This window comes from Rattus rattus, chromosome 4, assembly GCF_011064425.1.
Source record: "Rattus rattus isolate New Zealand chromosome 4, Rrattus_CSIRO_v1, whole genome shotgun sequence".
In the NCBI taxonomy this organism is placed as follows: Eukaryota; Metazoa; Chordata; class Mammalia; order Rodentia; family Muridae; genus Rattus; species Rattus rattus.
The window spans coordinates 14,435,172-14,579,350 of NC_046157.1; the positions used below are offsets into that span (position 1 = coordinate 14,435,172).

The 144,179-nt window shown below is 43.2% G+C and overlaps 1 protein-coding gene across 4 annotated transcripts; it reads left to right on the top strand.

Moving 5' to 3' along the window:
* Positions 1 to 43,140: 43,140 nt before the first annotated feature.
* On the top strand, positions 43,141 to 121,039 carry Opa1 (OPA1 mitochondrial dynamin like GTPase). 4 transcript variants are annotated; one of them, XM_032900055.1, is made up of 31 exons: positions 43,141 to 43,406; positions 48,512 to 48,830; positions 49,229 to 49,325; positions 51,826 to 51,933; positions 52,355 to 52,408; positions 53,202 to 53,269; positions 61,046 to 61,156; positions 65,956 to 66,009; positions 68,685 to 68,789; positions 72,399 to 72,485; positions 73,096 to 73,209; positions 76,893 to 76,973; positions 77,080 to 77,154; positions 77,629 to 77,700; positions 77,780 to 77,879; positions 78,135 to 78,265; positions 80,095 to 80,167; positions 80,253 to 80,325; positions 81,103 to 81,218; positions 81,905 to 81,969; positions 82,490 to 82,566; positions 86,984 to 87,149; positions 88,818 to 88,970; positions 89,190 to 89,298; positions 89,628 to 89,707; positions 92,950 to 93,090; positions 95,177 to 95,293; positions 96,003 to 96,096; positions 96,486 to 96,596; positions 115,784 to 115,858; positions 118,266 to 121,039. In XM_032900055.1, the coding sequence occupies exons 1-30, from the start codon at positions 43,375 to 43,377 to the stop codon at positions 115,846 to 115,848; spliced, it is 3,048 nt and encodes a 1,015-aa protein (XP_032755946.1). In that variant the 5' UTR covers positions 43,141 to 43,374; the 3' UTR covers positions 115,849 to 115,858; positions 118,266 to 121,039. The 4 variants fall into 4 exon arrangements, with proteins under 4 accessions (XP_032755946.1, XP_032755948.1, XP_032755947.1 ...); XM_032900057.1 differs by lacking the exon at positions 61,046 to 61,156; XM_032900056.1 differs by lacking the exon at positions 52,355 to 52,408.
* Positions 121,040 to 144,179: the final 23,140 nt, after the last annotated feature.

Consider the following 144,179-nt stretch of genomic DNA (forward strand, 5'->3'; position numbering starts at 1 on the left):
TATCTGGCTTTGACCTAAGTGGCTTTGTTCTAACAACATTGGGTAAATGACCAAAGTTCAAACATCCTGGTGTGTACCCCCTTTAGACTTGCCCTGAGTGCAATCCTTCATAGTCATTACAGGTGTCATGTTATCAAAGAGATCTGTTCCTTTTGTCTCTGCAAATTTTATATAAAGAATAATGAAAACAACACACACACACAAAAAAAGTATAATCAACTTATTCCAGGCGGTCCTTTTTAGCTCAGATGTCTGTGAGCAGACACTTACAGATACCCAGAAACAAAATAAGTGAGCAAACAACAAAAGTTGGGGGAGGGGGTGTCCCTTTGATATTTCTAAACTTTATTTTATGTATATAGATGTTCTGCCTGTGTTTATGGCTATGCACCATGTGCACCCCGTGCCCTCAGCAGCCAGAAAAGGGCCACAGATCCTGTAGATCTGCAGTTCCAGTTACCGCCCTGAGCCGCCATCTGTGTGGTAGGAATCAAACCCAGGTTTCTGGAAAAGCAGCAAGTGCTCCTAACCACCGAGCCATCTCTCCAGCCCCTCAAATTCAGGTTTTTGGGTTTTTTTTAATGTACACACAAGTTATGCAAAAATTAGTTTTAGCATAGAAAGATAAAATAACAAAGTCACATTTGTTATCCTGGGGCTGATGTAAGGACTCGAATACATAAGTAAGTCTGCTAGGAGGTGCGTTTGTTATTCCACAAGTTGGAGTATAAGTCTGAGATAACTGTAGGGAGTCTCTGTGTGGTGTAGAGAAGCATAGAACAAGGACTCTCCGCCATTCATCTCTGAACCAGTCTTGTTGTAAGGTCTTTGATCTACAAGAGCTGACTTTGGCTTGCCTGGAAATACCTGGAAGGAATGTGGAGGGGAGGAGTGCCAAGCTGTGAATGTGTGCTGATGCCGTCACCATGTTTAGAGTAAACGTTGGTTTAAGCATCAGTTGGTAGCACACTGGTGAAGGAAATGTGCTCCTAAGTTGGAGGACTTGGCTTGGAGTTTGGGTTTTCCCAAGTATCATCTTTGCCCCTTGGGATACAGCAGGCTACATAAAGTCCAAGACCTCTATTCGCTTGCATGTAAAGTAAGAAGGAGGACACTAAAATCTCCCTCCTGGAACTGTGTTTTGAGGACAGGTGCCTTGGAAGATGTTCCATAAAGGGTAGTTACTGTGTCCACACACTGTCCCTTCCAGCTAAGTGAAGAGATGGCACTGATCTGGCCAGCTTAACACAAGAAACCCTTAGAGACTGAGATAAAGGTGTGTGAGAGAGAAAGAACACACACACACACACATACATACACACACACACACACACACACACACACACACACACACACACACACACACACACACACACACACACACACACACACACACACACACACACACACACACACACACACACACACACACACACACACACACACACACACACACACACACACACACACACACACACACACACACACACACACACACACACACACACACACACACACACACACACACACACACACACACACACACACACACACACACACACACACACACATACACACACACACACACACACACACACACACACACACACACACACACATACACACACACACACACACACACACACACACACACACACACACACACACACACACACACACACACACACACACACACACACACACACACACACACACACACACACACACACACACACACACACACACACACACACACACATACACACACACACACACACACACACACACACACACATACATACATACACACACACACACACACACACACACACACACACACACACACACACACACACATACACACACACACACACACACACACACACACACATACATACACACACACACACACACACACACACACACACACACACATACACACACACACACACACACACACACACACACACACATACACACACACACACACACACACACACACACACACACATACATACATACACACACACACACACACACACACACACACACACACACACACACACACACACACACACACACACACCAGAGAGGGGAGAGGGAGGCGAGAGAGAGAGAGAGAGAGAGAGAGAGAGAGAGAGAGAGAGAGAGGTGTCTTAAGCAAATGATAAAAAATAAGATAAATATTTTTAAAAGCAAACTAAGAAAACTCATTATAACAGTAATCATGTATATGAATATTTGTGTGTATGAAGGTATAGTGTGGAGTTCTTGGACATTCCGAAAACCATAAGTATTATTTAACCAAATAATAAAAGTAGAATTAATATCTTGTCACGAGGCAAACATATGAAAACATGAAGTTTCTTTTTAAAAATATCGAAAGCGGCCAGAATCATCATTGTGAATAGATCACAATTCACTGGTTTGCATTTTAACAAGCAACCATTTAGTATATATACAAAGGAAATAATAAAACAAATGAGGTTTCCATTTCATCTCAACTTTGGCAAATTGGTAGGGAAAGTGGCAGAGCTCGTGGGCAGGTGTGAGTAGTATTTAATTCCTCGCCCACCCCAAAAAAACACTGGCATTGCTGGGGTCATTTCCTTCTAACCAGAGCCCTGTATCCTTGGCCACCTACAAGTTGTGGCATTAACCGAGTAAGCAATTAGGGTTCCAGGAAAAGCTGCTACCACCTTACGCCAGCATCAAATGCTGCTAATGTTTAAGACCAATGTGGGAAGAAAGTTAAGTCCCTAAAAAATCACTGAAAAGGTTTGGGATGAGAAAAACCAAAAACCTTCTATACGCATCAAAACTCAAGGTCCACACACACACTCTAGAACTCTACCGTGCAGAAATAGTTTCCTCACACCTCCCAACAGTGCTGGTGTCACAAATCTAAGCTTTACATAGGGCTGCAAGGGGCTCTTGCTTTCACTTGGCCCTGCTCAGCCACACACAGGCACCCAACGACTGAGCAGATTCCACAGAGAAGCACATTTAGCGTGCACTTCCTCAGAGAGGTCGCTATCCCAAGCGTTCTATAAGATATGCACTGGGGTTAATAGCTTGCTGGTCATCTTCCCTCAACAGAAAAGACCTCCACGCAGAAAATGAACAATGTTCTATGTTACTTAAGGAAATCAATTAGCAAGTGACCAAGTGAGCATTTAAACTAAAGGATGTTACCGCTCTGTCAGTCATGTTACTAGGACAGCACTGTTTCTCCAGGCTACTTTAGTGCATCCCAAGTGCTCTACAAGAAGTGTTGGGCTTTCATGACCCGGAGAGCCTCGCTGTGAAGGAAGCATTTGAGAAAGGCCTACAAAGTAGGCAGAAATTTATTCAGAAGCGGGAGATACAGGGTCAAGGGCAGGAAGCGAGACCATGGGAGGAAGCCCTAGAGGCAAGAAACCCATGGTCCAGAGAAACACAGAATCTTCTTCAGAGTGGCCTCCTCCTCTTTCACTGCCCATAGGCTGGATGTAAGGGGAGAAAGATGTGCCAGGAAACACAGATAAACCATCCTATGCGGGTTTTAAACACCAGGTCTGGGTCTGGACTTAGCTCAGTGAACAAGGATAACAAATGCATGTAGTTTGTTCTGTCAGCCTGTGCTGTAGGAGTGGCTACAATTGCGTATGCTGGAAGCCACTGGGTCCAATTAGGTAATGTTAGGCACAGCCTGTGGCTGACGAAGAATAAAACATCTAGAGTATCAGCATGATATTTTGTATAATTCCTTCTATATAGTTTTGTCTAATTCGTATTCCTATTTGTTCTTTAATTTCTGGAGGGAAAAACTAACCTTTGAGAGTTAAATCTTTTGTGGAAACAAAGTCAACAAAGTCATATGCAAGTTTCACAAGAATGGCAGAGGAAACACAGGATAGAAGGTGGGCTGGGGAGGCTTCGTGGAGGGAGGGAGTCCTTACGATGCTGTCCTGAATAAATTAAAATGGTTATCAAAGGCACTGTTGGCCAGGGCAGCTGAGAGCAAGGCTGCCAAGTACACAGGAGCATTGACCTCTCAGATTTGGGAAGACTGTCTAAGAGTCAAAGTGGTTCCCATCATTCTCTGATTCTCTCTCAACACGCATTTCTTCTCAAATCCTCGGTGCCAAGTTAGACAGGAAAGTGCAAAGAGGAAAAGGATAAAAAGTAATTAACTACCTCTTTGGGTGATCTGGCATCTCTCGCCTTGCTTTCCTTTATGCCAGGAGCAGTCTTCGACCTCTGCGAGCCTATAATAGCTGCTAAGTAGGGCTAATGCCAGCACTGGTTTCTCCGCCAGGCTGTGAAGATGCTGCTATTTCACTTGCCTGGCCCATTTAGATGGCGTGAAGATAAGTACAGTCATGTTTCGTCACATGTTAATTTCCATCTCTCATCTGAGAGCCTCACAGACTATTGCAACATTTCCCCCTTGCGCCCGCCTCTGTGAGGCAGGGGGATGAGTAATGTATGATTGGCCCCGTTTGAAAGCTATAGGAACTGAGTCAGAAAGAGGTCACCAAGAACTGTTCAAGGTCACATGCCCTCGGCATGCTGTAGAACTGGAAAGAGGTGCGTTAATTCTGCTAGGTCATCACTGGCGTGAACGCCGGCTCAGGCTTCCTCCTCAGTCCTCGTTGCGCAAATCGGACCTTTGGGAAGCTGCCCAGCACCGTCTAAATTCAAAGGTTTACGGACATCGATGATCATCCTCATCTACATTAATATACACTTGGTATATAGTACTGTAACAAGCAGAGATGAAATGTCTCAAGGAGGAATTACCTGCCTCAAGGTGGTGGTGTGAGGTTTAATTGAATTAATTAGTGTTTGTAAAACATTTAGCAACCCTAGGATTAAAGGGTCTAACACAAAGACACAAGGCCTCCCCTTAATTACAGAAGACAAGAGCAAGTTAATAGCTCTCTGCTTCTAGAGGAATCGCTCTCAACCCTCTGGGTTCAGCATTCAGTTCTGACCTTCATGACAAGCTTGAGGGGGCTCTCGTCCTGTCTTCCCTAGAATGTCTCTCGCTAGCTCTTATTTCCAAAAAGTAAAAAGGCAAAAAGGTAAAACTGCTGTCTGGAGGCAAGCAAGCGTCCCTTATGTAAAGAGTACCTTGGTGGGAGACTATTAGGACAATTAATTCCAGGTCACTCAACAGGGTCTATAGAAACAGAATCCAAGCCTTGGTCCTTCCATCGAACCCCTCTCCCTGTGATGCCAGTGCATTTAATTTTGAGGACTTTTGAAAATCTAAATATACAAAGCAGTATGAGTTGGGACGTGACGAGGGAGAATCAGAAACCATCCCAACTTGCTCGACCTCCTCATTTCTCAGGTTAAAAAAAAAACGAGCTTTGGGGAGACTAGAAAATGTCTGCAAGTCTGCAAGAGCCCAGTCACACACAAAGACTACGTTTTCTATAACGTGCTTCATACAACCATATCAACACTCAAATTTCGTTTTCTCTCGAAGGGAATAGCGTAAGAATATCGGGGGAGGCGGGATCTCTCTGAAATGTCTAGAAGAGGTTCTCATTTGCAAAGCAGTGATTTAAGTAGAAGATTCCAGAACTATACAGCTGAGTATAGCCATGCCAATGGTACCAAATCCTAGGCCAATTCTAATAATTCATGTAACGTACAGAGGGTTTAAAACACAGCATTCCGTCATCCTTGGATTGTCTACTTGGGGAACAAAGAAACTGCAGGTGTTAATGGAGAAATTCAACAACCAGGCAATTGAAGCATAAGTCTTTGCTTACTGCTCCGTACAGCAAGTAACCAACGAGCAAGGAAGAGGGAAGACGTTGAAGTGTACAGGAACTGGACAGGCGGATTCTGGAAATACATACAGGAAGCTGGCCCCGTGGTCTTTGTCCTCTAGGGGCCAAGCTCCACTGAGAAACCTGTCCTGGGGCAGGGTTCCAATCTGGGATGGGAGCTCAGAAGAGAAAGGTGAGCATCTTCTCCTAGGAAGGGTATGGGTTTGAGGCAGGCTGTCAGCCGAGGGCCGGGAGTAGCTGTTCCCACTGTGAACCTTAGGTTTGCGATGATCCGGGAGCGCAGCCTCTTGTCAGACAGGCAGGCCCTGTGACTACCAAGTCTGGCCGGGTTCGGTTCCTCTGCTATGGGTTTAGAACGACCCAGAAAGAGAACTGAACAAGTGAACGTGCAGACAGTGAGCGCACCTCACTCGAGAACCAGGAAGAAGCACTTGCTGGGGTTGGAAATGAGGCCGGGCTGAGGGCAGCCTGGGTCTGGGTTCGCCATGTTTCCAAAAGTCCACTTAGGGTGCTGGCGTCTTTCCCCATCTGGTAAATTTCATCTTATCAGCAAGCGCTCTCAGAAGGAATCCCAAGTAGCGAAGTCCGTGATATTTGAAGGAGAAGGGACTTGATGACCAATTAATGAAATTCAGTTTTTTATTTCTAAGTCGCACATCCTTCTATACCCTGAGCAAATTGATAGTGGAAGATGTTATTTCCTAATAGAGGAAGGGAAAGTGAACTCAGGTGGTCAGACCCCACCTCATCGCCACCCCGGTTAGTGTGGAGTCAGAGAGTAGCTGCCCTGGAGCCCTCCATCAACTCTGACAAAGTGCCTCAACTAAACGGGTAACTTCACGGGGCTGGAGCGATGGCGCCACTGTTCAAAACGCTTCCTGCTTTTCCATAGGAGCCGCGTTTATCTCTCAGCTCCTACACGTGAGGTGGAGTGCACTCAAAACCGCCACGTTACTCCAGCTCCAAAGGATCCAAAACCCTCTTCTGGCCTCCATTGGGCCACATGTTACATGCAGACACATCCATGCAGGTAACTTTGAAATGTGCTTGTGAGACAAGGGCACCTTTAAAGCAACAGCGCAACACCCAAGAGCTCTTTTCTACTAGAAGGAAGTGTTCGTGGCTGCTACTGCCTTGACACAGCCGCACCTACGTGCCCCTTTCCTACCTGAGTCCGTCACTGAGTGAAACTGTGCTTCTTAACCCCTGGGAATAGGGCCAACCTCTCCTCATCCCCAACCAGTCTGTCTGGCACCAGAAGTCTTGTTATAGGCAGGTCACATGCCCTGTTGTTTGTTCTGCTTGTTTTTGCCTTATTCATCCCATAGGCAACAGCAAAAAAAAAAACCCAGTCCTTTACTAGTGGGGTGTGTCAATGACCGTAAGGCTTTACTAGAGCCTGCATCTGGTTTTTGTAAAATTGGGAAACACATCTTGGTGTGTGATGTGGTGCATATAAAAATATTCAAACAAAAGAGCCTTTGGACTTGGGATTCTAGTCTCTGTTCTCTGTTCTCTCTGCCATTCATCTCCCACAGCTTTGACACTCTGAGACCAATTCTACTCTTCAAATCAGACATCTCGTGGTAGCACTACCATTCCACAGCTACGGGAAATTTGGTGAGATACTCGGTGAGCCTAAACTGTAAGTTTTTTAACCTGTGAAGTAAGAGAATACTATGTCAGCATCCTGTAGAATTAACGTAAGGAAAAATAAAATAGCAAACATGTCCAGTGTAATGTCCAATAATGTATAATGATGTTTTTTTAAAAAATTGCTAACAGAAGCTGAAGACTTTTTACTGCTCTGAAAGTGCACATAAAATGTATCCTGAGCAAGGAAATGCTGGCGGTATCATAACATCTTACTTCAAAATACACTACAGAGCCATAGCACAAAAACAGACTTGGGAACCCATGGAATAGATAATCTAGGAATAAACCCACAAAGCTACAGCCATTAATTCAAAAGCATCAAAACTGTGCGCCAACAAGGACAGGCTCTTTAACTAGTAGGGCCAAGAAAATTAAATATCCACACACAAAAATCTAAAGCAGAACCTTATTACTCACCCTATATAAAACTCAACTCAAAATGAATGGCAGACCTTAGGGTATCCCCTAAACTTTGAAATTATTGGGGGAAGGGAGCTAGCTTGTTGGGAATATGTTAAGATCTGGGGATACAATAGTTTCCAAATAGGGCTTCAATCACTCAGAAAATTATAGCAAGACTTAACTAATGGGATTTCCTTGTATTAATTCATCTGCATAAAAAACACATAATCAGCAAAGTGGGGGGGGGGTACCCAAAGCAAAGCTTGGTTAGTTATACAGCTCACTAGGAATTAGTATTTAAAATGCATAAAGAACTCAAAAACTGAACAGGTGAGCAAATAAAAACAGGTGATCATTTGGTGTGACAGACCATTTAGATGAACATTTGTTCAGTGTGTGTGTGTGTGTGTGTGAGTGAGTGTGTGTGTGTGTGTGTGTGTGTTTGTATGAGTATATGTGTATGTGTGTGAGAATGTGTGTGTGTGAATGTGGAGGGTATGGGGGTGTCTGTGTGTGTGTATGTGTGTGTCTGTGTATGAGTGTGTCTGTTTGTGAGTGGATGTGCCTATGTGTGAGTATGTGTCTGGGTGTGTGTATATGAGTATGGGTATATGTGTATGTGTGTGAGAATGTGTGTGTGTGAGTGTGTGTGTGAGTGTGTCTATGTTTGTGAGTGTGTGTGTCTGTGTGTAAGTATGTGTCTGTGTGTGTGTGTGTGTGTGTAAGTTAGAAGAGAATCTTCGAGAGTCAGATTTTACCTACTGTAGTGTGGGTTCCTCAAACATTCTCCACCTTACTTTTTGAGACAGGGTCTCTCACTGAACCTGGAATTTACCAGTGGAACTAAATTGGATGGATGGGCGGATGGACGGACAGACGGATGGACAGATGGCTCTGAGGATCCATGTGACTGTCTCCCCAGCCCTGAGATGTCAGGCTTTCATGACTATACACAGTTTTATTCATATTCAGCTTTTGCTCAGTTTTTCTCTACACATGAGGGACCTTTTTGTTCAAAAATCTTGGTAAGCCAAGTCATTTCAGTAAACATATGCAGAAGTGTTTTCGTCTACTCCAAAATCCCCTGATTTTCATGACTGTTATAGTAGTCCTGAGACTACTGTGATCCAGGCCAACCTTGCTAGACTGTATCTTCCTAGAAAGATAAAATCTTTGCTATAAAACCTGCTGATCCTCCTGCTTCCTCCTCCTGTTGGAATTATAGGCACGTACACACCTCATTCGGCTGTCTAGGGATCTGAACTCAGGTCCCTTCGTTTGTATAAGCACTTTACCAGCTAAACTATTCACCAGTCCCCTAGTCTTTCTCTCACTCTCTCACTATATCTATCTATCTCTCTATCTATCTATCTGTGCGTGTGTGTGTGTGTGTGTGTGTGTGTAAACTACTTTTGTTTTGGCAGGCTAGAGAACCATCCCAGATCTTAAACTGCTGAATCAAACATCCCAAAGTGAGATGAACACACCCGTAAGTGAAACTCCACTCTGATAGTCTGATCCCAGCAGAAGATCTAGGACCAACGGCTACTGCCCAGTGGCCAGGATGAGCACTTCAGCCGTGTCCATTATGGTCAGATTGCACTGGCTCAGTCGTGACGTACACCACACCTGGTACATGAGCACGTTGCTGTATTTCTTTTTTTTAAGGCTTTTCATGTGCCCAAGAGTTCAAAGTTATTCCCATTTTTTTCTTCTATTGAGTTCAGTGTGTCTGGTTTTATTTATTTTTCCTTTTTTATTGGTATATTTTCTGTATTTACATTTCAAATGTCGCCTTTTCTGACTTCCCCCCTCTTCCATCCTCCTCCCCCTGCTTCTCTGAGGATGCTCCCCCTCCCACCCACCCACCCCACCTCCCCGCCCTGGCATTCCCCTACACTGGGGCATCCAGCCTTCACAGGACCAAGGGTTTCTCCTCCTATTGATGCCAGACAATGCCATCCTCTGCTACATATGCAGCTGGAGCCATGGGTCCCCCACCATGTGTACTCTTTGGTTGGTGGTTTAGTCCCTGGGAGCTTTGGGCGGTCTGGTTGGTTGTTGTTCTTCCTATGGGGTTGCAAACCCCTTCAGTCCTTTAACTCCTCCATTGGGGTCCCTGTGCTCAGTCTGATGGTTTGCTGCAGGCATTCTCATCTGTATCTCATCTCTCAGGAGATATCCATATCAGGCTCCTGTCAGCAAGCACTTCTTGGCATCAGCCATAGTGACTGGGTTTGGTGGCTTCATATGGGATAGATTCCCAGATGGGGCAGTCTCTGGATGGCCTTTCCTTCAGTCTCTGCTCCACTCTTTGTCCCTGTATTTCCTTTAGACAGGAGCAACTCTGGGTTAAAATTTTGAGAAGGGTGAGCGGCCCCATCCCCCAGCCAGGGGCCTCGCTTACCCTTTGGATATGGTCTCTCAGCTTTGCTGAGTATTTCAGCAATCTCATCCCTGTTGGGTCCTGGTAGCCTCTCGCTTTCCTGGCGTCTGGAACTTGCTGGTGACTAACATAGAAAAGACCCTGAAACTCAGTGACAGATAGTTTGGCCTCAGGTTTTACCTTGTTTTACTGTATGGTCCTAGACAAATTTCTCAGCCTCATAATAAGCCTTCCAGGTGAGATGGTACATGCGGGTAGCAAAATGGACAGTGATCACCAGATACTTTGACTTCTGTGATGATCTTCACTTTTGTGTGGCTAAAGCCTATGAACCCAGAAGGAAAGTTACCGGCCCTGAGTCACTGATACCTGTGAAAGAACACCAGAGATGGTTTGCCCATGCAGACAATGGTGATGTCTTCCAGAAGATTTTCTGCTTGCCTTGAGACACCCTGAGTTGAGAAAATGATAAGAAGCTGAGAGCAAAATGAACTTGACATTAAAAGATGCGTTAGAGATTGGCTGGTCCTGTTTCCATTGCTGGTGTTTCAAATAGGAATGCCCTCCCATAGACGAATGTGTTCAAAGGCTTGGCTCATAGGGAGTGGCACTATTAGAAGTTTCACCTGATTGGAATAGGTGTGGGCTTGTTGGAGCGGGCTTTGAGCTCTCCTATGCTCAAGCTATGCCCAGTGGAGCTAACAGTCTCATTCTGCTGCCTGTAGATGAAGATGTAGAACTCTTTCTTCTCCAGCACCATGCCTGTCTGGATGCTACCATGCTTCCACCCATGATGATAATGGACTGAACCTCTGAACCTGTAAGCCAGTCCCAATTAAATGTTTTCCTTTATAAGAGTTGCCTTGGGTCATGGTGTTTCTTCACACACACAAAAAAAAAAAAAAAAACCCTAAGAGATCATTCAAGTGGCCTACTCTCCCCATGAGATACCATAGTCTTCCTCCTTTCTGCTAGTGCTAGGCAGTCAGGAGTTTGCATAAATTACATTTTATTTAGAGAGTCAAGTAATAAGGACGGAAGGCAGGAAGCACTCCTGCCCTTATCACCTACTATGAGATCTGCAACAGTTATTTCACTGCCTGAGACCCGGCTGATAATATTTGCTCCACTCCTGGGATATTCAAAAGCTTGTATCTTGCTCAATACAGAAACACATGTCCCATGAACACAAAGTGCCCACAGGCTGTCATGAGTATTATGGGAGTTATTAGAAGCAGAATCAGTATACAATGAATCGAGTCTTCTCAACTCACAAAACTGTGGAGCAGCAGAAAGGAGTAGGAAGGGGCTTTATTTCTCCCTGGGTTGTAGTCATGCCTTCCTTTTCAAGATATTTTTTTCTTTTACTTTTTGAATTATAATTACAACACTTTCTCTTCTTTCCCCTCCCTCTAAACCTTCCTGTGTATCACAGCTCTCTGTCCTTCGAAATTCACGGCTTCTTTTTTCGCCATTTGTTATATTGCAACTCATGCACTTGTGCATATGTATAAACATATATGTTCCTAAATACGACCTCTTCAGTCCTTATAATGTCACTTGTATGTATGTTTTCAGTAGTGACCATTCAGCGGTGACTACCAGCTGAAAGACCCCCTCCCAGAAAGGGAATTGTACAAGCCCAAGGCCCTCAACTATAGAAGTAAAAAATAAGTTTTAGATACACAGACTCAGAACTAAAATAAGCCTGGGAAAGTTCAGATGTGTCCAAGCTTTGTGGGACAAGCTGACCCATCATTTAGACGAAACAGACCATAAAAGAAAACAAAATACAGAAACCAGTCTAAATTATTGATATTGCTTTATGGGCCACCTAACAAGAGATAAGCCCCTAGCCCCTGACATTCCGGACGCCCCAACCTGCACGTATTCTCTTGCTGTGTGACAACCTCATTTGAATAGCCAATTGGGTGTAACCGTACATCCGTGCCTCACTTGAATCCACCAACCATGCATCTGCTTCTGTAAGCCTGCTTCTGCTCCCCAATACCCTATAAAAACCCGTCCCTGGTTCTGCTAGGCGCGCCACAGATACCTGTGTATCCTGATCAATAAAAATCCTCTTGCAGATTGCAGCCTGTGGACTCGGACTGGTCATTGGGCTCGAGGATCTCCCTCCTGAGGGAAGATTCTCTCTGAGAGTCTTACATTTTCACCATTTGTTATATTGCAACTCATGCACTTGTACATATGTACAAACATATATGTTCCTAAATATGACCTCTTCAGTCCTTATAATGTCACTTGTATGTATGTTTTCAGCAGTGACCATTCAGCGGTGACAACCAGCTGACTGCTCTGTTCCTTCCTGGGAAAGACGACCCCTGTTCCCAGCTTTCCTCGGCCGCCTGTGTTAGGATAGGATGGGAGCCTGCTGGGCATTTCCTCACCTGCTTTGGCCCGTCCTTTAGTGCTGCCCTAGTTCGGCTTGCATTCAGGCAGCCATTTTCATAGGTGTGGCTTTTGCTCTAATTAGGCGATGCAATCACACAGCAAACCCCCTGGTTCTCTGGCTCTTACACTGTTTCCATCCCATCTTCTTCAACGTTCCCCTGGGCCTTACGTGCAGGTTGCTTTGCAGACGTATCCACTGGGACCAGGTCCCACAGCTCTGCCTTTTGATTGGTTGTGGTTTTCTGGGGTGGTCTACAATCTATTGCCAAGAGAGGCTTCCTTGGTGAGACGTAAAGGCTATACTTACCTGCGTGTATAAGGACACATGTTTATGGATCGTTGTCAGGAGTTATGCAGGTTTAGTAAAGTAGGGGTTGTAGGTTTCCCTCCAATAACCGTGACTTCACTGGCGCTGAGGAGTTCGCTAGGTTTTCGGTACTAGACATGATTTCCCCTGGTTGAGCGGGGTCCTAAGTCCAACCAGAGTTGTTGGTTACTGCCAAGACAGAGGGGCCACTACTGCATCCAAAAGGTCATTGTGCCTGATGCACCAGTCACTAATGTGGTTCATGGGTGTCATAGCCGGGCAGTACTGTTGGTTCCCTCCCTCCTTTAGAAGCTCGCATGGAAGTTAGTCCTCGGGCATGGGACATTTAGGTCAGTCCCAGATCAGGGGTCTGTGAGTCCTATTCCTGAGGTCCATGGTGTCTTGAGAAACAGGGACTTACCCTCCTCTTCTGGAGAATGCAAAGGGCAACAGCAATTGGCTGTATTTTTGAGAATCTAGTAGACAATCCCAGCCAACAACTCAAAAGAGGGCTCCTCATGTCTGGCATTGAGGATTTCATTAGGCAGACTTTGGTAGAAACAATTGTGTGAGTATCCCAGACCCAGAAAGACAAACGTCACATGCTCCCTCTCATTGGAGGCTCCTAGTTCCAAATTTTCAGGTATGAGTACATAGCCTGTGGTAACTACAGAAATGAGGAAAGTAAACCAGGACCACGGCCAGCCTAGGAGTGTAGAGGAAAAATAGAGGAAGGAATAGAAGGGTATAGGTGATCTGGAAAGGGGGCTTTTAGGGAGAAAGAGGGGGTAAATAGAGAAGAAAAGGGAGGGGGAGTGAGAGAGGGAGGTAACATAGCAAAAAGGATGTCTGAAAAGCCAAGGAATCATACTGTTAACCATTTACCTGAGAAAATCTATGATACATATAACTTCATGTATAGATATACATATAGTTCTAATGAACATTTCCCATCTGGGGTGGTGGTGCTCACTTCACTGTTTTAGCACAAATTTCGTGGAGCACAGGTTGGCCTCCTGCTTCCATTTCCAGTGCTGAGGTGGCAGCCATGCCCCACTATGTCTGCCAGCACAGCTTCCTGAAGAAATCTACTTGCCTGTGCTCTCCCAACCTTCTCCCCTCTCTCTCTCTCTCTCTCTCTCTCTCTCTCTCTCTCTCTCTCTCTCTCTGCTCATCCTATATTTTGATATTTCTTACTGAAACCCAACAGCTCAGAGGCCATCCTCACCAGACTTCCCTTCCTTTGATCTTTTGTAACAATTACAATGCAGCAGATGTCTTCTGCCTGTACATTCCTCATATCTGAATAATTAACACTTATGGATACTACCCGACCTCATTATGCACTGTACCTGTTGCCTATGAGTCCTAGAATCTGCCTTCAATATTCTGTGATGTTGGTGGCCCAGCCCAGAACCTTTTCTTCTGGGGGATCTGACAACCCATAAGAGATGCTAGGTGTCATCTGAGCTTTCCCCTTTCTCTTTCTCCTCCAAACATGACCCACGCCTAGGCACTTACACTCGAGCCTGAGATCAGATCACACGTGCCCTACTCACAGAGCCGAGTGCTGGGGCTCACGGAATTTTCACTTTAAAATATTTGATCCTTAAAGTATTTGACATTAGGCTTTTGCTAAAAATAAAAGTGGATTTTCTGAAAGAACTTTTAGTAGTATTTATCAAGTAGCATATACTGCAATTATTACGGCTAATAAGGACATTTGCCATCCCCTGACACTGCTGAAGTCACCTCACCTTGGTGTCCTGTCAACTCGATCAAGCAGGGACGTTATTATTATAAGCACTCGATTCTACTTCTAGAAAATGCTCCCATGGAAATCAGGTTTAAGGTTTAGTGCATTTAAAATCCATGTGAATGAAAATTTATCACATCATTGTTTAAACTGAGTATATGACAGAAATGACATGAATATTATAGTCACCCAGCACCAAGGTTTTCCTGGAATACCAAATAACGGGAAAGGATAGCATAGCACATGGGAAATGATGTGTGAAAGTTATCGCATGCAACATCATATGTAATGTTATTGAAATATGGTTTCAGCGGGGTAAGAAGACACAAACATCAAAACACCCTAACAGTGACCATCTCCATGGGAGAATTCGTTGCTTTATTCATTTAGATATGTCACTTGATATTCTGTAGGTAATTGGCTTTCGTGTTATAATAGACAAAGGCATGTATTAAAAACGTATTTCACAAATAGGATTCAAGGCCCATACCTAAACATAGTAAAAGCCATATACAGCAAACCAGTTGCTAACATTAAACTAAATGGAGAGAAACTTGAAGCAACCCCACTAAAATCAGGGACTAGACAAGGCTGCCCACTCTCTCCCTACTTATTCAATATAGTTCTTGAAGTTCTAGCCAGAGCAATCAGACAACAAAAGGAGGTCAAGGGGATACAGATCGGAAAAGAAGAAGTCAAAATATCACTATTTGCAGATGATATGATAGTGTATTTAAGTGATCCCAAAAGTTCCACCAGAGAACTACTAAAGCTGATAAACAACTTCAGCAAAGTGGCTGGTATAAAATTAACTCAAATAAATCAGTAGCCTTCCTCTACACAAAAGAGAAACAAGCCGAGAAAGAAATTAGGGAAATGACACCCTTCATAATAGACCCAAATAATAAAAGTACCTCGGCGTGACTTTAACCAAGCAAGTAAAAGATCTGTACAATAAGAAATTTAAGCCTCTGAAGAAAGAAATTGAAGAAGACCTCAGAAGGTGGAAAGATCTCCCATGCTCATGGATTGGCAGGATTAATATAGTAAAAATGGCCATTCTACCAAAAGCGATCTACAGATTCAATGCAATCCCCATCAAAATACCAATCCAATTCTTCAAAGAGTTAGACAGAACAATTTGCAAATTCATCTGGAATAACAAAAAACCCAGGATAGCTAAAACTATCCTCAACAATAAAAGGACTTCAGGGGAAATCACTATCCCTGAACTCAAGCAGTATTACAGAGCAATAGTGATAAAAACTGCATGGTATTGGTACAGAGACAGACAGATAGACCAATGGAACAGAATTGAAGACCCAGAAATGAACCCACACACCTATGGGCACTTGATTTTTGACAAAGGAGCCAAAACCATCAAATGGAAAAAAGATAGCATTTTCAGCAAATGGTGCTGGTTCAACTGGAGGTCAACATGTAGAAGAATGCAGATCGATCCATGCTTATCACCCTGTACAAAGCTTAAGTTCAAGTGGATAAAGGACCTCCACATCAAACCAGATACACTCAAACTAATGGAAGAAAAACTAGGGAAGCATCTGGAACACATGGGCACTGGAAAAAATTTCCTGAACAAAACACCAATGGCTTATGCTCTAAGATCAAGAATCGACAAATGGGGGCTGGAGAGATGGCTCAGCCGTTAAGAGCACCCGATTACTCTTCCAGAGGTCCTGAGTTCAATTCCCAGCAACCACATGGTGGCTCACAACCATCTGTAAAGAGATCTGATGCCCTCTTCTGGCGTATCTGAAGACAGCTACAGTATACATGTATATAATAAATGAATAAATCTTTAAAAAAAATGGAAACAAATGGGATCTCATAAAACTGCAAAGCTTCTGTAAGGCAAAAGGACACTATGGTTGGGACAAACGGCAACCAACAGATTGGGAAAAGATCTTTACCAATCCACAACAGATAGAGGCTTTGTATCCAAAATATACAAAGAACTCAAGAAGTTAGACCGCAGGGAGACAAATAACCCTATTAAAAAATGGGGTTCAGAGTTAAACAAAGAATTCACAGCTGAGGAATGCCGAATGGCTGAGAAACACCTAAAGAAATGTTCGATATCTTTAATCATAAGGGAAATGCAAATCAAAACAACCCTGAGATTTCACCTCACACCAGTCAGAATGGCTAAGATCAAAAACTCAGGTGACAGCAAATGCTGGCGAGGATGCGGAGAAAGAGGAACACTCCTCCATTGTTGGTGGGGTTGCAGACTGGTACAACCATTCTGGAAATCAGTCTGGAGGTTCCTCAGAAAATTGGACATTGAACTGCCTGAGGATCCAGCTATACCTCTCTTGGGCATATACCCAAAAGATGCCCCAACATATAACAAAGACACGTGCTCCACTATGTTCATAGCAGCCTTATTTATAATAGCCAGAAGCTGGAAAGATCCCAGATGCCCTTCAACAGAGGAACGGATACAGAAAATCTGGTACATCTACACAATGGAATATTACTCAGCTATCAAAAACAATGACTTTATGAAATTCGTAGGCAAATGGTTGGAACTGGAAAATATCATCCTGAGTGAGGTAACCCAATCACAGAAAAACACACATGGTATGCACTCATTGATAAGTGGCTATTAGCCCAAATGCTTGAATTACCCTAGATGCCTAGAACAAATGAAACTCAAGACGGATGATCAAAAATGTGAATGCTTCACTCCTTCTTTAAAAGGGGAACAAGAATACCCTTGGCAGGGAATAGAGGCAAAAGATTAAAACAGAGACTGAAGGAACACCCATTCAGAGCCTGCCCCACATGTGGCCCATACATACAGCCATCCAATTAGACAAGATGGATGAAGCAAAGAAGTGCAGGCCAACAGGAGCCGGATGTAGATCGCTCCTGAGAGACACAGCCAGAATACAGCAAATACAGAGGCAAATGCCAGCAGCAAACCACTGAACTGAGAACGGGACCCCCGTTGAAGGAATCAGAGAAAGAACTGGAAGAGCTTGAAGGAGCTCGAGACCCCTTATGAACAACAATGCCAAGCAACCAGAGCTTCCATGGACTAAGCCACTACCTAAAGACTATACATGGACTGACCCTGGACTCCAACCTCATAGGTAGCAATGAATATTCTAGTAAGAGCACCAGTGGAAGGGGAAGCCCTGGGTCCTGCTAAGACTGAACCCCCAGTGAACGTGATTGTTGGGGGGAGGGCGGTAATGTGGGGAGGATGGGGAGGGGAACACCCATAAAGAAGGGGAGGGGGAGGGATTAGGGGGATGTTTGCCCAGAAACCGGGAAAGGGAATAACACTCGAAATGTAAATAAGAAATACTCAAGTTAATAAAAAAAAGAGAAAAGAAAAGAAAAGAAAAAAACGTATTTCACTGAGTTATAACTCCTGTAAATTATACTAGAGGTCCAGTGGAGCCCGAGTCTTTTGTTTGTCTGAATGAGACATGTCACAGACTCTTTGACAGAGCCCGGGAACTACACATTAATACTATCCCCAAAGACACCCTGAGAAGTGGGAATCTAGGTAACATCCTCTGCCCCCACCCCATTTTTCTACCAACACACCCGTTTTCAAGATTTCTTTTCACTGTACTGACCTTCGATTCTTTCCCGCTCACCCCTGTCCACCCCAAACATGATTGGTTGATCCTGGTTCTATTTGAGGCCAGCCTGGCAGTTTCTTCTACTAGATTCCCTACCTATGATCGTGCGAGTCTGGTGGAGCGGCACCAGGTAGCCCCTGGGTCTGTGGTGGAACCCTCAGTTAAACAGAGACCCTCGCAATGCCCCCTCTATCAGGCTTCCTCTGCCAAGGAGCGTCAGAGAACTACTGATCCAGGAGAAAGGTTGTTTCCCTCTTGAGGACGTAAGAAATGAGCGAGACCCAAAGCCCGTCACCCACTGCAGAAAGCAGTGGACACACTTGCACCTTAGCTAGGATTTTCGCACGGTGTCACATGGGCATGTAGGCACCTACTCCTGAGACCAGGGTCCACAGCCAGCCAGGGGACATGGAAGGCCAACTGCAAAGGTTGCCTCTCTACCAAACAAGGCTCATAACTGAGAGGACTCTTACAGGAATGAAAAGCGTACCCAAATGTGCCCCTAAGTCTACTTATGAACTTGGCATCTAGAGCTTTCTCACACCTTTCTCCCATGAGGGAAACTGAGGAACATGGTTGTCTCGAGGACTAGAAAAGCAAAGGTAAAAGATGAGCCAGGAGTCTCTTGCACACGGTAAAGTACTAAAACCTTAGTGCTGCTTGCCAGCCAGCTGGCTATAGGAGTGACTGAAAGAACTTCAGGAGGCCAAAGCCGTGAGCTGTGAGCTTATAAGAAGTCCTACCATCTTGGGATTCAAAGTTGAAAATAAATGTTCTCTGTTCTCACTCCTGGTGAACACATGCGGGAGAAGAGATCAACTTCTCATGAAGAATCCAAATAAAATGGGCAACACTGACCCCTGAAGGACGGCTACAAGCCTCGCCATCTTCAAGAGTGGATCCTCTGTGGTGATTTCCTCCCAAACAGTACATTACTGAAAATGAGAATATTGTGGTTTGGATAGGAAGTGTCCCCCTCAAGCACCCGTGCTGGAGCCATAGTGTCCAGTTGGAGCAATGCTGAGAGTTGATTAGCTCAGGTGTTCATAGCCAAATGGGCTACCAGGGGAGGCGGAGCCGGGTGGGAGAGCGTGGGCCACGGGAGCAATGCTTTTAAAGGGTGTGTTTTGTTCCATATCCTCTCCTTTCCCCTCTTTTTCTGGCTGCAATAGCATAAGCAGCCTTCCCCTCCTTCCACCGCAAGGCTATGCATCATCACGGCCCATAGCAATGGGGCCGGCCCACCACGGCTTTAGTCTCCCAAACTGTGAGCCGAAGTGAATCTTTTCTCCAATTAGGGTGATGTGACCAAGTTCCCCGCCCCAGCACCAACAGGAAGAAGAAGCGTGAGCAAGCGCACTCTGCAGCCATGATGGCCGTGAGTATGCATCCTCCACACAGTGAGAAGAAGGGAACGTGCTGCTTTTGAGTCTGGCCTCCATTACCCATCATCCCCAGCTGAGCAGGAAAGAATCGTAACACGTGTTCTTAAAGGTTTTAATTTACGCATATGTGTGTTTGTCTGAAAAACAAAAGCCAGAAAAGATTGTCAAATCCTCTGGATCTGGAGTGATAGGCAGTTATGAGCTACCTGATCTGGATACCGGAAACCCAGCTCAGGTCTCCTGGAAGAAGCCAGATCAGCGTGCCTCCAATCTGCCAAAGCTCTCAAAAGCAAGGGAAGTCTGAGAAATGTCAGAGCCGGGAAGACGCTACTAACAATTCAGTGCAACATGGTGTCCTGGTGAGATCTGAGTAAACCATGAACTTCGGTTAAAACCAGTTATCAACATCATCTTCATCAGCTGTGATAACTGCATGACGTGAATGTAAGACACTGTCTTCACTTTCTCCTGAACCTTAAAGCTATTCTATAATAATGCGTTTATTGTAAAGAAACAGTATATTAAAACTGCTTTGTGGGGAGTATATGTGTGTGTTGTGTGTGTATGTGTGTGTATGTGGTTTATGTGTGTGGCATGTATAAATGTGTATATGTATATGTGTATGTGTATATGGTGTATGTGTATATGTATGTATGTGTGTGTGGTATATGTGTGAGGCATATGTACATATGTATATGTGTATGCATGTATGGTGTATATATATATATATGTATGTGTATGTGTGCATGTGTGTGTGGTGTATGTGCGTGGCATGTGTACCTGTGTATATGTATGTGTGTATATTATATGTGTGTGACATGTGTACATGTGTATGTGTATATTGTGTATGGTGTATGTGTGTATGTGTGTGTGTGGTGTATGTGTGTGTATGTGTGCGGTGTATGTGTGTGTGGTGTATGTATGTGACATGTATACATGTGTGTATGTATATGTGTATGTTTGTCTATATATGCGTATGGTGTGAGTGTATGTGTGTGCGGTGTATATGTGTGTGGTGTATATGTGTGGCATGTGTACATGTGTATATGTGTGTGTGGCATGTGTACATGTGTGTGTGTGTGTTGTATGTGGTTCCCTGCATAGAAGTGTGCACTGCACAAGTCTGGTGACATGACTTAGATACCCAGATCTCAAGCAAAAGGTCAGTTGTGACAATGCATGTCTGTAATCTCCATTCCCCAGCAAGATGGGAGTCAGAGCAGGAAGTGTGCAGGTCAGCTGCGCTGGAGAATACAGTGTAGAGCCTGAAACAAGACAGACCCTGGAGCAGAACCAAGGTAGAAGCAGAGAACCAACTCCTGAAGGGCTGTCCTCCAATGTCCACATACATGCAATGGCACACATACACATACACCACACACACATACACCCACATACCATACACACACATATATACACACAAATACACCATATACATATATACACACACATATACACATGTACATATACCACACACATATACATATATATACACACATATACATATACACATGTACACATACACCACACACATATATACACACATACACCATACACACATATACACACATATACATATGTACATATACATATACCACACACATACACCACACACTTATACACATGTACACATGACACACATATATACAACATGCACATATGCACACAATACACCCAAACACATTTATACATATGCACATGCCACACGTACACCACACACACATATATACACATACACAACACACATCTATACACACACAACACACATTCATAAACACATATTACACAAACCCTCAAAATTATATCAAGGCTTTATATACTATGGAACATATTTTTTCCTCATTTTTCTCTCTCCTGAGATAGATTATTTACAGACTATTGTAGAAGATGTGTTTGTGGGTTGGGGATTTAGCTCAGTGGTAGAGCACTTGCCTAGCAACCACAAGGCCCTGGGTTCGGTCCCCAGCTCCGAAAAAAAGAAAAAGAAAAAAAAAAAAAAAGAAGATGTGTTTGTTATCATATATTAACTCATTATCAAGATATCAATACATCTCTATTGATTTTGGAAATGTTATATCTGACAAATGGAAATAGTAAGTTAATAACTCGTTGCTGAAGCAAATGCAAGGAGAAAGGGTTGGGTTCCAGGCCTCAAGCAACCATGGTCTTCAGCTATGAGAATCTTTCCATCCTCCACTCCAACTCAGCTCAGTCTGGCTGCACATCCTGTTCTCTAATGAAGACTGTGAGATGTGCAGGTTTTGAACTTGTACCAAACAGTGCTTGTAACCTGGTTTGTAAGCACTGGCAGGGACAGAGGAAATCGCTTACCTCTATCAGCTTCAAGCTCTCAACCTGTGGGACGCGACCCCACTGGGGGTCAAATGACCTTTTCATAGGGATCATATATCAGATATTCTGCATATCGGATATTTACATTACGATTCATAACCGTACCAAAATCACAGTCATGCAGTAGCAATGAAAAAATGTGGTCGTTGAGGGTCACCACAACGTGAGGAACTGAGTTCAAGGGTCTCAGCATTAGGAAGGTTGAGAACGGCTACATGAAAGAGTATGTCTCCCCTTGGGATAGTTGGTGAATTAAATGAGATGCTATATTGTATATTGAGTGCTTAGCACAGTGTCAGCCATGTATAAACTCTGCCGTAGTAGCCATTGTCGCTAAAAACGTATGAAACCTTGCCAGGAGAAGCAAAGCATAGCATATACCCCTAAGTCCATGGTGATGTCAATAATAGAGAAATAAATAGGTAAGGGGAATAGACAAAATCCGTACAGAAGAATTCCAGATAAGCCGTGTGGTGCCCCTTCAAGGACAGCACAACTCTCTTTCTTCTGTGAGCTGTGCGTCGTGACTCCCTCCCCAAAAGTATAAGATATAGGTCAGTGGAGACGCCTGACCAGCATTTCTCGGCGAGGCAATCAAGGTTAGAAGTCAAAACTGTTAAGTCGCACAGATAAGTCGTAAAGAATAGCCCTTTGTTCTTTGGTGATCTGCGCTCCAAGCCCCAGAGGGCTGTGCAAGTGTGAGTAAAAAACATCGGACAAATGCAAACCGAACGATGCCGTGTGAAATACCACGTCGGAGTCACCAAGATCACCAGGGACACAGAGGAACTGAAAAATGCTTCAGTTGCCAGGGGCCAAAGAAAAAGCACAGCAAGGCAGTGTGGTGCGGTCGGGCGGCCGGGCATTTGCTTCCAAAGGCCAAACAGATAGAGGAGTTTAGTTAGTACCACCTTATCAGGATCGGCTCGTTACTTGTGCTGACTGTTACAAGATAGCAACAGGACAGACTGGGGTGCGTGGGAACACCCTGAACTGTCTTTATAATTTTTTTTAGAAAGATTAAAATTATTCTTATTAACTATTAAACAAGTTTAGTGAAATGCCTCGTGTGTGCGATACATCCTCACAGTACCTGTATGGCATCCCCACCTTAGTAACTTAAAAAATAACTGGTGCCAATGTGAGCGCTTAGGTTTAGGGTGGCCATAAACCTCGGTTTACTGAGACAACTTCGCCCCCTAGTGGCGTAATGCTCTATCAACATTTTGTGGCTAAGAACGTTCCACCGGCTTCCTTTTTTTTTTTATCAAAATATACTCACAATTTGTGGTCTGCTAGGACTACACTGAAGTTTGTTCACATGCACGAACCATGAGAGGTCTCTAAAGAAACAAGACGATGCACAAGGCTATGCACGAAAGGGATTTTGCCTGTGGGGTGCTGCCCGTGGCTCCTCAGAATAGTAGTTTAACAATGTCAGCAAATTTAATGTTGATTGTGTATCTGTCTTGAAAAATCTCTACTTCTGTGAAATTTCCATAAACTATGTGAGCGGAAAAGGTATGTCTTATGACATTTGTGTTTTCTTTTTCTTTCATTATTTAGAGAATACTTTCTTGGTTTCTGTATGCATGCCCACATAAATATGACCTTACATATTTAACATAATGTGTCACTCTTGTAAAAATGGAGAGGATACATTTAATGTTCTAAACGTATGTATCTGTCTCTTTCTGTACAATATTACCTCAAGACTAGAAACAGGGATACTTTTTTCCAAAATTGACAGCACAGATACATTTCTTCAAAAACCCAAATAATGTGCATATGTATACATTCTATGTTTATATAAAAGACCATTCCAGGTGTAGACATGGCTCAGCAGTTAAGAGCACTAACTGCCCTTCCAGAGGTCCTGAGTTCAATTCCCAGAAACCACATGGTGGCTCACAACCATTTGTAATGGGATCCGATACCCTCCTCTGGTGTGTCTGAAGACAGAGGCAATGTACTCATATACATAAAATAAACAAAATCCTAGAAGAGGAGGAAGAGGAGGAGGAGGAGGAGGAGGAGAAGAAGGAGAAGAAGAAGAAGAAGAAGAAGAAGAAGAAGAAGAAGAAGAAGGAGGAGGAGGAGGAGGAGGAGGAGGAGAGGAGGAGGAGGAGGAGGAGGAGGAGGAGGAGGAGGAGGAGCCATAGCAGTACGCTGTCCATCAATAGCAGAAACACCCTTCCCAGGTTCCTCAGTAATTCGAACAACATTGAGGACACGCCATTAGAAATTTTTTTAGAGAAAAAAAGGATAAACCCACAAATCCCAGAAAATAGCACAGTTCTGTTATTGTTGTAGTGCCAGGCACTATTGTTTGATTATCTTCTCAACCAGCCTCTGGAAGGAAAACGTTCTGAATAGTTGCATCACGAAAAGCATGTTCGCCACCACATATCACAAATTCGCTATTTTATGGTCGCAGATATAGCATCAAGGACTGTCCCTCCCACATCAGTAATACTAGAGAATATAATTTAAAGGGCTTCATTTGAGACTTTTCCATCAGAGGACCCAAAGGAAGACATAACAGCTCTGTAAAGAAATGGGCCGGTGAAAAGCCCACCTCAGTGGGTAAATGTGCTTGTCTCAAAATCATAGTGGCCTAAACTCGGGGTTGCTCTGACAGCCACACATTTACTGTGATGTGCTTGCATGCACATGCATACACACACACACACACACACACACACACACACACACACACACATATGCACACACAATAATAATTACTTTTAAAAGAAAAAATATACTCTAGGATTTTCTGTCATTTTTAGGTTTTCTAAACTTCGGTAGAAACTGTTTAAATGCCTGAGTTCCATACCAAAGTTGACCCAGAAGAGACTGGCAACAACCCATCCTGAATTCCAAAAGAACTAACGTCAGGGACCGTAGAGATGGCTCTAGAGCTAAGAGTACTTCCTGCTCTTCCAAAGGACCAGTGTCCTGTTCCCAGCACCCATAGCCCATGGTTCATAATCACCCTGTCATGACCTCTGCCAGCATCTGCACTCATGTGCACAGACCTCCACACAGACATACATGCATTCACATAATTAAAAATAAACATGCCTTCTGAAATAAAGAAAAATCAGAGAGATGGAGAGAGGGATGGAGGGAAGGAGAGAGAGGGGGAAAGATGAAGGAGAGAGAGAGAGAGAGAGAGAGAGAGAGAGAGAGAGAGAGAGAGCCCCAAGTAACTAGTACACATATTTCTGAATTGTGGGTGAGTGTTTTCACCATTGGTATTAGCATCAGCGGCCCTTCATCAAATGTGGATGACCACCATTCAATCACCCAAGGGACTGAAATAAAGCAGAGAGAAGAAAGGCAAATTTTCTCCTACTGAACCCTCCCCATCCCTTCCATCCTCTCTCTTTCTCTCTCTCTCTCTCTCCCTCTCTCTCTCTCTCTCTCTCTCTCTCTCTCTCTCTCTCTCTCTCTCTCTCTCTCTCTCTCCCCTCCCTCCCTCCCTCCCACCTCTCTCTCCCCCCTTCCCTCTCTCCCTTCTTCTCCCCACTTTTTCCTACCTCCCATCTCCCTCCTGCCTTGAGACATCAGAACTCAGAGCTTCGCACCATCCACCTTGTGCAGCAACATTAACAGCCTCTCTGGTTCTCGTGGTTTGGTATGTAGATTTGACAGCATCCCTAGCTCCCTGGTCTCCAGCTCGAGTGGCTCATTGTGAATTCCTCTGCCTCCAGAACCTAGCGAGACAGTTACCCTAACACATCCTCTCTCACTTACCTTGATACTTATGTTTATATTATGTCCTAGGGACTTTGCTTTTCTGGACAACCAGGTTAGTAAAGAAAGTGACATAGGAGACAGTTCAAGACGTTTTAGGAACAGGTCAATGTCAGTTAAGAACTAATCAACATGGTAGGACCGACGGTGATACTGACGGTGATACACATCCAGAAGGAAGGACTTAGTTTTTAGGAACTCGTAGCAATTCTTCCACCCTTAGTGTAGCTGGTGCTTATAGAGATCGAGACAAGCAGTCCCACCAAGTCTCCATGATCTTCATGTGACCAGCCTTACTTGTAGTTACAGTATCCATACAAGAAGACTGGGGAGTAGAATTTAGACATAAATAATTTCTATCTTACCTCTCAAAACATACCAGCCAATCCTCTACGATCACAAAAGAAATCTTGGAAGCCATGTGTTTCGGAGGGTGTATGTAGCCAGAAGCAATTTTGTCCTTGTCTCCTGCATTTGGAGATTCCCATCATGTATCAGAATAAGGAGTAAATACCCTTGTCTTGTGATTGAGACCCTAACATCTGAAAGGGGTTTCTTGGCTACAACATCATTTCCTATCTGTTTCAATTATTATAGTTAAAAGGTCTATACCATACGCCAGGTGGAGCCCACATATATTAAATCATCATATAATGAGATCTATTAGTAAATACTATAATTTCATAGTAGTGTAATAATATGGATAGATGAGCCTAAAATTGATACCCGTGATACTAGATCCGTTCAGTATTTATTCCTTTGTTCTTTCTGTCTAAATCTCACCCATTCCCAAAAAGAAATAAAATGGTAAGCCAGATGTAGAAGGAAACCAAGAGCTAAGGGTTCCAGTTTGCAGAACATAGACATGTAAAGACTCTCTGCTTATTTGGAATTTCCGGAAGGACCTGACAGTACAGCTCAGCAGTAGGAGCCGTTACTTAGCACATCCACGGTTCCAGGTTTGCTCTTCAGCAGCTGCATCAACAACAAAAGTTCAGTAGCCGCTCCTACACATGTAAGGTCGCAGATGAACCTCTGAAGAAATACTCATCTTGCCCTTTCTAGCTGCAAAGACCGTAGACACTTAAATCGGCCTCTGAACTGGGAGACGGCATCCCACTCTTGTGGAGATATTTGTGAGCTGTGGTGAGCCTCCACCGCTCATCTTGACCCCTTCTACGGTCAAAAACGTCAAGACAAAGAGCATGAGGGAGCGAGGAGGGCTTCGAGAGCGTAAGACAAGGAGCATCAAGCACAGCGGTTCTCAACCTTCCTCACGCTGCCACGCTTTGGCACAGTTCCTCATGCGGTGGTGACCCCCAACCATAAAAGTATTTCATTGCTGCTTCCTAACTGTGATGTTGCCACTGTTATGAGTCGTAATGTAAGTATCTGATATGCAGGATGTCTGATATGCGTCCCACAAGTTGAAAGCAATTGATAGAATAGAAGGGTGGGTGACGTTACACAGGAAGAGCGGCGGTGGACAAGCGAGCTTCCTAGAAACAGCGCCTCGTTTTGCACAGCGGTGATGGGTCTAGCCCAGAAAGGCCCAGCCCCAGGGGCTTCACCTCAGGATGGCTTCTTGCTGCTGATGTGCCTTCCCATGGTTGCTGCTGCTGTATTCCTCATTGATCCGACATGGTGTGATTGGGCGCGGGAGACTCTCGCGGCCTATAGCCTGACGTCATTACCTCCTGGGTGATTCCTGCCCATTCTGTTAGGCAAGTTTCCTGCAGCTCACCATGAAGGTGAACTTTCATGAGATAATACTGTTTAGATGAATTAATGATTTTATGGAATCCCTGACTTGATCTAAATAGTCTTGCATAGTTAAGGTAGTTGGCAGAAAGTTTAAGGCGATGGTTAATTTGCCAGAAAGATATAGAAAAGTTAGAATCACGGATAGCATGCGCCTCCTCCCCCCCCCCCCGCCTTATAGAATAGTGGGGGCTGCGTAGGTTAGAAAAGGAGTACAGTGAGCTTCAGAGCGTCACAAGCTCATAATTGTACTAGGGAGAAAACTGGGTTTGAGGCAAGTTAGTGATCAAAGAAAATATTCATTCTAGGTTGGGTCCAAGTTTCTGGATCTAGTGATCTAGGGATGTGGTCACAGGTTTCAGTGTGCACCATGAAAAGGCAGGGTTAGAAAGAAAGAGTAAATAACTGAGTGTGAGAACAGAGAACAGATGATTCGTCAGTTTAGCCAAAAATAAGATGATCTGCTTATTGAAACAGACAAATTGTCATCAGCTAAGCATAGGAAAAATCTTACTGGCTAAAAAAAGCTAAACTGGCTTGCTTAAACCTTGTTAATCAGTGACATAAAAATTATTACTTTGGGATTACAATAAAATTGTGGAGATGAAGATAGATGAAAAATGCATAGCTAAGTACACATTTCAAAAGAATAAATACATAACCAATAATACCTGTAATTTTGTGTGACGATTTTCATCTGTTTTTAATATGTTTTTGTGGTGATTGTTTTTAGTGACTATGTAATTTATGGCTATGAGGTCATTTTCACCTTACACAGAGAACTTTGTCTTAGGCGGTACAAAAAAAAGCTAAGGGGAAAAAATAAAATTGTTGGAGCTTGTTGAAGCTTGCTCCATCCATCGTGTGCACGTGTGTGTGTGTGTGTGTGTGTGTGTGTGTGTGTGTGTGTGTGTGTGTGATTTTTCCCCTTTTTCACCAGCTCCAGAAAATTAAGTTTTGCTCTCTCAGAAGAAGTCTTCTGAGTGACTAATCCTTGACATCACACTTGGCCTTCCTCAGTTTACCCTGTGGTGCCGAAGCCAGTGTTCAATAAGAGGGCTCTGTCTCCCTATATGACCTACACTTAAACCCACCTGTGGTAAGGAACAGGCAGTGAGCTGGTAAGGAGTTTTGTGCAAACATGCTGCCAAAGAGAACCCCAGGCAGAGTTAGTCAATGGCCAATGTGTACTCTCTGTTTATTGTATGAATTAAATTTGGGAACAGGAAGGAAATAGAGGATGTGTCTTATCTAAAGTGGAACAAAGAAAATATTGCAAAACATGAAAGAAAAATGTCTAATACAGAAGAGAAAGCTTTAGAACCTCGGAGAAAGAGGTGTTTCTGCCGGATGGCGTTGACCTAAATATACCTAGAGACAAGTGTATATACATTGTCAGACAGGAACTCAAGAACAGATGTTTTTTTTAAAAAGTAAATGGTCAAAGCTGTCAGAGATGTAAATGTTGAGATATAAGGAGGATCTCAGGGGTCCAGGTTAGTTGAGACTGCTGGTCTTCCTGTGGGGTCACCCTCCTCCTCAGCTTCTTCCAGCCTTTCCCTAGCTCAACCACAGGGGTCCCCAACTTCAGTCCATTGGTTGGGTGTAAGTGTCTGCATCTGTCTCAGTCAGCTGCTTGTTGGGCCTCTCAGAGGGCAGCCATGCTAGGCTCCTGTCTGTAAGCACACCGTAGCATCAGCAATAGTGTCAGGCCCTTGGAGCCTCTGCTTGAGCTGGATCCCAATTTGGGCGGGTCACCAGACCTCCTTTCCCTCAGTCTCTTCACCATTTTTGTCCCTGCAGTTCCTTTAGACAGGAACAATTCTGGGTCAGTTTTTGACTGTGGGATGGTAACTCCATCCCTCCACTTAATGACCTGTCTTTCTACTGGAGGTGGATTCTACACGTTCCCTCTCCCCACTGTTGGGCATTTTATCTAAGGTCCCTCTCTTTGAGTCCTGAGATTCTCTTATATCCCAGGTCTCTGGTGCATTCTGGAGGGTCCTCCCGCCTCCCACCTCCTGCGATTGCACATTTCCACTCCTGCTGCTGGCCCTCGGGGCTTCACTCATGTCCTCCCCTCCCTCCAGTACCTGACTCAAAGATCTCTCAGACACTGAGCCACCAACCAGGCATCATACACGAGCTGGTCTGAGCCCTCACCCTACACCCCAACCCATACAGCAGCCTGGTCTGGCCTCGTTGATAGAAAACAGACCTAAACCTTGAAGGACTTGGGGCCTCAGGGAGTGGGGAGGCTTAGTGGGGTATGGGGAGGTGTGGATGGGTTGAGGACATCCTCTCGGAGACAGGAGAGGAGGAATGGGATGAGGCACAGTCAGAGGAAAGAATGAGAGGGGGCTAACGACTGGACCAAGACAAAAGATTAAAGATAATTTTTAAAAAGAAAGAAAGAAATGTAAGGGAAGTGGTGGGCTACTCAGAGTGGTGTGCAGGGCCACGCCTGGCCACCAGGCTCCACAAGTAAGTCTAGGCGTATGTGCATACGTTTTACTAAAAGGACGTGTTCATTTTCTTGATTTAATTCGACAAAGATATTGCTAGCACCAGGAGCCTACAGGTTTGTATCTGTCACAAATACTGCTTGATATCTTCCTAAACAATGAATGAGACCACAAAACGGACAAATAGGAGAGTGTACAGGGACCTACGCAAGACATCTTTACTGAACAAGACGACGGTGGTGCTTTTAATACACAAAGGGTGTTTTCTCAATATTTGGGTGCACCCCACAACGCAACAGCCACTAAGACGTATGTCTGCATCTGACCTGCTGCACTGTCATGTTCCCATTTCTTTCTTAAGAGGAGGGAATTAACTCGAGGGCCGATCAAGCCCTGACTGGTAGGGTGCCGATCTCTGTGGTGTCCTTACTGTCGCCGTGACTAATTCCAAGCCATCAGCAAGATGTCACATAGTGCGGAGCTGGAAGAAACACACAGTAGCACAACCGCTGTCGAGTTGTTCTAGTTGCTTCTCTGTGGCAGTGATAAAACACTGACCAATGACAAGACAGGAAGGAAGACTTCCATTGTGGAGGAGGCTAAGGCAGAGACCATGGAGGATGCAGCTTACCGGCTTCCTTCTTCTGCTCTGCTCAGCTATTTTAATTATAACCCCAGGCCTCTCTGCGAAGAATGGCATCACCCATGTTGAGCTCGGCCCTCCGACATCAATGGTGACACGTTTGGCTGATATCCCTGGGAGGCCGGCCCTTTTCTGAAGGGAAAGAGGAGGAATGGGTGGGGAGAAAAAAGGGAAGGTCAGGAAGAGCCTGGGAAGAGAGGAGGAGAAAGAAACTGTAGTACATCTCGGGATGTAATATATGAGAGAACAAATTAATAGAAATAGAAAGAGAATTACCCCACAGACATGCGTATAGGCCAATCTGATAGAAGCAATTCCTTAAATGAGGTCCCCTAGTCCCAGGTGACTAACCAGTACAATAGTGTTCCCATCACCTCACAGAACTAAATAGCCAAGCATGTGTAAATCAGATTACCTTCATAGGTAATCCCACATGTGCCACATACTAATGCTTACTTACATCCTGTGACTCTGGTGGGTTTGCTGTTTCACATTCTGCTCAGGTGGAAAGACCCCTTTAGGAATCTTAATCTTTCAGAAGATTCCAGAAATGTGTCAGGGCAGGTGGGAAAGGAACACACCATTCTCTTTTTGGTTTAATCTTAGCTTCCCTGTCACTATACCTAATTCCTCACACATGTTCTGGTGACATCCCAGAAGTAAAGGAATTATAAGAAATTTAGGTACTGGGCTGGAGAGATGGCTCAGCGGTTAAGAGCTCCAACTGCTCTTCCAGAGGTCCTGAGTTCAATTCCCAGCAACCACATGGTGGGTCACAACCATCTGTAAAGGGATCCGATGCCCTCTTCTAGTGTATCTGAAGACAGCTACAGTGTACTTATATATAATAAAAGAATAAACCTTTTAAAAAAAATCTAGGTACCTTCCCAATGTGAGAAGAAAAAGAAGAATCTAAAAATTTTAAAAATTTCAAAAATGTTATCCCACCTCATCGCTTTGTAGAGCTGAGACTAGACTTTGGTTTGAATAGCTGCAATACAGATGAACTGTTTTCCAGGTGAGAAGAAATTTGAATAGCAGTCTTCAGTACCCTTCTGATTATCAAAATCCCTGTAAGAACTCAAAGACATACGAAACCCTGTAACCATGATGAAAAGTTAATCAGAATTACAGAAGTAGGCGCACTGAGCCTGAGACCTTGGCAGTAATAATAAGAGCTGTTGTTATTGGTCGATAGTTGCTACGTAATGCAAAGCTTATCAGCATACCCAGAACACTTAGTGAGTATTCACTAGTCACCACAATCGTGACAGCCATTACAATAGCAAGGTCTGAAGGATGCTCATGTCCACAAACTTAACACATATGCATTAGTTTACTATATGGGCAAGAAAATATTAGGCAACATGTTGACAACTTCAGTACAATGGTTGACCTGTAAGATAATGGTGTCAAAAGCCATAAAGACGAATAATGAAAATAATTCAGGATTTACAGTTCAAGAGTGCCTTTTTCTTTCCTTTTCTTTCCTTTTCTTTTTTTACTTGTTATCTTTACATCCTGCTCACTGCCCTTCTCCCAGTCACTCCCTCCCACAATCCTTTCCCCATTCTCCTCCAAGTGAGTGGGGGTCCCCCTGAGTCTCCCCCTCCCCTGGTACATCAAGTCTCTGTAGGACTAGACACATCCTCTCCCACTGAGGCCAGACAAGGCAGCCCAGCTAGAAGAACATATACCATATACAGGCAACAGTTTTTGGGAGAGCCCCCGCTCCTGTTGTTCAGGACCCTTGTTGTTGAAGACCAAGCTGCATATCTGCTACATGCGATCTGGGAAGCCTAGGTCCTTTGGTTGATGGTTCGGACTCTGAGAAACACCAAGAGCCCAGGTTAGTTGACTCTGTTGGTCTTCCTGTGCAGTTCCTTTCCCCTTCAGGGCACAATCCTTTCTCCTGAGCTTCAATAACAATCGCCAAGCTCCATCCACTGTTTGGCTATGGGTTTCTGTATCTGTCTGAGTCAGCTGCTGGGTGGAACCCAGAGAGTGCCTTTATAAAACAACTGCTCAGGAATTAGAAAAGGCTTTTTAAAATGCTGACTACAGAAGACGAAAATCTGTGGTGTGGAACATGGCAAGAAAAAGAGAGACGGCGGCATTAAAAATCATTAAAAGAGGAAAACAGTGAGGACAAAGATTAGGGGTGTAATCTTAAACTGCAGCTGTTTCCAGATGTGGGCGCATTGAAGAATTCACTCTCCCACTTCCCATTGTTTTTCCCCATCCATCTACTTAGAGAGAACTTCGAACAATGCCCTTCAGAAAGAAGTCTGCAGTCCAACCTCCCCCTCCCCACCAGAGCTGTGGAGGCTAAATGCGATTCAGGAGGCTGATCCATTGTCAACCTTGGATATCTCGATGGTCCCAATCTAACAACTGAGTTTGTTATATGTAGAAGGTGGAGAAGAGTCCAGTCTAGTAGGATTGACCATGACTGGCCACTACTGGCATGGAGGCAGGGAGTAGGAGAATGGGATGGGGAGTTTCCAGGGGAGAAACTGGGAAAGGGAATAAAACTTGAAATGTAAATAAAGAAAATATCCAATAAAAAATGCCGAAAGAAATGTCGCAAGTGTAAGGGGTTGGGGATTTAGCTCAGTGGTAGAGCGCTTGCCTAGGAAGCGCAAGGCCCTGGGTTCGGTCCCCAGCTCTGAAAAAAAGAACCAAAAAAAAAGAAAGAAAGAAATGTCGCAAGTGAAAGTGTGCAGTCTCTAGAAACTGAAAAATGAAAATGAAAACCCTGGATTCTCCCAAACTCTCAGTGTGAGGCCAGCACCGTAAACACCTGTCTTCAATCACAGGGAGACTTGGTTTTTTGTCTTTGTTGTTTTGTTTCTTTACTTGTGACATTCAGAACACTCGAGTGATAAATAGGCTTTATTTTTTTTTATGTTACTCCACTTGTTATGTTACTCCAACTTGTTACAACAGCAAAAGTAAACTGATACCATTGTTACAACAGCAAAAGGAAACTAATACCAACTGTAACCATTTCTTCAGCACTCACAAAGCTTTTAGTACCCTGCCTTTTGTTCATACATATATGTATATATATATGAACATACACACACACACACACACAAAGATTTATTCATTTATTTTATGTATTTTAGTACGCTGCCACTGTCTTCAGACACACCAGAAGAGGGCATCAGATCCCATTACAGATGGTTGTGAGCCACCATGAGGTTGCTGGGAGTTGAACTCGACTTCTGGAAGAGCAGTCATCACTCCACTGAAGCCATCTCTCCAGCCCCCTGTTTAAAATCTTATAAAAAAAAAAAAAACAGAAAATTATAATGGGTCTTGTGTGCCTACTGCCCAGCTTCTATGGTGACACTTTCTGTCACTTTGTTCCCTCTAGTCTCCCCCCTCTCCCTACTGTCTATGCTCAATTGTCTTATATAGACGAGCTGTATAAACTCAAAAAATGTTAAATCTGAAATTTTAAATACACAAACATTTTTTAAATCCTACTGTATTGTTGTAAATTTCCCCAGTGATGCTTGTGGACTCAGATGACTTATCGAAGATTCAAATTTGATCCAAAGTCTCTTTACTGAGTGAGTTGATACTGACTTCTGTGACGAAGATCCCAAATTCTCCCCTCAGTTGTGGGAGGCCATTAAAATCTGGCTGTCACCTGAAACGATACACGGTTTAGAGAATATACATTGCTGGGGGTGGGGGGCTTATGGAAAGAAGGACTTCCTGCAGCATGAAGATGAGAGTCTGAGGGTCCTTACCAGCAGGGCTGCCCTCAGGGGAGGGAAGGAGGGGAGGGAGGGAGTCTCTTGCAGCTAAGCTAGCAAGCAGGCATTCCTGCTGTTCAGCCTCACGGGCAGCCAGGTGCTTCTTTAGTTATACAGGTTTCCCAGAACAAAGGCAGACTATGATTGCCCAAGCGGTACAGACTATGTGTTTGATTTTTTATTACATGTCCAGAGTTACAAGTTTGGTCCCAGCTAAAAAACACAAACAGAACAGATTGTTCTTATCATTGGCCCTGTAACTCCAATTCAAAGAATGTAGAGAATGTCACCTCCAAAGCAAAGACATACAATATACGACGGCCTGCTTTAAGGTTAGCCATGCTTGCTGTTTTAAAGCACTCCACGCAAACAGAAAATATCTGAACTGCTCTTTTTACGAATAGCAAATATTAATACCTACGTTCTTTTACTATACATTTTCATCATCTACTTACCATTTTAGTCCATCTATCCTATTTACTGAATTCCATTCATCCAGGGGTGTACCCTGTAACTATTCTCCTGTAACCTGCTCTCCTGACCAGTCAGACTTTGTCAGTTGTCTTTGCTTACCCGGCACCAATTATGCCTTTTGAGTTTGGTCAGGGCAGAAACCCCAAGAAGATTCCTTCAGTAATGGCCTCAGCTAGCCATGTGCTTATCCGTGCCTAATGGCTTCTAGGGCATCAGGAAGACTTCCAAAGAGTGGCCAGATAAAGTTAGTTTTAGGATTTTCCTAAAAAGACTCAGAAATAATTTTCTCTGGAAAAGACATAAAATGAATCATAGTGCAGAAATCCCCCAGGAATGCAACACACAGAGAGCAAAACCCAAAAGTTAGAGGTAGCAGGACAGCAACCGTGGCGATCTGCTCAGCTTTGCTGGAACTGTGTCGAGCAGCTGCTCCGGCTTCAGGACTCTCGCTGTTTCCAGGGGATATGGCTGTGCCAGTGCGTGTAACAGAGGGAGCAATGGGACATAAAAATGTAATTTCTCAAAATGTACTCCCTGAAAGTTCCCCAGAAATTGTGGCAATGAAGGATGATTGGAAATAGAAAATGTATCAATAATGATTATTAATTTTCATAACTTCTATCTTTCACTGCATTGTAGTACAATGCTTTAAACCTTTACGTGGTGTTCCCAAAATATTTCTCAGGGAGTCTTCAAAAATGAAAGTATTGAACATCTTTTATTCAATGAATATGCATGAGACAATGAGAAAGTAGGCCTTTAAAGTTTACAATTTTATTTTTATTTTAACTAAAATATAATTACATTGGATCTTCCTTTCCTTCATCCCTCAAACTCCTTCCATACTCATTTGCTTCAATCCCTCCCACAACCCCACTCTCTCTCAAATTTATGGCCTTTACCTATTATTATTATTGTCGTTGTTGTTGTTGATGATGATGATGACTATGTTATTGTTATTGTTTTGTTATTGTTACACACATAAATAGATAAACGCATAATTAGAGGACTCCCCCTGTTGAAGACTGATCCCCAGCAGTTTGTAAATTGCCAGTAGTCCTTTGGAGTAGGAGTTGTGGTCTCTTGCAATTTCCCAGTTCGACATTAACATGTCTATCAGTATTGGCATTGTTTAAGCCTCGTTTCGGCAGCCATATTGTTTTGGTATCATAAGTGTAGCTTCCCTGTGGTGTCTAGGAGACACAGTCTCACAGCAGACTTCATGGTTCTCTGGCACTTACAGCCTTTCTCCCCTCTCTTCCCAGACATCTCCTGAACCATGGTGCAGAACTTGTATTGTAGATGCATCCCTTAAAGCTGGGCATCCCACTCTCAATTATTCTCTCTATTTTGACCAGTGGTGGCTCTGTGGCTGTCTGTGGCTGCTGCAAAGAGAGGCTCCTTTAATAAGGGTGAGAGCGACACCTAACTGGGGGTATAAGGTAAGCGTTGAGAATGAGTTAGGAATCACGCTGGTTCAGTAAAGTGATAGCAGGGTCTCCTCTAAGATTCAAGACATCACTAACCCCAGGTAGTTGGCTAGGTTTCCAGTACCTGGCATGATTTATTTCCTGTTGAGTGGACCTTAAGTCTGTTAGAGAGAGTGCTCTCTATCATTACAAGATATGAGTGCCACTACTGCCCCTTCGGATGTATCTTGCATAGGAGGAGTGGGGGTGGCCGTCGCTGTGGTTTGTAGGTGTCATGTCACGACTAGTAGGACCAGGATTGCTTCTTTCTTTTGGCAGGTTGCAAAAGAGTATCTTCTGGCACTGTGAAAGCTGGCCCTCTGCAAGGCTTTCAGGTCAGATCCAACGCTCACCCAAAGAGCTGTAGACCATCTACCAAAACCCAACACAAGACATGAGAAATCTCTTTTCGAGTTATGGGTCAGGTGGAACCCAAGTGAATCCCAACACAATATAAACTGTTACTGTTCACCCAAGCTGCCTCCCAGAGGTCGAAGGTAAGTCCCTATGGCCGAAGACACCATATACTTTGGACACAGGGACTCAGAGGTACACAAGTCTTATCTGTACATTTTGACAAATGGATATGCTTATATAATTCAGAGTCCTGTCATGACAAAACACACTTCCACTAGCCGGTGTCCCCAGTGTTTGCTTTGTTTTCACTCCCCACACCAATTTCCCCTATTCTAGAATGTCACGTCTATTGGAGTCACACGGTATGTCATATTTTGATTGGAACATGTCCGTTAGATCATTCGTTTTGAATCATGTTGTGTTAAAAAATAAAAATAAAAAAGTACATCCCCATTCACTGCTGAATAAATTGTTTACACACTGGTTACCTATTTCATTGTGGACCTGTAATTACAGTTTGAAGCTATTGTAAATAAAATTCCATTTATTGTTATGAACCTACGTCCTTATTTCTCTTACATGAAACCCTAAGAGCAGGACTGCCTGAGCAAGAGGGGCGCATGGTTAATTTAATGGAAACTGTCAAGTATGTTTCCCCAGGACCTGCCTCATAGCTTTGCACCAACAGTGTCTTCGGGTTCTGGTTGCTCTACATCCTTGCCAAGTTGACGGTGTACATCTTTTTTTTATTTTTAGCAGCCTTACTGATGATATTATGGTTCTACTCTTCATTTCCTCCATAAGTAATAACCTCACTCTATGTCTCTGGGAATCTATGTGACATAATCCTTCGTGCAGCCTTTGAACAGGCTGCAAGAGCTCTGAGGCAGTGCAGGTCATCCCATAGCCAGAGGCAGGAAGCACATGGGTGTCCCCTCTGACCGCTCTCTTCCTGTAAAGTCACCAGTGTTCAGTCACAGGCTCTATCCTCTCGACTCTTCTGCATCCTCATCACTTCCCAAGACTATTTCCACATGCCAGAGTTACATCAAGTTTCTACCCTCTTCATACTTCACAATGGGGATTAAGTTGAAACATTTGAGTCCTGGTGGATACCCACAAATCAATAGCAATGAATTTCTTATAGTCTTAGTATAAGTTCTTGGTTAGGTATGCGTTATAGAAATATGTACTTTGAACTTAAGGCTTGTTATCCATCTTCTCTCTGTTATTTGATGAGCAGGAATGTTTTAGCTTGTTGAATCCAGGGAATTTAAATTTTTTAAGGTATTCCTTTTGGTGGCTTAAGAACTGTTTGCCTATGCACAGGTTACCAATAGGTTTTCTTCCTTCTTTATTCTTCAATTCACTTATTCTTGTTTTTACACACATATCATTTTTGTGCATACTTGCTCTTTTTTTGTATATGGTATAAATATAGGCTGGATATTGCAAGCTGTGTGGGGGCATTTTTTCCATATGGATATTCATTTATTCCATTAACATTCGGGGGAAGGAAGAGCTTGAAGGGGCTAGAGACCCCATATATACAACAATGCCAAGCAACCAGAGCTTCCAGAGACTAAGCCACTACCTAAAGACTATACATGGACTGACCCTAGAATCTGAACTCATAGGTAGCAATGAATATCCTAGTAAGAGCACCAGTGGAAGGGTAAGCCCTGGGTCCTGCTAAGACTGAACCCCCAGTGAACTAGATTGTTGGGGGGAGGGCGGCAAGTGGGGGAGGATGGGGAGGGAATACCCATAAAGAAGAGGAGGGGGGAGGGGGATGTTTGCCTGGAAACCGGGAAAGGGAATAACACTCGAAATGTATATAAGAAATACTCAAGTTAATAAAATAAATAAATAAATAAATAAAAACATTTGGGGGGAAGAAATAATTCTTCTCTATTAAACTGCTTTGGTGGGTTTTTTTGGGGGGAGGCATGAACTGGTTAACAGTATGTATAGTTACTTTTGGCTGTTACTGAAATTCATGAGATTTATTTTATGTCCGGATTTCCATCATCTTAGCATGGTGGCTGGAGCATGTGAAGCAGGACTTTTACCTCCTGGTGCACAGGAAGCAGAACAGAGAAGTAACAGGGAGGGGACAGGGGCAAGGACAATCCCAGTGGCCTTACATCCTCCACCTGGGCCCCACCTTCCCCAGCACCCCCCTGCTAAGCTTCTCTTCAAATTTTAGGTCCATTGAGAAGCTAAACTGTTCGTTAGGACAGACCCCTTTTAGTCTTATTCCATCTGGAGACACACAGATGTTCTCAGAGGTCAACCCAGTCAGGCTGTTAAGCTTAGCCATCACGCTACACAATTTAAAATCTATTTCTGCATCCCGTGTTCTTGTCTGTGGGCGTATTTGTCCTTACACTGTCTCCTTCCCAGTTGTTTTGAGGTCAGGTAGTTATAAATGGCCCAGCCTCAATATTTTTTAACGTTTTGATCGTCTATATTTCTAAATTTAGAATATTTGATCTATAATAAACACCTACGGTGATTAAAAACACATAGATGAGGGCCAGAGAGATGTCTCCATGGTTATGACTGCTCGATACTCTTACGGAAGGGCTGAGTTTATTCCTAGCATCCACACTGAGCAGCTCCCAAACTACTGTAACTCCAGCTCCAGGGGATCTGCTGCCCTCTCCTGTCAGGCTCAGGCGCCTGCTCATACATGGAATACAGACACAGATACATACATATCCATAAAGACATAATAAATCATTTTAAAACGAGACTAATTTGAGGGAAGAGGCCAGCCTAAGAATTTTGACTCTTCTCATACAGACAGACAATAGTGACGAGAAGGGCTGACAATGATTGTAGCATGCTTCCTGAGCACTAGGGAGTTTAATGATGATGTGCTAGTCCATGTGCCTTCGGATGCTTCTCTCTCCAGGAAACCACAGAGGAAGGCTCCTCGGGGACCTTGGATACCTTCCAAGAAGAACTTTGCAAAGAAACTTAGTAAAACTTTAAATGCATACTCATAGTCAAGCACAGATGTGTAGGTTTCCAATATTTCTTTGCTCTTCTTAAAAATCACCCATCAAGTGGATAACTAAACAGGGTTGCTCTGCATAAAGTAGATACTTTGATAGTTTTAACTTCTGGGGTGCTCAGTTCCCATCTGAAGTTGAAATTTTAGTTTTAAATGGTAAAAGTATTCCGTGACTCCTAGAGCAGAAGATACAGTTAACATCTTTATTTGTGTCGAGTAATATAGAAGTTAACAAAGTCTTCCATGACTCCTAGACCAGAAGATACAGTTAACATCTTTGTTTGTGTCGAGTAATATACAAGTTAACAAAGTCTTCCGTGACTCCTAGACCAGAAGATACAGTTAACATCTTTGTTTGTGGTGAGTATACAAGTTAACAAATGAAAAACGAAGGTCGTTCTCCCTCCCACTTAGGAAGCAATGAGTCCTTTCCTCATTGCTCTTCAGTAAGGCTCATTGCCTTCAATATTTTCCTGGGTTATGTCCATAATGTGAATTCGTAACACATGAGTATTTGTTGTATATCATGTTCAACTATATTCCTTGAACATTGCAGTTTACTTGTGTAGTTATGACCTTCTGAGGGGATCTTATTGCTTTAGAAACATTAAACCCTCTAAATCAGTGGTTCTCAACCTGGGGTCATGACCCCTTTGGGGAGTCAAACAGCCCTTTCATAGGGGTCCCCTAAGACCATCAGAAAACACAGATATTTACAAATGATTTATAACAGTAGAAAAAGTACAGTTATGAAGTAGCAATAAAAATAACTTTATGGATAAGAGTCACCATGACATGAGGAACCATATTAAAAATCACAATATTGGGAAGGTGGAGAACCACTCCCCCAGTATATCAGTTAATAAGTTTTCTATAAAAATGATTTAATTTTTAAAATTCTCTTGATTTTCCTAAGAAAAATAAGATCACAATTACAGCAATTGATGCATTCAATTTCAGGAAGGAATATGAAACACTCGACAACCCCCACCCTGGGATTTATTTTTTAAAGATTAGGGCTTGATGTTGTCTGATATTTTAAGAATACTGGTTTATCTAAATGTAAATTTTCTCTGTTTTTAAGTGGCAGCAAGAAGTCCAATGTCATTTCACACTGTGTAGCCAAACAAAACAGCACCGTGGCCTGAATTTGAACTATCGGTGGTGGTGGTTTGAGTTCATAACAGTTTGACTAATTTTTCTACTCACCACTATAGGTAGATGTACATAGAGTGAAGTGGATATCATATAAACCCATTATAACTTGAAAGTATCACTTGAGGGATGGCCGCCTCCCAAACTTCCTACCTCAGTCTAGCCCTCTTACCTTAAACACACTCACAACAGATACACTAGCAGACAGGTGGCCTATTTTAGATGGGATTGAATAACTCACCCTTATTAGATAATATACTAGATATAGAAAACAGGCTGGTTGAAACAAGTATTTGAAGCATGGCTTCTATTAAATTTTCTTCTTCACAATTCTTTGGCAGCTTTGTGAAGTTAAAACAAAATAAATCCTAGATTAAAGCCATTTCAAATTAGAGCAAATCTATTTCAGATATTCTCCATTTGGAGACTGAGAGCTCATAGGTTTTTGTGGCTAGTATGAATGTAATTCACTTAATTAGCTACTATCTAGAGACTTTTAGGCTAACTCTAATATTTTGCCATTTAATATAAAGTAGACACGAGCTGCACATAAGATCCGTTCAGTGCAGCCTAGAAGTAGAATTACAAAACAGGGGCTTTGTAAAATGCATAGACAAGTTACACATGGAAGCAGGCATCATGTGATTTCTTCCTTTTGTGTTTTCTAAACAAGAATTAGGAAGCAACAACAACAGATGCATTTTTATTCAATACTAGAAAGGGTTGCAGTTTAAACTGGTTTCTATACTAGCTTATACTGGTTAGGGTTCATAGCAAGTTTCTGTCTACAGCTATCATTGAGACAGTCACCATAGTAAATATGCCCCTCCAGTCCTGCAATGGGAACGTTTACTGTCAGACTGTTGCCTTTATATACTTGACAGTATTGTGAGTAGATACATCCTGATTTATGATCCTGATAACTAAGTGAAAGGGGATTTATTTTGGCTGCTGCTGGTGGTGGATTTCGTGTGTGTGTGTGTGTGTGTGTGTGTGTGTGTGTGTGTGTGTGTGTGTGTGTGAGTGCGCGCGCGCGTACTCGAGCGAGAGAGGGGGAGAGAGTGGGGGAGGGAGGGGGATAGAAGAAAAGAGAGAGAGATGGAGAGAGTCAGAGAGGGAAAGAGAGACAGACTGACAGAGACAGAGAAGGGGGAAGATGGATGAAACAAATATGTCTTTGATGTGAGGAAAGTACAAGACTCTCCAATTTTAGTTCCCAATAATGGCATTAGTTGGCTTCATAATCTTTCACAAACGATATTCCTTTTATGAGCCCCAATTTCCTTTTAAAAATACAAAAATGGTTGATGATGAAAGAGCATTATTTAGAGTAATGCAAATAATTTAATTATTAAGAAGGAAATGTAGCTAAAGAAAGGAAGAAACCCAAAAGGCCCAAAACCTAACTGGAACTTTTGAACATTAAAAAAACGACTGGAGGTTGGGGATTTAGCTCAGTGGTAGAGCGTTTGCCTAGCAAGCGCAAGGCCCTGGGTTCGGTCCCCAGCTCCGGAAAAAAAAGAAAAGAAAAGAAAACAAACAAAAAAAAAAAAACCAACTGGGAGAAGCAGGTAGCTAGGAGACTAGGAATCAACCATGTCCGAAAAGGGTTTGTTAGGGAGGAGTTGGGGGGGGTGGATTATAAGGAAAGGGAAAAATGAATCTGACGTCTTGAAAGTCAAAAGGAAACTAAGAAGACAACTTTGCTAAATACTACTGAGGGGGCATTGCTAGAGATGTGGCGCTGTTAAGAGACCTTGACAAGGATCATTTCAATAAATCGGCGCCATTAAATTCAGATGAAAGCCAACAAAAGAGAGAATTAAAAAAAAATCATCTGTGCCTTCATAAAACGATATGTGTTTATTCCTAACCTATACCTTAAATGTCAGAAGTCCCTTTCTGGATCAGATCTCAGACCTAGGTGCCTGGCATACCTAGACTAGATCTCCTGGCTATAAGATTGTTAGGTTACGAAAATGCTTTGAAACAGGTCTCCTTATATTGGCTGCTCCAGTAAATATTAATCGTGTGGATTTCCCGCGCCCAGCCCGCCCAGCCCTCCTTATCCTTAATGGGGTAAGTTTATTTTCAGAATTCCAACCCGGACACTTTGGGGGCGGAGCCAAGAGGAGGAGCACTACACAAGTCCCGCCCACAGGCTCTAGCGCACGCGCACGTTATCCGCGGCACATTTGTGCAGCCTGCCTAGCGTTCCTGTAGGTGGTTATTTCGGGGACGGACTGACTACGGGAGCCCAGCCGGATCTTGCGGAAGTCCATGCGCCATTGGGAGGGACTCGGCGGCTGCTCTATGCCCTTGTTGCTGAGGGCCGCTTCCTGGGTCATTGCTGGAGCAGGAGTCGGAGTGGGGCCGACACGGGGCTCCCCCGTGGCCGTCTCGGCGCCTGTGTGTGGTCTGCGCTGGCGGGATGTGGCGAGCACGTCGGGCTGCCCTGGCCTGGTAAGTGCGGCCTGCGACCTGGCCCCGTTATGTCACGTTCTGGGCTATCTGGACGGTGGGGTTGACCCATCACTACTTCCTGAATGTGCAGGTGACCGACCCTCAGGCCAGGCCGGGGCTCTTTGAGAATTCTCGCGAATGTTTAAGTACCCGGAGGAGTGACGGGAGTTGGCTGGTGACCACTCCCCGTTCAACAAGATTTTTGATGCCTTAAGCCTTGGCCCATCGTTGCTGTCCCTGCCCTTGTGATCTCGCTGTTATCTGTCTCTAGTTGCTGCTTTTATTGTTGCCATTCCGACCTGGCCTGGCACTGTCCTTGTATCGCTGTGTGTGTCATTTAACTGTCTTCTTCCAGACATACGCCATATATACTTTGCACTTGCAGCTCCTTGGAAGCAATTGCAGCAGCATACTTGAAACTGTGCACTTTCATACTTATGTGTGAAAGGGCTCTCTGCCCGTTTGCCTGACTCTCTGTAAAACCTAGAGAGTGATGCACATGATATCGGGCCGTGTTTAAGAGATGCCCCCTCAGGAGATTTTGTTCCGTGTTGAGGTACACTTTGATACAATGTGATGCACTTTTCTAATCTCGCTGCTATTGTTGCCCTAGTCTTGTTCTAAAGTAGAAAATCATAAAATAGTTGTACCTATATGAATTCCTATATGCACTTACTGATCCTAAATTTAATCTTATATATGAAATTTGTTAGCACGTTGTTTCAGACTTTTGACTATAGGAAGTAGTTTACACCAAGGAAGATGGAGAATGTTTAGTTCTTCTGAATTAACTTCACCTTTAAACATTGATCTTAAATTTTATTTAGAACTTTTAAAGGATTTTGTTTTAATTGTGGTAGGGAGGAGAGATTTGTATGGGAACGTGAGTACAGGTGCCCTCTCTGGGTGGAGGGGTAGGATCTCCCTGGAGAAGGAGTTGCAGGCAGTTGAGCTGCCCCAGATAGATACTGGGAACTGAACTCAGGTCCTCTGCAAGAAGCATCAGTCATCTCTACAGCCCCTAGAACGTTTCAAAATGTGTTTGTATCTATTTCACTAGCAAGTATGTCTGTGTGTCTGCTGCTGACCACAGAGGACAGATGACAGTCACTTAGACTAGAGTAGCAGACAGTTGTGAGTCACCATGTGGGTGCTGGGAATCCAATCTCTGTCTTCAGGAAGAGTAGCCCTTCTTCTTAACCAATAAGTCATTTCACCAGCCCTGCCCCCCAAAGCTTTTTTAATGGTGTAAATAAGGTATTAGGCTTATAAGGACTGGAACCCATTTGTTCCATCATAATTAATTGAGTCCAAATTGCCTCTGCTACAATGTGGTCATTTTTAATCTTGTGGGATTCTAATTTAGCAGTAAGTTCACAACCTTTGCTATTGAAATGAGCTATTTACAGCCTTTATATTGCTGCTGTTTGATAATTAAGTAGAGACATCTAATTTTCTATAAAGCAGGAAAAAATGCAGAAGATAGCTTACTCTTGCTAAAGAGGAATGTAGGAAACACTTAAAATTGAGTTTACAAATAAACAGGTTTGTAGTTTGTATTGTTTGTTTAATCAGTTACGTTTCATTGGGCTACATTGTTTCTGAAGTCTTGAACATGTTTCTACAGTCATGCTTTAGAATGTCTTATGCCCAAGCACAGTTTAGCTAATGGAAGAAATGGAAAACCAGAAACCCCCAGGCTCTGGAATTTGCCTTGCACAGCATAGTTCCTGCTAAGTTATGAAATTATGCAGCTAAGTACTACTCTATTTATGAGGTTAAAACAGACTTTCCATATACAGATAAATATACTTCTCTTGCACAAGTCAAATGGAAGACCGATGACCAACACTTTGGGGGGGTGCAGTAAATATTTGTGTAAAACTAATGAAAACATGATTTCGTACTGCACAGCTCCGTGTAGCTAAATGATGTGGTAGGTGAGCAAAGATAGGTTACGTGGGAGATGTACTTTATTACATTTGACTTTTGGATTTTTTTTCTCACTGCTTTTTGTTTGTTTGGGTTTTTGTTGTTGTTGTTGTTGTTGTTGTTGTTGTTGTTGTTGTTGTTGTTGTTGTTCCAGACAGGGTTTCTCTGTGTACCTCTGGCTGGCCTCGAACTCACAGAGACCCACTTCCCTCTGCCTCCCAAGTGCTGGGATTAAAGGCATGCACCACCACTGCCTGGCTTGACTTTAGTTTTTAAGCTCCTTTGGATAAGGAAGTCTTTCCCTCTCCTTAGCCACTTTTCGGGTCTTTCTCAACTCTGCCGTCTGTCCCAGATTACTAAGGCTTTGTTCGGCTGTGGGTTTTCTTTTTCAGCACTCGTCTGGCTTGACCTTTGATTTTAAAATTCTCTTCAGTTCTGCAAAATTTTTCTTCAACTTTATTTTCTTCCTTCCAGTGCATCTGTTCTTTTTCTTTCTGAATACTTCTAAAAGAAAATGCGATTTCTTAGATAGGTCCAGTATGTTCTTCATTTCTGAATACAACCTCTGCCCTTCATCTGCTTTAAAAAGAAAAGTATGCATCTGCCCCAAAATGTTCATACACATATCTATCTTAAAATGTTATTTATTTACTTGTATAATGATTAACTATTTGCATTATATGCCTACTTTAAAAATAAGATTAAATAATATGCTGCTTTCATTAATGACAGATAAAGGTTGGGGAAAATAAAATGGATTTCTTGATTGATGCTTAAGTAGATGCACATTAAAAGCTAACATCATTAAGCCATTTTACACCTGTAGTCTCAATACTCAGAAAACTGAGACAAAGCTAGAAGTTCAAGGCCAGGCTGAGCTACTTAGCAATACCAGGTCCAAAAGGGTTAAAGAGCAAGACCCAGTCACAGAAAATGAAAGAGTTAAATCACTGAAGGGCAAGTTTCTATATCTATAGGAAGGTAATTAAGATATGGGCTCCCTATTTTTCTCCATGCATTGTGAAAGATATGAGGTCACCTTGGAAGGACATCTCTCCTGGAAGATTAGTTGATGTTTTCTTCAAGCTACACAGTTAACTGTTGTAAAAGAGGAAATGTTTGTAATGTACTAAGTTGTAAGCCAAGTCATAAAACTACATGTTGTAAATCCTTGCTATATTATGATCTGTTTATGAGTATGCACAATAAAAGGCAGATCTACTGTAAACAAACAGAAAGCCCCCAAACTTACCCATGCACCCACAGTGCACACTGTATACATCTCCGTGCACCCACAGTGCACACTGTACACACCTCTGTGCACCCACAGCGCACACTGTATACATCTCCATGCACCCACAGTGCACGCTGTATACATCTCCGTGCACCCACAGTGCACACTGTATGCATCTTTATTCGCTGATGCCAATGGACCATTGTCATGTACCCCTGGGCAACACTATACCTCCTGTCCTCCCACTTTAATACCATTGCTTTGCATCATAGCTTATGTTTTCTGCATTTTTTTCTTTATTCTGTATTGTAGAATATAGGATATATTCTATATTTGTATTAGAATATATTCTAAATTTATTTTCTGCTATTAATATATATGCAAGCACAGCTTTACTTTTAATAAACTGCTTTTTTAGTATTTACTAAGCTCATTTTTAATGTTTAAATCTACATGTTGTATTCTCTAATATGTTTGAACATGCTCTTATTTAAGTTTACAGTATTTTCAGGAATCCTGTCAATACACATGATATCATGTTAAGAGCCCCTCGTTTGCTGCCGGGTCTGGATATCTGATCACATTTAAGCTTGAAAGCCAATGACTGATGCAGACGATTTGTTCATGCAGTGAGAGGGATGGATGGCTGACCAAGTTGTGTTTTCTGGTTTTAATTACTTCTCCTAGCAGCTTTCCTTTCAGGGCTCTTACAGAGTGTGCAGGGATGTGAGCCCAGGCTCTTACAGAGTGTGCAGGGATGTGAGCCCAGGCTCTTACAGTGTGCAGGGATGTGAGCCCAGGCTCTTACAGAGTGTGCAGGGATGTGAGCCCAGGCTCTTACAGAGTGTGCAGGGATGTGAGCCCAGGCTCTTACAGAGTGTGCAGGGATGTGAGCCCAGGCTCTTACAGAGTGTGCAGGGGTGTGAGCCCAGGCTCTTACAGAGTGTGCAGGGGTGTGAGCCCAGGCTCTTACAGAGTGTGCAGGGGTGTGAGCCCAGGCTCTTACAGAGTGTGCAGGGGTGTGAGCCCAGGCTCTTACAGAGTGTGCAGGGGTTTGAGCCCAGGCTCTTACAGAGTGTGCAGGGATGTGAGCGCAGGCTCTTACAGAGTGTGCAGGGATGTGAGCCCAGGCTCTTACAGAGTGTGCAGGGGTGTGAGCCTGCTACAGATGCCAGTGTTGATGGCAGCTCAGCCTAGGAAGCCTCCTCACACACATGCACTTGGCATCCTTATGTCCTCCCTGGCAGATTCCTCGGGTTCCGAAGGCAATTGCTGGTCGGTTCCTCCTTTTCCTGTATTGCCTCTATGTCAGGAATACCTTATTGTGGGGCTGAACAGAAGGCTGCTCTTGCATAGGACCTGGGTTTGGTTTCCATGACCCATTTGAAGCTCAGAACCATCTGTAACTCCAGTTCCAGGAGATCCAATGCGTCTCTGGCTTCTGCTGGTACCATTCAAACAAGTGACCAGCTATGCATGCAGGCAAAGCACCAATGCACATAGAATGAGTTATAATAGAAATTTTAAACTTAAAAAATGCATGCATTTTTGTTACCATCTATTATAGTGCACAGCTGTTGGTAAAACAAATGCCCACCTCTTCCCTCTTTGGTTTCAGTTCCTTGAACCAGAAAGTATCACAGCCCACATATAGTAGATTAGCATAGAGAGTCTGGAGTCCCTGTGCCTGAACTAATATTCCACCTTCATTCCTTGCATTAGAGTTGTCTGGGGCCGGTTGTGCCACATTTCCCTCAGCTGTAGAATGGGGTGGTGTGGGTTATTTTTGTGGCAGGATTTTCAACAGGATTGAGCTGGCACCCAGCAAACTAGCGCGTGATGGGGCGTGGCTTGTCAGTGTGCATGCGTGACCTTTCCTGTCATTCTTAGGCATTGTTGCCTTCTCTTATGTTTCTCCCATTCTTGTTTGTTTTTTCAGTGAAGTCTGCCAATCCTTAGTGAAGCACAGCTCTGGAGTACAGAGAAACGTACCGCTCCAAAAACTGCATCTGGTTTCCCGAAGTATTTATCGTTCACATCATCCTGCCCTCAAGCTTCAAAGACCCCAATTAAGGACATCTGTTCAGCAGTTCTCTTCTCTAACTAACCTTTCTTTACATAAATTGAAACTTTCTCCAATTAAATATGGCTACCAACCCCGCAGGAACTTTTGGCCAGCAAGGTTAGCTGCAAGGCTCTTAAAACTTCGATATATTATACTGGGATCTGCTGTTGGAGGTGGCTATACAGCCAAAAAAGTGAGTTTACTTTCTTACTTTAAATTCTAATTGTTCCAAAATATTGTAAATTCGTATAGCATAGTAGAAAGAAATTGTCGTTTTTCTTTAGTGAGTAAAATGTAACTAGCTACTGAAGCAGTCACTGTATATATGTCCTATGTCCTATGTCCTATGGTGCTATTAAATATTAACCAAAATTATAGATGACCTGGAAGATGGAGCCCTGGTCTGGGAGTAAGAACACTTAAATTTGTTTCTAAACATTGCTATTTTAATTTATCCCTTAAAAACGTTGTTCCTTAAAAATTCTATACGTGATACATTCTCCTTGAAGACTGTTTTAATCAACATGCTTTCTCTTTATATTGGTTTATGGCATTTGGAGTACCTGGTTGACATGCATTCTTGTCTTTTAGACCTTCGATGAATGGAAAGAAATGATACCAGACCTTAGTGACTATAAGTGGATTGTGCCTGACTTTATATGGGAAATTGATGAGTATATTGATTTGGGTTTGTATCATCAACATTATAAATAGCTTTTGGGTTCTGAGGGGATGGCAGTAGAAATAGTTGCATTGTAGTTTTAAAGCTTGAGTCAAATATGTGATAGTTTTATTTTAGTAATGAAAGTAATAATCTATAAAATAAAAATTAATTTTCATTACATTTATTTATATGTGTGTCTCACACTAGTAGGCACACACATGCAGATACACATGTGCATTCCAAGGGATGTGTATAGAGATCAGAAGACATTTTGTGGGAGTCTTTTGTAATTAAAAGGGATCCGTGGTTACCTTTGGGTTGACAGGCCTGATAACAGGCACTCTTACCCATTGAGCCAATTTGCCAACCCAGAGGAAAAAGAATATAAGAATAAGTATCCAATATTCTCATTTTAACATGACTGCCACCCCCCTTTTGAACTACTTTCCTCTAGCTTCGCTTATTTATTGAATGGGTTAACCTGTTTCTTATTTAAGAGTTACCTAGTCATAAGGAGGTGTGCCTTGTGTTTGCTACCTAGCACTTTGTCTCTGCGTTTCCTTGCTGCTAGCAGCCTTTCCACATAGCAACATCGCCTGCATCATACACACTAGGACCCTAAGCTATCGCTTTTTGGTAGACTACCTTGGTTGTTTCTACTTTCTGCAGCCAAGTTCCTTAAAAGTCTGTTGGTGTGCAGAGTGACTTCACCCCTTAAAACACTGCCCCTGCTGTAACAAGTGAGTGAGGACAGTCAGTCGCTGATGGCCAGTAACTCATGAGCTTAAAGACTTGGAGTCCCTTTTAAGACCTGTGGAGGTGGAATTCATCTACATAAGTGCCTCCTCATAGTACCTCTTAAATGTAGCCATGGTAACAAAGGTATTTTTAGGAAAGGGACAGCTGGGGGTTGGTGATTTAGCTCAGTGGTAGAGCGCTTGCCTAGGAAGCGCAAGGTCCTGGGTTCGGTCCCCAGCTCCGAAAAAAAGAACAAAAAAAAAAAAAAAGGAAAGGGACAGCTTCATTTTTTTTTTCCTGTTGTAATAATTATTTTTTTTTAGGGGAAGTATTCTTTTATTTATTTTTTTTTTTATTAACTTGAGTATTTCTTATATACATTTCGAGTGTTATTCCCTTTCCCGGTTTCCGGGCAAACATCCCCCTAATCCCTCCCCCTCCCCTTCTTTATGGGTGTTCCCCTCCCCATCCTCCCCCCCATTGCCCCCCCCCCCCCCAATCAGTTCACTGGGGGTTCAGTCTTTGCAGGACCCAGGGCTTCCCCTTCCACTGGTGCTCTTACTAGGATATTCATTGCTACCTATGAGGTCAGAGTCCAGGGTCAGTCCATGTATAGTCTTTAGGTAGTGGCTTAGTCCCTGGAAGCTCTGGTTGCTTGGCATTGTTGTACATATGGGGTCTCGAACCCCTTCAAGCTCTTCCAGTTCTTTCTCTGATTCCATCAACGGGGGTCCTATTCTCAAATCAGTGGTTTGCTGCTGGCATACGCCTCTGTGTTTGCTGTATTCTGGCTGTGTCTCTCGGGAGAGATCTACATCCGGCTCCTGTCTGCCTGCACTTCTTTGCTTCATCCATCTTGTCTAATTGGATGGCTGTATATGCATGGGCCACATGTGGGGCAGGCTCTGAATGGGTGTTCCTTCTGTGTCTGTTTTAATCTTTGCCTCTCTATTCCCTGCCAAGGGTATTCTTGTTCCCCTTTTAAAGAAGGAGTGAGGCACTCACATTTTGATCATCTGTCTTGAGTTTCATTTGTTCTAGGCATCTAGGGTAATTCAAGCATTTGGGCTAATAGCCACTTATCAATGAGTGCATACCGTGTGTTTTTCTGTGATTGGGTTACCTCACTCAGGATGATATTTTCCAATTCCGACCATTTGCCTATGAATTTCATAAAGTCATTGTTTTTGATAGCTGAGTAATATTCCATTGTGTAGATGTACCACATTTTCTGTATCCGTTCCTCTGTTGAAGGGCATCTGGGATCTTTTCCAGCTTCTGGCTATTATAAATAAGGCTGCTATGAACATAGTGGAGCACGTGTCTTTGTTATATGTTGGGGCATCTTTTGGGTATATGCCCAAGAGAGGTATAGCTGGATCCTCAGGCAGTTCAATGTCCAATTTTCTGAGGAACCTCCAGACTGATTTCCAGAATGGTTGTACCAGTCTGCAATCCCACCAACAATGGAGGAGTGTTCCTCTTTCTCCACATCGACAGCTTCATTTTTTAAGAAGAATGCATGTTAGTACCGTGTAACATGATGTCCTTACCAGTATCTTTGTGTGATGACTGAGAGGCTGGATTCTGAGGCTGGGCTGCCTGCTCTTGACCCCTGGCTCCCATTCTCCCATACTGTGCGCCCTGGTGTTTCATCTATGAGTGGAGTTGACAGTATTTGTAGGACTGACTTGAGGTGTAAGCAAGTTGACATATTTGTAGCCCTAGTATCTTGGCTGTCGCCTCCCTCAAGACTGTCTGTTACTCCTGTTTTGGTCCCCTCTAGAGAAAATCAGAAAAGCCCTTCCCAGTTCAGAAGACCTCGCCAATTTCGCTCCCGACCTGGACAAGATCACCGAAAGCCTCAGCTTGTTGAAGGATTTCTTCACTGCGGGTAAGGAGGGGCTTTTCCCAGGGCTGAGGAGCCTCAGAGGCAGGCTGCACAGATGGTCTTCTTTGTTAATGAAAACAAATGCAAAAGCATTCAATTTTAACACAAGGTAAACACAGAGTTTGCACAATGCTTTTCATTCTTAGCATGAAGTTGGTAAGAAACTGCGTGCTTAGCTCTTTGGTGAGTAGAGACATCCCTTCTTGACAAGGAGATGAGACCACCTATGCATTTGCTTTTCATCACTGCCTCAAACCGATATTGCTACTTTAAATTTAATCATTACAGATCATAAGAAGTATAATTTAAAGGGTTCATCCTGGCATATTTGCCCAGTTGTTTCCTAATATGATATAAGTCTGAAATCTCAGACATCTCTGCTTATTATTAAATTTTTATTTCCCCTTTTGCTGACTTTTTACAGGTCCCAAATTGGTTAGTGAAGTCATAGAAGTTTCTGAGCCACTTCTCTTGTTAGGTGTGTAACGAGACATTTTTGCTGATCTTAACATGCCTTTTAAACGCTTCTAATAAACTAGTCGCAAATAAAAGTGGAGACCGGATTTATAATCCTGCTTGTATATGCTGATCTTTAAACCCAGAACTGATTACGCAAACTTATATCCTTTTTGATGGAAATAATAATAGACAGTATATTCATAGCAAAACAAATTGCTAAATACATGATTTAAACTTATTAAAAGAAAATTTGCTTAGCCAAAGTGTTTTCTTGGAAAAAATTGAAATGAAAAGTGATTTTAGCTTGTCTCATCTGCCCTGTCATGGTGACACTTAAATGTGCTTTGTGCTCACACGTTGTCTGCTGGCAGTGGGGCTTGACTAGGCTGTGAGCGCTGCTTTGTAAAGCCATCCTTACCAAAGAGCTCGCAATTCTCACTTATAGTTTAAAAATTGATTGTTCGAGATTGTTTGACATTGATTGCCAGTCATTTTCTTAAAAATAAAAATGTATTCTTCGAAGCTCGTTTGGTTTCTTTTGAGCTTTGATCTCACGTTCAGCCCAGCCTCAGCCTCCTGAGTGTAGGTGCTGGGATCCCAGGCATGCACCTGCCTGGCTGGGACTTGTTTGTTTTGGTTTTCCTGTTGCAGTGCTGGGGACCCAGTGTAGACGAGGCAAGAACTCACTCTGTCGCTGGGATGTGTCCTCGGTCTCCTCGCACCCCACTTTCTGAATTGCTTAGCTGTGATTGGAATTTAGCTTAGGCTGTTGACGTCATTGGAGAATGTAAACAAGTGTGTTTATCTTTAAGGTTCACCTGGAGAAACAGCATTTAGAGCAACAGATCATGGATCCGAAAGTGACAAGCACTATAGGAAGGTAAGTATAAAACAGAGCTCATCTCACAGGGAGTCCCGGAAAACTTAGCTTTTCCCCAATTTTTGAAATATTTAAAAATGCTAATATATTTCTAGAAAACTTCAGGTGTTAGTGCAGCTGTTCTGGAATAGAACAGAGACAGCCTCCCCTTCAGTTATGCTCTGTGAAATAACTTCAAGGGTGTGTTATAAACTGTACATGAAAAGGAAAAGCCAGCGTAGACGGTTTAAGTGGTCTTCTCTTTCTTGGGACTTTGCACACAGTCAGCATGTTCACAGCTCTCCAGGAGGACACAGCGTACAGCATACCGGGTTTATGCATAGAACCTACTTGCTCTTCTGGAGACTTACGATTGCTTCGGAGGAAAGATATGAGAGAGTAGAAAGTGAGTTACTAGTGAGTAAGTCAGTTCTTACGTACTGAGACGCTACAGGGTTGTGTATGGTGAGTCCGTTGAGAGGTCTGTCAGTATGGCACCTCCTCAGACAAATGCATGTGGACCCTGTGGGGCCATTGCATGTGAAACGTAGAGAACTGCTGAGCTATGTCACGTGAGTTCCTCTACATGTCTGCCCATGTGCTCCACCATAACGGTCATCTTTAACTAGAAAATAAATAATTATATGTAAAGTTTTGTAAAAATAATGTCTAGATAAATAAATTTGTGAGTAAAATATTCTGTAAACATTTAAATGTGGACCATTTAATTTATACTGAACTTTAAAGCATCATGGGAAAGAAATAATTTTATGATTATTAAGGAACAGAAAGAAATAATTTCTGTATTTCTATTTCTTTCCCTTTCTTTTAACTTGAACCTTTTTTTATTCTATCCCAATTTTTAAATATATTTCCAAGATTTCTTTTTGTTCACTTTTTAGGTAAAACATACTTCAGAGTATGTATTTGCTTTCGTTTTGACCTGTTTTTAGTAGAGATAATTTTAGTTAAGGAGCACTCTTGGTTTTGCATTGAGGGATAGTGCTAGAATATGGCTTGACAAATGTCGCTGATTTTAAGCCAGAGAAAGCCTTGACCACGAAAGCCAGTAAACCTAATGAGTTGATCCGAGGAGAAGGGCCCATGCGACAGACAGGTTGGAAGTGTAGATCCTTAAGCTGCAGTGCTTTTCCCTAAATCAGTGGATATGCCGGGGTCTGCTTTCTCACTCATTCACATGTTGCGTGGCCACCTTGTTCAGACTCGACTCAGGTAAGTCCCCTAAAACTCTGCCAAAATGATACATGAGTGTTCTGTGATTGACTCTGCACTAGAGAGGAAGCAAGAGAATGCATCTTGGGGAATCAATTATTGATGTAGATTTGATTCTACTCAATTGACATGAAAATAAATTTGTTGTTTTTTTTTAATATTCCTTTGCTTGTTTGACAATAAATGCCCCTTGTAGGCTCCTCCTTTATCTGTATTTATGGTAATTACTTTCCCCTGATGGAACTTATCCTTTGGGGCTAGAGATATGACTCAGCCAATCAGAGCACTTCTTGGTCTTGCAGAGGACCCACAAGAAGTGGCTTGCCACAACCTGTAATTAGTGCTGAAGGACCTGACACCCTCTTCCAGAATCCTCGGCCACTTGTATTCTCACATACATTTATTAAATTGTCCAAGCTTACCAAGTATTTCTCCAGTGATTTATTGTAAAGAATCAAGTCTAGAATTATGCCTGTGCTGCTGTTATTACAGGTTTTAATTAAGTCAAATTATAGATGATGCTAATATGGTGGAAGATGTTGACATGCAGCAGATAGTTTTAGGTTCCCTCAATGCAGTGTTGTTTCTAGGATACTTGAGGGTAATAATAAGCCTTGTAGACACGGTCCAAATAGACACGTTGGTGTGACCGGATGAACCTTGCCTACTAAGTGATGTTTGGATATCATTGTGCAAGGACTGACATGAGCCTGGTGGTAGGTAGCCTTTTTCACATCATCCAGGTATTAGTTTTTGTTTGTTTGTTTGTGGGGGTGTTTTGCCTGTACACTACATGTGTGCCCACAGAAGCAAAAGGGGTGTTTGATCCCAAGACTAGAATTACAGTCAGTTGTGAGCTGCTCTGTGGGTACTGGGAAGGAAGCCTTCATCCTCTAGAATAGCAGCGCTAACCAGTGAACCATCTCTCCAGCCCCCCAGGTGTCAGTTCCAAAGATTTGCGTTGTCATCAGAAGTGCGTGGATGACATCCAGAGTTTCTCATTACCTTTTTATTGTTTAGTCTTAAATCTTAAGATGTACTCATTAAAATCATATTCTGATCAACAGCTATACCAGCCTGAATATGCCTGGTTTCACCTACTTTGTGTTCAGGGTGTGAAGCAGTCAGGTTCATGGTTGTGGTCCTTCTCTACTAGAAAAAAAAGGACATGCAATGTTTTTAAATAATAGTAATGGGAATACATTTCTATAGCTAGAACTGAAATAAAGGTCTGCCCTCTCTCATAGGGGAGCACATCCAGAAAGTCTGGCAGTAGAGGGATAGTTAGGACCCTCAAAGCCAGCTGAAGTAAAGGGAGCTGAGGGAGCTCACTGTCACATCGGAGGAGCAGTCAGACTGAGCAGGGTGGGCTGCTGGCTTGTGCTTCCCATCCTGACTCACTAGCCTTGTGCGTCTGGGGATTACAGGGGAGAAAGCACAGAAGGCAGAAGACACTGCAGTAGTCCAAGTAATCATCATTCCTTTGCTTCTGCCTAAACACACATCTGCTAGATTGTGGACGCCATTCGTGTGGTGGTAATCCAAAGTTTAGACATGTAAATCATGCCGGCATATAACACTACTACTTTATAATGAACGGTTATATTAATCAAAGTTTAAAATTGGGAGGAAATTTTTAACATTTTTATTCGCTGGAGGAAATATTTGTGTGAACTTTGTAAAGTCCTTGGAATCTGGAGAACTTAAAACCTTCAGAAGCCAAGTTGGGACCTGGAGAGGAAAGCCTGTTTTAGTGAGTGAGTGAGTGGACCCAATAATTGTAACCCAGCACCATCAAGTACCTCGGGTTTGAGGAATTCTTGTTTTCTGCACAGCTACTAGCATAGATTAGATACATTCTTAGCAAGACTACACAGCACAGTGTACTTAGTAGATCAGAGGAGAAGTAGGGGAAATGGAATGACTGAGCAGACAGCCCTGCGGCATTGCCAATAAGAAGTTTGTTGTGTGTTTATGTCATTCAAAACTAGTATGAAAATGTATCAATAAATCATACTGTCATAGGTAGACCCTTACAAAGATTTAATGGAAATTGTAATATTGATAATTACTGATAGCCATTTTATCTCTTAAAACTATTTGTAGAAAATGTCCAAGTAGTAAATTATATAGTGTGCTATTTCTGATTGGAGAAAAAATATTTCAAAGGAGGAAGACATTCATTTTGACAGCCTATAACAAGTTTTACATTCAGGAAGACACTTCATTTTCGACAACCAATAACAAATTTTGCATTCATAAGTATCTTGAGCAATAATATGCAAGGAAACCAAGTTTGATTTTGTTTGTTTTGTTTTGTTTTTTAGCTAAACAAGTTATTGAAAGTTATTCAAACTTTAGGAAGTACTGCTTAGGAATACAGTTCTTTTTACTAAACCAAAACGTAGTTTGGCATAGGTACAGGGCCTGATATTAGATATTAGATACTTTGTTTGGGTTTGCAGACCATAATGTCTCTGTAAGCTACTCAGCCTGCCCACCACAGGTTGTCAACTCTTTTCTCTGCAGTGATCCTGCCACTGTGCTCTTAGACGTGTAGGTTGATACCGATGGGCCAAAGGCACTCTGAACAGAGAGCTCTGCAGGATTACGGGGTGGTACTGATGCAGATTTTGCAATCACAGGTCCTGTTTTTTCTGTTTTCCAAACTGTAACCCTCAACAAATGGTTTAGCTTCTCTGAGTTCCTGATTTCCTCTGTTGAAAAAAGGAAGCCCCCTTGAAAGGTTATGAGGAGTAACTCCTAAGTAAATGTAAAGCTGTTAAGAGTTAAGGGGCCAGTGACAACAACGGTCATCACTTTCTGTGACTCGTTGTATGTTAATGGCATTTAACATTTTATTAATTCTTCTTGTTTTGTTATGAAGTCTTTTGGACATTGTGAAAAATTGGAAATGGTTTGTAGGACTGACTATATACCTTCTAAAGGGTTTTAAATTCTCTTTTTTTCACTAATTAATGTATTTACTTTGCATCCCTATTGAAGTTTCCTAGCTAAGACTCTTAGCAATAGGGCCTATGAAATGTCACCTGCTATAACCAGGCAAGACTTCCAGTGGAGGAATGGAGACACCAACCCAGCCACAAAACCTTCCACCCACAAGCGTTGCTGCCTTAAGAGGTGCAGGAATAAAGAAGGAGTAGAAAGTAAGGGAACGGCCAACCAATGGCTGCCCAATTTAAATTATCTTAAACTAGAAACAGGTGAGTGATAGATGAAATCAGCTGTGCCCAACTCACTCAATCAACAATACGTGCCAAACCCTGTACCACATCTCAGATGTGCCAGGCCTCACTTAAGGTGCTAGGTACTCACATAAACAGTGGCACATTGTCGCGGTGCCAGCCGCTCAGGAAGCTGAGAAAGGAGGCTTGCTGGAAGCCAAGGCTTTTGAGACCTGTGTGGGTACATAGCAAGTGATGTAATTAGCCTGTTCCAGCTTTATTACAGAAATGCCACAAATGGCTGCATTATAAACAACAGTGTATTCCTCGCAGTGCTGGAGCTGGGATAGCAGATTAAGGTGCTGGTGGGAGTGATGGCTGGTGAGCATTCTCTCTCTCTCTCTCTCTCTCTCTCTATATATATATATATATATATATATATATATATATATATATATATATATATGGCAGAAGAGGCTAGGCAGTTCCTGGAGTCTCTTTTACAAGAACACTTAACCTGGAGGCCTGTGACCTTATCACCATGCATAGGCCGGTGTTAGGTTAGGCTTCACTATGAATTTGGGGGAGCTGATAGTTAGACCATGGCATAACACCTCAAATTTATTAAAATCTTTTCCACCAAACTCATTAAATCTTAAACTAGTATTTTTAGTTGTTTTGTATAACTCTTGTTAAAACTAATTTTCTTGATTTTGATGCTGTCATATTTTTTACAACTGTGAATGTTATACCTGAAACATGAGACAGAATTACAGTGTCAAAGTAACAATGACCAGATCATTGAAGAGCATTCCTTCTGAGCCAGGCGTAGTGGCTCATGCCTCTAATGACAGCACCGGGCAGATCTCTGAGTTCAAGACCAGCCTGGTCTACAGAGCCAGTTCCAGGCCAGCTAGAATTATGGGGTGAAACCTGTCTCAAAGTGGGGCTTTATTTTATAAATTATAGAAGGTAAATTATAGAAATTACCTACTATAGTGTTAATTATAGTCGTGATTTATAACAATGACTGAATCTTAGTTTCTAAATGACTGTCTCTTGAGCGACGGTTTAAGCTCTGCAGAGTGTTCACTGGCACAGATCTGTTTTGTCCGTCTAAGGCTGTCTGTCCATCTGTCTCTGCTATTCTGTGTGCTCAGAGACTAGCAAAGGTACAGCTTGTGAACTGGTACTTAAAGTTGGGGAGAGCTGATCTTAAGATGCATAACATAGTGTCGATAGTTTTTTCTGTGTCTAATTCTTGTTTTCTCCTACTTTTTTTTAGGAGGTAACAGTTAATTTCACCTATCTTCACATAGCAGTGCTTCAGTAGCAGCTTGGAAGGAAAGTGAGGTGTCACTAGAAAGAGTATTTCCTGATAGTCTCATAGATGCCACCATGTAACTACGCAACTGTGCTTAGACAGAAGCAGAACTCAGGGTGGGGCAGTCAAGCTGAGTCAAAATTACTTGATAGTTTCTAAGATAGCGTTTTAGTGGTAAGTAAATATTAACAGATGCTACCAGGTGTGTCCCGCCTTTTGACACTGTGACACTAGTTGTGGCCTACAAAGTTTACACTTAAAAGCTGCATAATTGACTTACCAAAAAATACTTTAAAAACAAACAAAACAAAACCCAACAACAACAAAAAACCTCATACAAATACAATGTCTGGCGTAAGATTGTGGTTTTGTGCCGTGAAGGTTGGACACACCCTAGGCTCACATAGGAAGCCTTCTTTAAAGACAGTTGTTTTGTGTGAGCCGAGCAGTTGGGTGGTTGGAGTACATGATAATGAAGGTCAATGAAGGTCAATGATCAAGTGGGCAGCACTGTTAAATTACTGTTTGTTATTTGATGTATGGGATGACAAAAATTATGGGATAATGAAGATGGTAGGTGACTTTGATAAATTTGTCAATGACTGTGTGTGTGTGTATGTGTATACACGTATATGTTAAAATATATATCTTAAAGATAATATCTATATCTTAAAAGATAGCATCAAGTTTTATGAGTTCCTCTTATACTATTGAATCTGGAAACATGTTGAAATTTCAAGCTACTTTCATCCTTTGATTTGCTGTAAACCAGTTTCATTCATTGTCTGATACTGACAGTAATCATTAGTATCAAAACTAAGAATAAAACAGAATCCCCAGTTTTATATCAGTCTTTATATTACCATGATGCTACACCTCCCCATATTATTTTGGGAGCTCATTTATGGTTACCTAGGTTCTTGGGTTATATAAGGTATTAAGTAAGCCCTTGGGCGAGCCCACAAACTAACATTTGAACAAACCATTAACCAGCTTTTTTATATTAAGAGATTTTCTGATAATATAAAACATGGCATTTTTTACTTTTTTTTTTTTTTTTGTTTAAATCTGAAGCTCTGAAGTCCTGGTTTAGGTTGTTTTAATAATTGCTAGCTCTCTGGCCTTTAGTTTTATGACTGGGCAGGTGTGTGCCTATTGTTTCTAACACACTACACTATTCAAATTGGTCATTTGCTGAAACGTCACTGTTTTCACTGTGCTGATTGAGAACCCATCAATCTAGTATCAGTGTTGAGCCTTAGCTGCTTTATTCCCAAGATTGGCCGTCTCATAGGCCAGCAATTTATAACAGAGGCACCCACCCCCTCCTCAGTGGACAGCACCTGCCACCCCGGGAAGCACTGCCCAGAAGACCACATGGGCTTAGCATTGCGGCACACGTGAACACAGTGTAATCATGGTCTACCAGCTTAACCTTTAGTGGTTGAGTAGACTCAGTGTTAGAGAGAAAAAAGGTAACGTGGCCAAAACTGGCTCTAACTTTTCAGTTTTTATAATAACTGTATTGTCTCGGTATCTTAATTATATTTTTTTAGTAATTGATATGTACTCAGTTACTTTCTCAGAGCCTATTTCTATGTCAGAACAGCTCATAAAAAGTGAAAATGCAGTTGAATTTCGTATGTAGTGTTTCAAGTCAACAGCATACATTAGCGCACATTGGCAATTTTACAAAGGGTTTTACCAAGACATCCAGGGACCTGCCACGCCGGCTCCCTTGAGCATGTCCGTCAGTCTAGCTTTACTGTGTTGATGCCGGCCGGCCGGCTGGCTGTCTGCTTAGTGGTTATTGCACTCTCACTTTTTAAGCCATGCTGTTTTGCTTTTCTAAGAACCCAGTTTTACTAAGGGGAAAATGGAAGTGCAGTGCAGAGCGCACTTGTGGGACAATGCTCTAGGTGTCTGAGTCTCCATTTTTGTTTTAAGCTTATCCACCCCTCCCTGTCTTGCATCTGTTCTTCTGTTGTGCCCTTTGGTTTAACATTGTTCTCCCTCCCCACTTTTCCTCTTCTCCTCATTGTAAACTCATGGCAGGGTCTGCTTGGTGAGCTCATTCTCTTACAACAGCAAATCCAAGAGCACGAAGAGGAAGCCCGCAGAGCCGCTGGCCAGTATAGCACGAGCTATGCTCAACAGAAGCGCAAGGTGACGGATGGCTTAAGGGGCTACTGATGCATCACACTAATCGGTCATTTCTGCCAGACCAGATCACCCTAACCATTGCTGGACTCCAGTCACTGGAAAGTGTGCTTAACAAAGTCAATTGAAAGGATACATCTTACCCCAAAGTGGGTAGGGTAGCCAAAGCCCAGAATAGAAGCTCAAGTCTAGCAGTTTAGGTCATCTGTAAGTCTGTACATTTGCGTTTAGAGTGAAATTATGAACAGCTGTTTGTGTGGTACAGTTGAGTCACTCGAATAATTGGGAGTTGAAGCTGTACGAAATCCTTAAAAGTGTGCTTTTAACACCAGAGTCCCATAGGTCAGTCCCTGTGTCCTACACAGACTTCTCTCACAATGAAGTGAGTGTGATGATTGTGCATTTATAGGCAGAAATTATCTCATCTCTTAGAGAATTTTTTAAGTAAGACCAGAAAAATATTAAAGCTATGTACAAGATATATTCAGGAAAGGGGATCCATCATATAGCTAGCTTCTCATTTGCATCTAAGTCAAGGGAGAGTCTAGATACAGGTTTAGTACAGTGCTTCTACTGGCTAACTGGTGGTCAGTGCGTGAGAGTTGTCACCATAATTCCATGTCTGCTTAATGTCATTTCCTGCTTTTTCTCAATTCCATGGCTGTGCAACCAACAACAATATATTGTTCAGTTTTCAGTGGATGAGTAAATAAGTAGAAAAAGAAAAATTATTTCATCTTTTGGTTTAAAGGAGATGTAGCTGGCAGTGGTGATGACCACCTTTAATCCTAGCACTGGGGAGCAGAGGCCGGTGGATCCCTGTGAGTTCAAGGCCAGCCTGGTCTACAGAGCAGGTTCTAGGACAGCCAGGGCTATAAAAGTGAAACCTTCTCTCAAGGGGAAATAAGACAGACGGGGAGAGAGAGGGGGGGGGTTCTTTTTTTTTTTTTTTTTTTTTTTTTTCAGGGCTGGGGATCGAACCCAGGATCTTGCGCTTCCTAGGCAAGCGCTCTACCACTGAGCCAAATCCCCAACCCCAGGGGGGGTGGTTCTTGACTTGAGGAAAGACTTATTTGAACATTCTGTGTTTGCATATGTTGTGAGTCTATCATTTAAATATTCTCAGAAGGGAGGTGCCTTCACTGAGCCATCCATACCATAGCTTTGTTACAGAAAGAAGTGGGAGAAGTTTGTGTGTTCTGGAATGTTACCTAGAATTATGAATCGGTACCAATTACAGTTTGGTCTTTTTTTCATAATGATAAACTGAAATGAGGCCCTGTCTGCTATCCTAAGATATAAGATGCAGTGTAAGACTATAATAATGCTTCTAATTCTGACCATTCCAGGAATGTAAGTAATGAGTTCTGGCTGACTTTCTGAGAGTCCGAACAAGAATGTTCAGTTTAGGCCTGCTTTACAAGTCTGTCTTCAGACTTAAGGACACTGTCACTCCTGGTCTCTTTGCGCAGTTACTTACACGACCTGTAGTTCCTCTCTGTGGCAGTTTGTGAAGGATCATGACAGAACTGTACTTTGTCTGGTTTGTTTGTAATGGAACACCTAGTGGGACACAACCAGGACTTGTTCCTGCCCACTGTGTAGTTGCCTTGTGTGAAAGTTAATGGGCCTTTAAAAATAATTTATACTATTCCACAATGAGCCCATTCTGCTTACCGTCCTAAACACTAGTTCCTTACCTTGTCTTCCTCTGCTCCCTAAAGTTAGTGCACAGTGACAGCTCTTCACCATCTCAACCAAAATCTGTATTCCTGAGATTTTTATCATTCTAGGCATTTAAGGTTTACATAAGACCTAAAATAAACCATAGGTACTTTGAAGTCCTCTAATTATTTCTTCATTCTTGAAAATCTAGGTCTCTGTTTTTTAATATTTTGTTAGAAGTCAAATGTTTGCCTCTATTTTCTGAGCAAAAGAGATAACCAGGGGCAGGAGGTGTTGGTAATTTTCCTCCTGTGAGTATATACTCATAATTTTCCGGGGATTCTCAGATACATACTTGAGAATTTCAGAACAGCCACAGTGACTTACTATAGAAAATAAGTTCTAAAGTCAGTTTTGTTCTCACGCCGAGCTGAGGGATTCTCTCTGACGTGAGCTCACTTGTGCGAAAGGTCCCACCCTTTCTCCATCAGGTTCACAGCCTTGGAATTGTAGAAATGCTCTGCTTCCTGTCAGGGTGACTTTAAAATTAATTTAGTGGAAACTAAATACATTACACAACAGAGCGTGCCTCGTGTTGTAAAGCTACTGGAGGAAAGCATGTCTAAGCTGTCTAAAGAGGCAGCAGGGCGTGCAGGCCTCACAAGCATGAGGATCTGACTTTGACCCCAGAACCCAAGTAGCAGAGTCCCAGTGCTGGGGCAGCAGAAATGGGCTCCCAGGGGCTCCCTGGCCGGCTGGGTCTAATTGGAGAGCTCTAGAGCAGTAGAGACCCTTTCTCTAAGGGGTGTGTAGTGTCTCTGGGACCAAACTAGTCTTCTGGCTTCCACACACATGGACACAGGCATACACATGGGCATGCATACATACACACACACACACATACACACACACACACACACACACACACACACACACACACACACACACACAGGCCCATGCACATTAAAAAATAACTACAACAAACGACAGATTAGAGAGAGCTCATGCTAGTCTCTAAGAAAACATGTAAGTTATCTTCATACCAATCTTTAATACTTGTTTTATAAACCTAAGAATTTTCATCCTAGATCTTAGGGGAAAAAATGAGATCTAAGTTCTATCTATACCACCTACTTTAAAATGTTGATTTTGATCCTTTTTAAATGAAGCAGCTAGGAAGTATGCTTTTTTGTAATATTCTAATTAATTGTTTTACCTTCTTATATAGTCCTTTATTTTAACCAAACTACTAAGTTAACCTTTAATAGCCCTTGGCTTCCATTAACATTTTAACTTTTTAATTTAATTATTTTAGGTGGTTTTGTTTTGTTTTTAAAGATTTATTTATTTTATTTATATGAGTACACTGTAGCTCTCTTCAGACACACCAGAAGAGGGCATTGGATCTCATTACAGATGGTTGTGAGCCACCATGTGGTTGCTGGGAATTGAACTCAGGACCTCTGGAAGAGCAGTCAGTGCTCTTAACCACTGAGCCATCTCTCCAGCCCCTTTTAGCTTCTTAATTCTTATTCCACATGCTGCATACCATTGAATTTTTTATAGTAATTCAAGGTATATTTCAGAAAATCTCTCAATTTGCATTTAAAACCCAAAGCTGATGATGGTGGCAAACACCTTACAGCCCAGCCCTTGGGAAGCAGAAGCAGAACAGTGTGAGTCTGAGGCCAGCCTGGTCTACATAGTGAGACTCCACCTCAAAACAGTCTGAGTCTGAGGCCAGCCTGGTCTACATAGTGAGACTCTGCCTCAAAACGAAAAAGTTAAGCAAAGCAGTGGAAAGGCGTAGTGTTTATGTATCTTACAGTAGAGTCACTACAGTTGGGTGAATGTTTAGTAGAAGAAAGTTAGTCACAGTACTTTTGAAGTGAACCAGGAACTTCGTCTACATCACAAATGTCCATGATCATACTTTAACAGAATGGCAGCATGTCCTGTGGTCTTAATGTGCAGTGCTCTGACTCCGATGGGTCCTTTAGGGCTTGGTCTTTGGGCTGTGGGTTCTTTGACTTGCCTGGCTCCTCCTCACATTTTAAGACTTAATAATTCTTGTCCTGAACACAGACAATCAAAATGAAAATGTAAACTGTATCAGCAAGTCTCTTCCCACTCAAGGCTAAAAACAAAATTTCTGTTAAAAAAATCTCTTTTCAAAATAATTTTAGGTTTCAAACATATACATTTAAGGAGAAAAAATATATTATCATCCATGAAAATATGGAGAGATGTAGAAAGGTTATTTAGAATTTGGACTTAAAAATCTAAAAATAACATTTTGTAGCATGGACAAGACTTATTAATGTCTACCTCAGTAAAGAAATCATTTAAGATCCGAGGAAGACAGCTCTGCCCTATCATGAAGTCACTGCACACTTGTGTGACCTTGTCATAAGTGACATCGTTTTCGTTGTGTTTTCTGTTTTTGTATTGTGACTACTTTAAACTCTTATTATACCATGAAACCTGGAAGCTTTCAAAAAGTTTGTCTTAGAACTGTTAGTAACAATTGAAGTAGTTTGCACAATACCTGTGAATTTTATTTATGTTCAGATAAGCTGTAGTTGCTTATCTTGGTTTTCTTTCTACAGACACCCTGCTCTGTTGAAAGTTAGCTGACCTTTCACTGGAATCTAATTTAAGAACAAGCCTCTGGCTCCACTCCCCTCTGGAGATGCTAGTGTTGCTAGTGAGGAAGCTGAAAGTTGTTCTTTAGAAGATCAGTGGGACCAGTGAGCTGTTTCAGTAGCTGAAGGCAGCAACGTGCATGGTTTCCCCATACTTGTTTCTGGAAAAATGGTAGTGCTCAAGACGTTAGGTTCCTGTCTGTGCCTTAGTACAAAGCAAGCTCATGATAGAGGAAGCCCAGATGTTCATCTCCTCTGTGTCTAACAAGTCTTTCTTAACAGATGACTAGCATGGTAACAGGACAGTGACTCCTGATGCTTCTATGTCATAAGATTTTGATGAACTTTTTATTAACGAGGATAAGTTTTTATTATCTTAAATATTCACTTGATTTAAGTTTTATTTTAAATATGCTTATACTCTTAGTGTTGCTTTAAAACTTCATCTTGTTATATATTGTATGTAACCCTAATTAATCTATTTTAAATATTTAGGTGTCAGACAAAGAAAAGATTGACCAACTTCAAGAAGAACTTCTGCATACTCAGGTAACTGTAGTCAGTAAGAGGAGACGGCCCTTCTGTTTTTCCTCGTGATCTGAGCCCAGCGCACAGTGGGGGAAGCACCGTGACAGTGAGCAGTGCCTCAGCCCAGGGGCTTCTGTAGAGAGGTGGACAGTGCTCCCTTTCCAGTGATGTGACCATCGCAGTGCTTAATGGCAGGCCCTTATCTCTAGCATTTTTGTATCTACAAAAGCTAATTGAGAAATAGGGAACCACGTGAATACCAGGTTAACTCACTCAAGGAGAGATTCCTATTTGGAGTGGATCTCATTCTGATTTTAAAGATAAACTACTTGGGGATGCGGGGGATGGCTGAAAGAATTTGTCCTTATATAATCTAATGCTTTTATTGTCGCTTGCTAGGCTAGATACAAAGTAAAGAAATTTGAGACTTCACATATTTTTCATGAATCCCCTAACCCCTTTCTTTGTTTCCTTGAATCCTGAAATCAATATAAAAATTTTTCTTAAAGCTATTTTCTGGTGGTATAAGCTAATCGATCTTTTAGGGTTAATGAAAAAAATCATTATTTAAAAAACAGTTCTATACAATGTAATGAATAGCTACCTTTCTGGTATAAAATTTTCCAACAGCAGTTATTCTATATAAATAACAGAATTAAAGCTTATTTTTGCAAGCCAAAAGACATACTTATCATCTTGGGTCTTCTTAGGAAAAACATAGAAGAAGGGGCAATCTGAGTGAAATCAAACAACTAGTGTATTTCTGGTGCATGGCTTTCCATGCTTGATCTGCTCATGGAGTCTCATGTGTAACCGCACTAGAGCACCTGTGTTTTGGCTGGCCCTTGTCTTGAGACATATAAGATATATATAAGATTATATATATGATATATATATTATGTACATATATGTACACACATATATATCATATATATATGATTTTAAGAAGATTACAGTCCTGTGTGGACCTGTGTGCATAACTGTCCTCAGGTTGGACACATGCCAGCCATTTATACTTCTAGAGGGTGGCTGCAGGTTGACACTTGTACCAAGGAAAGAAATGTAGATTTCCCCCAAATCGATTCCATATTTACAAAGAAATGTGCCCCAGAAGTAAACCCTGCGTGCATGCGGTTCCTGTTGTAAGCCTTTTGTGGATACACAGTGTGGAGCGCATGGTGTGATGGGCCGTGCAGTCCTCTCCGTCCCTGTCAGGGATGCTCAGGGAAAAGAATGCACAGGCTGCATGTAAAGTGTTCGTTATCAGTTAAAAGGGGTAAAATAGGGATTACTTTTAATAGTATGTTTTATTTAAAGCATTATGTCCCAAATTAGTATCATTTCAACCTATAATACATATAGCACATATTGAAAGGCATTTTATAAGGTTTTCTTTTTTAATGTATATGAGTGCTCTATCTGCATGTACACCTGCATGCCAGAAGAGGGCATCAGATCCCATTACAGATGCTTGTGAGCCACTATGTGGTTTCTGGGAACTGAACTCAGTACGTTTGGGAGAGCCAACAGTGTGTTAACCACTGAGCCATCTTTCTAACCCCTGAAAGACACTCTTATGTTTCCAAAACACTTTCAAGATCTCAATAACTCTGTCTAGCTAGTAACTGTTTTCTAAACAGTGAAGAAATACTAGAGGTTTACTATCCTTCTGGGCTATGAAAGAAGGCTTTACAAAATATGTTTATCATACAGGCAAGTAGTTGTTCTTGTGCCGTGCCATATGGTTTAACTGTAGATGTTTTTCCTAATGAGGCCCAACTTGTACATTCTGTAAGGATAACACTTTGGTTTCCTGTTATTTACCATGTTCTCAGGAGTTCAAAAACCTAAAACGTCTAAGAAATATTTCTCATGTTGTGATATATGATGTGTGATGTACATCTAACCATTCTGCTGATTATAGGGATCTTAATTTTTTGTAAGTGAGATGACCATTTTGAACAGCTCACCTTGAAAAGCAAAATATGTAGCCATGTTGCTACTTAGAAATAATGACCTAAGATAAAGGGATTTTCTTAATTATGTTTTTATGTCAGTATTTTAAGTATCAACAAACTTCTCCAGACATGGACATTTGACTGAACCTGGAAGAATGCAGGCCTCTTACTCAGACAGACTTGTTTAAATGCTTTTTCCTCACCATACAAGATGACCGGAGGGAGGCTGCCCGGGGTCCCTAACCCTATGTTTCCTGCCTATAAAGCCCCTGCTTCTGTCTGTCTGTGGGTTTCTGGTAAAGGGGTCCTCACGTGACGCATGCTTAGGCGTTACTTGTTCACGTGTATCATACCATCTTGGTTAAAATAATGTCCAGATGAGAATAAGTTTTAGCCATAGCCTTGTATCGAAGACTTTATTTTTGAAATCATAGGAAATATTGTTTCTTAAGGATAGTCCAGACTTTTTAAACTTTTTTTTAGTATTTTTAAATTATTTCTTCATCATAGAATTTTATGTTAAATGCTCAATTATAATGGAAAAGTATGAATTCCACTGCTTGTTTGAAATAATGATAGTTTTATTTTCTCCATATTGTCATAGAGCATTTTAAGTGTAAAAATAATAAGTGTAACTAGTGAGGTCATGTGACTCAGAATTCTGGAAGATTTTAATCAGACTTACTATTCGCTTACCCATCTCTTTCTTACACAGCCATGTGTATTGTCTCCTTGCAGTTAAAGTATCAGAGGATCCTAGAGCGTTTGGAGAAGGAAAACAAAGAGTTGAGGAAGTTGGTACTGCAGAAGGATGACAAAGGCATCCACCACAGGAAGCTCAAGGTGCTGTGTCTAACTGAGTAGCTCTCAGGGCGCTGACATCCGTCAGTGTGTGTACATAACGAATCTTTTCAGTTGCATGCCTGGTGCCTGTGGAAGCCTGAAGAGGGCCTCAGATCCCCTGGAACACATGGTTGTTTAAGGTGATGTGTGGGTGCTGGGAAGTGAACCTGCGTCCTCTGGAAGAGCGGCCCGAGCTCTAAACCACTGAGCCACCTCTCCATCCCCTAAATGATGAAACACTTTAATAAATATGAAGCACGTGTCATCCTTTCACTCCTAGACAGTGTAAATAGTTTATAAATTGGCATTTCCAAATCCATCATATATTAGGCCCCTAAAAATCTTCATATTTTAAGAGGACCTTTTTCTTTTTTCTTTTTTCTTTTCTTTTATTGGGCATTTTCTTTATTTACATTTCAAATGTTATCCCCTTTCTCAGTTACCCCTCCAGAAACCCCCTATCCCATCCCTCCTCCCCCACTTCTATAAGGGTGCTCCCCCACCCACCCATTTCCTCCTGCTTCCCCACCCTAGCATTCCCCTACACTGGGGCATCAAGCCTTCACAGGACCAAGGGCCTCTCTTCCCATTGATGCCCAACAAGACCACCTTCTGCTGCGTATGTGGATGGAGTCATCGGTCACTTCATGTGTACTTTTTGATTGGTCTCTGGGAACTCCGGGTGTCTGGTTGGTTATATTGTTGTTCTTCTTACGGGGTTGCAAACCCTTTCAGCTCCTTCAGTCCTTTCTCTAACTCCTCCATTGGGGACCTTGTGCTCAGTCCAATGGTTGGCTATGAGCATCCACCTCTGTATTTGTCGGGCTCTGGGAGAGCCTCCCAATATCAGACTCCTGTCAGCAAGCACTTCTTGGCATCTGCAATAGTGTCTGGGTTTGGTGACTGTATATGTGCTGGATCCCCAGGTGGGGCAGGCTCTGAATGGCCTTTCCTTCAGTCTCTGCTCCATATTTTCTCTGTATTTCTTCCTCTGAGTATTTTGTTCCTCCTTCTAAGAAGGACTGAAACATCTACACTTTGGTCTTCTTTCTTCTTGAGCTTCATGTGGTCTGTATCTTGGACTAATATCCACTTATCAGAGAGTGCATACCATGTGTGTTTTTCTGTGATTGGGTTACCTCACTCAGGATGATATTTTCCAGTTCCATCCATTTGCCTATGAATTTCATAAAGTCATTGTTTTTGATAGCTGAATAATATTCCATTGTGTAGATGTGCCACATTTTCTGTAGCCATTCCTCTATTGAAGGACATCTGGGTTCTTTCCAGCTTCTGGCTATTTTAAATAAGGCTCTATGAACATAGTGGAGCATGTATCTTTGTTATATGTTGGAGCATCTTTTTGGTATATGCCCAGGAGAGGTATAGCTGGGTCTTCAGGCCAATTTTCTGAGGAACTGCCAGACTGATTTTCACAGTGGTTGTACCAGCTTGCAATCCCACCAACAATGGAGGAGTGTTCCTCTTTCTCCACATCCTTGCCAGCATCTGCTGTCACCTGAGTTTTTGATCTTAGCCATTCTAACTGGTGTAAGGTAGAATCTCAGGGTTTTTTTTTTTTTTTTTTTGCATTTCCCTGACGATTTAGGATGTTGAACATTTCTTTAGGTGCTTCGAAGCCATTCAGTATTCCTCAGTTGAGAATTCTTTGTTTAGTTCTCTGCCCCATTTTTTAATAGAGTTATTTGGTTCTCTGGAGTCTAACTTCTGGAGTCCTTCGTATATGCTGGATATTAGCCCTTAAGAGGACTTTCTTATGAATCAGTCTATTTTAATAATATACATAGGTTATCTTCAGGCTTAATTTTCATATTTATAAAATTGGGATTCTCTTAAATACTTTTTATTTATTTATTTTATTTATGTGAGTACACTCACTGTCACTGTCTTCAGACACACCAGAAAAGGGCATTAGATCCCCATTACTGATGGTTGTGAGCCACCATGTGGTTGCTGGGAATTGAACTCAGGACCTCTGGAAGAGCAATTAGTGCTCTTAACCACTGAGCCATCTCTCCAGCCCTTAAATACTTTTTAAAAGTTATTATGTATGCATATTATATGTGTATACCATGGGGTGTGTCTGTCCAACTGTGTCTGTTGGGGGTTGGTTCTCCCTTTCCCCCTTTACTGGGTTCTAGGAATTGAATTCAGGCCACCAGGCTCGCATGGTATATGCCTTTACATGTTGAGCCATCTTGCCTGCCCCCAATTAGGACTTAGAGTTTGCGAATACTCACGCCTCATGAGTACATGACTCATGCCACTGTTGCCTTACTAGTATTTGTCTTCAGTTTTTAATTCTAACTCTTATTTCCAAGGGAAGTTTTTTATTACAACAATTAAATTTTTAAAAATAAGTGTATGTTGATATTGTTGTCATCAACATATTGTCAATTACCAGTATCGGTAAATAAGTCATACTGTCACCAAAGACTGAAGCCAGATGTGTTCAGTTGACCCGGTTCTTTTAACTCAAAAGTTTAATGCTGTAATCATTGTCTCAGAATAAGTAAAAATGAGTTGCTACAGCATTCCAGAGTCATAGTGAATCATGCCACATGTTCTAGAACCAAGGTCCAAGGATGTCTTTCTCATTTAACAAGCAAGCTTTAGTGAACTCCTGACTGTTTTTATAAGTGCCTGGCATGCTCAAGGATTGGGAAATAGAATTGTCTTAGAAATGGTGTTTTCCCTCATAAGATGCAGTGGTGATGAAATGTGTTTATGTTTAGGCAGATGTGAGAGCAGCTATGTGCCATTTAGGAGTCTCTATGTATTAAGGGGCAAAAGAATGCTTAAACTCTCATAATGTTCCCACTAACCTTACTTAGTAAATGCTTGATGGCTACCCTTTCTTCTCAGACCTATATGTATGCGTGTTTGTTCCTTAGTTTACTTGAAGCTGTTGTAGGCCTGATTCCATGCTCATTCCTGGTCTCCAGAGAAAAGCAACAGAGGACATTTGTCCTTTGCTTGCATTGCAGCCTTCCCAGTTCTTAGGGAAGCTCTCCTGCTTGAACACTGACCCCTGACCACTTCTCTGCTCCGTTCCATGCTTTCACACGCACATTCTCCCTGCCTGCCCTCACATGCATGTGCTCCCTGCCTGCCCTCACATGCATGTGCTCCCTGCCTGCCCTCACATGCATGTGCTCCCTGCCCTCTCTCACATGTGTGCTCTCTGCCATCTCTACACTGTCATGTGCTTTTCTGCCTTCTACTCCTTCCCCTTCCCTGTTCTTCTCACATAGTCTAGACTTGACTGTGGTTTCTGTCTGTTAGTTGGTCACCTGACCATGTATTGGACTCTTACGGTATTAGTGGTTGGCTCATTAATGTTAATAGGCTTTCTCTTTTACTGTCTAACTAGATTATGAGATCCTAAATTAATAGCTTTTTACTGTCAGTGTATTCCTAAATAAACTGAAGAAGTAGCATTAATTATTATACTAGTTTTATTATGAAAACATATTATATAATAAAAAAACAGTACAAACTTGAACTTACGTTTTCTCTTGCTGTATCTATGGTCTTTGATTTTTTTTTTCACTGACTTTTGCTAATTTTAATTTTTTTGTTTTGCAGAAATCTCTGATCGATATGTATTCTGAAGTTCTTGATGTCCTTTCTGACTACGATGCCAGCTACAATACCCAAGATCATCTGCCACGGGTAAGGGGGAAGAGACAGGGACCTGCCGCTAGCAGGAAATTCCTCTCCTTACATCATCATCGTTTCTGCCTTTCCTGGGGTACCTCAGCTACCAAGCACTGCTTTGTTCCTTATTGAGGACCAAAAAAGTAAATATATGTGTTTTGAAAGAAAATGGTCAGATATCTGCCATTGTACAATCAATTATAATGTTAAAATAACTAGGCAAAAAATGTGAGTGTGTGGATGAAATTTAGTCTAACAGAATCCAAAAGTATGTTTGTAAAGTATAAACTAGCTATTGGAAGGCATCTGTAGAAAGTTAATGATCCAGGTTTAGAAATAACTCTTCCACTCAGCATAGTTTTTGAAACTACATATTTGAATATGAATAATGGAGCCAATTAATTCTTTAGCTATGTGTATCTCCAGAGTGCCTACATGCATCAAATTCATTCTCTTAAAAAAAAAAAATAACTTCTTTTGGCTCTAAATATCTTAAAATATTTCTTAAATGCTATCATTTAAACCCTACTTACATTTTATTTGGTATCAGAAAAATGCTAAGACATGCTAATACATGCTGATACATGCTAATACATGCTGATACATGCTATTTGTCTTGTGATAGGTTGTTGTGGTTGGAGATCAGAGTGCTGGAAAAACAAGTGTTCTGGAAATGATTGCTCAAGCACGGATATTCCCACGAGGATCCGGCGAGATGATGACGCGCTCTCCAGTGAAGGTAGGGCAGGAGGCCGTCCCACTGACGGACCTCAGAGAAATACCGCTTCAGTGGTGGAGTTCAGACTTAGCTAGAGAGGGGGCTCTCCCACAGCATCGGGGATCATTCCCACTATAGGAATTAGAAGGGGGCATAGCCAGGGGCCCACATGCCCAGAGCTTAGGCTGAGTGAAGGTAGAGGTGGGAAAGGACATCCCAGCATGGTGGCTGTCTCGGTGGCACTGTAAGGCCTCTTGATGTTATCTGGAATAAGACACACAGGGGCTGTTCTCAGAGACTGAGAATATTGCAAGTAGTGTCAGCAAGTGTAGATAATGTCCTATTGTATTTATCCACAAGTCACTGGGGCAAAGGGGGCGTGTGTGCGCGTGTGTGTGCGTGGGTGTATATGTGTATATGTGCGTGCATGCACCCACGTACACTCCGAGCACGTGCAATATGTAAAGCCAATAACTACTCACCAGTGGAGACAGGAAGAAAGTAAATGACTATAGACTGTTTTTTAAGATTTTATTTATTTAGTTAATGTATGAGTACACTGTAGCTGTCTTCAGACACGCCAGAAGAGGGCATCAGATCCCATTACGGATGGTTGTGAGCCACCATGTGGGTGCTGGGAATTGAACTCAGGACCTCTGGAAGAGCAGTCAGTGCTCTTAACCGCTGAGCCAGCTCTCCAGCTCTATAGCCTCTTTTATTAAGCAAATATTTATTCAGCTCCTAATGTGTGCCAGCATTGACCTACCAGGCTGGGTAACCTTTCAACATTGTGGTATTTTATATAGACCACTTGAGACCTGTGCAGCCAAATTACCAAATAAACAAATATCTCTGTATTTTAATTAAGTTTATGATTGGGTGTTGAGTCACATTCCTCGTTATTCTAAGGTACACGTAGCCCATGGGCCACAGGTCAGGTATACCTGGCTTTAGACAGTGTGCAGTAAATTTAGAAAGATTCTTACCATAAGCATAATACATATTAACTATTTACACTATTTAGTTTGTTAGAGATGAAGCCGGGAAAGTCCAGTGGGGATGACCGGACGCTTGTAGGTGACATAGCTGAGATGGCGTTTGAACCAAGGTTTACAGAGAGTGAGGGGAGTAGTCGTGTTGCAGTCTGGTACAAGTATGCTGCAGGAGGCTGCTGTACAGCCCTTAAGTGGGGAGGCAGTCCTGCTGGAGAAATAGTAAAGAAGCCAGTGTGCTGGGCCACAGGGGAGACTCCTCAGACACGGGACAGAGGGACAATGGATGGCAGGAATAAGCAGATCACTATGGCCTGCTAGGCCAGTTTACAGGCTGTGATGTTTATTTTAAGTTAAATGGGAAGCCAGTGATGTCCTCAGCAGACTTCTATCACCTTCAAAAGGCTCTGGCTACTGTGTTGAATGGAGATTTATGGCAAAGTGGGTTGAATTGTGGAGATCAGATGAAAGCAGTTGGATTAGGTGGTACTTGGATGCAGGAAGTATTTAATGGAGTGAAAAGAACTGGTGAGATTACAAAACTATTTACAGAACCAACAGGGTTTCTTAATAGCTTGATAAGAAGAGATCAATCATCAAGGACTTGGGTTTTGACCTGAACAGGTTAAAGAATGTTATTTGCAAAGAAACATCTAAGGAGGTCCATTTGGGGGAAGATATTCAAGAGTTTGATTTTCTTGCTGAAGGGAGCTTATAAATAAGTATCTGGATGTGCAGATTTGAGGAGTGGTCTGGACTGGAGACATACATTTTGGAATCAAGACCATGAACAGGAACCGTGACATCAGCTAGGAGCCACGGCAAGAGCATCTCAAAGAGGAAAGGACCATGAGTGAGGAGCAAGGGGAGGCCGAGCCCCAGTCACTCAGTTTACCTTGGGTCAAGTGGGTGGGAGGTGTGGATGCTCTCGGCTTGATTCTGCTTCCCCGGAATAATATGTAGCCAGGTTATTAGCCGTTCAGACAAAGAATATCGAGGCAGAAAAACAAAAGCAAAAACTTTCTAGGAGATTATAATGACTCTGCTGATGAAGTCAAGTAATTCAGAGATTGAAGGGGTCAGACTGAAGTCACCAGTAAGGCTGTGGGCATAAATTTAAAGTGAATCTGTGAGGTTGGGGATTGGTTATTGTTTCTCTTTCACATTCGTCTGATAGAGGTTAATTACTGGGAAGTTGAAATCACCAAGTAGTACGCTCAGAACTGTGTTACAGACTGAGACAGTGGGGCTGGTATTAAGATCTGGAAGTGATGGCAGTGCGACTGCATGGAGGTGGAGTGTTATGTGACTCAGTATTCTTTGGGATCTGACTCTGAGTTGGACTCCACTGTGTGAGAGTGGTTTCTCCGTCACTGATGGATGGTATCGGTGTACTGAACTGTGTACATCCATTTCACCGTCCTCGGTGCGAGTCTAGTGTATTTCAGTTCAGGCGTCTAAGCCCAGAGCAAACCTGCGCCTCCTGTTGTGCACAGTGGTCAGTATGAACACCCCGGGGCTTCATCTTTTACTTTGCTACAGGCACAGAATTGGAGAGGCTGTGTGTGATACTTCAGGAAATTAGCTGTCCGGGAGACGGGTTGCTTTCTGACAGACAAGCCATTAGCCTTCTGTTCATCAAGATTCCTGCTGCTTGATAAACTCCTGTTTCTGTCTCCTCAGAGCAATGAAATTGACAAATCTGGACTTAGCATTTTGGCTTCTTTAACCCGGCTTTCTTTTCAGTTTCTAAATGTTTCAAAGACAGTTTCAGTGTCTTGAAGGGACCTTGCTCATAAGATGAGGGGTTAATTTGGTGATTCGTTTCTGCAGTTCATTTTTAGCTAAGATCTTAGCACCTGAGGTCTCAGTTGCTTTAAAACCCTGAATTCCAATTTTTTTATATACTTGGGTTTTTTGTTTGTTTGCTTGCTTATTTTGGTCTGTTTGACAGTGTGATTGCTGTAGAGTTTAAGCTTTTCTCATAGCCCTTTGTCCAGAACCGTAAATCAGCAAGTACTCAAAGGAAAATAGCTGACAATCCCCCAAGGCCTTTAGGATGCTTCTTTCTGGTTTCTGGTTTCTGGTTTCTTGTGTAACTTGCTTAGCTTATCTCAGTGTAAGCAAATACATTTTAAAAATAAAACAGTAATTATGGTATCTTGGAGTGTATGCACTGAAAATTAAAGAACATCAAATTTAGACACTCTTGTAAAACACTGTCACTGCCATTGTGACATATTTCAACACAGTGCCTCTACTGAGAAGCTTGCTGCGACTCCTGGTGGCTAAGGTCAGTCTGTGCTGTAGTACTCAGCTTCGACTGCACTCTTCCCGTCTGTGTGGAGGGAGGTCTGAGGCAGAGGGACCAGCCCTGCCTCCCCATCTGTGCCTCCATGTGTGGTGAACTTACTGAGCAACAGTGGCAAATGAACCACTCTCCCTGAATTCATCTCAAGTTGCCTTCTCTTTGAATTCTTCAAACTGTCGAGGGCTGGCTTCTGTGGTTGTCTGCAGAGAAGGAGAGAGGCCAGCAGCCTAGCTCATAGCCTGAGAGCCCCCCAGTCTCATTGAGAGGCAGCAGTGTCAGCAGCCGTGCGTGCCTGCACCTGAGCATGGCATGAAAGTGCAGTGGTTGGCCCTGTCTGACTGTCCAGGTGCTGTGAGCTAATGTCAGTGTAAATGTGTCATTACGTACGTCTGTCCTTCCAGGTGACTCTCAGTGAAGGCCCTCACCACGTGGCCTTGTTTAAAGACAGCTCCCGGGAGTTTGACCTCACCAAGGAGGAAGATGTAAGTAGACTCCGTCTCGGGCTCGCCTGTCGCCTTACAGCCCTGCGTTGTCTAGGACAGTGAGGTGGAGCATTTGTCCTGAATCCTTGTTCTTTTCCTCTCATAGCTTGCAGCGTTAAGACATGAAATCGAACTCCGGATGAGAAAAAATGTGAAAGAAGGTTGTACTGTTAGCCCTGAGGTAAGGCCAGCAATTCACTTCAGCCATGACTTGGGGAAAGGAAGTTTTTGTAGATATTAATAATGTGGATATTAATAGGGTATTTAGATTGTAGCTGTTCCAATATGTATAGATACTTTTTTTCAGTTTTTATTTTATTTTTCTTTTTTGAGACAGTCTCACTATTCAGCCCTGCCTGGCTTAGAACTTACTGTGTAGATCAGGCTGTCCGTGAACTCACAGAGATCCGTCTGCCTCACAGATGCTGAGATAAAAGGCATGTGTCACCACACTCAGCAGATTTTTTTTAATGTTCTAAGTAGCATATCATTGTGGAGTGAATTTTCTAGAATAATTACTTTGGGATCAAAAGAAAATAGCTTTTTCTGAAATAAGTATCTAAATGAACAAGATAGAGGATATTCAGAATGTTTATCACCACAAATATCCTTAAGAAGTTCGCCCCTAGAGCTTGATCTTTCTCTTCCTGAACAGACCATATCTTTAAATGTCAAAGGCCCTGGGCTGCAGAGGATGGTGCTGGTGGACTTGCCTGGTGTTATCAACGTAAGTACACGGGAGGTGCGTTCCGTTTATTCCCTCTGTGGAAGCTGTCTGTAGTGACTCTTAAAACCTTTTCTTCTAGACTGTGACATCAGGCATGGCTCCCGACACAAAGGAAACTATTTTCAGTATCAGCAAAGCTTACATGCAGAATCCTAACGCCATCATCCTGTGCATTCAAGGTAAGCCCCAGCAGCTTTTCACCGCTGCATGCTTTCCTCTTACACGTGAGCATTGCAGCAGAGCATGCGTCTAAACACGTGCGGCAGACATGTTCTATTCATTGTTCATTCTGTTGACAAATGGGACCTAAGCTGGGAAGCTTCTGCCACTTTTCATCATTGGAATTTTTATTGGCTACATTCCTAACGTAAACATGTTAAGACTAAATGTTTATAATCAGTAATGATTACACTCTCGTGTTTACTTTTTTTCAGATGGATCTGTAGATGCCGAGCGCAGTATTGTTACAGACTTGGTCAGTCAAATGGATCCGCATGGAAGAAGAACCATATTTGTTTTGACCAAAGTAGACCTGGCAGAAAAAAATGTAGCCAGTCCAAGCAGGGTGAGGGCAAATTCTTTATTATAAGAATGAAAGAGAGAGGGGGAGAGGGAAAGGGAGGGGGAGAGGGAGAGAGAGACAGACAGACAGACACCACACAGACTTTATTTTTTTCCATATGGATTCTAGGAATCTCAGTTAGGTGTTTGCGTTTACAAGGTGAGCGCTTAACCAACTCAGCTATTCCCCTGGTGTTGAGAATGTAGGCTTTCTCTGGGTGCTGGTCTGGCTTAGGTCATGCTCCTTAGGTATGCAGTGGTAGTTAAAGTTAAAGATTAATCCTGGCTACCATTTACTAGCTGTGTGATCTCGGGGTAAGTTGTTGAGCCTTTCAGTGCTTTAGGCTCCTTATCTGGTCGGAATGAAGACATTTATGATCCAGTCTCTCAGTTTGTGAGGAGTTAATAGTCAGTTATGCACAGTGATCAGAATGGTTCTCTGGCACCAAGTGTCATGTACCTGGTAGCTGGCTTGTTTACAAATGATAAATTATATTCTCTATTTGCCTATAGAACAATGCTTTTGGGTCTACATCCCCACTGCTACTGCACAGGGTGTCTCTTTCCACCTTATACCTGTGGGACTTTGCCTCTGTGTCAAGGTCCCCAGGGGCAGTGATTCTCTTGTAGACTCCCAGGTCTTACCACATAGTCAGACTTGCCTCAAAGACGAATTGCAGAGCCATGAAGTAGAAGATGCATAGGGTACAGTCTGGAGGCGTCTTCCTTAGGTTTCCAGGAGTCTGCTCCCAGTCACCAGTCAGAGGTGGAACCAAATCTCAAATTCTCAGAAGAAAACTGGTTAGCACAGACCATGTTGCCCAGGAATGCCAGACAGAGGAAAGCGGGCCTTTCGTGTTGCCGCCTTGGGCCTGCTGTGGCAACTTGTCTTTGAGCCTCTACCCCTCTGCCTTATTTTTAAGAGCAAGGCAGTACTGCTGTGGCAGTTTTGGTCCTCACGCAAAGAAGGCAAAGCAAAGTAGAACAATGTCTGCGACCTCCATTTCTCCCCCGTTGCTTCCATTCCTTTCTCCTCTGGGGTAGTCTCTGAGTTTCATCTGAGAGGCAGTGGACGCTTACTTCAGGCCTTTCTGTGGCAAAGACCAGAGTCTTTAGCCCAGGTTTAACTTGTCTCACCCAGTGTTAATCTAAACAGTCCTCCGGAAGTAGAAATCCTCATATCATGTGTGAATGATGGATTTATGTGAATATGCTCCTTCCAAGGTCCTGACTCCATATCTCAGCAGATAAAGGCACTGTAGCAAGTCTGACATAGGTTGGGTCTCTGACAGAGAGAGCTGGCTCCCACAGTAGTTTTCTTATCTCTATAAGTATTCCCACACATACATATACAAATAACAAATGTAATTCTTTAATTTCATAGAATAATTTAAGTTTTCAAATATTCAAAGAAGCTATAAGGAAAAAGTAATAAAGCTGTTTATTGAGTGCTTCTCTGTGCCAGCTACTGTGTTAAGTGTCATTATCTCAAACCCTCTATAACTTTTTATTCAAATTAACTCATTTACTTAAGGTCACATACCTAGTAAATGGCAGAAGAACTCCAAACACAGTCTGACCAGAAGCACGATGATGAATCCTCCCACGTTTTAATCTTCGTGTATATATTTTAATAAGATATTTTCAGTATATGTAAGGTACCCCTCAGATAACAATGAGAACACATTTGTGTGCTTTTGAGTATAGATGAATGTCCTGGTAAATAATGCATGTCTAGAGTTTTTAACATTTCGCTTCCTAAATCACATGTTGTACTTTTAAAAAGGAAGTGAGTCTATATTTCACATTTGTTTTTCCAATTTATTAAAATAGATACAACAGATAATTGAAGGCAAGCTCTTCCCAATGAAAGCTCTGGGTTATTTTGCTGTCGTAACAGGAAAAGGTATGCAAAGATAGATTATTCTAACTTACTTTTAGTTTGTGTTGTTTCATTTTCTTGATGAAAATTTGGTCACCATCTTTCCTAGGAAACAGCTCTGAAAGCATTGAAGCTATAAGAGAATATGAAGAGGAATTTTTTCAGAATTCAAAACTGCTAAAGTAGGTGTCCTAATATTCAATGACTTTATAGCAAGAGCTGTTACCCTGAACTACTTCAGCTTTATCAGCCATGTCCTTAGCCGTTAGTTTACTGTGCCATTTATCTACGTGGTGTTGTATATCTAACGGGGTGTCCTGGAGTACTCTCGGACAGAACTGGAAGCACTGTACCATGTGGTCCAGTAGACTGCCTCTGTGGATGTGGGCAAAGAGACAATTCTCATTCCTCTTACGTTGTTTTCCCTAGAAAGTGATTTTTTAATTAATGTTAGTTTTTAAATATGTATGCACATTCCTCTTATAATAATAGAAGAAGTTGGAGTGGGAGGTGGCAAGAGGATATTGCTAAATAGATACTGAACCACAAAGGAAAATGGAAGGACTAAAAGAGGAATTGAGTGACATGGAAAGTGTCTCCGTGGAGTTCTGGAAATGGAAAAGCATGCCTGCCTCAGATTGGTCCAGAAGTAAGAATCATTCCTGTAGGCGTAGCCCAGGAACTCTCTCTATTGGAAGGAAGCAACGAGCCTGTAGATCTGCACTGTCCACGGCCGAGCTCACTGGTCGTGTGCACTCGCCACACTGGCCAGTGTCTCAGACAAAAGCCGTCCCCTCAGCCACACTAGCCGTGGACCTCAGAGCTCAGTGAGTGCTCGCCTTGCTGGACAGCTCAGATAGGCCCATTCTCTTCCTTGCAGAAAGCTTTACTGGGCGATGTTAGTGTGAAGTAAGTGCTCCTTTGTCATTCTGACGCACTTTAGCTGTGGTCTCCTGTAGGACAAGCATGCTAAAGGCACACCAGGTGACCACGAGAAATCTAAGCCTTGCCGTGTCAGACTGCTTTTGGAAAATGGTTCGAGAGTCGGTTGAACAACAGGCTGATAGTTTTAAAGGTAAGCTGGCTTCTTAAAGTAAGCCTACAAATCCAGCCATGTGAGTTGACAGTCTTCCAAATTCAGCAGATTTTTACTTCCTTTCTCAGTCAGCAAGTATCTGAGTTACTGTTGGACAATATGTGGGAAATGGAGAGGTGCAAACCTGTTGTACAAGACCTGGTTGTCCCTGTCAGAAGCAGCAGGCCTGCAGTAGTGTTTAGAGACGCTCAGCAGCCTGCAGAGAACTTGACCCTCCTGACAGGGAGACCCTGGGAAGCCTACATTGTCCTGATTCCCCATGCCCACCCTCTCTGCAACCAAGTCTGCTTCCATAGCTTCCATCGGAAAAGTTTACTATCATTCTACTTAGAGTTTTCTTTATTTCCGTGTCACAGAAGAGAGGACAAAGATGCAGAGTAACTTATCCAACAATGTGCGTAGCATTAGAGACCCACGACCTAAATTACAGCGCCTGACTTTATTCTCCTAGCAGCTGCACTAAACTGCCACAGCCATGGACTTGGGTGTAAAACGAAGTGGGCAAAACTACAAGTAAGGAAAACAGTGTAGACAACTGTAATAGCAAATTCAGATGTCAGCACAGACACCCTCAGAAACCTGGCTCATACGGCAGATAGAGGGGTAGCCTTCACTACTGTGTGAAGCACAGAGCGGTTGGACCTGAGCATCTTCTTCCTCCACAGCGACTCGCTTCAACCTGGAGACAGAGTGGAAGAACAACTACCCTCGCCTGCGGGAGCTCGACAGGGTAAGAGTCCAAACGCACGCGGTCCTGTCTATGCTTGAACTACTGTGCTCTTTAGAGTTCCTGTTGACCTGGTGAGCTACATCGCTGTGATTTTAATGATGATTACTTAGGAATAGTTGTCTTTCTACAATAGTAACTATTATAACATTTTAAAATAATTAAGAATCATAAGATATAAAACATGTTAAAATGTTTTCTGAGAAAGTTATGACTTTTAGTAGTCTTATTGATATATGCCTATGTAATCTAATTTTTGGTTTTATTTTTCATTAGCTTTTTACTTTCTTGGTATTTACCTTGGTATTGACCTGAAAAGAGTAGACAGTGCGCCTGCTTCTCGGTCCCTATCTGAGTAATGACATTCCTGAAGGAGGTTAGAAGGTCATTTCTTAGTCTCGCATCTTCAACCCAGAGCTTAGTCGACCACCCTGTCTGTACCCTGCTTTTGTGTATCTCTGAAGGTCGTGACAGGACAGATATAGTGTCTGTGACGATGCTAATTTGTGTCTATGTTGCCTAGAATGAACTATTTGAAAAGGCTAAAAATGAGATCCTCGATGAAGTCATCAGCCTGAGCCAGGTTACTCCAAAGCACTGGTGAGTGGCCATCTTTCCTCGATGTCTTTCGCTCTAACGTAGAAGAAAGCAGTGGGTTTTCTTGCCTTTGTTCCTCCTTCAAAATGAAGTAACCAGAGAATAGAGTGCGTCTCCTTAAAACACAGCTGTGGTCTGTCTACTGAGTGTCTGCGCGGTAGCTTACTCAGGGCTCCCGTTGACTCTGGCTTTGGCTCCAGCTTGTCTTCTCCTTGTTCTTTTTTTTTTTTTTTTTTTTTTTTTTTTTCGGAGCTGGGGATCGAACCCAGGGCCTTGCGCCTTCCTAGGCAAGCGCTCTACCACTGAGCTAAATCCCCAACCCTTCTCCTTGTTCTTAAATACAGACTTGGGATTTCTATAGTCATTTACACATAATTTCATAAAATTGCCACAAAATAACTTGTCAGGACTAGATATTACTAATGGAGAATAGCATCCTAGGGAATATTGTTCTGTTAAGGAAGAATGGTTTGTGCTTTTTAGCTCTCATTCCAGAGCAGAACTGGTCGTTTCTGTAATGGGTATGTGCTGAGCTGTGCACAGGAACATTTTTTAAATTTTATGTATATGAGCACTTTGCCTGCATGTGTCTGTGGCCCACAGAGGCCAGAAGAGGACCCTGGACCTCTAGAACTGGAGTTGCTTACAGTTGTGAGCTGCCCTATGAATGCTGGGACTAGAACTCGTGTCCTCTGATACAGCCATCAGTGCTCTTAATCACAGTGCCAGCTCTCCAGACCCACTGTGTGGTATTTTATTATTATTGCTTCCTACTTAGATTTCGTTTTTAAGTAGTAAACTGATCCCTTTGAAAATGTGTCGTATGAATCCTATGGGAAGCTATGGTCTTCAATTCATGTTTATATAAATGTAGGCATTCTTAACTTATTGGAACAGGGCATTATAAGCAACCAGACTAAACCAGACGTGGTAGCCAATACCTAGAATCCTAGCACATAGAAGCCAGAAGCAGGAGGAACACAAATTCTAAGCTATGGGTAATCTTGTAACAACAGCAAGACAGACTACATGTAGTTCAAATGAACTATATATAAAAAGTCCAAAAATGTATAATTGTATTTTAATTAACAAATTACTTATGCCTTGGTTATCTTCTAATAAACGTGTGATATTTAAGAATGTATCACTCTTGACACAAAATATCCTTACCACAATTCAAGATGGATAGATGGATAAGTGGGTGGGTGAGTGGATGGATGGATGGATGGATGGATGGATGGATGGATGGATGGATGGATGGATGGATAACAGACTATCACACTGAGTCACAGTATCAACATCTCATCCCTTAATTTGTTCTCACCAACTTTCTCATCTCAGCCCCCTTTCCTTCCTTAGTGATGCCCCCTCTTTCTTAAAGTCATCAATATTTGCCACATTTTTAATCTCTCTTTGTTAAGAAAAAGATATCTGATCTTATTTTTACTATTGACTGAGAAATCAAATATATAGGACACAAACTGTTGTCTTTCTTATTTATATTTTAAACCAGTTCAGTGACTCTGTGTAATTCAGTTAGCTCTTGAAATTGCAAGAGAGATACAGTTATATAGATATCTACTTCAGTAAATTTAAAATATATATAAAGCAAAAAGTGCAATAAAAATAAAATAGAAAACTGAGTAAAATTAAAATACTAGTTGCCTTCCTGGGCTGTGTGAGGATAATGTACATAAAACACAATTTATAAATCATGACGAGTGGCCTGAGCACAGTCAGTGGTAGAGCGCCTGCTTAGCCAGCCAGGGCCTGGGTTCTCATCAGTACTACCGAAAGGAAAAAGCCTACAACTGACAATATTATTTATGACAGGAAAAAATGTGATCCTTCTACAAATTAATTGGCTACCATGAATAAAATTAGCATTGTTTAATGCACAAGGGACTTAGCAGAATTGTGAAAGGACAAGTGATATTTCCTGTGGAGAAGACCCAGCTGAGAACTACAACACTTGGTGGCGAAGAATCCCTAGCTACCTGATCACGTGACCCTAGCCAGTCCCAGTCTTCACCATTCATGCTGTAGTGGATTTAACTACATTTATACCAAAGGTACTTCAGGAGTATAGTTGAGATTACCTTAGACCACTATTGTCAACCTCCTAATGCTGCAGCCATTTAATACAGTCCCTCATGTTGCAACCCTCAAATTATTTTTGCTACTTTACAACTAATTTTGCTACTGTTATGAATCGTAATATAAATATCTGATATGCATAGGCTGCCCCTGTGTTTCCCTGTATCAGTCCACCACCCCAAGAGGTCACACCCCACAGGTTGAGAACTGCTCCCTTCGAAGTTTTTGTTGGTATTACTTAGCGGCATAATGGCATTACATGGCACGTTAAGATGGGTGGATGCCTTAACTCTGTGAATTATTGAAGGCCTAGGTGCACTGTGCGTCCTAATGGAATAATTCATTATTTACTCACAAACATTCTGTATACTTTACTCATATTTTAAGAAAGGAGTCCCGGGGGTTCACTTTGAAATATAGTGTGTTACAATGTAAATACACACAGTGCATTTGTCCAGCAATGCACATGATCTTTAAATTTAGCTACTGATGTTAAATAAGATGTGGGTGCACCGTTAACATATAACCATCTTTAGCATAATAAATGGCTGGTTTTATAGAAATATACTTTTATGAAATCAGTATTGTGGTGTGCATATACATAATGCCAATAAGTTTACTTTGATTAGTTTAAAAGACGAAAACAAAAATGGGCAAAGCATAGTTAATCCCCTGATTCAAATGTGAGGAGTCTGAAATTTATCGTATCTTAATGTGAAACATAAGAATGGGTTGGTGTTAAGTAAAGACGACAGCAAGGGGATTGCAGAGCCAGACGGTGAGAGGAAGAAAGAAAACGTGGCTGTCCGTGCCCATGGCTTCCTCATAGAGACAGCAGGAACTGTGAGCAAGTTTGTTAAGGCCGTTCAGGTGGAGAGCCTGTGAGCAAGGAAACACTAAGGGGTCATGTGACTTGAACATGGGCGGTGGGAGTGGTCAGGTGGGAGAGATTGTTGCAGCATTTAACGTGTGACAAGGAAGACGGAACAGACAGGTACTCTTCCCGACATCAAGTGCTGTGTTGTCAAGTGCTGTGTCCTCCCATGCCCGCCCCTTTGTGGGAACTGGATAGCACCTGAACACTGGTGAGCACAGCAAGGTGAAGCCAGCAGCAGGGCTCAGTGCAGGCAGCAGGGACGGCTCAGATCACACTGTAGTATTGGTTTTCTTGTCAGTTTTTGTTTTGGTTTGTTTTGTTTCTTGTATCTTTTAACAGTAGGACTTATTTCAGTGGAAGCCAAATAAATACTTTCATGAGATTTTAAGTATTTTCATACTAGAAATGGTTGTCTTTTCTAACTTAGATATCTTATTCTTAAAGCATACTTTAAAGAGCAGAATTTTCAGCTTAAGTGTGCATCTTTTGTTCTATTGCCTTAGTCACAAAGTGCTAAAACATTTTATATGGTGACATCCCATGCCTCTGTGCTTTCTGACACCGTTTGTTAAATTGTAAAAATTATATCAAAACCTTTCAGCCTCGGATGCATAAACATTTACAGTGAATAGACTGTAATAAGGACTATGCACACGAGAACACACTCGGAAAGGTTCTTTATTAGACACATCAAGCCACAGAGAGACGGCACCGTAAACCCGCTAGACAGCCTGAGAGTTGAGACAGGGCTGCGCGTATAGAGCGTCTGGGTTCCTCCTTCTCTGGTGGTGGGAATGTAAAGGGGGCTGGAGGGGGTCTTAAAAACTAAAGCACCATGATTCCAACCTCAGATGAATACCCACGGAGGGAAAACACGCCTCCTCGCGGAGGTTCGCGACCACCCAGGAACGGGTGGACACATAAGCCAGTGGACACAATTGATGGTGCTTAGCAACAAAAAGATGTAAAATAGAACCGGGTGTGGTGACACAAGCCTTTAATCCCAGCACTCAGGAGGCAGAGACAGGGAGATCTCTGGGTTCGAGGCCAGCCTGGTCTACAGGGTGAGTTACAGGACAGCCAGGACTACATACTAAACCATCTCTCGAGAAACAAACAAACAAAAGAGAAGTGAAATAGTAATACATACACCACAGATCTCAAGATAAGCATGTAGGGGAAAGAAGGTAGGTAGACCAATACATGCTGCGGGATTACATTTATGTGAAGGTCTAGAAAATACAAAGTAATGTAGAACAGCAAATAGAGTGGTTACAGACCTGATGAGAGATATTTCTTTGTTTCCTCTGATTCACAGATGTATATATATCCCAAATTTTTCAGCCCTTCAAGTACGTGCAGTTAATTCCTGTTGCTAGTGATACTTCCGTCAAGCTATTTAAAAATTTAATGCTCTACTGGCTTTCTGAAACTTCTTAATTTCAGGGAGGAGATCCTTCAGCAGTCCCTGTGGGAACGAGTGTCAACGCATGTGATCGAGAACATCTACCTCCCAGCTGCCCAGACCATGAACTCGGGAACATTCAACACCACAGTGGACATCAAGCTTAAACAGTGGACTGACAAGCAGCTTCCTAATAAAGCAGTCGAGGTTAGGATATAATATAAATGGGTAAGAAGCATTGTCTGGAGGCCATAGGTGCTGTGGATTGTGGGTCTGTCTGCCTCACAGTCACTGTCTTTCTCTGGGGCCATAACTTAATGTGAGCTCCTGCTTCTCTGTTGGAGCTAACCGTGGCATTGTTTTCAGTTGCTGTTTACATGAACGTTGGCTAATCGGAATCCCTAAAGGCCTTGCTTCTAATGTTTAATAAAATCAGCAAAACTGGCTTGAAGGTGAACTATCTTAAGCCTCTGTGAATCGAGCTGCTGTAAGGAATGTCTTTAGATGGACTACACATTACTGCTTTTACATTTTCTCCAAGACCCACAACACTTACTTATATATTAAGTTAGGGTCTTACTAGTTTTGACTAGGAATCACTTGCAAAACTATAGCACCTTAAAGAATCCATTTCTGCCTCATGGTGTCTTTGCCTGACCACTTGAAAACTGACAGGTGCCCTGCTTGCTTAACCTTCCTTGCTTAAGGCCCGTTACTACTCTTGGTCTGAGAGGCCAGGGTCGATATCAGGACTGGGTGAGTTAGTGTGTAAAATACTCAGGTAACACCCGCCACTCACAGGAGCCACTCAGGATTATCTGCTGTATGGACGGTTTGTCCAGCCTCGTTCCAGCTGAGCCAGTTTCTCCTGCACTCTGAAGAGTTACTCAGAGACTTATGGTCAATGCCTTGGAAATGGCATTGGCTGTCCTGCCCCGCCTGACCTCATCAGTGTTCTGGGTGTGTCCTGAGATGGGACATTTGCAAATGGCCAGAACTTGTAGTGGTGAAACTAGCCATCGTCATCATAGCACCAGTAATTCCGTCTTTCTGCCTTCTGCCCTGGCTTTATGTTGCGGGGAGGAGCGGAGCTGCTGAGGATAAGAGCTGTAGATTCATTCCCATCTCACAGGGCTTGGTGGTACTCGCCTGTAGCCCTGACTCTGGGGAGCCTTGCCTCGAGTGCACAACAAACAAAACACAAACCGCCTAACCCCGCCATCGAGCTGTGCGTTCAGTTTGTGATTACTTTGGCCCTGTGGTCTTCTTTTTGCAGTTGAGGTGAATAAAAGTCAGCCAAGCCACAAAGCTGAAGCTTAAGTACTTTGTGGTACTTGAAGCTTTAATATGAATCTTTGCTTGCGGGCACAAATGAAAAGATGACCAGCTTCGTGAGTAACAGCATCAGCTTGGAGTTGTGTGGAAGCAGCAGGCAGACGCAGATGTGTTATTGGTTAAAATAAGTGAAGTCAATGTGTTGGCAATCTCGGGGTGTAGGGCTCATGTAGAGGAGCCCACCCAGCAAGCGGTGTCCTGTAGAACTGGGGCTTGGTTATTTCCAGGTTGTTCTCAAGCACTGGAGGTACAGATGTGTTTGAGAAATCTCAGTTTTTTAAATTGGCAGCATTTTTTTAAACGGTGCCTCTGTGTGTTACCCTGCCTGTCCTGAAACTTGCTCTAGGCTAACCTTGAACTCACAGAGATCACCGGCCACTGCGTGAGTGCTAGGATTAAAGGTGTGAGCCGCTGTGCCCAGCGTGCTGCCTTATTATTAGTGTGATTGAGCTTATCAGTGGGCAAGCATTTCCTGATTGTGGTTCATGTGCTTTTCATGTTGCATAGTTAATAAGAGTAAGCTATTTCTTTTATATCTAGGTTGCTTGGGAGACCCTACAAGACGAATTTTCCCGCTTCATGACAGAACCCAAAGGAAAGGAACACGATGACATATTTGACAAACTTAAGGAGGCTGTGAAGGAGGAGAGTATCAAGCGGCACAAATGGAACGACTTTGCAGAAGACAGCTTGGTATGCAGACCTGTCTAACTCGTGTAGTCCAGTGTGCTGCTTACGTAGCCCCTCAGTGTTCTGATTTCAGCCACAGCCAAATAAAAGGAGCTGCTGCCTTTCTGTGGGAGTAACCTACGGTTAAGTGGCTGTTGTTTGATATTTACAAAGTTGTCAGTTTAAATAAAATTGCTGACGCGTGGGACATAAGTTAAATCAGTTTCCACCCGGCCATTTCAGAGGGTCATCCAGCACAACGCTCTGGAGGACCGGTCCATATCGGATAAGCAGCAGTGGGACGCAGCCATCTACTTCATGGAAGAGGCACTTCAAGGTCGTCTCAAGGATAGTAAGTAGGGACGTGAGCTCTTGAGTTGTACGCATTATAAAATATAATCAGTGGGCAGAACACTTGCTGTGAAAGCCTGATCCTCTGGGTGGATCCCCGAGCCCAAGTGGAGGAACAGACTCCCAAAAGTTGTCCTCTGATCGCCACTCGTGCACTGTGGTGTATGTACTTCCAAATTCACACACATATCATTAAAATGTCTCTTTATTTTAGTTAATTTCATATTAATACAAATTTATGATTAATAATTTATGAACAGTGATAATTATAATTCACAGCCTTGGTAAGCGATAAAATTCCTACTGAATTAATTTTTATCTTTGTTGTAGCTGAAAATGCTATTGAAAACATGATCGGGCCAGACTGGAAAAAGAGGTGGATGTACTGGAAGAATCGGACCCAAGAGCAGGTAGGAACAGAAGTATCTGTGTTCTTGTGCTGACAATTTGCTCATGGTATATATGGTTTGCTGGTGTGGTTTTCTGTAGCCCTGGCTGGCCTTGAACACACAGTTCTGCCTCAGCCTCTTATTTGCTGAGATGACAGGCTACCCCAAAAGACTCCAACAGACTGCATGAGCGCCTATGACCGCAAGGCTCTGGGGAGGTGGAGACAGGAGATTCTCTGGGGCCACTGACTGCCAGCCTGGCTCCAGGTTCACTGGGAAAGCCTGTCTGAGGGAATAGGGTGAAGAGTAACAGCATAGGGCATCTAATGTCTTCCTCTGACCTATGCCCACGGGGCCAGCAACCATACACCAGGACCACACACACGTTACATGTGTACACAGTCTTCTGTAGCATGGCTCTACAAGATTCTTTAGAATTTTAGTTGCATTATTAGCCTTTCTAAAATGCAGTTAATCTGTTTTATTAAAAGATTAAAAAAAAGAAAATGTGCTTCCTTTATGGTGACTGCTTTGTTCATTTCAGTTCCATCATTGAGGTTCAAAAAAGAATAGTTGGGCTAGAGAGATAGCTCAGTAGTTAAAACACTTGCTGTCTTATAGATGGCCTGGGTTAAGTCAGTTCCCAGCACCCAAGGGACAGCTCACACCCAGCCTCTAATTATCTGTAGATGTTTCTGTTGGATGCTTATTTAAACTATTTTACCTTTTTGTAGTATTTTTGTTAATGTGCATACAAACTAAATATGAAAATTCAGACAGGAAGTATGATAGAACTCTTCCTCTAGTAAACGTTGAGTGAGCACTTCAGAAGAACAAGTGGCAAAGCGAATTATAAACAACTTTAAAAATGGGGAAACTGTGGGTCATCCCCACAGCCTTTTTTATTCCCTCATATAGTCTGTCTGTCTGTCTTTTTGTATGTCTGTCTGTTTGTTTGTTTGAGACAGAGTCTCCCTGTGTGTCCTAGAACTAGTTCTGTAGTCCAGGCTGGCCTCGAAGTCCTAGAGATCGACCTGCCTCTGCCTCCTGAGGGCTGGGATTAAAGGCGTTCATTTCTTAAAGGGAAGTGCATAAGCAGACTATAGAGTCCACATATATAAACAAATAAATAAAAGTAGTAAGAAAAGAGGTGGTGTCCGGTCTACTAGCTGTGGTTTCCTGTGTCCACTGGAATCTGCTTAATTAGCAAAACCTGTGCTGAAATGTGGGGAAATTCAGAGGTAAAGAGAACACTCGTGAAGAGCATACCCTTTTTTCTTTGTTTTTATTTACATTTTAAATGAAATATATGACTGAAGCCCTGTTTCTTTTCCAGTGTCCCCTACTTCTTGTTTCGTAAGCTCCCTAAATTAAGTGACTTGACCCTGAGTCAGCAGTTGTCTGTTCTCACTGTTACCCAGGTGGGCTGAGAAAAGGTCTGTCTAAAAGAACGTGCAGGGCTCTCAAGCATAGGAGTGTGACCTGGGACACAGGAAGAAACTGATTAGAAACAGCTGGTGTGTGGCAGATTACGTCAGCCTTGGGCAGGACGCCTCCAGAACAATCAATTTGACCACAGTACTTACCCCAGTAACTATTGGTACACAGACTAAGCAAACAGAGAGATGAGACAACTCCTATCAGAGTTGGATTTCTCCAGAATCCTGTAGAAGAAGCAGTAAATTCATTGTAAGGCCATTGCAAAGGATCTGTACAACCAGAAGAGGAATCTGGAAGTCCTTCCTAGATGAGCCTTCACTCCTACCCCTACCCTAGGTTTGGGACAGCATGTAAAAGGTTGAGGCTGATGGTTTAGATATAAGAGAAAGGATACCAGGATCACCAGGGAGGAGTTCGTGTACCAGTTCGTCCTTTTCTTTTAAACTGTGACTGAATCCAGTTCTCTTTCCCTAATTTATCCTTCCACTCCCAGTTGGACAGTGCTCCTGTGGCCCTCTTACCTAGAAGATACAGTGGGAAGCATAGCTCAGAAGAGGCGGAAGGGAGCCCCAGGTCAGTTTAGATAGCTGTGTGCAGTTCCTGCTGCCTTCATGAATGACAAGACGTAGCAAGAAAAGATTTTCCTTTGTTAAAGATGAGAGACCCAGGGGGGCTGGCGAGTTAAGTAGTTAGGAGCCCCTTCCACTCTTCTGGAGTTTAGTTCCCAGAAATCATGTTCCGGGGATTCTGTGCTGCCTTCTGGCCTGTGTGCACCCACACTCAAGTGGTAAACACACACACATACACACACACACACACACACACACACACCAGAATAGTAAAAATAAGTGTGTGTTGTTGTTGTTGTTGTTGTTGTTGTTGTTGTTGTTGTTTTTTAATGAGAACCCATGCTGTTTTATGCCTTTTAAGTAACTTTAGTCTTGTAGGAAAATCCCACTCTGAAACATCTCACTGTGTCAGTGGAACAGATAGCCAGGGTAATGAGGAAGAAGTTTTCTGTGAAAGGGACGTTGTTTTAGCAGTGCATTGGTGATGATGAGAGTGGAGGTGTGAAAGCACAGGTCCTGCTTCCCACACATACTGCGTAGAATAGAGCTGTGAGAATGGCCCAGGAAATTTGCACTTTTGTCCACAGCTGGTGAATTGCAAAATATAGTTTCAGGCGAGTTCTCTTACAGATTAGTGATGTTATTAGTGATTTGAAGCTCATGCTTCAAATCCACATCAGAATAAAGAATTGAAAAATAACAAGACAAACTGAGTTGGCCAATGTAAGAGTCTTGTTTTGAAACTAGCATGTATGTTTTCTTCCTCTGCTGAGATTAATATGTCGCAAAGAAGAGGCAGAGGTGAATTAAGAGTACTGCAGGAATGGTTTGAAGTATGAGTTCTTTAATGGAAAAGCATCAAACTCCTCACTTGATATTTCATTGATTAGAACAGAAACACTTCACAAAGTCTAAGTCCTTCTAGGCATTTATAGAATATTGCTTTTTCCCACATGGGCCCACATAGACACTTTTACTTACACAAAAATTATACTCTACAGTCAAGAATGAAAGTCTGTCCTAAGGAGCCTGGTGCTTTAATTTCACCAATGAAACACTGTGCCACAAGTAAGATTCTAGGGTTAATCATTCCTAAGACAAGTGGCTCTCCGTTCATAGGCCTCCTGGTTTGTATCTTTTCTTACTGTAATTAACAGTAGTAATGCAGTAGTAATACGCTTATCAAAAGGGGCTGCTGTTATCGCACGGACCAAGTTTAAACTGTCTAAACAGCCTTCTTTTGACCTGTTAAAGTGTGTTCACAATGAAACCAAGAATGAATTGGAAAAGATGCTGAAGGTTAATGATGAACACCCAGCTTATCTTGCAAGTGATGAGATTACCACAGTCCGGAAGAACCTGGAATCTCGAGGAGTCGAAGTCGATCCAAGCCTGGTAAGAAATACTATCAAAGAGTTGGTGATTTGGCTTAGAGATAGATTGCTTGTCTAGCAACACAAGGCCTTGGGTTCAAGCCTCAGCTCAAACAAACAAACAAAAAAAAAAATCCAGATGTGGGACAGGCACAACACTTGGAATCTGGGGCAGGAACTGAAGGTCATCCTGTGCTAAAGGGAGGCTGGAGTAGGACTCCACTAGCTCTGTCTCAGAAAAAGAAAGGGGATGGAGGTCAGCTCTCTGAGTCAGTGCTCCTTGCAGTGCAGTACTCCTGCCTCTAATGAGTTACGGAGAGACTTGAGTCTGCGTTCTACTGTTCTCCTGTGCACATTTACTGCCTTAACGATAGTCATCTTGATGAATATGAAGAATAGCAAGTTTAATTTCCGTTTGCTTTTTACAGGGGAACTTGATAAATTCAGATTTAGAAATTTGGGTCCCTACAGAAGGGATAAAAAGACTTCCAGACCTTGCCTCAGCTCCATTCTTCAGTTTTAGAGTACAGTTCACTTCTATCTAAATATGGCCCATTCATAGAGACAGATATGTGTGTGTGTGTGTGTGTGTGTGTGTGTGTGTGTGTGTGTGTGTGTGTGTGTGTGTGTGTGTGTTGGGAGAATGGGGTGGGAGGGGTGGTTTGTTGGTTTGTTTTAGATAAGTTCTCACTATATAGCCTTGGATGTCTGGCTGGCCACAAACTCACAAAGATTTACCTAAGTTCTCTGCCAGCATAAAGGGGCATGCCACCATTGCCAGCTGCATAAAGGGGCATGCCACCATTGCCAGCAGCATAAAGGGGCATGCCACCATTGCCAGCAGCATAAAGGGGCATGCCACCATTGCCAGCAGCATAAAGGGGCATGCCACCATTCCCAGCAGCATAAAGGGGCATGCCACCATTCCCAGCAGCATAAAGGGGCATGCCACCATTCCCAGCAGCATAAAGGGGCATGCCACCATTCCCAGCAGCATAAAGGGGCATGCCACCATTCCCAGCAGCATAAAGGGGCATGCCACCATTCCCAGCAGCATAAAGGGGCATGCCACCATTCCCAGCAGCATAAAGGGGCATGCCACCATTGCCAGCTGCATAGGTAACACGGTGATTACAGCCAACGTAACTCAGTTAGGTACAAGTAATGGAGGGGGAATATGCATTTTACTATTTTATTGAATTGGGTAAGACCTTTGGGTCCTATTTCATTTTCCTCATTCTGATGATAAATATGAGGACAAACTCTACATGTTAGGCCACTATTTTCCTTGCTCCATGGTGCTTGTTTGCAGCTTCTTTTTAGAACCCCTGGCTGCCCTGGAACCCACTCTGTGGACCCAGCTGGCATCCAAATCATAAAAACCATTTGCTCTGCCTCCTGAGTGTGTACACCACCACCCAGCAGCAGCAAATGTTTTAACTCTTCTTTTTTTCCTTTAATTTATGTTATGCATATGAATACACTGTCGCTGTCTTCAGACACACCAGAAGAGGCATCAGATCCCATTACAGATGGTTGTGAGCCACCATGTGGTTGTTGGGATTTGAACTCAGGACCTCTGGAAGAGCAGTCAGTGCTCTTAACCACTGAGCCATCTCTCCAGCCTGGACTAAAAATCTTTAAAAGTTAACTAACTTAAGGGCTGGAGAGAGTTCAGCTGTTAAGAACACTTGTTCTGACAGAAGACCTGGTCTGGTCCCTGGCATCATTAACTAATATCCCTACCTGCAGTTCCAGAGTATCCGACAGCCTCTGCAGGCCCAGAACTCACGTGCACAGGCAGACATAGAGGCAAACACCCGTGCACATAAAATAAAAATAAATAAATCTTTAAAAAGGAAAAAAGTTTCTGTGAAACTCAAGCTGGGATTAAGGGAGAGCAGCACCCTGCTGGGCAACAGCTTTCCTGTTTGTTTTGTTTATGAGACAGGATTCTCTCTGCCCTGCAACTCCATCTGTAAACCAGGTTGGCCTCGAACTTGGAGATCCGCCCCTTGGTTAACTTTTAAAAGTCAATCTTGTCTACACCTAACTTTTAGTGGTCAACAGCATCTATCCTAACATTGGTTTCTCTTTTCTCATTTTAGATTAAGGATACTTGGCATCAAGTCTATAGAAGACATTTCCTAAAAACAGCTCTAAATCACTGTAACCTTTGTCGGAGAGGTTTTTATTACTACCAGAGGCATTTTATAGACTCTGAGGTGAGCTTTCACAAAGAAAAGAAGTAATTCTTAGCAATAAGTAAAGTGTAAACTTCAGTTTTACTATGAATTTTAAGCCCTGGAAGAAAAGAATGTGTAACTCATAAAGAATAAGCTTTTATCTTGTCACAGATTTGCCACTTTAACAGTAACTGGCTTCCGTGTGTATCATCAGCAGGGGCTGTAAGAATGTGGAAGGAGACAGTCTTGAACCCCAGAATGACTGGGAACAGTTTTGTGTTTATATAAGAGGAGGATGTGTAGAACATAGCCATTGGCATGTGTGCTGGGGACCGTATAGTAATCCTACTTTACCATGCAGTTTTTGTGTCATAATTATTTTCTCATATCACTGAAATCCTGCTTTCTCTAAAAGAACTAGACGTTCTTAAAATAGACATGGCCCTCATACCTTTTAAAGTAACCCCTAGAGGGCAGCAGACGTATGCCTTTTGACATTTTCTCGCAAGAAAAATGTTTTAAAATAGCCCTTGAAAAGCTCTGCTAATCTTGTGTTGTTACTAAACTGAAGCTTCTAAGTGCTTTTCTGGGTTTATTTCAGCTCAAAAGAAGTGCGTGCGAGCGTGCGTGCATGCGTATGTGCTTATTAGATAAGCACTGACATTCTGACTAAGCCGTAGGAAAGTAAGTTCTATGTAATTAATAAAGCTGTGTTTCTAATTTCATCCGATCTTAACGGCTGCTCCAGCTGGAGTGCAACGACGTGGTCCTGTTCTGGCGAATACAGCGCATGCTCGCTATCACTGCCAACACGCTGAGGCAGCAGCTGACAAACACCGAAGGTGAGGTGACTCCGAAAGCTCAGGTCGGCTAGAAGGTCCTTAGCATCATAGTTTGCTTTGAAATATTAATTAAAAAATAGGTTACAATTAGAAAGTGATGGGGATAGAAGATGCTATCAATCTACTTCCATCAGATAAAAATTATAAAAAGAGAGGCGTCCCTATCATTCCTTTGTGTTTAGGGTTTGTATGTCTGTCTGTTATGGCTTAAGAATATGTCATCCTCAGACTGTGAATAAGGTTTATGCTGATAAACGTACTAGAGAATGAGAAATGTGAGTGCAAGGGAATAACCAACATGGTGATGCTTATTTTCATTGTATCAGGAAAATTTTCATTCTGTAAATTCATCAAAACTACTTTTCTGGGTTTTTGTTTACTTTGAACAGTTAGGCGGCTAGAGAAAAACGTTAAAGAGGTATTAGAAGATTTTGCTGAAGACGGCGAGAAGAAGGTTAAATTGCTTACTGGCAAACGAGTTCAGCTGGCAGAAGATCTCAGTAAGTATTTTCTCCTACCCCAGCTCCCTGGATCCCTTCCACATCCTCATGTCTCTGGACCCATTTAATCTCAAACTTAAAGAAAAGTACAGCCACCTATGAAGAACATGTTTTATTCTGAATTCTTAAAATAAGACATTGACCTAAAATCACTTCCAAATACTTGAATGTGGGTTTCCTAGGAATAAAGATTTTTCTCCTAGCAACTCACAAAATCAGGGTGTCAGCTAATCCTTAGACCTCATTCATCTCCTACTCGGTATTGTCCTAACACATAACACAATGTTTAGACTCATTCCCTAACACAACTAACTTCCTTCCTTCCTTCCTTTTTTCTTTTAGAATGAGTTAGAAATCAAGGTCTAAGAACTAGGTATGCTTGTTAGTGAAATATGAGTTCCTAGATCTTCTTTGTAGAAAGTGTGTGTGTGTGTGTGTGTGTGTGTGTGTGTGTGTGTGTGTGTGTGTGTGTGTGCGCGCGCACGCGCGCGCGCACGTGCATGCGTGCCTACTCCTAATTGTATATTGATTGAGGATTCTTAAGTAGATGTTCACTGTTCCAAGTTATATCCAATTCTGTCTGGTTTGTTCTTGACTTTGCTCTTTTCCATACTTGTAATTCTAACATAACAGTGTGGAGCTGGCTTCTAGAATACTTAACATAGTTACTTATCAATGATCAGTCCTCTTAATGTGTAGCCAAACTTTGCCCGCCCCCCTCCCATTTGTGTAAACAAATATTCTTCTCGTCCAGCTTGGAATCTTAGCTGTCTTACACCAGACCACCACCACAGTGCCTTACCCCGTGCCATATCCTCTTACCTTGCATGCTGTGGCATCCTATGAGAGGCTACTCTTCTTTGCAAACTCCTTTCCCTGAGTTTATATGTCAGGGGTCTGCACATCTCATCTTTCCCATGTTCTCTCCCTTACCCATCTCCTGTGAGTCCTCTCCTCTGAAGCTAGACCAGGCTTTCCTGGAAATTCCTTCATCGTGCTGTACTCCAACATCAGGTTACCCCACAGATGTGCATCATGGGACCAGGCTGCCATCACCCTGCCACCTCTGCTTGGGCTTTAGGCCTCTGGCATCCCACGCGCAAGCTCGCTGGATGGAAGCAGATTTGGTTCTTAAATGCTGGTAACTTACTAACATGGATACTTGCTGATCTTGGAGAGCCCAAGGTGATCAGAGACGCATTAGCATTACTGTAACTCTCGGTAGTCAGCACTTGTGGGTGTAGCAGGTGTAAGTGTTCCTTCTTTGAGCTTAGGAAACTGTTTTTCCTTTCAGGGTGTACTTAAATTTGTATGTTTTCTGGCATGAAAGAAAGTGTACACTGAGTAGGAAGAAGAATTTCAAGGTCGGAAACAGTTTTCCAGTTGAGTTTATAGTCCTGTAATCAGTCACAAACAGATCCAGAAGAGCCAGGCAGGGTTCCCTGGTTTCGTGCCTGTGCCTCAGCCCCGTCCTGGCTTCCTCTTTCAGGTCACCTGAGCTCCCGTTGCTTTCTCTCGGCACTCTTGCTTTACTCTTCTTTCTTTCTTTTTTTAATGTATATATCTCATTTTACTTATTTCCTTTTCTGTCATATTTGGCTATTTCCTGCCTCTTTTGAAGTATAGTTAAATTTGTGCTGCTGCAGAAGCCCTGTATGCAAGCCTAGTCCGCTCTTCTTCTGATGTGCCCCACAGAGCTGCTGGACTGGCAAGATGCCTGTCGTGGTTCCTAGGAGGTTCACTGAGCAAGCATTTGGGAGTTCCTGACTTAGAATCCCATGCTCATTGTGTATAATTTCTGTATCCCTTGGGATATAGCTATTAGACTGAAATATTTCAGTGAATTTTACCAACTTCTATATTTTTAAGTGACAGAAAAATGATGTGCTTTTTCGTGTCTTATAATAGAGCCTGAACACTCAATACTTGCCTGTGGTAATTTGATTATTTAAAGAAAGTATATTACTAACTCAGATATGTGTTCTGCCAAGCCAAGTTCCACATTCTGGAGATTTTCCTAAGTAAGCAGTCATAAGACCCCCTTGAAGTGATTTGTGACTTTTGTGCAAATAGAGTTATGGTGTTAATGTTCCAAATAATGTCCTTAAAAGCAGGGGTTTCACCCATGACTCAGCGACATCAGTCACACTAACGGAGAAGAGCCATGACTGCCCATGGTTTAAAGTCCTGAACGCCCCCTCCGTACTGCTTGTCCTTGGTCTAAGGATTGGGAATAGTCAGGGCTACTTCCAGCCAGACCACTCGCTAGGGTTATTAGTCACGGCTGTATTATAGGGAACAAGGTATCTAGTATTGCAGATGCACTGGGGACATAGTATAGGGATTTAAACTATGCAGTAGAGAGATTTTAGTGTAAGTTCAGAATTGTGAATAATGGTGTCACTCGAGTTTACTGAAATGTTGGTAGCATTTGTGGTTTGCCAGTCATAAGTGTGCCTGGTTTCAGTTCGTCACTTTGGATATCTCTCAACTGTTTGTGCACTAAAGTGCAGTTAGGAGTAGTACATCATCTGAAGACCAAATGGATGGGAATAAAGTCTGTGCCAGGACAAGCCTGGACACACCGTGGTGGTCAGGACAAGCCTGGACACACCGTGGTGGTCATAGTGGACTGCGGGAAGGACAGGATGAGCCTGGAACTCTTTAGAGTAAGAAGTCAGAGTGTGTGTGACGTGACGTGCCTGCATCACAGGCACTGTTTGACTCTGCGACTGGGCAGACCTCAGGTAATGGAGACAGTAACATTGTAGCTTATTGAGTAAAACACAAATCTGTAAATAAGGAAATTTGGGGGAATGGCATGAAATTAGTGGCGAAGAATAGTATGTTTATCTTACCACCCAAAATATCTCAACAGAAAAGACCTGTCATTAAAAGATTGTTTTAAAAGAAAATACCTGTTAATTTTAAAAGGTAACGGTATCATGGAGAAATCTGAGCAGTCACCACCTGAATCATAGGGTCAAATCAAAACCCTGTGCCACCTTAGAAAATACCATTTTTACTAAAGATACATGGCTTTAGATGTGGCCGTACATTAGAAAAACCGTAGGTAAATATTGTCTATAGAACTGCTGGCCTGAGAGCATCAGATGCATCAAGACAAGGCAAGACTGAAATCCTAGCCCAGATTGAGTGCAGCCGGTCAGAAATGCAGTCTGTATTCCTTGGAAGTACTGTATCGGTGTGGGTTTCAAAGACATGATTGTTCAGTTGTGATTTATTTAAGGAAATACTCTTGCTTCCGGCTCTATACACCAACATTAGATGTGATGAAGCCTAATCTCAGTAAATGCTTCTAGAGAGATGATGTTTTTGTAGTGTCATTACAGCTTTTCTGTAGCCGGGTGCTTTAGCTTGTTTTATGATGAATCAGGAAAAAAAGTTTATGTTTCTAGCTAATACAAGATCAGTGTCGTGTGAAAACACAGAAAATAGGACTCAGACACACTCTGTGAAAATGTCCAAAGACTGAGTACCTCATGGGACACTTGAGTGAGATTCTCAGCTCATCCTCCTGCCTCAGTTCTAGTCACAGTTTCTCCCCACAGTCTATAAGGCCCACGTGACCTTTATGAGAATCTTGATTGTGTAGCAAGAGCGAGCTCACAGATTCTAGTGTCTGACTAGCGAACCAGCTGTGAAGCTAGCTGTTTGGGTTGCCTGAGGATTGTTTTTAAAGATTTATGTATTTCATGTGTATTAGTACTCTATCTATGTGGGTATATTACTGCTAGACGAAGGCATTGGATCCCATTACAGATAGATGGTTGTGAGCCACCATGTGGTTGCTGGGATTTGAACTCAGGACCTCTGGAAGAGCAGCCAGTGCTCTTAACCACTGAACCAACTCTCTAACCCCTACCTTAGTAGTGTGGCTATCTATCAAAATAAAGTTTTATTAAAATTACTTTCTTCCAGGTGGCAATGATGGTCCTTTCTATAATGTTTGATTTACAATTGTCACTCTATTAAAAAAGAGTGGGAACGGGGTTGGGGATTTAGCTCAGTGGTAGAGTGCTTGCCTAGGAAGCGCAAGGCCCTGGGTTCGGTCCCAGCTCTCGAAAAAAAAGAACCAAAAAAAAAAAAAAAAAAAAAAAAAGAGTGGGAACATTCTGAGATCTGTTTTCCCACCTTGGAAATTTAATCCTTGTGCACTAGTAACACTGGTTAAACTAACTCAGTACATGGTGAGATGCTTTTATTTAACTCGTGTCCACTGAAACCCGCTATACTTTGTTTGTCGTTGTATAGGAACAACCCTGGCTGTCCTATAATTCAGAGATCCACCTGCCTCTGCCTTCAGAGTGCTAAGATTAAAGGTGTGTGCCACCACCGCCTGGCTTCAAGTTGGATTTTTTCTTTCTCGTGTATGCACTTTTCCCACTTATATTACAAGTTTCTAGCTCTGTGCAAAACATGAAGTTGTTTATGGATGTGAGCTGATGTTTGTGCACTTGTCTAGAGCCTGGAAACTGCTTTCATACGTTCTCACTGGGGTCTCTACCACAGCCCTGTGGAATAACAGTAGGTTTTTGTTTTTTGTTTTTTTCTTGTTTTACAGAATAAAAACTAGAGACTTAGAAACATGTATCTGATGGTTGTTTTAATAAATTAGATGGCAAAACTCAAGGCTTTGGAAAGTATAATTGTATACAGTTGCCCTTCGTATTGGGATATGTAATTAATGGTTTGTCGAAGAGACAATTCCTTGTTATCAGCAGTGATGTGCCCTTTTCTTATCCTCAGTCCTTCCTGCCCCAGAAGGAGCTTTGGAACTGAGACATTTATTCTGTGAAAACACCTAGTTAAAAGAACACCACATGCATGGTGAAGTCATGCATATGAAGTCAGTAGATGAATTGAAGGAAGCCTGTCTTTATTTGACCTGTAAACTGTCTCCAGACAGCCAGGGCCCACTATAAACAGAGGTGCCTAAAACCTGGATGTTTCCCCCTTTGCTGGTCTCAAACTCTGTGTATCTAGAAGGACTTTGAACTTCATGTTCAAATTGCTCTCACCTACTGAGTGCTGGGTGCAAGGGTCCCAGGCCCAATCCACCAGGGCTTTGCCTGTGCTCAGCAAACTCTCCCAACTTAGCCACAGCCCCAGGCCCCAGACTAAGGAGCTCTCCAGTGCACTGTGTTCATTCCTGAGTCCTAAGGTGCAGCTATGCGATGCACCAACCCTTCCCGTTTTAACTGGCTGTAATTCTAAATTTAGGGTTTTTGTTGAGCAGAGTTAAGAGTGTTGAAATGTTCTCTATGTAGTTTCTGTATATGTCTTCATATTTACCAATATAAACATAAAAGTAAAATATATGAAATATAAAAACAATAATAAACTCTGGCTGTCATTGTGCAGGCTTATTGTAATGGTATAGTTGAATAGCATCCATGTTAAAAGCAGTAAAATCAAAGTGACTGTTAATTTAGAATTTTGCAATATCCCCTTTCCCACCCCCAGTTAATCTGCTCTGCTGACTGGCTCTACCCTGCACGAGGTGGCAACAGCTGGCCTTTTTACCAGAGCTCAGAAGGATTAAAGAGCAGGAGAGCGAGCGTGCAAGGCCTCTCGCCTCTGTTGACCGTTCTTTATTGTCTGCTGCCTGAGCATCTCCCGGACAGCAAGCAATGGTTACTGGGAACTTAGAGTTTGTTTCTCCTGAGCGCATACAATGCTGTTCGGGCTCCTCTTTGTGTTTCTTCACGTTCCCAGCCTCCTCTTATCCGCCATCCCGTGCTTTCTCTTGATAATTAGAAAGGAGCAGAGATACAACCTTTGAATCTTTGGCTGTGTGACACTCACTTGTGACGGTAAAACTTGACTACAGATATGAAGGGTTTTCCCTGAATTACCTGATACCCAGCAACAGAAGTCGTGTTTGCTATGAGAACTCTGCTCACCATGGTTAATATTATTTAATGACAGAAAACAGATGCATTTGTTCATTTTAAAATTACGATGACACAAGGGAAGCAACAGAAGAATATTTGATTTGCAAGGCCACCACGATTAGAAACCTAGCAAGGCCACCTAAGTCTACAAAGATGCTTTTAGTGACTCAAATGCCAGCCTAATCTATGGGATAGTTGTAACAATGTCTTCATGGCCTTTTAAATCTGAATTTAAACACAGGTAGGGCATAGCTAAGAGAAACGCGGTGGAGTGTTTTTATCCTACTGTGTTCAGAGAGGGAGAATGCCATGGAGTCTGAGGTTTCATTTCTGTTGATGACTTTGTATTTCTCCTCTCCTCTGGCACCTGCTGCTGTCACAGATGAAGTCAGTGAACCCGGATGGCGTGGGACTCAGACCACCCCACAGCGGTTGTTCATTCCCAATGTAGAAGCTAAATTACCTTTGACTCTTACCTCTCACCACCTCCCCGCCCCACGCATATCCTGCAGCGTTCTCTACCCGCAAAGCAGATTCTTCTTCAGAATTAGGACAGAGAAGCCAAATAACTTCTTCTGGAAGTCGTGTGAGCACCGCAAGTTTGTTAAGTCCTTTGAATTCCAAATGTGGTAACAAGGCAATTTTGTTTCTGGAGATTTAACAAAAGCATCAGTTTTAACAACATTTATGGAAAAGGCTGGCCTTTAGTTTTAGTACCTAGGTCCACAGGGGGAAAGAAAAGGGGACTGGAGAGACGGCTCATGATTGCTCTTGCAGAGGACCCAGGTTCAGGCCCCAGCACTCACGTCAAGCAGCTCACAACTGCCTGTAGCTCGAGCTCCGGAGACCCAGCACTCAAATGGTGCACACATAGACACGCAGGCAGTTACACATCAAGAGAAAGAAAGGGCAAGGAAGGAGTGGTAGGGCGTGAGGAATCAGGACTGTGACCGCCCGGACTCCTTCTCGGCCCTCTCACTGTTTCTTTACTCCAATACTATTTCACCCCTCCTGGCTTCTGGAACGTCTCCTTCTAGGTCATTATCGTGTCACCTACACCTGTATTTTTCTCCTGCCTGCTTCGTTGCCCTCCCTCAGTGATTAAAGGCATACTTAGCTACTGCCATGGTTTAGGTAAGTGAGCAGAAAGAAGACTGCCTTCCCACTACAGAAATCAGCCAAGGAAACATGGAGAGAAAACAGAATCATGTCTATTGTGATTGACCCACCCTAGCAAGATGACTTGGTTCATTTATAAATCTATTGTACCTTGTGTTATATATCATACATAGTCAGTGAATGCTCAGTCACTATTTTAATACTGACTTTCATTAACCCTTCTCTGAACTTCAGAGGGAGAGACTAGAGGTTCAGATACCTTCCTCGTCTCACCAGAAGCGCTTGTTCCATCTCTAAGAGTAGCTCACACTCGCTGTCAGCTCACACTCGCTGTCAGCTCACACTCGCTGTCCTCACGATGGTACCAGCCACACCCTTCCTGACTTCTTACGGTCTGGCTTCTACTGCATGCACACCACTGATTTATGGGCCCCCAATGATTCCCTAATTGCTAGTTCATCTAATTCACCACAGAAACAGACAAAAAAAAGAAAAGAAAAGAAAAGAAAAACTGTAATAATTTCCAACATTAAGAATTTAAGTTTATCAGAACACATTTTCTTTGGCATTCAAATGTTATGAAATTTCTCGGTGTGTGTGTGTGTGTAAAAGGTAAAGATTGATACTTTTTACTATAGAATAAACATTAAACATTTCTGTTTTGTGTTACTAGTAACATCTTTTCTGGATAAAAGTTATTTTGTAACTTCTGCCATTGCGAAGTTATCTTTCCTACTAAGGGGAGAGTGACCTTAACTGAGAAAAACAAAGAATTCTCTTTACCTTGAGTATGCAGGCATGAGAGGGGCTCTGCTCTGTGTTATAGGCAGGAAAGGACAAAGCTGACACAAAGATAAAAGTAATCCTTAGCGAGAAGCCTCTGCCTTAGACTTATTTACTCTCAGAGTGCCTGTGAGGCGGCCTCCACAGTGTGCTCTCCTGATACTCACGAGGAAATGCAGGTTCCAACTGAGCTATCAGAGCTGCATGGAGCAAGTCTGCTTTTTTTTTTTTTTTTTTTTTTTTTTTTTCTTTTTTTGGAGCTGGGGACCGAACCCAGGGCCTTTGCGCATAGGCAAGCACTCTACCACTGAGCTAAATCCCCAGCCCGCAAGTCTGCTTTTTAAACTCACGATCGAGGAATAAATTGGTGTAAGCTCAAAGGGATATTACATTATATATAGGGAACTATAGTTAACACTTCACTAGCAATACCTTTTTATTGCTCTAAGTGCAGTTTTAGGTGATTAAACACTTAGATTGTAATTGATACTTTATTCTTATAAATGAGATTCTGGTTGTGAATGGCAATAGAAACAGTGTTATTCCCAGTTTCCCATGAATTGGATTTGTCGTGGGGATCTTTGTTTATTCTGAGGCGTGGTCTTACTGTGTGGCTTTGACTGCCTTGGAACTCACTGGTTAGAGCAGGCTGGTCTCAAAGTTGAGGAAATCTACCTGCCTCTGTCTTCCAACCCTGAGAGACAGGACTAAAGGTGCACGTGACCCCAACCACTGTGCTTTATCACTGTAAGGCAGGGCTGCTCATCCTTCCTATGCTGCGACCCTTTAATACAGTTCTTCTTGTCGCAGTAACCCCAACCATAACGTTAATTCTGTTGCTACTTCATAACTGTAGTTTTGCCACTGTTATGAATCATAGTGTAAATATTTTTGGAGAGAGAGGTTTGGCAAAGGGGTCGTAACCCACAGGCTGAGAAGCACTGCTCTAAAGTAAGTTCTGGGCATGCTCTAGTCTGGAAGCCGGTGTGCATATTTAAGACTAGAATTTTCCTCTTCTGATAATGCTTATCATTGCCTTGGTGAGCATTTGTAGATGAAATAATAAATTAAAGATGGGGTGAAAGCTTTGTACAGTTTTCTTTAAAGATTATTTTAGTTTTTATATACGAGCATTTTGCTGGCGTGTATGTATGCGAGCCTCATGCCTGAGGAGACCAAAGAGGACCATGGGTCCCTGCACCTGGCCTTGTAGACCACTATAAACTGCCAGGGGGCTGCTGAGAATTGAACTCAGTCCCTCTGCAAGGGCAGCATGTGCTCTTAACCTGAAAGCCACCTCTTCCTCAGCCCTATGTTTTCAAATTTTATATTTCTGTGCATTTTCTCCAATTCTCAGATGGTAAAATAGAACCCAGTACAAATCTAATACAATATGTAATCTACTGGCTTAGGAAAGTATATAAAACATAAAATCAACAAGACATAAATGGATTTTGTGAAAAGGAGAACTTTCTGGGTTATACCTACTATCAACTCCCTACACCAAGTGTGTGGGAAATACACTGTTTTTCCTTTTGGTTTTTTGAGACAGCATCTCACTATATCACTTTGGTTGGCCTGGGGTGGCTGTGAAGACCAGGCTAGCTCCAGTTCATAGAGATCCTCCTGCCTCCGCCTCCAGGGGCTGGGATTAAAAGCAGGTACTGCCATGCTCAGTGTGAAGTGCTTTTCTTAAGGGTACATGGAGACGTAGGTTAAAGCCAAAGGAATTTTGTTATTTTACTATTACATGTTTCTAAACTTTCCCTCCCAATGAGTGCAGTACAAAGTTCCCTTAAATGTTTCGTCATTTAGGCCAGCCATCGGTGGTGCGCGAACACACCTTTAATCTTAGCACTTAGAAGGCAGAGGCAGGCAGATCTCTGAGTTCAAGGCCAGCCTGGTCTACAGAGCGAGTTCCAGAACAGCCTGGGCTACACAGTGAAACCCTGTCTCAAAAGAAAAAAGAAAAAAAAATTCATCACTTTAATTCTATTCATGAGAATGATGAAATCTATACATGATAAACTAAATCTTAAAAGTTAATTGATGTTTTTCCTAACATCTTCATGGTAGTAGCACTAGGAGACATTGCATAGGCGTACATAATGGCTCACTGTGGTATCGGCCTCTGCTGTTGGAAGTCCGTGTGTTCTCATTTCCTGTTTCCATCCTGAGGAGTGTGTGGGAACGAAGTCAAGTGTTGCTTGTGCGGTGAGGTTTCCAGCTTTGCAGTGTCACTTAAGGGAGACTTTTTTTCTTCCTCTATTACCATCCATGTACAAAATGGTCCACTTTAATTATTCCTTATACATCTCTCTGATCTGTTCCAGTTTTTGTACTTGACAATTGTATAAGGCGGCTGCTACTTTTTATTTTATTTAAATAAAGTGGCTCCTTATCCCCTTCTGAGAAAGGAATTAGGATCGTTTGCACGGTCTTTAATCTTTTATGTCCTCCTTTGCACAACTTGCTCTGAGCTGTGTGCACAGCTCTGTCTTTAAACAAATTCTAGTAGTTATACTGCCAGGAGTTAGGCTCTTGGTTTTTAATTCTTTATTATTATAAATAATAAACTGCTTGGGGGGCAGTACATGCACATCATAAACCTGTTGGAGCAGAGATCTTAGCTCCCGGTGTAGCTCAGTGGCGTGTGAGTGCGGCATCGGGGAAGCGTCTGGACAGCTCTGGGTTATCTTCTCCTGCCTCACGCTTTGGGTTCACTGTTAGTGACATAGCCAGCTTCTCGTCTAGCAGGGTGGGCTGCAGGTCACTTCCTTTTCTTTGTACAAACTTGGCTTTAAAATACACATTCAGAACACGCAACATTAATAAAACTAAAACTTCTGGAGAAGTTACTTTATAGCGTCTGTGTGACCCGAGGCCATGTAGCTTCCTGTGTAGTGACAGTCACTGTCCTTGAGAGTCAAGCCACCTGTTGAGGACCTGGCCCTCCTGTGTGTGCCTTCGTCATGTCTTCCTTCTCCAAAGATGCAGACCGCGTTCATCCTAAACTTACTGGGCAGTTCCTGCTTTATAGTTCTGGCTACTGCTTTAATCTTGATTCTCTCATACGCAGAAAAAAAATGTCTGCATGCAGCCCCGCTCTCAGAATCCACTTGTTTCTTCTGAATATTTTATTATCGCTACTGAAATTTTTCCCATGGACTACTAAAAATAAAGAGAGAATAATTATACAGGAATAGAATATATTCTATTCAGAAACAGAGAATGTTTCCATGTAACTGTGCCGTTGGTTAGTATGGATTCCATGTCCTGCTTGAAACTTGCCTGTCCCTCAGGCTCGTGTAGGTCATGGAAGTCTTAGAGCTGCATGAGGCCTGAGAAGAGGCGTCCTCCCATCGCTCGTGTTTAGAGGTTGATGTTTGCTGTGGTAATCACTTAGCCAGGCCATGAATGTTTCTGCAGAGCGGAGTTAGCTCTGTCTGCACCTGTGCCTTTTAGAATTGCTTGGTGGTTCTGTTCTCCCAAGTCTTTGATTTCTGTGTGAAAGCGACCTGGACACAACTCCTCGATTTGGCTTCTTATTTTGTATTGTTAATAAGTGTTTCAGAGCTTGTTTTCCTAGTGAAACCAAGTGTGGAGAGTCTAGACTTTATATGCACAGATGTCCCCCTTCATACACACACACACACACACACACACACACACACACCTGTTATTTTTTTAATAAAAAATGTCTTCAAAATTTTGGAGCCAGAGAGATAGCTTAGTGGCTCAAAGCATGTACTTCTCTTAGGAAGGACCTGTACTTGATTCCCGCACTCATTTCAAACAGTTGAGAAAGGGAAAGTAAAATGTCAAGGGTGATTTCTGATTTAAATAATATGTGGCATCAGCTCTGTGCTTCTCTTGGTACCTCCTGCTCTTACTGCACAAGAACAGGCCGGCCACTTCTCACCCAAAAGGCTGTGACATCTGAGACTCGATATGACACACTCTCTGATTCTCAGATTTTTGAGCATTTTAGAGTTTAGATTTTTCAGATTCTTGGTGTTCAACTAGAAAAGCAGAAGTGTTTACTATTCTGGTCCCAAATGTGTCTGACTGGAGAACTTGTATTAGTAGCTAGACATCCTTGCATGTGGCGGGCTTCCAATGGGCCAGGCAGCGCTTTGCCTAATAGAGCATCTGTTCAAGGGCTCTAACTTGTATTTCATGTTATGTCATCTCAACCTGAGCTTGACTAAAGCTTTCAATTCATAAATTGGAATTACATTCTCTGAGATTATTTTTTTTCTTCTTTTAAAATTACATTAATGAGCTGTTTGAGCCTCTTTCCTGTGATTTATTTATCTGCTATAACTCCTTTTTAAAGCTTCAGCACTGAAGGCCTTTTGACAAACCAATATTTATAGCAGTTTGACGGCCGGATGAGGAGCAGCGTTTGTCTTTGTAACAGCTTGAAGAAAGGCCCTCTCCGGGACGCAGTCACGCACTTACAATCTGGGCTCTTTTCTTGTGCTGGGAACATGCGTCCTGCAGCACCTCCCATGTGTTTCCTCGTCCCATTGACTGGCCATTCACTTCCCATCTGTTTTGCAGTCTTAAAGGAACAGAAGGGGCCTCTTCTTATAAATCTGTCTCTGCAAGTGATAAATGATGCCCTATCTCTTTAAGGGCTGCCTGGGTGGTTTTTCTTTTCTTACAATGTTTCAGCTTTCCGCCTAGCAAAATTCAGAGTAAAATATACTCTTAAAAATAGGAGAAATACAGAAAACACAAAAACAGAAATGTAGAAAAGACAAAATGCTATGAAGTTTTTAAACCATAATTAATTTGATGGAACAGAATAATTTACCAACTTTTTCCTTCTTCTCAAGTAATTGCCTGTGTCATTATATCTTTGAAATGTGATGTTTAGATTTTCTACACTAATAGTACACTGGCAAATGAAATGATTCCTTTTGACAAATACATTTTAGCTATTAGAGGAGAAAGAAAACAATATATCACTAATAAATTAGAATATCAAATAACTAAATTTTTATTACTACAATGTGAGTTGATATAGTTTGAAATATTTTCTGTGCTAAACACATAATAAAATGATTCACAGTAGACGGTTGTAATCTCATGATAGATTCTGTGGTCTTTACTAGAAAAAGATGGTTATGAACGCCGTAAAAGCTGTTGTTGTTGTTGTTGTTGTTGTTGTTGTTGTTGTTGTTGTTGTTCTTTTGGACTTTTTGGTTGTTGGTACATCTAGTCCTGAAAGTATATGCTGTAAAACTTCTAATGTTGGCTTTTCTAAGAATTGAATGTAGCATAGCAAGGCATGTTGGGGCATAACTGTAATCTCACTACTTAAAAGACTGAGTCAGGAGGATTGCCATGAGTTCAAGTTCAAAACCCAGCTGGGCTGCATAGTGAGTTCTAGGCCATCCTGGGATATAGCAAAGCCTTTTTAAAAAAAAAAAAAAAAGAAAAAAAAAAAGAAAAAAAATTACATAAATAATATTTTTCCTTTCCTAGGAAAAACTTTTCCAAAGGTTAAATATGACAAATATTGTCATTTCCACAATTAGCCTACAGAATGCTTTTAAATTATGATTTTTAAGGAATCGATATAAAAAGACCACATGTAGAATATTCCGTTAGACTGTAAGGGTAGCTGTGTGTGAACGTTGTCTACCAAACCTATGCCAGGCTGTAACCCTGCAAGTGCATGCTCCAGAGAGCTCTGAATGCTCTCCTAGACTAAAGGGACGGTGCTGGACAGTAAAGCTGGATAACTGGTTCTTATGCTCACCAGACACCGCCTTAGGAGTAGGATAGAGCCACCTGCTGCACACACCTGATAGAAGTGTCAGTCAGTCCTCTCCAAGTGGGCACCGAGTTACATCTGGTGCTGTGTTGTCACCACCTCATCACCGTCCCCTCCTCCTCCTCCTCCTATTTCTCCTCTTTCCTTTCCTTCTCCTTCTTCATCTTCTTCATCTTCATCTTCATCTCCTTCCTCCCCTCTTCTTCCTCCTCCTTCCCCTCCCCTTCTCTTCTTTATCTTCTTCTTCTTCTTCCTCCTCTTACAACTCTTCTTTCTCTTCTTCCTTCTTTCCCTCCCCCTTCTCCTCCTCTTTATCTTCTTCCTCTTTCCTCCTCCTCCTCTTCCTCCTCTTTCTTTCTTTTTTTTTAAAGATTTATTTATTATATATGAATACACTGTAGCTGTCTTCAGACACACCAGAAGAGGCATCAGATCCCATTACAGATGGTTGTGAGTCACCATGTGGTTGATGGGAATTGAACTCAGGACCTCTGGAAGAGCAGTCTGTGCTCTTAACCACTGAGCCATCTCTCCAGCCCTTCCTCCTCTTTCTTGTGGCTGTCTTTACCATCGTCATCATTGTTTCAAGTCTCTTGTAGCCCAGGTTAACCTTGAACTCGCTATCTGGCTCAAACATGAAGGTGGCTTGCTCTTCTCATCCTCCACTCTCACCTCCCATAGACTACATAAGCTGCATAGACACACTGGCCTCTAACCACAAAGATCTACCTGCTTCTGCCTCCTGAATGCTAGTTTAAAGGTGCATGCCACCAGGATCTGCTCCAAATCCAGCTTTCTTAAGCTTTAGGCCCATAGGTTTCTGTAGTGTTGGAAACTGATCCCAGGCTTCACGCAGGTTAGGCTGCTCTCTACCCGCTGAGCTATGTTCCCAGCCATGGGTCTTCAGCAGACCATTCTCAGTATGGACCAGTAATGTAAGAACTGCTAGGAGAAATCACAATACTGTCCAAATACATACATGATTATTTAATTTGGCTTGTCTAAAGAGAAAATGTATTTCAGGACATAGCTGGGTTTTCCATCCCCAATACAACTACTTTCACTGAGCAGCTCAGCCTTTCTCTGAGTACAACAGAACCAAAAGTTCCAGGTTTTAGACCTGCAGACGTTGACCAGCACCTAGAGTGATACTTCTCTTCATTGTCAAGTAAGACAGACCCATAATCGTTACTAAGAAGCTGAGCTGAAGTTGTCATTATTGTCTAACTACGCTTAGTCTAACAAGGGTACAGACCTAAAGATCAGACTGCTGTGTTCATGCCAAAGTCTTTTGGAGAATAGACTTCAAAATACTTAGAAATTATAGATATAGGGGTAGGTATGCTCCTGATAGGAGTGCTTTCCTTGCCCTACAATGACTTAAAAAAGTTTAAGAAAACTGGTTTTGAAGCCAAGCATGGTGGTGCATACAGAAGCAGGTAGATCTGTGGTCAGAAGCCAGCCGTATTTACACAGTGAGGTCCAGAGCAAACAGGGCTAGAGAGACCCTCTCTAGGGGAGAAAAGAAAAGAATGCTGAATTTACGCATGAGTCACTACTGAGCTACTTGTGTATGCAAATTTGAGTTGCTCTGTTCCTTTCAACCATTCTTCTGGTAGCTTTGGGGCTATAAAATACCACACTTCTAATAGCATTCTTTAATGTCTGAATTAAGTTTTTCTGGAGGCAAAACAGTGAATAAATAATCATGGATATCAATTTTGACTGTAGTTTTGATCATTTTGGTTCTGGTTTCCTATTTCCCTCTGTAATTTCATTTTTCCTTGTTTCTCCATTTCCTACATTTCTCTAGATGCTGAGTTTCTAAGAGCATCTCTATAGTACAGTTGTGCAATAAACAGCAAATGTTTTCAGTAGCAGTGTGTGCATTCCATAAAACTAATTCCCAGCCCTTGAGTGAACAGCCCTTTCCTGAAGAACTTCACCCACGAGGTGTCTGTCCTAAAGGTGGCGTGGAGTGCTGGTGCAGCGTGGTGTAAGGTAGCTGTTAAAAACACCACAGCTTATCCAAGGTTGATTTCAGTAAATGTGGCAGTGCTTTGTGTGTGCTTCTTTGTTCGCGCTCTGAGCTGATTTTAACCACTGAGGTGACCTCCCCCAGGTCAGGCCTTCCGTCAGTCAGTGTAGTCACAACCCAATTACAGATTCGTCTGAACTTGGGACCTGAGGTATCCAAAGACTCAAACCCACTGAGGACGAGGGTAAGGAGACCTGTATGTGTCGTCTGGAGGGAAGAGAAGAGGAGGTCTGTCCGTCCATCTTTTGCCGTGGCTGGCACTTTATGAGTTGAGGATTATAGGAATATTCATGATCCAATCAAGAAGCACAATGAACTGCTGTTTGAGACGGCTCATCTTTAAGTAAACATCATGTAAATGGAAACGAGACTCCTTATGCGCTGTGTGTGGAACTGTGCAACAGTAGTTCAAGCCCTTGACTTGGTTTAATTCATCAAAAAGGCCACAGATCTTATAAGAATTCTCTCATTGTTATTTACTCCAGATATTTAAGAGAAATGGGAGTTTGCTTTACAACTAGCCATGCTGATTTATCTCCTCTCTGCTTTTCACCAGAACGTATCCTATTTCACAGAAAGGGTAATAACACCCTCTTGCTCTTTTCATTTGGCAAGCAAACCTCGTATGTGTTTCTAAGTCAGGAGGGTGAGCAGGACTCATCCTTAGCACTGAGGCCTACAGGATTGAAGGTCAAGTTTGAAATAACTGCAAAAAAGTGGACATCTCCTCAATCAGAAGTGAGACTTAGCAAGGAATACTGCTTTTTCTTTTTCTTTTTTCTTTTTTTTTTTTTTTTTCCCCTGTTCTGTGTAACAGGTGTGGTTTTCGTAGAACTTGATTTGTAGACCAGGCTGACCTCAAACTCAGAGATCCACCTGCCTCTACATCCCCCAGTGCTGGTATTAAAGTTACGCGCCATCATGTCTGGTTAAAGAATGCTTCTTAAAGGAAGAATCCCTTGGGGCTGCAGAAAAAGGCTCAGCAGTTAAGAGCAGAGGAACATGCCTCCATTGTTGGTGGGATTGCAAGCTGGCACAACCACTCTGGAAATAAGTCTGAAGGTTCCTCAGAAAATTGGATATTGCACTACTTGATGGCCCAGCTATACCACTCCTGGGCATAGACCCAAAAGATGCTCCAACAAAGACACATGCTCCACTATGATCACAGCAGCCTTATTTATAATAGCCAGAAGCTGGAAAGAACCCAGATGTCCTTCAACAGAGGAATGGATACGGAAAATGTGGTACATCTACACAATGGAGTACTACACAGCTATCAAAAATAATGACTTCATGACATGCATAGGCAAATGGAATGAACTAGAACATATCATCCTGAATGAGGTAACCCAATCCAGAAAAACACACATGGTATGCACTCACTGATAAGTGGATATTAGCCCAAAAGCTCAGAATACCCAAGATACAATTCACAGACCACATGAAGCTCAAGAAGAAGGAAGACCAAAGTGTAGATGTAACAGCCCATTCTCCTGTCCCTTCACACTAGTCCCTATCACTACTAGTAACTTAAGAACTTTGTGACAAGGCAGTACCATGTCCTGATATTACAATTTTAAACATTTTTTATAAAATCATAAGTTTTTAAGAAAAACTTAGAATTTTCTGTATCTTTGTGTTAAATAGTCCTTTAGTGTTTATTTAGGGAAAAATAATTTTCTAAAAATTAGATTTTTCTTTAGAACTTACAGAATTAGATACCTGCCCTGGTGGGGTTTCGGTATCTTTTTACACAAATAGCTCTTCTGACCTGTCTCCTGTGAGCGACACTCCTTTGCCCTATACCTGCAGATAGTTGCCCTTCTGAGGCCATTACTGATAGGGCAAAAATTGGCAAACTGACCCTGTGGCTGCCCAGTTGCAGTCAGATCATGTGTGAAATAAAATTAAATTTTCTTTCTGTGTGTAGTATGGCATTCCCAAGTAGACTGCAGCCGGGAGTGGCTAGGTTTGATGAGGCTGGACACGTTGGTGCCATGCTGGACGCCTTGGTTGGGTCTCCCTCCTGTGTGCTACTCAGGCCAGCTGAGGAGTTGCTGGGGTGTTTATTGTTTGTTTAAGTTTGTATGAAGACCATGGTCATCTCCTCCTGAATTGTCATGAGATAATTTGAAATGTTCTTTCTTTTACCCTTTTAAAGAATGGTTTAGCTAATGAAGTGCTTGTATATGAAACTCTGAAAAATACTCACTTAAAAAAAAATCACCTGTTTTTAAACCATTGAATGGATGTGTTTTGAAACTAAGACTGGCTTCATTTGGGAAATCCAAAACTGTTTGCTGGTTTGACTGCTAATTAAGAAATGAAAGCTGGGCTGGGTGACAGCTGTGCAGGCCGTTAATCCCAGCACTCGGGCAGAGGCGGGCAGGAGTTCAAGGCCAGCCTGGTCTGCAGAGCAAGTTCCAGGACAGCCAGGGATACATAGAGAAACCCTGTCTCAAGAACAACCAAAAATATGAGAGGAAGCAGAGAAGGAAAGAAAACAAGAGATGGAAGCCCACCAGAAAAAAAAAAGTGTACATTTGTAGATTGAAGTCTAAGGGCCAGCAAGATGGCCCAATGGGTATTGTAGTGTGCTTCTGTGTTGTAGTGCTAAAACACTGAGTGAAAACAACTTCGAGAGGAAAAGTTTATTTTGCTTACACTTCCAAGTCACATTCATCACTGAGACTGAAGCAGGAGCTTAAAACCATAGAGGAATGGAGTGTGGCCCGCTGGCCCGCTGGCCCGCTGGCTCGTACTCAGTTTCCTTTCTTTGTACAGCCCAGGCCTACCCACCTACCTAAGGATGGTGCCACCCACAGTAGGCAGGACCCTCCCACATCAGTCATCCATCAAGAAATCTCCCACAAGGAATTCTTCAGTTGAGGTTGCCTCTTCTCAAGTGACCCTAGGTTGTGTCAGGCTGACAACCAAGATAAACCACCACACGTCTATCCTTGTCGGCCTGATACCCAATCACATCCCTTTATAGGGTGGCGTCGCCTAATGTTCCTGGATAACTCACCTGTTACTTTCTATTTTAAAGCATCGTCTTCCTGGCTAGGGATGGTTGAACATTCTCCTGACGTTGTTCTTTCACTGTGGTTGTTGAGTCGGAAGGTCTGACAGTGCAGCCCAGGATAGCAGTCAGCTCATAGCCTCCCAAGTGCTGGGTTACAGACCTGAGCCACCGTTTCCAGTTACTCTTTTAATTCCTAAAAATAGCCTTAATATTTCTTTGGTAGAGCTTCAAGGATATACAAATACATCTATGTGTAGGTGTCCATGGCTTACTTTAACAGTTTCCCAAAGGGGTCTGTCAAGCATGTCTCCGCTCCCTTCCAAAAAGTGGCTGCCTGCTGCTCTTCTGATCCACTGGGACATGGACCACGGGAGGCTTAGCGGAAGTGATTCCTCCCTCTTCCTCAGCAGTTAACATTCTGTAGATGATTTAATGATAAGGGATTGCCTCTAATAATTTCTCATGCCTTTGAAAGGTAAATGTGTTTGTATTTATCCCTTTTTATCTCCACAGAGAAAGTTAGAGAAATTCAAGAAAAACTTGATGCTTTCATTGAAGCTCTTCACCAGGAGAAGTAGATGGTGTCAAGTGAGTAATTCTGAGACTGGGCACACCACATGCTAAGCTTCTGAAACCTTGCCTGGTAGTTTATGGGTCTATGACATCGAGTTTGCTTCTCTGCTGTGTGATCCCTGTGACTCTCCACACCAGCCTCCTGTGTGTTCAAACCCTTTGATTGCCTCTGCCTCACCTAAAACCATGCTCTAGAGCTCATGTCAGACAGAGCCAGGGTGAGGAAAGGTACTTCATAGTTAGGATTGTCTACATCAAGGTGACTTGTTTGCTTCATAGAAACGAGCCTCTGGGCTTGTCTTCATCTTGCCCTCATGCTCACAGTAGGTACTTGTGTGTTAAATATTCAACCTACCCTCATGCTCACAGTAGGTACTTGTGTGTTAAATATTCATCGTACCCTCATGCTCACAGTAGGTACTTGTGTGTTAAATATTCAATGTACAAGGCTTCTTTATTAGCTTGACTAATAATTAACAATTAGTAATTGTTCCTAATCTGCTTTGTTTTCAAAATTTAGATAGGCCTTCTTCCTATTTAAAGTCATTTAAATAGCATTAGAATTTGTTACTCTGAATATAGCTAATTATTAATTATCACTAAGGAATTTCTATCAGTAAGTCATTGGCTTATATTGAAGTTGACATAAGAATTCTGTTTTAAGCTGTTACTACTTATTTAAATCTTTTATCACTGAAGAGCTTTGGTGAGTGGACAGTTCCCTGCCTCATGTCCAGTTCCTCCCAGGATAGAAAGCCTTTAGAACCAGGGGCATTGTGTTTCTCCACCACATAGGAAATGTGCTTAGGAGAATTAGCTGGCCAGGGAGGCACTATTTGATTATACATTGTTCAGTACAGTATCCCAGCAATGAGTAGGGGAGGAAGGGGCTAGGAAGCCTTAGAAGAGAGGCCAGGAAGCTCACTAAACTGGTGAAGTGCCTGGCATGCAAGCTGGAGCAGTTGAGTGCAGTCATCAGTGCTCACATGAAGGGCCTGGATGTGATCTCAGTGCAGGGGAGATGGAGGCAGGATCCCTAAGGCCCTCTGGCCAGCCAGTCTAGCCTAAGGTGCTCTCGGGGAGAACTGGGTCTCATGGCACTTTGATTATGGAATGACATTAAATGAAGAAATCTATGAAACCCCGTTAAGAATAAAAGCTATAGAGGGATAGCTCAGTGGTTAGGACTGCATGTCATTCTTGTAGAGCACCCGTCAGGCAGCACCCACCTTCCTGAACTCCAGCTCCAAGGGATACCACAGTCTCCTCCTCAGGCACTGGACTCGTGTGCATACACATCATTTTTAAAAATAAGTCAGAGAGAGAGATACAAATATATTTACACTAGATGAGGAAATCTGAAGCCAGCTGGTATCTTACAGAGTAGTTTGAAGACGCTAATGTAGCCTAGTCAGTATAGTGTCTAGAGTTGTTCTCCCTTCCTGGACATACCATTGTTTGTCTGTCTGTTTGTTTTCTTCCAAAGGCAATTCTGAGGTGTAGGCTGTGGTGATGTCTCTATATTGGAAAGCCCTGAGAAAAGAAGCCATCCTAATTTTCCTAATCTACCTGTCTGAAGTCCCTAAGGCCTTTCTCTCCCCCTTTGCGTCTATGCCTCTAGAGACTTTCACAACATGTCTAAATTGGACAGTTGATCTACTTCCTACCTCAAATATCAATTAGTGGAGTGAATCTGGAGAGGGCAGTCTTGCTTTAGTTTGACCATGTTGTAAAAGTTACCTAGTATCTTAAAGAATAGCTCCTCCTTTGTAATTTCAGTACATGTAGAGTGCCTCCAACTAACTGTGTGACTTTTCTATGCAATCGTTCTAATGCTTTAAGAAAGAAGTCTATAGAGTGTGTGTGTGTGTGTGTGTGTGTGTGTGTGTGTGTGTGTGTGTGTGTTACACTCCAGAGTAGAAACAGGCACTTCTCTAGGCCAGCCTGGTCACCATAGCAAATTCTAGGACAGCCAGGCCTACATAGAGAAACCCTGTCTCAAAGAAAGAAAAAAAAGAGAAGAAAAGAAAGAAATGGATTCTGGGATTGGAAAGATGGGTCTGCAGGTAAAGGAACTTCCTACCAAACCTGCTAGCCTAAGTTCAGTCCCCAAGACGCACAAAATGGAAGCAAAGAGCTGACTCCTGCTAGCTGTCCTCTGGCTTTCACACCCACACTGCGGCACAGGTGGACACATACAGCCATGTACACACATAAATGATAAGAATTATAGTTTATGTTTATTTACATAGTATGTTTGATAAAATTGTGCTCCTATTTTATGGCTGATATAGATAATTTTAATAAATGTAGTAGATTTGAACAATTAAGTGTTAATTTTACAATTACGCTGTCAGAAAGTTGCTAAAGTCTATCCATGTCTTGCCAAAGCTAAATTTATCAAATGGGTTTGTTCCTACAGAATCCTGCTCATGTTAACACCTCTGCGTACATTTGAAGAACGAGAACTTCAGCCTTGTCCTGCCTCCTTTTCTCCTGTTCTACCCTTTTCAGTGCAAAATAAAGTCATAGGGTAAAAGTAATGTATGTGTGGTACAGGCACTTAACCCGCAGCTGCCGTGGGAGCAGAAGAACTGAAAATGGCATCCACCTTCTGTGTGCTTGTGCTGACAGGAAACATTGGGAAAACATAGTTGGCATGGCCTTGAGGCTTAGTCCTCAAAGATAAGGAAGTGGCTCTCTCGAGTCTTATTTGTGGTGGCACTAATGTGACTCATTATGGGTGTTATCAGACATTTAATGGTAGTTGCTTTGGAATAAAATGGTACTTTTTTAAAAGGCGTCACTTGTATATGACAAGACCACGGTACTGCTAAGCTGTCGTGTCTATGGTGTTCTGTATCCAGGAACACTTTGGCTGTCGTAATTCAGTTTGTGTTGACCACCTGAAGAAAGCTGGTTTATAACAGAATGCTTCAGGTGGGTTAGCTTGGGTTGGACAGGCCAGTGTACATTCAGTGAAAAAACATCCCCCGTCCATCGCCAGCTTAGACACTCGCCCTGGAAGCCAGCCGCAGCAGCGTACAGTGAACTGCTGCTTTTGCACTCTGTATCCATTTGCAATTAGTTTGTTTTGAACATTGTGTGCTCTTGGTCAGACTTTCTGGAATAGTAGGTCTCTCCTGTTGACACAGCCATTGGGTTATGACACACAGTGCAGAAGACTAAAGGTCACCCGTTGTTGGATTTTCTGTAGTGCGCTATCAAATGTCTGCACTAGGCATCAGGGAGAGGCCACACACAGCCCTCAAGCACTATTGTAGATAAAAATGGTTCTAACCAGTGGGAGAATGTTCACCCACCCCCTCTTATGGCTGAAAATTCTGTTTAATCCATTGCAGTTCAGTTATAGTAATAACTTCATAGTATTTTTGTGTGCTTTATATAAAATTATATTTATATTATATTTAAAGCAAAGTGTTTCTCAGTTGCCCCCTCTTTCATCAAGGCTTTCTGGTTCTGCTAGAAGCGTCCAGTGCTGCAGCTCTTACTTACACTTAATTTATAACCAGTTTCCTTGGGATTGTTTTTGTTTATGACTCCCTCAAAATCTGACAGTGTTTCAGAAACCATGAATTCAATGAGTACTTTATTTAAATTATCAGTAAGACGCTTAGGTATAATTCTCGGAGCTACAAGCAGCATCCCTCATTCCCTAGGATGAGTGCTCAAGTTGTTTAGATGTGGAACAATGGTGAACAGAAGCTCTAAGAACCCTGCGCTGGTTCATACACCGTTAGGACATGCTCCTAAGCCCGTGCTTCTCAACCTGTGGGCCAAGAGCGCTTGGAGGGCCGCATGTCAGATATGATTTGTAACAGTAGCAGAATTGCAATTATGAAGTAGCAACAAAATAATGTTATGGCCAGGGTCACCACCACACAAGGAACTGGCTCAAAGGGTCACACATTAGGAAGGTTGAGAACCACCGCTCTAAGCCGTGCTAGCCTGACTGGGATGGAGGTCCTGGCTGAGGCCAGCAGGAGAAATCTGCAGGTTTCTCCCAAGCAAAAGTCTTATGTTAGGCATCAAATCTCTATACTTTTTTTTAATGGAAGAGAATTTGTATTTCTTTGAGGGGATCAAAATTTAAAACTTCAACCTAAAACTACATTACCAAAAACCCCTGTCATTCTTCACCCCGTGGGTTATTTGTAACCTGGTCTCATGCTGACTGCCCCCACCTGCTGAAAGCTGGGTGTTTATGAAATGCAGAAGTTATGGAAGGATAAAATTGAATCCCAGCAGCAGACCCTGTGTATCATGTCTGCATTCAGGTGCTCAGTCTAGGCAAGTTAAATTCTGACTGGACAGGAAACCGTTTGCAAAGAATGGAGTGGGTGAATTTTTCTTTTTTGATACAAAATTTTATTTGGAGAACTAAGGGATTTTAAGAAGATCATAAGCAAAATGACTTGGTCAGAATGTCAATTATAAATCCCCAGTGTGGACAGCATGAACCACTGGAAGCAAGCTTGTCACCCCAGCCTCACACGCGGCAAGCTGCAGTTGGCTACGGGTGTGGCGTGCAGTGTGCCTTCCTCGTAGTCTCCCCTCCTCAGCGGCCGTTTCCTCCGTTTCCCAGGCTATAGTCAATGGGCTCCCCAGATTACTCAGTGACCAAATGGAAAGGGACAGTGTGAAAGTGAGCGAGACTCCCTAACTGTAAAGTGTGGAATGTCACAGGCAGGATTCTGGCAGCAGAAGCAGGACAATCAGGAGTTAAAGGCAAACCCGAGCTATGCAGGGACACCCTGTCTCAAAATCAAAAATAATGAAAGAGTGTAGGCTCAGAAGGCAAACTTCTTATCTAGTTAATTTTGTATTTATTTATTTCAGATGTATTTATCTGATAAACGTATCTTTTCTTTCCGATCAGTGAGATGATGGTACTGGTGTATATCCATCCTCTCCGCTGCTGTGTGGTAGATTGTCTCACACTGTAGCAAATGGAAATGTGCTTGAAAATGTGCTTTCCTTCTAAGCGATCATGGCCACTTGGTATCTAAATACTTCAAACGTAACCATGTCTCCACTGTGCACTGTGAATGGACTTTGTATTATTTTTAAACCTTACACTCGATGTAAATGTTACTATAACTTATATCTGCCTGTGCTTGATCTAAGGTCATTTGTGTAGATGGGTAATTAAAGGATACTGAAGTGACATCAGAATTCTATTTTGGAGAGTATCTTTTACATTTTATGTATTTTAATGAGGGAGAAAGAATCCTTCGTACTTAAGGTCATGATTTGGCCCCATAATATAGCCAAAATCCTTGATCTAATAAGCTTTCAAAGTGGCTTCTCTCAGAAGGCTTAGATTTCGGGTGGGGATTTAGCTCAGTGGTAGAGCGCTTGCTTTAGCGCAAGGCCCTAGGTTCAGTCCCCAGCTCTGAAAAAAAAAAAAAAAAAAAAAAAAAGGCTTAGATTTCACCGATGTAATCCATGTTCAGCTGATGCTTTTTTTTTTTCCTGTGTTGATTTTTCTCAAAACACTTTGGTATTTCCTTCAGTAAAATATAAAAAAGAACACAGTTTTTTAGCTACACCATGCTGCTGTAGCCATTGTTAACGTTCATGATGCCTGAGATGTTCGGTCCCACACAACACCTGCTAAGGGGTGCTAACTAGCAGGCCGGGTGGAAACTCTAAAGATCGCCTCTATCCGTCCTGATTAAAAGCTCCCATTCCCGCTTTTGATTGCCGATGCGCTTGCTTCTAAAGTAACTACGGCGTGTTGAGCGCTCCTACAACCTTCACTTGCCTGGCTGAAGTCAACACCAGAAGGGTCAGAAGTCCTTAGAGTCCCTGCAGAAAGATCCATGTCTGGTCAGTGAGCATAAGAGCCTTTGTTTTACCTCAAAGATCCATGATCAAAGAGCGTAGGAGCCTTTGTTTTACCTCAAGCCTTCCTCCTTTCTGTGATTCAAGTTCCAAGTCACACTTCCAAAGTGAAGAGCTTGGTTACTAAGATTCAGTTTTCTTTTAGCATATTCAGTTAAGGAATCAGCATAGTTACAGTGTGCTAAGGGTAACCCGCGGTGGGGGTTGGGGGGTGTTCATTGAGTTTTACAACAGTTGCACACTCAGCTTGTGACAAACATGTTGAGCACAGGTTCTACACTATCTAGACTACTGAGTAGACATTTCAGAACATTTCAGAAGGGTAAGGCAGGAACTACAAACTGGTGGAGGCTAAGAAGTAACATTGTAAAGACTGTTTAATTAGATTATCTTTAGCCTGAGGAACACACCTCCCAAACTTACTGGTAAGAAAAGCCTTCCTCATGAGTCATATTAAATTGTTGTCCTGTGGAAGAATTGAGCTACCACCTTGAAAATTGGAAATGTGACCAGGTGTGTTGGTTCTCGCTATAATTCCAGCACTCAGGAGGCAGAGATCAGTAGTCCTCCATAGGTTTGAGGCCAGCCTGGGCTACATGAGTTCCAACATAGCCAGAGCTATATAGTCAGACCCTGTCTCAAAAAAGTCCAAAGCCAATCAGAGCTGCATGGCAGCCTGTCTGAAAAGAAACAGGAGGGGTGAGAGTGTACAGAATCAAGTCACTGACAAGGAGATAACTGTTCTTTACTATGTTTGAATCAGCTCTCCCAGACCTCCTGGTGGTAAAGAAGTGTTGCTGTTGTTTTTATTAGTAGTATAAGCTAAGACATGTAAATTGATTCCTGTGCACGTATTTGAGATTGAAAACACGGAAGGAAAGACCAGAGACCCTACCAAAGACCCAGTCACCTCATCATATTTGCTGCAGAAACCTCCCAGGGACAGGTCCTCTGCCCACTACTGGTGATGGGTCTGGTGCTCACCCCTGTGTGCACTGAGTCAGAGAGCGGCAGTCCAGAAGTCAGGATTTCTGTCTTGTAGCACTTACAAATGCTCATGAGACCCCCAAGGTTTTGTGAAGGGGTTTGATAGGGATGTTAACTCCATCTTCCTGCTGTACCTCTGGGCCCCTCACCTTCCTCTCCAGTGGCATGCCCTGGCTTTCATGTGCAGATATCTGCTAACCATTTTGAACTCTTCTGAGCCCACCCCTACCCTATCCCACATCCACCCCTTCCTCCCCCAACCCCCTCTCCCTTTTTTTTTTTCTCCCTCTTTCCTCCTCTTCCTTCTCCATGGTGCTGGAGAACAACACTTACCCCTGAGCCCTACTCAGCCCAAAGTGCAGGGCTTACTGGTCTCTTTTGGTTAAGAACATGTTTGTCTTGCAAGTGTAAAGTGACAGTGTCCACGCAGACAGTAATGAACCTACCACCAGACTCCTGGAATGCCAAATACATATAATTTTCCCCCGTTATTTATAGACAGCAAAAGCCAGAAGTCAACCATATTAATGCTTCAGCAACACACACAACTCAGGGACAGTGGTGAACCCACCTCCTCACTGAACAACGCAAGAGTAGGAGGTACCTGGCGTGTGTTAGGAGAAAGGCCTGTCAAAGGTTGAACTAGGCTCAGCACTGCAAAGGGTCATGCAAACTAGCCGTGAGCAGTGTAAGAACCATCTAGAACTCTTCTGCAGCATCTCATGGGCGGCATCCAGTCAAAGGATGGTGCTCGTGAACCTGGATTGAGAATACTCAAACCCAGAGCAAAGAGTCCAACACCCCTGGGGCTTTGTAACTTTATCCCTAGCAGAACTGTTCCATTATAGATGGGCAGCAGTTTGTGACTCTGACAAACTAAAGCTCAGAAAGCCAGTCTGATTCCAAACCCCTTTTCCTCTACAAAATGCTTTGAGGAAATGCGTGTGCGCAGTGTTGGAAGCTCCTTGGTACATGATACACAGAAATCGCAAGGTAAGCTCGCCATTTAAACAGATGCCTCAGAGAAGTCACCAAGAAGCTGGCCGTGCTGCAGGACCAGTTCTCTGCAGAGGTGTGCTGTGGCCGCAGTGGACAGGACTCAGGTTCTGAGGTCCTGTCAGCCCTGGACCTCCTGTGCTATGGTTTCCCTTCCCCGATGAATCTCCATGTCTGTCTTCCACAGATCTTTCTGAGTTAACCTCTTAAGATGCAGACTTATTTTTATCCCAGTTTTTTAAGTCTTCGATTTTTTTTTCTCTCTCTCTTCCATGGTGTCAAATTTAGCTTCCCTTAAGTTACTCATTTTAGTTGTCTTTTTCTTACTTAAAAATCTTAACTTTTTTGAAAGAAAAGGTGTTAACAGAAGCCTGAACACTTTCAACTAAATTATTTCCAGAAATCATATAAACCCTTAGTTCTCCTGCTTTGAGAAACGTCGAGTTTCTCAAGCCTTAATATGGAAATGGCAATTTTTCCTGCCAAGACTCTCAGGAGTATCTTTCAGACACTTTCAGAGGCTGTCCTCATAAACACAAAGCCACTCCCACTTTTATGCCTCCCGATTCCTCTTTCCAAACATCCTGACACATTTGCGTTCTTGCTAATTATACTAATTACTACGGTCATAGCTGAATCAAGACCATGGAGTGTACTTTTATTCATGTGGCCTGAGGCTTTGGGACTGGGATGTTCTCCCCATGGGTGCCCCCCTTTCGCGCAGCTCACCAGCTGTGTACTCTGTGATTGGCTGGGCTTTTGATGCACAGATAGTACAAGTTGGTCACAAACTTGTGTACAATGAGGCTGTTCTGGTTCATGTGAAAATCAACATCCTTTTTTTGTTCGAGCGGGTGACAGGATGCTACAGTACTATTAGCATTTGCAAAGAGGGTGCTCCGAGCTAGGGCGGCAGCACAGATCACGGCTGCTCAGTTTGTGTTGCCCCATTATGTAAAAGATACAAAGAAGCTGAAGGCTGGCAAAGGCCTGTCAAATCTTGTAATGTAGTGCGACCCCCAAACTCTGCTTGGCCTCCAAGCAGCTCTTGTTCCCTGTCCCACCCCTTTCTCTGAATGGGCACTGAGGTAGGTAAATGAATTCAGTGCCTGGTAGGCGTGGGGATTCCTTTCTGACCTCATTCCTGTACTATTTGTTTGTGGGCTTGTAGGGGGAGAGGAGGACATTTTGGAATCCTTTGTGTCAAATCATTTTCTTGCAGGTTGGGGAGTTAATGGTAACTTTGTCTGAGGCCAGCCAAGCAGAAAGCCTGCGCAGATGAGGCGTGGCATGTTCAACCTCCCAAAAAAAAAAAAAAGCAAGATGAGAATATGGAAATGGGGAACTTTCTAGAGCAGATGGATATGGCACACATCGGCATGTTCAACATCTGCTCCCGGGAAGCTTCAGACTTGCCTCATGTGTCTGCACAGGGGAGTTCTTTACCCCTGAGTCATCTTAGCCTTTATACAGATGCCTATGATCGTGTGTGTGTGTGTGTGTGTGTGTGTGTGTGTGTGTGTGTGTGTGTGTGTCCTAGTCCCTTACTAAGTGGATACATAGGGTGTGGTATAGTGGAAGAACTCTTTTTTTAAAAAACCATCAGGTTTTCTTTTTATGCCTTAAAGACGAACTACAGCATTAGAGCCCCAATAGCTCATATTTTGCAGCAACGATGCCCAAAGAAGCCGTTTGCTCAGTGGACTGGCTCCCGACTACAGTGAATTCTGTGCTGGTTCTTGGAGACTGAGGCCCAAGGGCACGGGCCATTGCCTCCCCAAGCAGGCAACTTGTAAGAGAAGCTGGGGGTTGGAAGAGTCCCGTGAAGGCTCCTTGTTTTTAAGTGCTTGAAGCTATGCTTTGGGATCAGGACACACGTGTGTCAGAAGTATCTACACACAGCATGCTGCCCACCCCTGAGTCACTGTCTGCGGCCTCTAACTCCCGCAGTCTGTCTGTGGATTTGGGTGCTCCTACCGCTCTCACAGTGTGACTTCTAGCCATCCTTGGAGACGCAGCTCTATTAGGAGCTGCTCTGGAGGGAGATTTTTCATTCAATAACCTCTGTGTTCCAGATACTTCAAATATCCCGCCCTGCTAACCTTTACAGCTTCTTAGGGTAAGCATTTATTAGTGTCATACTAGCAGTCTCCAACTGGGGTTGTACCAAGTGCACAGCTCTTCTAGCCGGCCAGGTCTCTGTGAGAGCCCCTGTGAGTGTGGCTGCAAAACCCTGAAAGAGCAAGTATGGAAATGGTGAGACACGCGCTTGGAGCGTCCTCATCTGCTCTATCCTGAGGCGTCAGTGCCTTTTCCTGACACAGACTATTCGATTTTAAAGCAAAAAAGTACGTATATTCTGAGGGTCGGTGTGCAAAGAGAGTTTAGATTTTCCACACCCTGGGAAAAGCCAGACACAGCCACTCTCATTTCTTATCCTGGCACCTCGGGAGGGGCGGGAACGGGTAGGGCCTAGGGGATCGTTGGCATCGAGCTCCAGGTTCAGCGAAAGGCAGTGTCAAGATCTAAGGCAGTAGGTACTGAAGGGACAGCTCAGTTACCAAGTGCTTGCTGCCAAGAGCAGTAGAAAGGAGCCTGCGCCCATCCATCAGCAACCTCTGGCCTCCACACGCACATTCCTTTTAATTGCTTATGCTCGAAGGAATAAGCTGCAGGCGAGACTTCCAGTACGTACGTCGGCGGGTGTTAAGAGAAAACCCTGATTGGATGAGAGACTCAGGTTGCTCTTGGTGACAAGTGTGTCCATGTTCCAAAAGGCAAACTGGCGAGCTTCAGCAGGGACAGTCGGTATATGCCGTGACAATTCGTTCATTTTTTTTTTTTTAACAAATTCTGAATGTCAACAGGATAGTACATTTTAAAAAGTTACAATGAGAAGGGACAATCAGAAATCTTCGTAATCGTTTTAGATTCGATGCACTGCTTACACAAAGCCATCTCATGAATAAAGCCAGTTGTCTGTGTGTGCAGTGCAGGTGTGTGAGGTAGGTGCTGTGTGGGCCATGCCTTTCTGCAGCAGGAATAGCTGATCCTGCACACAGACCTCAGGCTAACAAACTCTCAATTAACAGGAACTACCTGTGTGATGGATACACAATGAAATAGGCTCCTTACACACACACACACACACACACACACACACACACACACACACACCCTCAAGGCCACACTCCTGCAAATGTAAGATGCACACATATACCCACCACCCCATTCCCTGGAGTGAGAGACAGCCACCCATCAACTGTGTGGTAGAACCTTCTAAGGGGTGACCCCCAGTCTGCCACGTGCGCCTGACACTTCCTCAGAGCCCCCTCCATGCTGTCTGTCAATTTGCCTGGGGTTAATGGCTCCACTAATAAATCTCTTTATCCAAAAGGGCAGCCCTCTTCAGTGTCCCCCTTAAACCCGATGGCTGTAGCTATGGAACCAGGACTCGCAATAGCCTTCATCCTTGTTCTAAAAGGACTCACACCGCTGCTGAGCAGGGAGAGGCGACGCCATGTGCACATTCGGAGTTCTGACTTGTGTGTCAGGAGAACAAGAGCAGACCACAGACGAAGTGAAGGGCCCCTGTTCTGGGACTCTTGGGAGATGTCACTTGGGAGAGCCTTCCTCCCCTGTTGGGCCCTACCTTGGTGTCCCCCCCCCCTCGCTGAGCCTTTTAGCCTGCTATAGCAAGAAACTGTTTACACCCTTGGGAGCTGCTCTTAGCCCCTGATTTGGGGCTGGGATTTTCCATGGCACCCTTCCTCCCCACCGAGCCTTCCGGCTTGTTGTTGTTAAGAAGTTGTTTATGCCCCTAATTGGGCCAGAACTTTCCACCACACAGACTTTTCCTGTTTTCCTGGTTGGGGATTTTCATCTGCCTTGTTGTTTTTCCACGGCTTTTGCTTCGGATATATAAGGAGATCCAGTAAAGCCTTAGTGGCACTCACTGAAAACGGGTGACCCGTGTACGTGTTTTCTTCCAATCCCGCAGACCTACGCCCGATATTCACACACTGGTGGCGCAGGTGCCGACACTCCCCCATACCGGAAATGAGAGAGCAGGAACTGATGACTGTGACCAAACCCCTGACAAGAATCTGCTTCAGAGAGGAAGGGTTTCTTCTGCCTCGAGTCTGAGCAGATACAGTCCATCATGGCAAAGAAGAGCTGGCAGCAGGAGCGTGAAGCGGCTGGTCACAGGACATCTTTGGTCAGGAAGTAGGGAATAGAGAAGCTGCTCAGCTGTGAGATCTCAACACTCAGGGCTGATGACTCCCTTCCCCCATGAGGCCCCAGCTCTGACAGATTCAGTGACCTTCCCAAACAGCACCAGCCACAGCAGTTCGAGCGCATGAGCCAACAGAGAACATCTTACATCTGCTTTGTGAGGGCAACGAACGCTGTGAAGAAACATCACTACCAAAGATGGCTTCCGGACGCTTGGGGACGCTTGGGGGCGCAAGCCTTTATTTGCTTATGCTTTCACAGTGCTCATTGTCATCCACAGAAATCAAGACAGGAACTCAAACAGAGCAGGAATCTGGGGGCAGTTAATGGACAAGACTTCTTTGCCCAGTATAGGACGAAAGGAAGAAGCCACCATTGGCAATAAATCTCCAGAAGATGGAGAGGCCAGGAATTGAGAAGGCAGTAGAATGGACCTATGGTTTAGTTGGCCCCTGGAGCCGCTGGAGCAAAAGAGGCTTCCTCTACTCACTGGCACCCCTGTTCTGAGCCCAGTGGTAAGAACTAGGCTCCCAGTCCCTTGTGAAATTCTCCCCTCCACTTCCCCAGGAGCTGGCTTGGAGAATGCGAATCCTCCTCCCCTTAAGGAGAAATGATGAGAGCCCTGGCTCAGCTGACTATTTCAGAAAAGAGTGAAAGCGCCTAAAACTGAGGGAGATTTCTAAGGAGGCATGGATTAGCAGCCCAAAGGTGCTGTCAGCCCTGGGAGCAGGTTAGTTCATGGCCAAGAAGCAGGAGGTTGCCCTCCGTACAAACAGCCTTGGTATTGGGCTAGGTCTCCACTTTCGGGAGTGCTCGAATATTCAGTGTAGTTAGTTCTGTTAGCGACTTCTACTCTCCTGCTCCTCCGAGGCGGATGGGCTCTTTTCTTTACCAAACATTAACTTTCTCTGCCCTGGATACTCTGAATGCAGTTACCTAGAAATAAGGCAAAGGAACTATTGAAACGTCACTGAATCCTCACACCTGAAAATGAATTGGCCACTTCCATAAACCCTGTTTATGCCACCACCTCTTCCTTGGCTTCTTTCTAAAGAGCACAGTGGCTGCTGGCATGCAGTGCTGTCCAAAAGTGCTCCTGGGACAGCGGTCCCCAGCCCCGTAGCCTCCGGAGATGCTCACCGCCCTGTGTGTCTGCTCCAGACTCTCAACTCTATCCACCCTCTTCTCCCTACATTCCTACACTTATCTCCAGCTCTCTGTTTGAATATCCCACCGATGGTTTATACTTAACCTAGCCAAAACACAACCAGCCCTCCTCCATTAAACCGTGCCTTCTCTGCCTCTTTAACTGTTATTGTGCTATGCACTAGATAGAAACGTGATAATGTCCCTCTCGGTACAGTCAGCAACCCGGTCACCTGTTTCTACATTTTGCCTCACTATCTTTTGTATCCATATCTGTTCCTCCCATTAGCCTTCATTTTTATCACCGCCCACCCCCAGCCTGGTGCGCCATTAAAATCTGATTCTGTATAGCTTGATCTCTCTGTTGATAAAAATCAGAGTCCTAACTGGTCTCACGGAAGCCTTGATCGGTCTCCTGTGAAACCACCTTTTATAAATGAAATCACCTTTAACTGGCAGGTGGCCCTCAGGGTTATTATCTCAGGTAATCTTCAAGATGTGCCAGCCGGGTGGATAAGGTAGCCATTGTGTGAAATGAGTAGATATGATTCTTTTACTAAGAAAGCATCAAATGAAATGGTTAAACCTTAATCAAACAGTTCTTTCCTGACACTAAGCTCCTAAAATGGCTGTAACTGTAGCCTAGTGTGAATTTCTGGTCCTGTACACCGTGGGCTATCCACCGCATAGGAAACATTTCAAGAAGAAAAGTGTGCCTTCGTTTCTTAGTTTAGTTCATTTCGAATAGGAGAGTCTGCAGGGATCACCGCCCCCTTGGATACCGAGTCTCTCGTGACCTAGCAGTGGATACAGGGTCTTGCAGATCCTTTTAGTGCCCCAAGATCAACATGAATCTGTGATGTCAAGGTTTGATTTACTCTTCCTGTCGAAGCGTCAGCAGTGGTGGACACTGGGACCTCAGAATGGAGCGAGTCAACAGCACGGACCTGCAGCAGCCGCCACAGCAAGAACAACTTTTATAAAGGAGAAAAACCGCCATGGGGACAAATTGGGAAAGCCACGTGAAACATTTTGCACACAAAATAGAATGGAAACCTTGAGGGTGTTTCCCTAGTCAATTGTTTGGTAGGTGACCTAAAATTTTCTCCGAGGAACACCATTTTGCTTAAATGAATGACTGACACACTCTGGTGATTCACACTTGGTCACACTGAGTCTCACAAAATAAGTAAAGTCCGGGGTTGGCAAGATGGCCCAGTGGTATAAGGCACCTGCAGCTAAGCCTGACATCGAGTTCAATCCCCAGGCCCCACGTGGCAGAGAGCGAGAGAACTGGCTTCCAGAGAAGATTGTCCTTGGGCCTCCACACATACATTGTGGTACACTTGTGCCCATGTACGTTAAGTAAATAGACAAACGTAATTTTTAATTAAAACAAACAAACAAACAAAAAAACCACTTCAAGGGCAAAGAAGATGACTCAGCAGCTAAGAGCACTTGCTGCTCTTTCAAAGGACTTGAGCTCCCAACACCATGTCAGGCAGCTCAAAACCAGCTATCTTCAAATCCAGCTCCAGGGGATCTAAACCCTCCCCCAACCTCAGAGGATGCCCCCACACTGCAGTATATAAACAGGCAGATTTACACAGGCACATGAATAAAAAGTATAATTTTTTTAAAAATGTGGCACCGTGTTGGCGTACACCTTTAATCTCAACACTAGGAAGACAGACGCAGTGGACCAGGCTGGTCTGGATCTCAGAGATTTCTCACCAAAGCATCACATTTCCACAGAGTGCAAAAGCAGAGCGTCTGCTTCCCCATTACCAGGACTAAAGAACATTGCAAAACTGGAAAACAACGTACTTCTTACTATCTTTGTTTTGATAAAAAGCATCATTTAACATAGATCTCTGAGATCCAGACCAGCCTGGTCCACAGAGCGAGTTCTAGGACAGCCAGAGCTACACAAAGAAACCCTGTCTGGAACTCGGTCCCATTCCCCAAAAATGCCATTCCTAAGGAGAGGACCTTTTGTATTTGTTGCCCATGGAAATCCTGTGAGCCCAACATCTTCTTGGTGTATTTCTGATGATGTGGTTGGTGGCAGAAGCGCTGTGATCTCTGGACATTGTAGAAGGAAGTTTGTCCACAGAAGGCCAGCATGAACCACTTTCCTAACAGCTCCTGTGGTGGGACCAAGTCAGTCCTGAGTCAAGATCTCCACAGAGGGAGGCAGACCCTGGGATCTAAGGTGAGGATGAGGACGAGCTTAGCAGCCGTGCCAGGTCCTGCCCAGCAACTTTCAAGTGCTGTAGAATAGTCTACAAGAGTCACCATTATCTGAAAAGTCTACTAAGAGTCTTCTCTTTTCTCATTGCATCACTGTTCAGGGCCAGGTCCTCTTCATATACTTACCCAGGTTCTCCTCATGTACTTACCCAGGTCCTCTCCATATACTTACCCAGGTCCTCTTCATATACTTACCCAGGTTCTCCTCATGTACTTACCCAGGTCCTCTCCATATACTTACCCAGGTCCTCTCCATATACTTACCCAGGTCCTCTTCATATACTTACCCAGGTTCTCCTCATGTACTTACCCAGGTTCTCTCTATATACTTACCCAGGTTCTCTCTATATACTTACCCAGGTCCTCTTCATATACTTACCCAGGTTCTCCTCATGTACTTACCCAGGTCCTCTCCATATACTTACCCAAGTCCTCTTCATATACTTACCCAGGTTCTCTTCATGTGCTTCACCAAAGCATCACATTTCCACAGAGTGCAAAAGTAGAGCGTCTGCTTCCCCATTACCAGGACCAAAGAACATTACTAAAGAACATTGCAAAACTGGAAAAACAACGTACTTCTTACTATCTTTGTTTCGATAAAAAAGCATCATTTAACATAGAACTTTATAAACTAGCAAGTAAACTATTCTCAATTTACATCTCTAATATGATAAATATCAGCAGAAAACTCCGCAAACCCTCAGGGTTCCATAAGTATAATAAGTTTCTTGGTACAGGGATTGAAGGTAGCAGTGTATAGAAGAGACAGGCGGGAAGGAGACTCACCACAATGTACTGTGCTGGCTAGAGTTTCCCCTGGAATGATTATTTTATTTTTTGAAATTAAAATATAATTATATGATTTCTCCCATCCCTCCCCCACCCAATCCTTTCCTGTTCTCAAATTCACAGCTTCTTTTTCCTTAATTTTACATCTATATCCTTATTTGCCCGTGGTTTTTGTCTAGGATTCGGGCCTGTACTGTGTCTCGGTCTATCTCAGGGGCCCCCCTTCATCACTTGTATCTGTCTTATGTGTGGTATCTTATGACAGTCAGGGACTCCTGATTTTCCTAAACACAGTAGCTGCTGTAATAAGTAAACGAACGTTCATTCTGAATGAATGTGTTTACCAGACTGCGGGCACTATAGAAGATTTTAGAGATTCATAGGTACCCAGCAAATTAAACTCCTGAAATGTGTGGCCATGCCGTTTTGTTGCAGCAGTGGTGTCTGATGCACCCTGCCTGGCTTTCTGGTGTCTAGTGCCATTTTCCCCAGAAGATTGTAATGAGGAAACTGTGGTCCTGCAAGAAAGCCCAACGTCTGGATAGCTACCTCATCTCTATGGATTGCCAAATCATTCTCGAAGGTTGACTTTTCTCATCTCGTTAAAAAAATAAAAATAGAATTCTTGTGGGTAGGGGGGTAGGAGTGGTAGGAGTGATGTGCATATGTCATTGTTGTTTGTTAATAAAAGTAAGGTTATACATAACTTTCCGAATGTCTAGTGCTGGTGTTCAAAAGCACTGGCTAGGATGTAGATACTATGTAGATCTCAATCAATAGTTTTTCTTCAAACCAAATGAGAATGGCACCAGCCACATCGATGGAGTCTTGCCCACCTCCTGTTTCGTTCAGTCACACCGAATGCAATTACCAAAGACCATGCTTCTCCTGGGTCAAGCCAAGGACCTGCCTGACCTTTGAGCACCCAGCTTCCAGGAGCCAGCCCAAGTCGGGCTGTACGGATGCGGTGCCCCACCCCCCACCCTGCTGTGCTCTGTGGCTCCCCTCTAGTTGCACCTGTACAGCGCTAGTACACGTCTTGGGGCTTCGCTCAAGAGTGAACGATTGGAGCCCCTGTGAGTTCCAGATGGCCATGCCCTGTGTAGCAGTCCGGAGGTTACAGTTGCAAATTCTGAAAACTTGGGCTGCCACATATTTTCTTAAGGATATGCCGAGAATCTAGATTCAAGCTTTGTTTTTTTAAAGATTTGTTTATTATATATTATATATAAGTACACCGTAGCTGTAGCTGTCTTCAGACATACCAGAAGAGGGCATCAGATCTCATTACAGATGGTTGTGAGCCACCATGTGGTTGCTGGGTTTTGAACTCAGGACCTCTGGAAGAGCAGTCAGTGCTCTTAACCACTGAGCCATCTCTCCAGCCCTGGATTCAAGCTTTTTGAGCATAATTCAAGAGGCGCGTTTTCAGTGCAGAGATGTTTGGGATAACACTTTGAATGCAGAACATAGTAGGTTTAGATCTGTTTCGTTGGGAAGTCCTTGGGATGAAAAAAAGATTCCTCAGACCCGGGTCTAAGGGAGATCTGCCGTCCCTCTCTTCAAGTGACTGTCATTCTCTTCCGGAAGCCCGCTTTCCAGTTCAGCATTCATATAGAACTTTATAGTTATATGTTGCAAATACGGTATTCGTATTAAACCGTCCCCTGGCTTGATTTCACATTGCTACTCCAAAATCTCCCTCGTATCTGCTCACCACTGGAGGTAGCATGTGAGTATATCTAGGGAGAGCTTTCATCCGCCAGAGACTAGTCAAGTCTGCTCTCCAGCTCAAAGCCACCCTGTAAGCAGCAGTTTGCAAATCGGTGACTTTCTTTTCGTTTCCTTTATTTTGCCTACGAAACAGAAACATGGACTAGTGACCGGAAGAACAACATAGCAAGGCCTAGTGAAAACCTGATTCTCCAGCCAGCCACGTCGGGGCCAAAAGGCAGCAGCGGTGGGGTGGGAAGCAAAGAACCCGGAGGAAGAGGTGTCAGTGCTCGAGGCCTCCTGGACAGACTCCTTTAATAAAAGATCCTTCTTCGTCGGGGATTATAAGAATATTCATGACCCTTGAGATCAGCAGGTGAGGCTCAGCCCTCCCTACTCATCCTTTGGGCAAACAGTCCAGAAAGCGGAGATTGCCAAGCCGCGAAAGGAACAGTGGGGGTGGGGCACGTTCCTTGCCTCTCTTGCCCCCAGCCTCCTTTTATTTTCAGGGGTGGAGGGGAGGGCACTTGTCTCGAGGTGAATCAAGGACTGTGTCTTTCATTTCTAAAGAGCAGGCAGTGAGGCCGAGGCAGAAGTCCCGTGACATGACTTGAGACACAAAATGGTATCTTAGCATCGAAGATCCCCTTTGACGAAAAGAAGAAAAGCCCTTTTCTTCCCGGCCCGGATTAGGCAAGGAGGGAATTCTCCGGAACATGTGTGCATTGTTTGGTGGAGGGCAGCCAGGCTCGCTGGGGGCTTGCCTCCCAAAGTCAGCCCAAGGAAGCTTGTCCCTGTGTAATTAAAAGGGAACGGAAACAGCGGGGAGTCTTGTTCCAGTGCTGCCCACCAAAGTGGGGTCCCTGGGGGGATGGTGTGGCCCAGGAAATTGGCTAAATTAATGGTTATGGAGGGCTTACTGACTGTGTGGGCCCCTGGAGGCAGAGAGAGGGCAGGGCACGGAGTGTCCTCAAAGGTCTTTTGATGAAAGAGGGGAAGAGAAACACTCTCAGAGCAAGCATGTGGTAGTTCCTTGCCACCTGACTGGGCGTCCAAGATGCCCCGGGGACACAGCACCTGCAGCTGGGGCCCCTCACCAAAGCATAGCATCCCAAAGCAGTGTGTCAGGCCCTCATTCGTCCAGCTGATGCGGGCTGGCCCCTCACTTTCTCCAGCTGATGTTGAGGTCACAGGTCGTGGCTGAGTCTGGGGACCCTGGAGCTTACAAAGGGGCACAGCCACTTCCCTTGACAACAGAGTGTGTGGAACGCAATCTCTTGTACTTGTCAATGGTTAAGTGTCTCACTTGGAAACAAGGGGGACAACATTAAAAAAAAAAAAGAAGAAGAAGAAGGCTAACGTGCTTGCCAGTTATGAAAAAGAAACATATTTCTCTTATTAAAAAAAAAATAAAACAAAAACAAAACAAAACAAAAAAATCATTGTGCGAAGAAAGACTTTGATGGTAATTTCCTGGGAACTTCAAGAATGTAGACATAGCCCCACCCACCCACCCTCACCTCACCCACCCACCCTCACCTCACCCACCCACCCTCACCTCACCCACCCACCCTCACCTCACCCACCCACCCTCACCTCACCCACCCACCCCTCACCTCACCCACCCTCCCTCACCTCACCCACCCACCCTCACCTCACCCACCCACCCTCACCTCACCCACCCTCCCTCACCTCACCCACCCCCAGTTCTTGCAGATTGCACTACTGAGGACTCCAGGGAACCTTCAGCACCAACAGGGAACTCCCTGACCCCTAGGCAGCCACAGGCAAGATAACAATAGTTATAAAACCAAGTAGTTGCAGTTGGAGTTTCCAAGGGCCCGGACGCGGGCTTTTTCGGGAGAGTAATGAATCTAAGTCAATACTGCAAAGTAGACATGGCTTCTCTGGCTGCGCAAATATTGGGCCAAAGACTCGAGGGCCGCCATGCTGTTGACATCTACGAGCTGGCAGCCCTGTTGTCTTTGTTACCGTGAAGTGCGGCTCACAGAGGCTGGCCTAACACCCTGTGTACATAAAAGGGATGGTGTGTGAGGAAGCCCGTGTATTTGCTCTGCCAATACATGCCAGCAGCCGACCCTCAAACATTGTCCCCTCCATGGTTACAGCTGGGGCTGTTGGAATATGTCCCATGGGGCTGCTAAATAGTGGCTAAGACGTGTGTATCTTTTTCTCTCTCTGGTTCATTTCTTAAAAGTTTTTCTTTTTTAAGTGTAGTATACACAAGACATTAGCACGATTCCTCACAAACTACCCTACGCTATGACTTTTGAGCCCCCCAGACCCAGGGCATGAGCATTTCCAGCACCCCACAGTCCCACTCGTCCACCCGTTTTCTCTCCAGCAAGGATGGCTTCTTTCAAAAATAACGCCAGAGAAGTTGTTTCTGTTTTGAGCCCCAAGAGTTGGATACATTCCCTCGCGGTGTCCAGCAGAACATGGTGACAGCACAGCCAGGTGGATGCAGACTGAACTCAGCCTCTAATGGGAGCAGGGCCCCTCTGAACGCTGACAACAGGGGCCCACTCTGATAAAGGGTGGAAGGTGTCTTCCTGGACACCCCTCCCCCCCCACATACACACACACCTGGGCCAGTGGACAGTGGCTGACTCCTCTGTCCTGTTTTCAACTTGGGAGACGCAGAGGGGTCTGGTCACACAGGGTTGTGTCTGAGTTCGTGTTGACACCGCTCAGGAGCCATGCTGGAAAGGTAACTGCCTGCCAGCTTTTCCACCCTGCGCTGTCTGCTTCTTCCCTCCACACTACTCTCCATCCCCAGAAAATCTGAGGCATCACCACCGTGGGAGGAAATCTGATAGGTTCAGTCCTGGGTCTGTGTGGGCAGAATTCGAGAAGAAAGTCCCTCTGGACACCATTGCCTGCTCCTGGCTTCTTTAAACAACAGCTTTTTCTATGCTGGGGTAGGGACAGGGGTGCAGAACAAGCAGGCACACCAGGAGTTCGGCCTCCCTACAGCATATGGAAGCGGAAGTGGGGCCTGCAAGGGAAGGGAGCTGCTCAACATTGTGCAGAGTATCTAAAGCAAGCCTACCTCATCACCACATCCAACCTAGGAGACAACTTAAAGGGTTTATTGGCTCCGGGGCAGGTACAGGACTTTTCTAGCACATGAGGCCCATGTTCCATCCTCAGCACCATAGCAATAAACCAAGGACTTTGTGGTTCTTGTCAATGAACAAAAATAACCGTTCCCTGCCAAGAATACTTTATCTATCTGTCCATCCATCCATCTATCCATCCATCCATCTGTCCATCTATCCATCTGTCTATATCTCTCATCAGAATCTTCTATCTCATCTAATTCTCCCCTGCACACCCTTAATATTCCAGGTTACTGGAGAATTCATCTCATCCCAGGGTAACGGCCACCCCATCTCTATGATCATGGTCTTCACGGTACATACTTCAGGTCTGCATTCGAACTGCGCTGCCAATGCTATGGCTTAGCTAAGGCGCTGGCTCAGAGGTGCCGAGGCTCTGGAGAGACATCTGCTCTGCACTTGGAGGCCCTGGGCAGTCGCCTCAGGCTTTCTGCATGCTAGACCCAGCACCTGGGTCCCAGCAAGTGCCACCCCTTTCTTGTGAGCAAACATGCTGCTGCTGGTCCTCAAATACCAGCACGCCAAGACAGCCGCTGACTAGAGATGGAGAGCCAAGCTTTCCCCGACTGCAGGCCTCCACATGTGACCCTTAGCCTCTCAATCATGAAAAATGCATAAATTATTCTGCCCCGGGGCCCTTGCTTCGCTTTCTTCCAAAATATGGAGCCAGCAACACCACAAGCCTACTCACCAGAGCAGTGGTTCTAAGCCTGTGGGTTGCAACTCTGTTGGGGGAAAAAAAATGACCCTTTCACGGGAATCACATATCAGATATCCTGCATATCAGATATTTACATTATGATTCATAACAGTAGCAAAATTACGGTTATGAAATAGCAATGAACCATTGGAAAACACATATTTAATCTCAATTCATAACGGTAGTAAAATTATAGTTGTGGAGTAGCAACGAAAATAATTTTATGGTTGAGGGTGACCACGACATGAGGAACCGTATTAAAGGGTCACAATATTAGAACAGTGGAGACCTATTGAACCAGAGGTTCTAAAAGTATGCAGCTGGGATCCCACAGTGGCCTGGGAAGACCTCAGCAAAGATAACAGGAAGGAGGCACATTGGCATTTAAAATGTGCTCTGAGAGATCCACCGAGGTGTCCAGGAGGAGGACAGACGAGGCAGTCGAGGGGATGATCAACTTGCTGTTGGCACAGGCCTTTCTTTTGCTGAAGGGGGTCTCTGTAAGATCTGGAGCCTGCCGTCTTCTTACCAGCCGAGGAGAGATGGGGAAAGAAGCTAAAATGTTTCCTTTTGTGGCCCACAGTTGGCCATTGCCAGGGGTAACTAATTAGTCAGTTGAAGAATGTTGGGTAAACGTCTCTCCTGGAGGCCTTCACTGGGCATTCCCAGGGCAGGGCAGTCTAGAATCTAGAGAAACACGATGTGCTACTTTTAGAAACTATATTGTTGTAGTTACTGGACTTGTGACCGTTCAGCCAAGAAAGGAGTTTTACAAAACTATTTGGCCCTTGGTAACACTCTCAAGTTAAAAACAAGGAGATGCCGAGAGTTGCAGCTGCGTGTGGATGAGCCTCCCAAGGTGCTCTGTCCAGCTGCCACCAGGGAGGATGGGGAAGTAAACTGAGCCAGGCGGTAAGCAGCGCCCCTCCATGGTCACTGCTTCAGTTCCTGCCTCCAAGTTCCTGCTTGAGTTTCTGCCCTGGCTTCCTTCAATGACAGGCTGTGATATGAAAGTGTAAATCAAATAAATCCTCTCTTCCTCCAAGTTGGTTTTGGTTACAGTTTCTCACAGCAACAGAAAAAGCAGGATGCGGTGGGGATGTAAATTTGGTACCCAGAACCCGAGTATTGTGAGGGATACCTGTAATCCCGACCCTGAGGAGCTTGAAAACAGGAGAATCTCTAGGACTTGTTGAAAAGCCATCCTAGACTCCTTGGTAACCTACAGACCAGTGATAAACCCAGTTTCAAAAGATGGCCGACGGTGCCTAAGAAACAGCACCTAGAGCTGACCTCTGGCCTTACAGGCACACTGCACATACACTAAAGTGCACATGCAAGAACATATACGCACACATACACATGCATGAACATGTATGCACACATACACATGCATGAACATGTATGCACACATACACATAGCTCCCTCTCCTTTCTCCCCAACACAAGACAGCCTCAAACAGGTCAAGTCAGACATATGGTGGAAGTGGATGGGAATGCAAGTTTCTTGCCTCCGCTAGAGTTTAGGCTTGTGAGATTTTAAGAAAAGAGAATATCTTGCCTAGCAAGCGCAAGGCCCTGGGTTCCGTCCTCAGCTCCAAAAAGAAAAAGGGAAAAAAGAAAAGAAAAAGAAAAGAGAATATAAGAATTTTTATGCAGTATAGTTCACATTTAAAAAGATGTCGTCCTGGTTAGGGTTTTATTACCGTGAGGAGGCACCACGAACAAGGGAACTCTTACAAAGGCAAACATTGAATTGGGGCTGGTTTACAGTTTCAAGGATTCAGACCATTATTATCCTGGTGGGAAGTACGGCAGCGTGCAGGCAGACATGGGGTTGGGAGGAGCTGAGAGTTCTACATCTTGATCCGAAGACAGCCAGAAGGAGACTGCCTTCGACAGGCAGCCAGGAGGACGATCTGATTCCACACTGGGCGGAGCTTAGGCATAGAAGACCTCAATGCCCACCCCACGATGACACACTTCCTCCAACAAGGCCACGCCTTCTAATAGTTCCGCTCCCCGTGGGCCAAGCATTCAAACGTACGTCATGGGGCTAAACCTATTCAAACCACCACAAGTACAAAGATCATTCTCTAGATTAAATATACAATCCCAAAGTGATGCAAAGATCACCACGCACATCTGTTGAAGTAAATCTCCAACCCCAGGGAGCCCGTGCAAAAACACACGACTCAGCTATTGTTTGTATAACCGTACGCTTAGACTGGGCAGATCCCCAGCTATGAGAAGCCCCAGCTCCTTGCGGCTTCTCCAGGCCACATGGTTCTGCTCCATCTTCCTCCCACCTCTTCCCCCTCCACCCTCCCCCTCCCCCCCTCCACTCTCCCCTTCCCCCCCTCCACTCTCCAGAACCTCCGGCCTCACCTTTCCGGTCCACTGCCCAATCATAGGCTCCAGCCTTTATTTGACTAGTCAAAATGGAGAGCACCTGAGTACACGATCCACTCCTTGTTGGGATCGTGTACTTGAGGAAGCAGAATTAACATCAGAACACAAACAACACCAGGGCAACCCACCAGAATCCCCTGTACTTTCCACCTACGCTCCCAGTTATTAAGTCTACTACACTTTAAGCCAGCAGGGTGGCTCGGCAGGTAAAGGCCTTTGCTAGGCAAGCCTGACAGTCGTGCTCAACCCCTAGACTACACATAAGAAGCCAAAGACAGTGTCGTCTCTCAGTAGTTCCAGATCCTACAGTGACATGGGAAGCAGAGACAGGAGAATCTCCTGCGAGATTGTGGACTAGCCAGCCTGGAGTAAACTGTACTCTGACAGAAACCAGAACAACCCTGCCTCAGCAAGGTGTATGGCTAGAATCAACTCCCAAAATTTGACCTTTGACCTCCACATACATGCTATGGTACATGCACGCCCCCATTAACAATAACAATGAAAAATGTAATTAAAATATATCAATATTGTATTATAATCATTATACTATTGTTTTATTATTCTATTATCATATAAATTGCCATATAAATATGTTACATTATTGATAAATATTAAGTAATTAATAATAGGTGTTATGTAAAAATATACTAAATATAAGTCATTATAAGTATAATTACTTATGATAATAAATATAATAAAACAGTATATAACCACTATTATAGGATCATTATTATTGATTATTATCAACTTAAAATTGTTTTTAAGAAGTCTACTGCAGGGGCTGTACACACCAGAAGAAGGCATTGGATCTCATTACAGATGGTTGTGAGCCACCATGTGGTTGCTGGAAATTGAACTCAGGACCTCTAGAAAAGCAGCCAGTGCTCTTACGGCTGAGCCATCTCTCCAGGCCTATGGTACAGGTCTTTAACCCAAACATTAGACTTCATCATGGATCGCGAATCGCAATAAGGGTTTCTCTGAGTGATAGCCCTGGCTGTCCTGGAACTCACTCTGTAGACCAAGCTGTCCTGGGTGGTTCATAACCACCAGATCACTTCAGTGATCTGATGTCATCTTCTGGCCCCCACTAGGACCACATACCAATAGTGCACAGACACATGTATAAGCAAAACATCTACACACACAAAATAAAGGTAATTTTTTAAAAAGATTTTATTTATTTTATGTGTGTACACTGTTGCTGTCTTCAGACACACCAGAAGAGGGCATCAGATCCCATTACTGATGGCTGTGAGCCACCGTGTGGTTGCTGGGAATTGAACTCAGGACCTCTGGAAGAGCAGTCAGTGCTCTCAAGCACTGAGCCATGTCTCCAGCTCCATAAAGGTAAATTTAAAACATAAAATTGGACAAAGTTGCTTGGAAGATGAAATCTCAAGACACCATCTGGGATAGCGGACAGTTATTGCTAAAACTGTTTATGCAAAGTCAAGTGATCCCATTACACCATGAGTGATGGATCTGAATAAACATTTCACCAAGAAGAAAACGCACAGTAGGGCATAAGCACCTGCACAGTAGGGCGTAAGCACCTGCAAAAGCAAGCTACTCTCCTTCAGGGCAGCTGCGATCGAGCTGACCAGACCCGTGTCCACGGGAATGTGGAGAAATGGGATTCTTCATGCACTGCTGATAAACAGGAAAAAACAATGCAACTATTTTGGACAACAATGGTCGCCTTCTTAAAATACGAAATGGGTAACTGTCTGTGATCCAGCCATTCCCTTCCTAAGTGTCTCCCCGAAGAGAAGCAAAGGCAGGCATCTGTACAGAGATTTATACTCGGTACTCAGAGCAAATTCACTTGAAGCATCCACAAATTATGCAGAACGCAAACGTATACCAAGAGAAGAAACCAGAAACACTTGGTGGTCTCTATCCTCACACTGGAGCGCCAGTCTTTAACACTGGACCAGGGATACCCGCAACAACATGGGTGAGGCTCAGAACGATAAGCCAGGTATTAGTCAATTTTATTTTTTAACTTTGTTTGTTTATGCATTTATTTACTTGTTTGTTTTCCAGAGAGTATCTCTCTATAATTGTGGCTATTCTCGAAGTTTCTAACATGAACCAGGCTGGCTTTGAACCTACAAAGATCCGCCTGCCTCTACCCACTGAGTACTGAGATTAAAGCTATGTATCACCTTGCCCACCAGGAAGCCATATTTTGATAGACACTTAAACATTTTAAGTGTTAAGTATGTTATCATCACAGGTTGCTTTTGTCCTGAACTGGAAACACTATGTATTACTGAATCTTTGTAAGAGATTTAAAACCAAGTTTTAAGCTTAAGCTCCCTGAAAGAACATTATTTCTTACAAGCCATGACATCTAATGCATGCAACACGACAAACGCGATGCTTGTGACACGATGCTTGCTTCACCAATGGTGAATTTCTTAAAATACTAAATGTATACCTCTCCACGATCCAGTCACTCCACACCTAAATGTCTCCCAAAGAGAAACAAAGGCGGGCTTCCTCCACCTTCCCTTCCTCCACTGCATCCCAAAGGAAACAAACATTGACTGTATCAAGTAGAAGACTCCAGCTTCCACATGTAGAAGGCAGCTCAGTAGCCGCTAGGCTTCATCTTGTCCTATCTATTGTGACTGATGTTGACCCCACCAGGGAAGGACCGGGGCAGTCCCTTCTGAGTGTCCGCCTAAGCTTGGACTAGAGCCTCTCTTCCTCCTAGGCTTGTAAGGAACTTTCCACATCTACAAGTGCAGAACAGCTGGGGATTGGAGCGCAGAGCAAACACAGGAGGGGTTGAGGGTGCAGCCCTATTGCCCTGGAGGCTTCTTTGGCCACAGGGCTCTGCTGATGTCCTGGCAGTCCTGAAACAAAACTAGACCAGAACTTTCATGACCGAACAAGGCCTGCTCTGTGAGGCTGGGGCAGCTGAAACTTTAGTAGTGTGTTAGAGTGACTCCTAGTCTCCCCAGTCCCTCAGAGAGAGATGGTCAGGAAGAAGCAGAGGTGTGGTGGCTGGGAAAGAGAGGGGGAAGGCTGTAGGCACGGTATGGGTGTGTTCAATGTGAAGGCCGCTTGCTAGCATCTGGTACGCATTTTCTGGTGGCAGAGCTGTTTCCAGGGGTAGGTCCGGCTCACAAATGAGCCCTCCTGGGCTGTGGGTTGAGTTCTACAAACATCTGTAAGAGTGGAAGGCTAGCATCCGGGACTTCTAGAAGGAAAAGGATTTCTCCTTCTAGATTTTTCCTAGTGAGGTCTGGGTTGTTTTCATGCACCTGGTGTTATCAAAGAGATGGAGGTCCAGGTTGCCTCAGCCTTAAAAATATGCATTTTACATCCCTCCCAGCCTCTCTCCTACACTCAACAGAGTGCAGCAGAACCCTCAGCACCCCCATTCTTTCTTCAAGACTCCAAAGGTTCCATCTACTCCTCACACAGACGGCCACTGAAGTCTGCCTTGACTTTCCTATCCAAACCGACTGCACATACTTCCTGTTCGGCTTCTGTCTAAGCTCCACCCCACAGTTACCTGGCAACAGCCAGGTACACCTGATACTATAAGAAGGGATGCTCGCCTCCTCCTCCTCACTCTTTTATTCTCTGATCCTATTACCCTCTCTGTCCCTTCTCTCCCCATTCCCCTCCCCACTTTCTCCATGTGTTCCTGGCCTCTCTCTCTCTCTCTCTCTCTCTCTCTCTCTCTCTCTCTCTCTCTCTTCTCTCTCCCCCTACTACCTTCTTAACTTCCCTCCCCCATGCCCTGAATAAACTATTCTATACTATACCATGTGGCTGGTCCCTCAGGGGAAAGGAATGCCTCAGCATGGGCCCACAGAGGCACCCCCTTCGGCCACACCTCCATAGAACATATCCCCACTCTATCTTTATATAAACACATCACTTCCTCCAGTACAGCTGTCCATTCCACACTCCAATGTGCTCAGTTCTCTTTTAGAAGACACTTTGCAGGAGGGTGGGGTAGGGGTGGAGGTGAGGGGCTGGAGAGATGGCTCAGCGGTTAAGAGCACTGACTACTCTTCCAGAGGTCCTGAGTTTAATTCCCAGCAACCACATGGTGGCTCAC

What these genes read in the sequence shown, in the direction of transcription:
- Opa1 (XM_032900055.1), top strand. Translation starts at nt 43,375, where the DNA reads ATGTGGCGAGCACGTCGGGCTGCCCTGGCCTG. An exon ending in GGCATTTTATAGACTCTGAG is followed by an intron (nt 95,294 to 96,002) that starts GTGAGCTTTCAC and finishes CGGCTGCTCCAG; the next exon opens with CTGGAGTGCAACGACGTGGT. An exon ending in TCAGCTGGCAGAAGATCTCA is followed by an intron (nt 96,597 to 115,783) that starts GTAAGTATTTTC and finishes TTATCTCCACAG; the next exon opens with AGAAAGTTAGAGAAATTCAA.